The sequence below is a fragment of the Cydia fagiglandana genome, chromosome 10, assembly GCF_963556715.1.
Source record: "Cydia fagiglandana chromosome 10, ilCydFagi1.1, whole genome shotgun sequence".
In the NCBI taxonomy this organism is placed as follows: domain Eukaryota; kingdom Metazoa; phylum Arthropoda; class Insecta; order Lepidoptera; family Tortricidae; genus Cydia; species Cydia fagiglandana.
The window spans coordinates 10,361,421-10,473,397 of record NC_085941.1 but is presented as its reverse complement, the minus strand read 5'-3'; the positions used below and the strand labels follow the sequence as shown (position 1 = coordinate 10,473,397).

The window sequence follows — 111,977 nt, the reverse complement described above, 5'->3', positions numbered from 1 at the left end:
TTTCGTTGTCGAAGCGATAGCGATTATCACCTTGGCTAGGCCGGCAGTCGCGGCATTCTTTCTTATTAGAACGATTTGATTGGTTACGACTACGAGCATCGCTAGGCTGGCGGACAGTAACGATTTTACTGCATTCTTAACGCGAACTAACTACAGTAGAATCCGTTTATTATGACTCCGCATATACTGACCAACCGCTTAATATGACGCAATTACTGTGCGAAGTTTGGTTTTCATATAAAATTCTTTGTGACAAAGTCGGATAAGATGACTTCGCTTATAGTGCTTACTACGACCTATACTTACTAATTGCTTACTATGACCTATAAATCTTATTTTTATGGAATGATGTCCGGTTATATTGACGATTCGCTGGTTTCCGTGGCCGTCCTCACGTCTTTCATTGCGAAACGTTTGACGCGTGCGTGGCGTGTAAGTTGTTTTAGTTTTGATTCTCGGGATAATTGGTACACGGTTAATAAAACTCATCTCTCGCAAAGGAATTTGAGATTAATTTAGAAAAAGTAACAAAAATAAGAAGTTAATCCACTATGCTTTATATGACATCCGCATAGTATGACGTGTTTTTCACTTCCCTTCGATGTCATTATAAGCGGATTCTACTGTATATCTATTTGATGCTGACTGAACTAAGTCAGGCTTCCAAGGTCAGATAAATTCTATTTTTCGCAAGGAAATCGCAAAAAGCTCTTTAAATTTCGGCGTTACATATACTAAAATTACAGCCCGACATCTGTTCGCCACGGGCACACTACACCTGCCAGTTTTGCGGTCGCGGTTGTCGCTCCCGTATTGGCTTATACAGCCATGAAAAAAGTTGTCGCCCTGCCTGACACTGTTTGTATAGTCTGCAATAGACTGAAAGGCCTATGGTGATATACTAAAATAACAGAGTATTTGAGACATGATACAGTTATTCAATCCATACTTAATAAAATGCGAAAAATAAATAAATGCGAAATAAATAATAAATGCATAGTAAATGCGAAAGTGTGTCTGTTACCTCTTCACGCTTACTTAGTTTAAATTTGCCATAGAGATAGTTTGAGTACCGGGGAGGGACGTAGGATAGTAAATAGATAGTTAATCATCCCTAAAGAGAGTGAAAAGGGGTAGGGGGGGTGGAATTGAGAGAGTTAATGAACTGCCCTTTATCCAGGCGCTATACTATACTTTAGCTACTGTTAATGATTCCACGCAGATAAAGTCGCGGGCATCATCATCATCTTCCTCGCGCTGTCCCGGCATTTTGCCACGGCTCATGGGAGCCTGGGGTACGTTTGGCAACTAATCCCAAGAATTGGCGTAGGTATTCACTAGTCTTTACGAAAGCGACTGCCATCTGACCTTCCAACCCAAAGGGTAAACTAGGCCTTATTGGGATTAGTCCGGTTTCCTCACGATGTTTTCCTTCACCGAAAAGCGACTGGTAAATATCAAATGATATTTCGTACATAAGTTCCGAAAAACTCATTGGTACGAGCCGGGGTTCAAACCCGCGACCACCAGATTGAAAGTCGCACGCTCTTACCGCTAGGCCACCAGCGCTCATTTCGCACAAAGTCGCGGGCAAAAGATAGTAATTTATAAAATCGCAATATGTAGTGGATTATTCTATATTAATTTATATCATAGTGTTGTTTTTCAAGTCTCTACCTGGTAAGGGAACTCGCCTAGTTTTGCAGCTACTCCATTAAAAACCCGAAACACGATATCTTTATTTTTACTCGTAGAAGTTTCTGGATTTTCGTTATTCGTATATTTGGACACTGTTAGCGGCATGAATATATTCAGTAAGCTGAGTATAGCCAACACTCTGTACATAATTTAAACATTTTAAATAATAGTATCCAAATAAAAGACCGGTGGTACAATAAACTATCAATAATGACATTGTGTCCAAATTCTGTCATAAAGACACGTCGGGTGACGGTATGAGTATGGAGGGGAGGAAGTAAGTACAGTTGCCTCCAGAATCCCGCGAACTAAATTGACAGGTCAATGTGCAAAAAAATGATACCACAGTTTGGCCGGTGCTGTTCATATCGATATTTTCAAAAAAGTTTGAATTAGAGAATATCACGAGAACCACTAGGGGCGCTACTGTTACGCGGTCAGTTAAAATGTATCTCTGACTGCTGTATTCGAACTTCAAGATATTCACAAGAGACGACGACATTCTAGATACGTTATAGTTTAGATATCAACCAGTTCTCTTTTGTAGCGCAATTCGGGCAACTAATGTCACTCTTACGTTAGATAGAGTAAGATATCTATTAGATGTGAATTGGATCTCTAAGTCATATCCTGTGGAAATCGTTCAAGTATATCTCCAGAATCGCGCAAATGTCAAATTTGACAGGTTAGATCTTAAAAATATCGTTATCGTATCTTGGTGATGTCTAAAAGATATCTAATAGAATAGATGTCTATTTCAAAATCCGAATCGGGCCCTTACTGTTGCTTAAGTGTCCAGTTGGCAGCTGTAAATAACAGTTTAATATCTTACCGGTGGCGCTAGGGTAGCACAAGGACATGACATGAACTTAGCGTTATTGACAGAGTGAAGTGCGCTGTTAGTGAATTGTTTTTTTTGTCAAAGTCAAAAATTTGTTCGCGATGTATTGTGGCGCCATCTATGTCCAGCAAAAAGCTTTAAAGGCTTCATACACATAGATTTTTCTCCTTACCTCTACCCTCCATGGGTATAGGATAGGTATAAGAAGATTTTACTTTCTAGGTGTTGATGTCACTGGTAAAATGTATGTAAAAAAGTAAGATTTTTAAATAGAGCCTTTGTCTATGCCATGCTAAATGCTGACCACGCTAACACTTCAGCCTCCATTCCCACGGGCGCTTTTACAACGCGCGTTAAAAAAGCGTTTGAATGACACAAATGGATATATGTGTATTTATTCACACGACAACGGTGGCGCTTTTTATTAAGCGTTGTTGGATTTTTGACTTTAAGCCTTGGTTGATAAATCGAATTTAGAGTGCGATATAGATTCAAGCGCTTTTTTAACGCGCGTTGAAAAAGCTCTCGTGCGAATGGAGGCTTACTCTTTCATATAGTAACTAATTTTGCACAAACTTGCAGTGAGAACGCATAGGTACCTACATATCCCTTTATAAACTCCATACTCGACTTAGCATAAAAACTAACTCTAAGAGCCGCCATACACTGACTGCTCGAGCAGTAACCCAGTGATCAACATACACGGACTGCTTTTGCAGCTTGATCGCATGATGAAATTTCACCGCGCAGCCAACCGCCCGACGATTTTGTATTGAAACTGCACCCAACGGCGACCGCTTGAAGCTGTTGGCACTGACTGCTCAAAGCAGTCCGTGTATGGCGGCCCTTAAATCAAGTATTCTAGAGTCAGACCAAGACAAGTCTGGAACGATTTTGATAGCACACGCAGTGCAAGTGTTATTGTGAACGTCAAGTCATTTCTAGAACGTAGTGATATATGCTCTTTGACTATAACAAAGGTCTGGATGAGGGAAGAAATAGAACACAATGTTTTAACAGTTTATTTTATTAAATAGTTGCACTTATCGATTAAAATGCAGGATGTCATACTTAGTGTTTAAAATCTTACCTAGTAATGTAAAAATAAAAACATAAATTAATACCAACTAAAGTCGTTGAAATAACTCCTCCTACAAATACATAACAGTTTGGTAACTAAAACAATAAACCATAATAATAACCCCGTAACGCACTGGCCTAATAAAAACACAATAGAATACGAAATAGGGGTCGTGAATCTCTTGTTTGCTCAGTCTCGCAGCACGGTGAACACGGGATCGAATGCTATGCGATCCCGGGTTCACCGTCACCATTGCTGCGTGACGGGGGAGGGTTTAGTCGGTATTTGGCCCCTTGGCCACCAGTCCGACATATCCGTCCTAGTTCCCCGGCTAGGCGGAATGCCTAAATACATTCCTCCTCCTTGCGTCGTAATCCTCAGTGATGAGGGTTCTGACCTCCCTTCTGAATCACCTTCTCTCTCACAAACTCTCTTCATTTTGTTCTGTCCTTGGCGGTGTGGTGAGCCATGTGTTGGATCTGGTCGGACCAACGCATTGGACTGCGTCCACGTTCAGGCCTTTTCCCATCCCTTTCCTAAATACATTACTCCACGTTAAAAAAAATTAATACCAGGATTACCAGGTCAGGCCGATTCTAATTTAATATTTTCTGAAGGCTTTCATCTTGTTATGATGATTTGACCCTGAAGATTACCCACGCTGATTGGTGGGAGCAAAATGGAGAACTGTAAGTTGTGTCAAGTCACATATAATTAAATACCTACTTTTCAGTTAATTGTACCGGGTGTGGCCTGTAATATGAGCAAAAAATTAAACTGTAGGCTGTACTCCTCATACTGACCAACATTTGTTCACCGACTTTTAAAAATAACTTGTGGTTTGATTTTTAATACACTTTAAAGTTTATTCTAAGACCCAATGTATGGCGAATTTTGTTATGTTTAAGGCGTGACAAGCAACGTCAATCACAATGATATAGCGTGGCGATGGCGTCCATTGAAGATAATATTTATTTAGTATGAAAAATAGGGAGTCTAAATACTTCATAATTTTTAAAAGTTGTTGAACAAAAGTGTCACCGTTTGAGGAGTACAATCTATGTTTTAATTATTTGCTCGTGTTACAGGCCACACCCGGTATTATATCTCGGAGTCACCGTTGTACTCGATGAAGTACCTACGGTGTTTCGTGAACCACAGATTTCCTTTGACAGAAACAGGTCATTACACGTAATATGATTTGTAGTGTTTAGTTTGAAAATATATTTTTATATTATGCTAGTTTGTAAGGTATCTAAGTATGGGCCACTTAGTTGGCTGAAATAAAGAGTTTCATTCATTCATTTTATTCATTACTCCTCAGCCAAACTCTCCGTTGTCTCCGGTTAGTGAGATTACTGGAAGATGCGGTTCGAGTATCACACCATGTACAGCGAACTGCAAAATTGCATAGACACGTTACGAATGGAATTAAAGTGGCCATGCACTTTTGTAGCTGGGTGTACGTTCACTATAATTGTAGCATTCCATTTCTGACCGCAGCTGCACGACTGGTACTGAACGCGTCTCTGTTATTGTCAATTTCCATAGTAAAATAAGTTTTTGGCAAAAATTTCATTTTTGGTACAAGCTTTTATCGCTGACGGTACTTTTCTTACGACAAACAACTACCTAATACTCATCGAGACAATTCTAAAAACCCCTAACACAATTAGGTTGCGATGTTTCAACACAGAGTTCCTTTGGCCACCTCCTGTCTCTATCATCAGATCAGCTCGATAGTACCATAATATTGCATTGTCATCCAATTTATCCACGCATGCAAAATTTCAGCTCAAGCGGACACCGGGAAGTGGATCAAATTTAACTTGCAAGATTTGATTACAGACAACGATCAGGTGAAAGTAAATAAAAGCTTGTAATGAACAGTATTGCAGCTGTCGTTGGAAATGGACTGTCACCTTACTCACCTTAACTACCTATAACTGCAATAAGATTCCTTAAAATAAAAATAAAAGAAGTTCATATCTCCTCGACTAGATGTCTCCGACTCCGGCTAGTCAGACTGCGAATCTCGATGCAGGTGGCGTGCGAGATAAACGCTCGCTTTAACTTTTTTATATTACATCGGTAGCAGACAGCCGGATGGTTAACGGTCCCCTTTTTCACATTGGGCCAGCGTGGTCCAGTCTGGGGGACGAATTTATGTGTTAGAGGGAGCAAGTGATATTGCTATATCATTCTACCGCATGGCTGTGTCCCTTGGACTGGCCGGCACTGGCCAATTGTGTACAGGGGCCTTAAAAACCTCGTACCTACACTACTATTTTCAAGAGTTACATAATGTGTACTAACTGTAGAAAAACTAACTGTAACGGTTTTACATTCTATTCTAGATCTTGTCTCCTCGGCTAGACGTCTCCGTTGTGTCTCCGGCTAGCTCGACTCCGCTGCGAGTCGCGGTGCGCGTGCCGCGCGAGGCGCACGCTCGCAGTATGAAGTGACGACCGCCGGCGCCTTGGCGCGTTCGATTGGAACGACATGGAGCGCATGCGCGATTCGTTGTCCTCGGGCTCTTCTTCTACCTCCTGCAAATTAGCCTCTGTTTAGCAAAAGAGGGTTAGTACTTTTTCACCACACCAGCTCGGAAAGGTTTACTTTGCACTTCAAAAACTGATATCTAAGTTGCATTTTATTCACATGTGAGGCAAAGTAATCAAATGCAAATTTTTTTGTTGTTTTCTTATGTTTGCTGGTAGAATTGACTTTTAAATGATGATTTTGGATGATAAATATTTAATAACATTCATTTGGATTTGATTTTGTTTGATATTTTACATTTACGAGTAATATTTGCTTCGGGTTGGTGTGGTGAAATTTTGTGTGTTTCACTCGGGGGCAAATTCTGTTTAACCATCGTGCTTTGAAATGAAACCCTCGCAACGCTCAAGATTCCATTTTTCAAATAACTTTTATTTACTAGACGTGATTAATTTAATAGATCCTTACATTAATGTAAAGCATCAGCATCGTTAATATATAGGGTAAACATAATGTAATAAACTTGGCCCCTCCAATGATTAGCCCCAAAAACCCTATTTTCAAGTAGCAGTGGGGCTAAATGGCTACTGGGGGCCGATTTTTGAAATTCGAGCGCTCGATTTCGTCACTCGAAAATCGGTGGAAAACAGTGAAATGCCAATTTTTGAAATACGAGCGATAGAAATTGGGAATCGAGTGGTCAACACCACTCAATTCTATTAGTAGAATTTAAATGCCGGGTACTAAAGATATTATTGAACGAAATACACGAAATCGAGCAGTCGAAATTCAAAAATCGGCCCCCTGGTAGTTTCGGCCCCCTGGTAGTTTACCCTAATACGAAAACAAATTAAATTATTAGGTAGCTTGTACTTTTTATATTTTATGTCATGAGTGTTCAAGTGGGGGACAATATTTAGTCACTGAATTTTAATGATATTAAGCGTTGATAACTGTGAGGTTTGCCTTAGGTGGGACGTGGCAAAGGTGATTACACAAGTCGCGTCCCACAAGAAACAGCGTCCTCTCCGCCATGGAATCAAGGTCAGTCCGTCCGGCCTCATCCCGTCCGCACGGCTCAAGCCAGGAGGCTCGAGTATGCATGGCACGCAACATAGTACACATAAAGCAGCAGCCCTTCCATCGGCTAGTTTTGTCAGCTAAAGATAGAACAATGCAAGATTTTACCTGCTCATGTTCCTCGTGAACCTCTTCAGCAGCCTCTGGCTCAGGTGACGGTGGAGGCAACAGCGGGCCCTGTACTGGCTTCTCAGACAGCGGGAAGTTGAAGACGAAGCGCAATTCGTCTGCAAGCCGTTTCCAGTACGATGCCTCGGGATCCCGGTCCTTTTTGCGAGCTGCGAGCATCAGGTCCACTAGGGAGATGATGATACCGAGCACGCAACCCACTCCTAGTACCGCGAATAGACCTATAAAGTTCTTTATCTTCAGCTTCTCACTCTCGAAGCCCTCATCTTCCTGTAAGTTGAAAGTTACGGTGTGTAAAATAAATCATGAACGGAAAAAAAACAAAAACAATTAATTCAATTGAGATCTCTTCCGGACAACTACCGTCTCCGATTCTCCTTCAATTGCTCAAAGGTTAATTGGAAGAGATCCCTTAAAGGGATCAATTTAAATTTCTTAAGAGTAAGGAAGCCGGCTGAAATCGAGTTATATATACCCATAGCTACCTCAGATCAGGCTGCGAATCTGGTAATGTTGGATGTGTATATTGTGTATCCTTGTACGGGTATTTGTTTATGTGATAGACGCAAACAAGTACAAGTACCGTAAAACGGCGTGGCATTTCAACAGGAGCGACTTTGAAACTTCGGATTTAAGCCATAATGTTTACGTCGGATTTTTTACAGTAGGTGAACACCAATATGTATGGTAGGTAATGTAACTAGTTACACTAAAAGTTCCACTAAATAATGAATAATAGTAGTTTTGTGGCCGTTCAACGTAACCCCAATTTTTTCTAAAGAAATTTTACTTTTCATTTTCCCGTTATAAGCAAGGTTCTTTCTAGCTTACTGTTTACATATAATAGGACAAAGTATGATATTAAATATCAGTAGATTAGGAACCTACATTGCATGCGCCTCCTCCATGCATCTCTTTCCACCATTTATGCTTCATGGCGCGCAGTTCACCTGACTCTTGAAGTTTTAGCAGCGCCAGATTTAGGGCTTGCCGGTACGGAGAGTCTGAAAATACGTAAGAATACGCTGAATACATTATTTGCCTTCCCCATTATAGCAATTATTTTTTTATGATAAATTGACCTTTTATTGCACTCATATGAAAGGCGATTAAATTTGCTATAACTTTATTTACTGCAAAACTGGAAAATTCACTATGAAGTAGAAAATAAACCTAATTTTTGGAAGCTTCATATATCAAGAAATATTTGAGATACGGCGCTGTAGGTAGGCAAAGTTGTTTTTGCAGTTTTTCGTAAGCTACCTATGTAGTTAGGTACTGTAACTTTTTTTGCTTGCAAATAAAATACAGCTTTACATTACGCTTGGCGTTTTTTCTAATTTTTTTGTAAGAGATGACTGATGACGGTCTTCCAATAGCCACCTCAACCCAAAACTTAGTAAGGTTTACTCGGGTAATTTCGAATGTCGAAAACTGTCGGATAATTCCGAAAAGAGACTTTTATTATGATGGAATTAAGGGTGATTTTCATCTGAATTTCGGAATTATCCGACATCCGGTATTACCCCAATACACCTTATCGAACTAGCAATACTTTGCTTGAAACAACCAATACTTATAGCTGAAAGAAGTTACCTTACCTTTCTTCATTGCAATGCCGTATCCTTTGCTGTCTAATAAGCCACCAACCTGCATATTAAAAATTTATTAAAATTTATAGGAAGTTCTTAAAGTTGGCGCTCGTGACAGTCGTGATTTGTTAATAAAATTTACGTTTTATTTTTTTATTTTTTTAGACATAGTTAATACAAAATAACATTAGTGACAAAAATATTACGCTAAGAATCAAATCGTATTTAACACTTTAACTTTCACTAATACTAATTATGGCTAAACTTTAATTACCTGGGTGATATTGCAATCTCTTTCAACGTAATATTCTATAGAAGTGGACTCCATGAAAAACGCAAATAGATTTTTTTCATCCTTCGCCCTGTATAAACAATAAAAAAAGTTAGTAAGCGTACTATTTAATTTTGAATACCATGATTTCGGAATGCATCTTTAAATATAATTATGTAATCACCAATTTCACAATAACCTGACCATAACACAAAAGATTTTAACCACGCATTTCTGAGGCCCAAAGAAGAAGAAAAAAATAAGTAACTAATATTGATACGTACCTTTCCATACCTTTATCATTATCCTCGGGCATTTTCCACTTCTCCATATTTTCGAACATTTTCTTATACATTGGGTTTTGGGAATTCTGAAATGGATCAAGAAAAGGATAAAAATATAAGTAGGTAAATTATTAAAGCGAAGGAACATGGGACACTAAAACAGAAGCGGTGTTCTAATTTTGTTATGATATGACCATGGCACGACCTTCAGATTAAATCAGCGCGAACGTACGTAATTATCTCGGGTAATTATGAATATCAAAACTTTAACAATTTTTTAAATTAGAATATGATGATGATACTTGATGTGAAAATGTGTGTTTGTATTTTTTTCTTAAATGCTTCAAAATCGGTTATATAATTTAGAAAAGATCGGTATGATGGCAACAACACAATACCAATATATTTACATTCTTTACATACATTAAAGAACTTGTAAGTAGCACCATCCTTCTTGGCGCCGTAGGTAATGCCTTTGTCGTTGTTAGCCAGTTCATTAATGTTAGTGAAGTCTTCATTGTTGCTCTTCCTGGCGAGCAGGGTCGCGAGGTTAGCCGTGTAGGAGCTGGTGATGACCAAGGCAAACAGCCACCATGCGCTGGCCACGGCGCGCGATCCGTATGCTCTGTTACAATCACAATTTTTACCTTAGTTTTGACCAAAGAGAATTGAGTAGATTGGTTTTGACCAAACTGTTCCGAATTAGGATAAGTTCACATTGACAAATAACATTTCTCAATAATTAATTACAGTTTCTTTTTAAGTTATTTGTGGTTTTACAAGTACAATTTAATGTTCATGTAATTAATTAACAATGCATTAAAGTGTCATTTTCGAAAAATATGTCTGCGGTCCAAAACGTCCCATACAAAATTTATGAAAAGAGTCGTGGCAATTAAACGCAATCCCAGACATATTCTCAGAGAATTACCCTAAACTAATCTAAAACGAAATAACAGAACTTTTCATGAATGTGGTTAGAATCTTTATCCTTCCAGGCAACCATGCATAATAAATAATAATTATCTTACGTTGGAGCAATTTCTGATCCCTGCAGCAATACGGCGCCCAAGTTGAACCAAAGAGCGTTGGCGAGTGTAAATTGGTTTTCCAGTGCCTGTGGTTCCTCGACGCAAGGATATGGATTCTGCCACTCATCGGGACATAACCTTCCCACCACGAACAAAACTAACGAGGTACCCACGTATGCCACGCCGAGACAGAACCACACCTAGAACAATTTTTTTTATGCTTGGGATAGAGTCCTTTAATCTGTAACTTTTCGTTTTCTCATTTATCTCGTGTTTTTTATGGTTTATCGTATTCACAACTGCGAAATTTGACAAAATAGTACTCCAAATCAAGTTTTCGTAAACAACTAGCTATATAGATTCGAGATATAGGTACGGCATCAAAGTTTAAAAGATTAGGTAAAGAGCAGATTGTATCTGTTTTACTGACGGAGGAATGTAAACTCAGAAGTTACCAAAAATCTATGGTTTTCGTTTAGAACCCCTAATAGGTACTAACTGTTTTCTTTTTTATTCGGGCGCTTACATGTGAATCAACCCTTGTTTATTTTTCTGTGAAAGTGACATTTAGAGTAAGTAGCTGACACATTTTCATTCTAGCGATTTAGTAGCATTCGTATTCAGACTATATTAATCGCTATTAAAGGACATTCTTAATTCCACGATTTGCGTTTAGCGTGCGTTTAGGAGCATTTACGATGTACTGCGTAGAAAAATCTGGAAGATTTTTTTATGTAAGGGAATATGTGCAATTGAAGCGTACATCCAATTTTTCATTTTAGCCAGAAACTTTTTTTTCAATTACTCACTCCTGTGGAAAAGGGCAACATGAAGGCGAAGAGCTTCGGGTCCGGCGCTCTAGGTTTCTTGTAAACTATGCTGATGCCCAGGTTCATGAACGGTGTGGTGAAGTCCACTTGCCGTTCACGTTCCGCCGTTATAGTCAGATCAGTAATGGCGAAGTCCATCTGTAACGTGAAACGTTGATATAACCAAAGAATTATAGAGAAGACATGCCGATAATGTTCGTTTGTCCCTTTCCATCATACCAATACGTCGGAAAGGGATTATTATCGGCTTGTCAACTTTAATTAGTAGGTCACAAAAGGTATTATGACAAGGCTAAAATTAAACAATGGATAAATATAACGTTATTCTTGGTCAACGCTTGGTAAACGTCATGCTATAAGGTGGTCATAATATTGAGTAAATTGAGTCTAATGGTATGGGAGAGACTCGTATAAACTATAGCGAACAACGAAAAAGTTCTAGTTTCGGAGGTTGATAAAGGATGCTATGGATTTACTTACATTCGGTTGATTGAGGGCTAACAACATCTTGGTGTAGTTGCTGTCGTGCTCAATGAACGTGTAGTTAAACTTTAGCTGTTCCGCCAGTTTCTCAATTAGTTCTATACAAAACCCTGTACAATACAATGAATATTATTTTGAAGCTATGTTGTAAATGGTGTTTGTAATTGAAATTATTCGTGTGGAAGTGATGAAGTACCGATAGACTACGGACGAGCGACAATAAAATTATTCGTCTAATCTAACTCAACAGCTTTACTTTACTTCTCACAGTATTTGTAGGAAAGCATGATATGAGGCGACATACCAAACAATGAAATTGTCGCAATCACAACCTGTACTTTACGACCAAAACGTCGTAAGCGCAGGTAAATTCTTGGCGCTTACGCGTTTAAGTCGCGAGATTCACGCTCCGCTTCTAATGTATGATGCCAAAACGGCAGTAACTCATGGCGCAAAATACTGGTTCTCTATGCCGGTTCTAGTTATACGTTATAAATATTTAATTGTTCACTGACAACAAGTCATTAACACAGGTATGGCTAAAAACTGCAGGCTCTAGGAATAAGGAATAACAATCAAAGGAAGATTATTTATAACCGTTTTGTATTTAACTACATTCATTTATAAGTATACAGTTAATTTATATAGATTACACAATCTGAAAGTATACATCAAAGTATACATACTTAGTAATATGTTTACCTTCGTAACGATCATTGTCACTAAGCCTCTCCGTGGAGTCTTTCATCATCACGTACGGTTTTATCTGGAACCAAAGAGTAAAGTAAATATTATCTGGAACAATACAGTTGTCAACTTTTACAATAAGTATATGACAGACAGAAAAAACTAGATAAGATTAACTCCCCTCAATCCCTATTTTAGCATTACTGGCATTTGTCACCAGACAAAGGTCACGGTGTATGACTGCCATCTTTCGACACACGATTAAAACTTTTAGAACGACATTATGGCCTTACCGACGTAAGGCCATAATAGAAATATAATCATTTTTAGGGTTCCGTAGCCAATTTGCAAAAAACGGAACCCTTATGGATTCGTCATGTCTGTCTGTCTGTCTGTCTGTCTGTCTGTCTGTCTGTCTATCTGTCCGTGTATGTCACAGCCACTTTTTTCCGAAACTATAAGAACTATACTGTTGAAACTTGGTAAGTAGATGTACTTATTCTGTAAACCGCATTAAGATTTTCACACAAAAATAATAAAAAAAAACAATAAATTTTAGGGGTTTGCCCAATTTTTTTTCATCGAACCCATACGAGTGGGGTATCTATGGATAGGCCTTCAAAAATGATATTTCTCTGATGGTAATAAGGCTGAGCATTCTTTCATTACTCAGCAATACGTACAATAGCGATGAGTATATTGAAGGTTTGGTTGGTCATGACGCCGGGCGCAAGCGTTGCGACGGTGGTAGCTCGACGGTCCCATTTTACTTCGTTGACGTCCCACATCCCGATGAACTCGAGCCGCCCGCCGCGCGTCAGCTCTCCAACCCGCAGCCAACCGGCGTGCCGCTGACCTGCTAGACCGTCCCATTCGCCCTATGAAACATTGTTTATATTATAATGTGGAAGCTCAATAACTCTAACCTCGATATTTGAAATCCTCGTTAACGTGAAATAAAATGTTCGCTTCCCTTCAATACCCAAAACCTCCACTCGAAATATTTAACCTCATTAGACGAAGTAACCAACGTTTCCCTTCATGGTTATCTACCTCTTTAACTCTTTTATCACCTTTCGAGTTATATCTGCACATCTACAGTTATATCTAAAATTATCATAAAAAACTAGCAATTTTATGTGAATAAATATTGTCAAACGACTAAGTTTACTCTAGTAAGAAAAATGTTAATTGCTTACCGAACGAAGATGGTTGATGAGAGTGTCGGCGTAAATATGATAGTTGTAAGGCTGGCATTCCTCGCTGGAGTCTAATTGTACATCGAAATTCCTCAACCTTTGAGCCGCTTCATAAACTACGTCGTATGTAAGAATAAGCGAAGTCGGTGCTGCGTTTCGTATCTGATCTATCTGAAATATTGAAAATACAATATTTTAGTCAGACATAAAACGTACACAATGAAATCAAGGTCTCGTTTCTCGAGCGGCAAGATGCCTCGAAATGGACAAATGCGGCGGTCGCCATTTATAATATTGAAACCTTATTGCCTAGCGGCTGCTAAGAAACATAAAAATATTGCTTTGCCGCTCGAGGGGATTTAGGGTTTTTTGATAGGGCTAGTTATAAACACAAATATTGCTGAAAATGATTCAGAATAGTTTCAGTGAATAGAAAATTAGAAAGTGAACTTTGATTGGTACGGAAATTACGTATTCTTTGTATTTTGTTTATTGTCTTATTCAAAATATGGGTACCTTTTCCATCTCTTCTTCATTAATCGCATCTTTGAATCGTGATATATATTTCTCATGCCATCTATCCATGATATCATCTTCTCCGGTGTGATCAAATAACTGCAGTCCTGGAATAAATACATACCTGGATACAACACACAGTGAATATGTTCACCATGTACGTTTATTTTAGTAAGGTACTTAAATGATTGTAGTTTCAATTGTGATATTTTAATATAAGATAATATATAAGCAAGAAAAATATTCCTGATAATTTTTTGTCAACGTATTTTTGGGCCGGGTGCTTCAGTAAATAAAATATTAAAATTATTAAATATGTGAATATTAAGATTTCATTCATGGCGAAACACATAGGTATCTTTGACGGTAATAATTTCTGTGCAGAAGTGGGTCATATTCTCGACATTTATGATTATCAATATTTATCATACCAAAAATAATAGATAGTATAGAGGGGTCCTGTCATTGTAAATTTTGTAGTCACAGTACATTTACCGCCATCTATCGACACACGACTAAAACTCAAAATAAAAACGTATAAAATTATCAAAAAAATGTATATATATGGATAAATGATTTTATTACTTTTATATCATTTTGATCCATGTTCATTCACTGATATCTATGTGTTAAATTTGTTAAATATGAAACGGTGTCGTCACGCCATCTAGCCGAGGATAGGCTAAAGGTGTGTGCGGCATCTATTTGAGAATGACTTTTTCTTGATTTCCGAGGCACGTTTTTTCCTTAGACTTTATTCATCTTATACGAAGTTACATATGTCTTTGATCATACTGACCAGTAATATTAGCATCGCCATGACTGTACGGCTCCAAATCCATCGTATGTAAGTCCAGCGCAAGTAGGATATAAGCATGTCTTTCAGACAACAAACCAACTTTTTGCGCCTGGGCGAGCACTCTGTCGCAACATTTTTCATCACACCACACTATGAACTTTGTATGTTCCGCTTTCTTAAGTATGACCAATAAGTTCCTAAGACCATCCTGGTCGTCCTCTTCTGGTAGCCGTCGTGCCAGCACCTCGGTTTGGGCACCCTGATCGGCAATACCTTGCACCAGCTGGGCCCCCACTGGACCGTCGTGCAAAAGGATTGCGCTGAGCCAACCTTTCGCTTGACAAAGTGTAGCGCACATCTGAAATCCACAGATATTGTTTACAGTTTTTAACTCTAGCTAAGGTAGGTACAGGTACAGTATCCCTAGTTAAAGACAATAAGTTTTTGGCAACAATTTCATTTTTGGTACAAGCTTTTATCGCCGACTGTAGGTACTTTTCTTTCCACCGGCACCTAATACTCATCGAGACAGTTTTAAAAACCCCGAACACAATTAGGTTTCGTTGTTTTATCACAGAGTTCCTATGGCCACCTCCGGTCTCCATCATCAGATCAGTATACAAAATTTCAGCTCAATCGGAAACCGGGAACTGGATCAAATTTAACTTGCAAGATTTGATTACAAGCAGACAGACAACGGTCAGGTGAAACTAAATAAAAGCAAATAAATAGAGTTAGATCTAGAAAAGTCTGCAGTGATTTTGACAGCCCACGCATTGCGAGTGTTTTTTATACGTCATAAATGCGTCATAATTTCATAGAAGTTTGAAATAACACTTGCACTGCGTGGGCTATCAAAATCGTTGCAGACTTTTCTTGGTCTAACTCTACCTACCTTTGTTTTTTCATACGGACCAGATATCAAGAATTACTTACTAGGTACTGAATACTTCTGGATTCTGATATTTGAGAAGACTTATTTTTTCTAAGTGGCCAGTCCAGGAATTTTCAGTATGCCATAAGTATAAGTACTTAGAACATTTAATTAGCGTCATTATAATTGGCAGTGATTGGAATGAAATAAAAAATCAAAATTGCTACCTTCATCAAAATACTGCTATGCGGATACATATGCACAGCTTCCCACTGCTGCAAGGTCTCCGGTGGTACGGTGAGCGCGGCCGGCGCGACCATGAGCAGCGGGACGCCGCTGCGCGCCGCAGCTTCGGCCGTCAGCTCGATCTCGTCAGGCTTGCCGTATGCCACGATGGCTGACACGCCGCTGGCTACCTGAAAAGTTAAAACATGACAATAGTTAATGTAGGTGTATATGTAGTCACAGAATGGCACCCAAGAGGAAAGAAAAGACCGTCATGTAAACCGTACAAAAGATGGGAAGATGACTTTCCTGAAAACTAGAGAAAATTCTCAAAAAAAACGCGAGGAGTGGCGCCGTTTGGAGGAGGCGAGGCCTATGTCAAAGACAGCCTGACAAAGAAAAATACAAAAGAAAAGAGTAAAAACATTATATATATAGCTTAGATACTTGTAAAAGATAATGTAATAATGTATATGTGAGGAATAAAGGCTATTTCAAGTAAGTATTGATATTTTTTTGATCTTGTGACTGCATATAAAAACGAAGAAAATACGATATACCTGAGCACAGACTTGATCGGGCATGGAAGCTGGTTCATTGGGCTCAACAGAAGCCACTGTGACTTCCCACTTGAATTCTTCAGCAGGTTCTTGTTCCGACATAATGTGAGTCTCTTGCTTCTTCTCTTCAGACAAGAAATCTTCCACTTTCGAGAGAGCAGCTTCTGCTGCCGCCGCCAGAAGGTAGCCATCCTGTGGTGTCGGAGCTACCACTCCTGCAAAAAATACGAGATAGGTACCACCTTAAAATGGTATCGTCTTGGGTCGTCCATTCCTTTTTCGTCAAGTTCCTAAATTAGTCCTATTCTGCTTTCGTCACTCATTCTACATTCGTCACAATCGTTGGTGGCTTTCAATGTAGAATGAGTGACGAAAGCAGAATAGGACTAATTTAAGAACTTGACGAAAAACGAATGGGACGACCCAAGACGATACCTTTAAAATTCGAAGCATTGTAAACTCATATTTGAATACAGGGTAATTATAAATCTTATAGTTAGTTATTTCGTGACCATAACACTCCTCAAATTATATTGATTCTTGCATAGGTTAACATTAATCTTACATATGCTGATAAAATACCGTGTCATTGTAAAGTAAACAACTGTCTAACTCAAAGAGTAGAATAATATTTTTATTTATAAAAATATGGTCAAACCCCCTGTCGTCTTAATGTGCCTGAACTCTAAATCGGTTCAAACACTTTGCCTTTAATCTGTATCTTTAATTAAACTTAATGTACTTTGATTACCAATGTTTGTTTACGCGTTTAGCGAGCATACAAAATATACAAATACTTTTTATTGCATACCTCAATAAAAGAAAACAATACAAAAGAAAATAGTAACACAAGCCGAGGTAAACAACAGGCGGTCTTAACGCTAAAAAGCATCGAGCATAATTATGTGATAGCCAAGGAAATTCTCGGATCGCAGATATTTTTACAGCAGCTCCATTGCGGCATTTTCTACGAGTTTACTCGTATCTATAAACTGTCTCGGCAATATCACAACAATATTATGAAAGGATCTAATAGTCAGCTAAGTCCAACTGGGTCAGGTTTGAACATTAAGAGGTCTTGTGTGATGCCAGCGAAATTATTGCTTCCCGTGTAGCATAAAAGTATGTGATAATGCAATCTTAATGCCTTCCAGCACCTTGCTTTCAAGCATTATGTATATAGTATACCAACAACAACAATAACTAACCGATTTTTACTGTCGCTGTATCTCCTCTATGCAACAGCAACAACAGGAACCACACATTCCACACACGAAATATACACATTTTAAAAACTTCACAATCACACACCGAAATAATTCATAACGATCACCTTAGACACATCAGTTTTTTATCAGTTAAACAATAAGAATCAACCAAACGACTGGCTTTTATTGTCTTTTCATAATGTTTGGTAAAGAGTTGTGTAAATTTTGTGCTGTTTAATGGAAACATACACATTACACACGTCTGCGCCGGCAGAGCACGTGCGCGCGACCCGCTTATGAGCTATTTTGAACCGACGCGTTTGAGGACGTCTACCGACATAACTAGACCGTTAATCATTGACCGAATGTTTGTGAACAAACTGTTTAGTCTGGCCTAGGAACGTCTGGATATCAAGGCTAATCGCCATTGAGACTATCGACGACACTAGTGTAGTTTATCTAGCAAAAATATCACATGTAGCGTAGATAAGTAATAGAAAATTGTTACATTAATACCTATACAAAAGCTTGAGGTTTCAAATACCTATAATATTTTACGTAGAAGTCTTGTATTTCAATTATATGCTCAGAGACCTCTATTGGTTTTATGTAACACTTACAATACTTACTTGCTCTTGTATCAAATACAAGAGGTGGTCGCCTAACAATGAACAAGCTTCATAGCGCCACCTATCGGGCTTTTCTTCAACCATTTTCCTTTTGGAGAGCGCCATGGGCTTAAAATAACATCGACTGCTCAACTACGTAACATCGCACAGTAAAGATGCTTGAAACCGTTAGATGGGGTTCGTTTGGTGTTTTGTGAAGTTCAACAAAATGTTATAATATTAGTTATATGTAAACTAGTTTTCACTAATTAACCATAAAGCTAGCTTTCACCTAGGTGTTTCGGTCTACTAGTTTAAAAAAAAAAATATAACAAAAGAAGTTCATGACATTGGAATATCCATTTCCTCAACATTCACAATCACAATTAATCCCACGTTGTTTTAACATTCATGTCGTCTTGTGTGGTATTATATAATATAAGTGTAAGTATAATATAATATATGCAAAGTCGTACGTATTCGCACATTCAATAATTCGTCTAGTTAAGTAACTTCCTCGATCTTAAGTAAGGATGCCTAGGGTCCGTGCATTAAACATCAGGTACGAAGGCGCAGGCCGGAAGTCGCTCCATAACTTATAACTTCCGCTAGTTTCCGAGATGGATACCAACACACGAACACACTAGGCGATTTTAGAGTTAACGATATTGGTAAACAGAATAGTTATTCTATCATTAAATTGAAGTCATGAAGTGCTGGATGATTACATTTAATTTTACTCTTTTATTAGAAAAATATTGGAAATACAGGAGGGTAGCAACCGTGAAATGAAGGATTATCCGCCGTTACTAAACCGCCTGGATCTGTTACTGATCGATCTGACTTTAACCAACATTATTTGACTGTGCAATGTTTTTATCTAACCCTCAACTAGCTTAAGGAGCCATTTAAGTGTAGATTTTGTTTACATTTATTTAAATATCTAAAGATACAGACTTATAGATTATTATTCTTATTCAAAGCTCACTGTGTCCCACTGCTGGGCAAAGGCCTCCCCCCTCTTCCTCCACTCGTCTCTATTTAGTGCAATATCCGGCCAGCCTCTCAAGAAGGAGTCCAAGTTATCCCGCCATCGCCGACGAGGCCTGCCGGCTCCCCGGTTAGACTCGTGGTTAGATTTATAGATAGTGAACTTATAATTTCTGGCTGTGAAACAGCACCTCATGTAGTCAAGGTTAAATAGCGAAATCTTAACAAGACGAGAACGGCTTGGAGAATAGAGATTAATTAAATACAAGTTAGTCGGAGGCCGGATATTAACCCACGAATTACTTTAAAGTAAGCGACTTACGGCGCGATTCGGGAAATGAAATAGAAGCACTAGTTAGATATGAAATAGTAAAGATATGTAACGTTCCACGGCAAAAGGTACCATTGCCCCGGCTAAATATTGGAGCGGCGTTAATAAATAGCGTAAGCGCCAGCTGCATAAGGGATATTTTACCATGGAACGTCACATATCTTTACTATTTCATATCTAGTGAATCTTTAATTCCTTTCCCGAATCGCGCCGACAGACGTCTCAGTTCGTAACATAATTAATAATATAATATCTGGGAGACTGAGCTTAGCTCGGAAAACATATAACAACTCAAAACTGTGCGTTTTCCTAGAGATAAGACCTAGCTAGATCGATTTATCGCCCCCCAAAACTCCCTTATAACAAATTTCATCGAAATCGTTAGAGCTGTTTCCGAGATCCCCGAAATATATACCTACTCGTATATACCTAAATAAACACGAAATTAGATAGATAGATGTGATCGATATTTAATCTTGCTTGTTATTTAAAAGCTTCTGGTGTTGCGGGTGTCCATGGGCGACGGTAATTGCTTACCATCAGGCAACTCATCCTCCTATATGATAACCAAAAAGAATCTTGAGTGGTAGTAGGCCGGAGTTCAGAAGTACCTATTTTTCCAATCCAAAAAACCATTGCCGTTAGAGTGGAATACTCAATCTAGGCTCAATGTTACGGATAAAAAATCCTTTTATATTTTTTAATTTTATTAATTTACTTTTTAACCGACTTCCAAATCTCAAAGAAGGAGGTTATCAATTCGGTTGTATGTTTTTTATTTTTATTTTTATTTTTTTTTATTTTTTTTATTTTTTTTATTTTTTATGTTTGTTACTCCATATCTCCGTCATTACTAGACCGATTTTGAAAATTATTTTTTTGATTGTATGTATATGCATATAGATTGGTCCAGTTTTTGTCAAAATCCAGTTGTGATGATGGGATCCATGAGGAATCGACGGAACTCCTCAAATCTTAAAGGCATACATATGGTGATTTTTATGTTTTTATCAACAAATCAAGCATATACATTCAAAAACGTGACATTTGATGAAGTGGAACTGCTGATGATGATCAGAACGGAACTCTTCAACGACGCATAGTTCACCTTTGGCGATTTGTCCTCTTCGTTATGTTTGTTAAGCAAGTTAAGTTTTGAAGCCACAATTTTGTCAAGCTTGAGTTCTGATGATGGGATCCATGAGAAATCGAGGGAACTCCTCAAATTTTAAAGGCATGCGTATAGAGATTTTTGTATTTTCATCAGAAAATCAAGCATTTTGTTAAAAACTGTCGCATTTGATGAAGTGGAACTGCTGATAATGATCATAACGGAACTCTTCAACGACGCATAGTTCATGTTTGGCGATTTGTCCTCTTCGTTATGTTTGTTAAGCAAGTTTAGTTTTTAAGCCACATTTCTGTCAAGCTCGAGTTCTGATGATGGGATCCATAAGGAATCGAGGGAACTCCTCAAATCTTAAAGGCATACGTATAGAATTTTTTGTATTTTCATCATAAAATCAAGCATTTACATTAAAAACTGTCGCATTTGATGAAGTGGAACTGCTGATGATGATCAGAACAGAACTCTTCAACGACGCATAGTACATGTTCGGTGATTTCGAATTTCGATTTTGACTTGGACTGGGACCCGGACTTATACCCGGATCCGGTTCGGACCCGGACTCGGACTCGGACTTGGACCCGGACTCGGACCCGGAGTCGGACCCGGACTCGGACCCGGACTCGGACCCGGACCCGGACCCGGACCCGGACCCGGACCCGGACCCGGACTTGGACCGGGACTCGGACCCGGACTCTGACTCAGAGACCCGGACCTTGACCCGGAAAACCACTATGATACCTAAACTAAATAAACCACTATGATTACCTACCATAAAATGTGGGTATGATGATGCCAAACCCCTCCTGCTCAAACTCCCGTACACCGCACCGCATGCGCCGTTAAGTGGGTTAGGTTAGGTTTGAACTGCGATCCTCACAGAACCGAACAAAAGTGGGTTAGGTTTGGTTAGAACTGCGAGTCTTACAGAAACGAAATGCTACTAGAAAAGTGGGTTTGATTAGGTTCGAACTGCGATCCTCACAGAACCGAACTGCTATCAGAGAAGTGGGTTAGGTTAGGCTAGATAACTACGACCCTTACGGAAACGAAATGCTACTAGAAAGTAGGTACTGGTTTTACCTCCTTTTCTACATAGTGCACCATCTACCATAATCTTTCACCGGGCCCCATAGAAGTCGGTTTTTTTTTCTTAAAAATTATTATTCTAAGTAAGGTGTTTTGTTTTTAAATAAACCTAACTCTTATATAGATCTTTTCATTGCGTGAGCAGCGTGAGCTGAATTTTTGGATGCAGGAACCTATCTCCTGTCTATAACTTTAAGCTATAGGTACATATACTTCGTAATACCTACATTTAACCATCTTCTCACACCAATCCCTCCAAGTCCAAACTTAGCCACCTACTAGACAAGTACAAGACGCTCTAATTAGGTCTACTAAGTTAAACAAGTTACTACCGCAATACTAATTAAGTGATACGATGTTCCGTTAAGTTGTGCTAAGTTCAGCCTAAGTTGTATTGTCTTAGTTCAGATGGGATTTGGTTAGGCTAAGACAAACTTATTGTAATGTATTGTAGTGTGTGTATTAGCTATTATTTTTCTCATAAGAAAATTTAACCGTAACACAAGTGATCGCTTTACATAACCTATTTTATATGAAATAAATGAATAAATAAATGAAGATGAACTAGAGTTCCTCTCCTAGGTACTTCTCAAACAACCAGTTATTTTTTTATTTATGGAAAAACTTCAGTACAATAAGGTGCATTCCCAATAAGTAATAAAATAACTATATTATTGATATAGTTAAAATACATTGGTTATTATTATATTTAACTTAATGCACTTAGCATGGTATTTTATTATATACTTATACGTAATACCGTGCTTACGTTACCTGGCGCAGTTTACCAAAAAGCATAATACTATAAAAAATATAACAGTAAATATTATAGTAAGGTGCAACCCCAGTGTCATTATGCCCCAGTTGTGTTAAGCGAATATCTATAAAACGTAGTGAAAAAACATAAAAAAGCACTCGAGTGTAACAGATGCGTAACAATAGCTCGTTACAACACAAGTGACTCTCGTGATATTCATGCCATGTTGATTGAGTTCTTTATTTCTTTATGCCGTTAATTGATAAATAAGTCAATAAAATATATGCAGGAGTATGCTATACTTTATATTATTTTTATTTGAACAAACAAATTATTTCGTTCCTCATTTATTAAAAATTTCGTTCGATTTGCTTAAGTAAGGTTTAAGGTTTAAGATCATTTAATCTCATTAAGAATTTTACAATTCACTTGCACGAGATAAAACATTAATAATAAAAAGATTATAATAATATGGATATGAGCGTACAGGCACTAAATTATAACAACATTTTAAGACGTAAAAAAAAGGGTACCTGATCAAACAACTATTTGTTGACCGCGCGCTAAGTTTGGATAAAAGGTAAGGATATTTACGAGTATGTAGTCCAGATACTAGTACAAACTTGTCCCACCACGAATAACGACAGTAAGAAAAATTCCTGTTTAAGTAATTGTTTACTATATTTCGCCCAATATATCCCAAGGTCAAACTGATTTCCCATCAATCTCACTTAAGATTGTTATGCGTACTAAGGTATAGGTACTTTATTTTACCACGAAAATGTGTAATATACTTAAATCCAGTTTTCTACGATACTCAAGACATATGCTAAGCACTAGACTAGCCGCTTGACCGTCAAAAAATGGCTGCTAATGGCATAACAAAAAGCTATTTAACAGTGGGCCCAACTGGGCCATTACGCTGGGCAGAGTGTCGGTGCTTATTAAAAATGTGGCCTGAATATCAAATTGCTATCTCCTATTGTATCGCACCCCTGCCCCGTCCCCATTTTGAACAAGTTTTCACAGTGTAAGGGAGAGTAGAGCCAAACAGATCTACAAATCTACATGGAAAGATTTAACTACGAATGCAGATTAAGATTTTTTATTAGGTTTTAGATAGGTAGCAGATATAATTTACCTTGTGTTTTTTTTGCATATAAATTATATAATAATTAGCTTCTAAATAACACATTCAAACAAAGTTTAACATAAAACAAAAATGTAAGTAGATTTTTATTTTAAGTTGAGTTTTAATCAAGTAACTAAAACCCAAAAAGGCAATGTTTGTCTAGTCAAATTATCGATTCAAATAATATAATTTTACCTGAACAGGAGAGGTTCGGCAATGTTTGAGTTTTACCAATGTAACCCGTCAAATTAAAATAGTATTTGTAAGTAAAGTACTTGCCGAAAACATTAGAAACTAAATGTTCAAATTGAAGCTTAGAAATAGAAATAAAAAATATTTATTTGTCATACATTATCTACAACAGCAAATTAAAATAAACAAATGTACACCAAATAGGAAAACCATTGTATGTTTAAATATGTGTAACTATTGGCAGTCTCTATATAACTTTACTCTGTACAAACTGTAAGTACAGGATGAGCAAGATTGTTATCCAGGGGCACTAGTCCGGCCCGAAGCATTGTTTGTTTTTTACACAATAAATTCAGATGTCACATCTCGCGTGATAAACGAGCGGCCTGACACGCGAGTCATATGGCGAATTTGCGCACAAGTGCTTATTTCTGTAGTTTAAGGGGCTGGGGTTTTTTATGGTTAATAAAACTGTTAAAGTTCATATTTCGCGAATGCTTATTAAGTTCCTGACCTGTTATTTTGCTATTTTCGTGTACGCAAATCTTAGTTTTCATTCTTTTGTTTTAATTTATGTTAGTTTTAGGTCGTTTCTCAAAAAGTTGGCACCGCCACCTGTAAATAGGTTTATGTTAGAACTTTTTTTTCGTTATGTACTATTTTTATATATAAAAAATTAATACATATTTAGAGAGACTTTTTACACAGAGGCCTAATACTTTGAAAAAAATTTAATAAATATTGATTACAAAAAAAAATATTGTAACTACGTTTATCCGTTAACCTGCCGTGTCCCAACGCGAGGTACTGATGTTCCGAGCTATGAAAACCACACAAAATATTAACTTAATTTAACGGCATTACCGTATTTTATTAACATATATCCTTAAGTTTTAAAGTATTACTATCGCATAACAATATTATACTTATATTTTAAGTTATTCGGCTTCAAAGTTTGTCCAAGGCAATTCTTAACAGTCACCTGGCGCGTCACATTCACGACGATTGTATAACCCCCACCGCACCTTTCCCGTCTCACTCCGCACGAGCTGAAGCCGTCACTCATCAGCTATCACCTGGTAGGACGAAGACGTGGTTATTGTGCTTCGCAAATAAAACACAAACGACAAAGTATCGGAAATTGGAGTTTGTAATGGGTAAGTACTCTTTATCCTGGAGTCGATATCTTGCTAATTATGTAACCTATCGCATTACTATCAAGATATGTAACGTAAACAATAGTTTAGTTTTATATGCCTAAGTATGGAGTTCATCAAGCTAATACATTTTGTGTATTCGCGATATAACTGCCATTTTCCCCATCACCTGCATATCGTCCACCTGGCTAAAACTGCCAGGTGGATGAGATTTTGCGGCAGGTTAATGTCACTGATACCACAACTAATACTCGTAACTATATAATTATATAGCGGTTATATCGCTTTTGTGTGTTAATTTAGGAATAAAAACTATCCTGTATGTTAAAGCTGCATATTATTGAAATTTTTGTACTTTTGTCTTAAGTCTCGTTAACCTGTCCAAAAAAGTCAGGTGAATGATGCAATGGCAGGTGAACGAAGCGTCATTCACCTGCCATATGACAGGTGATCGATAATTATTTAAAATCCACGTTACATATACTCAAACTATTATTATTATGAGGGTTTTTAGTTTTAGACATATATTAAAATGATTTGTAAAAAGTATAAGTATATGCAGATTAGTCCCGTTCTTGTCAAAACCCAGTTCTGATGATGGGATCTATGAAGAATCGAGGGAACTCCTCAAATCTTAAAGGCATACATACAGTGATTTTTGTGTTTTTATTTACAAATCAAGCATATACATTCACAAAAGTGACATTGGATGAAGTGGAACTGCTGATGAAGATCAGAACGAAACTCTTCAACGACGCATAGTTCACGTTTGGCGATTTGTCCTCTTCGTTATGTTTGTTAAGCAAGATAAGTTTATAAGCTGCATTTTTGTCAATCTCGAGTTCTGATGATGGGATCCATGAGGAATCGAGGGAACTCCTCAAATCTTAAAGGCATACATATAGTGATTTTTGTGTTTTTATTTACAAATCAAGCATATACATTCACAAAAGTGACATTGGATGAAGTGGAACTGCTGATGAAGATCAGAACGGAACTCTTCAACGATGCATAGTTCACGTTTGGCGATTTGTCCTCTTCGTTATGTTTGTTAAGCAAGATAAGTTTATAAGCTGCATTTTTGTCAATCTCGAGTTCTGATGATGGGATCCATGAGGAATCGAGGGAACTCCTCAAACCTTAAAGGCATGCGTATAGTGACTTTTGGATTTACATCAGAAAATCAAGCATTTTCATTTAAAACTGTCGCATTTGATGAAGTGGAACTGCTGATGATGATTAGAACAGAACTCTTCAACGATGCATAGTACACGTTTGGCGATTTAGATTTTGACTTGGATTGGGACTGGGGCTGGGACCCGGACCCAGACTCGGGCCCGGACTCGGACCCGGACTGTGACTCGGACCCGGACCTAGACTCAAACCCGGAGTTGGACCTGGACCTGGATCCCGGCTCTTATCTGAACCTGAACCTGGACCTAACCTGACCTGACCTTGCGCCAAACCTGAGTTCCACTAGGTACTGCGAGGGTTCAACATCAGCTCTATCTTGGGTACTGCGCTCCCAAGTGCTTATCAAGACGTGTCGAATGACCAAAACAGCATGTGTCTATGTTGCATCAAACCTGAGTTCCAGTAGGTACTGCGAGGGTTCAGCATCAGCTCTGCTTTCCCAAGTGCTCATCAAGACGTGTCGAATGACCAAAACAGCGTGTGTCTATGTTGCACCAAACCTGAGGTCCACTAGGTACTGCGAGGGTTCAGCATCAGCTCTATCTTAGTAACCACTTTTCCAAGTGTTCATCAAGACGTGTTGGATGACCAAAACAGCGTGTGTCTATGTTGCACCAAACCTGAGTTCCACTAGGTACTGCGAGGGTTCATCATCAGCTCTATCTTGGGTACTGCTTTCCCAAGTGCTCATCAAGACGTGTCGAATGACCAAAACAGCATGTGTCTATGTTGCATCAAACCTGAGTTCCAGTAGGTACTGCGAGGGTTCATCATCAGCTCTATCTTGGGTACTGCTTTCCCAAGTCCTCATCAAGACGTGTCGAATGACCAAAACAGCGTGTGTCTATGTTGCACCAAACCTGAGTTCCACTAGGTGCTGCGAGGGTTCAGCATCAGCTCGATCTTGGGTACTGCCCTCCCAAGTCCTCATCAAAACGTGTCGAATGACCAAAACAGCGTGTGTCTATGTTGCACCAAATCTGAGTTCCACTAGGTGCTGCGAGGGTTCAGCATCAGCTGTATCTTGGGTACTGCCCTCCCAAGTCCTCATGAAGACGTGTCGAATGACCAAAACAGCGTGTGTCTATGTTGCATCAAACCTGAGTTCCACTAGGTACTGCGATGGTCCAGCATCAGCTCTATCTTGAGTTCTGCTCTCCCAAGTGCTCACCAAGACGAGTTGGATGACCAAAACTGCATGTGCCTATGTTGCACCAAACCTGAGTTCCACTAGGTACTGCCAGGGTGAATAGACAGTAAGATTGAATGTTTACTTATTCACAGAAACTTGTTGTTAAATTGGGAATCGAATCGAAGGTGAGGTGGGTCAGAATCCAAAATTTTAATCATCGTGGTGGACAATAAGGTCCCTTTTTACAGAAGATGACACATTTTTCGATTATTTTTAGAAGGCATTGAAAATGATGTGGTGGACAGGTGGATGACACTCATTACAGGTGAACGATGACAAGAAACCAGGTTAACGGCAACGGACACAGGTTAATGACGCCTCTCGATAACCTGTCAATATTTTCATTGGAATTTGTACTTATTTCTCGATAACCTGCTTCTACTATCGATAACCTGGAGACAAAATATCTTTCACCTGTCCTTGATATCATTAACCTGAATTTCAAACGCCTATATCTCCTAAACTAATTGAAGGAATTGCTTCCCTTCCACATTTTCTAATAGTTAAAGTTGCCTTTTAACGATCCCAATAAAAAAAAATGCGAAAATGCAAAATTTTTGAAAAACGTTAACGTTAACCTGGAGGTGCCAACTTTTTGAGAAACGACCTTTAGCATGCTTTCTCTTAATTTACTTACCAACATCTGATTACACCGTTGTCGTTAAATAACACATAGTACCTATTAACTGAGTATATCAGTCTTACGTATTAAAGTTTTCGTTTTCAAGCAAAATGTGACATTATTAATCTAGTGGATTAAAAATCACCTATCAAGTTCAGAACCATTGATGGAGTATCAAATCGCAACTAAATCGGTAGATCTGTTTCAGACACAATAAAATAAGAATACCTAATTGATTACAGTGCACAAACAAACTCTGCCCTAAACGCATATACCATATCCGTTCCGTCGGGGGTATTAATATCATTAAGCATTCATAATCAGAACTATCGTAAAATATTTGTTTTTAATTTTTAGCATTTTATTTATAGTATTATCTTCAATTTGGTTAAATAATACGATAAAGGAAACTATTCTAAAGACAAAGTAACTAAACAAAGTCACTTAATATTGCATTAAGTAGATATTTCCGTATAGGTAATATAGATAACTTTTTTAGACATCCCTTATTAACCGACTTCAAAAAAGGAGGAGGTTAAAAATTCGATCATATTTTTTATCCCTCTACGAAACATAAATACATAACAGTTCTTTTTAAACTCACATACTTAAACTAGTAAGTAGGTAGGTACATAAATGAGGTATATTGCTTTTCTTATACTTATATTGTATTTTTTATCATTATTTTGATACCAATTTCAGTGAAACAAACCGTAACGCTGATATTATTACCATCATAACCTGGCAGCTAAGTACCCGGAGTGAACCTGAATAAGTTAGTGGAAGGCAAATCCATTTGGGCAGGTTTCCGCGTTTTTTCGCTGCATTACGGCGTCCAATTCTAAAATATTGAATAAATAATAATCAAACTCGCGGATAGGATACTAAGAGTGGGAAAAATATAGGCGACACACTGTTTAAAGGAGAATTGTGGGTGAAATACCTAAACTTGGCATCCAATTTGTTCGTACTTTGTGGTCCTAATGCGTAAAATGCAACAAAATGCTGAATACGACAAAATAAGACATGACAATGTGTTAAAGGGTTCGCCGACTTTGAGACAGGTGTCCGAAGAAAATACTACATACTTACACAAATACAAATTTTGTAATAAAATAAACTTCTGTTAACAATTGCAAGTAAGTACTTAGTACTTAGGTATGTATAAGTTATACATGGTGTCTTTGACCATGGGGCTTTAAATACAGGGATCGATTCTAGTCGCTAAACTGAGCTGCTTTTATTATGGCACCAACCCCGAAATCCCGAACAAATTTTTTACTTTTTCATACATTTTGGCTGATCAGATGTCGACGTTTTCTATGGAAAAGCCAAAAAAAATTCCCCGATTTTAGGGTTGGTCCCATAGTAAAAGTAGCTCAGTTTAACGAGTAAAATCAAGCCCTGGATTTAAAGCCCCATGGTCAGAAATATATACAGGGTGTATTAGATAACATTTATTATGTAAAACATTTTGCTTATTTACTCAGATTAGGCTTTACGATATCGGTTCACACAACACGAGTCCCCTTTAAACTGTCTATAGCAGTGTATTCATTGGCCCACAGAAGGCCAACAGCTAAACGTATTACGTCCTGTTACGGAGCTTCGTCATACTCAAAATATTCCACCTCAACCGCCAGTTCCCACACCATTATCCTGACCGTACATTGCTATTGCTTGCCAAGCGTGGGCAGGTGCGACGTTCAGACCAAGTTCAGATTAACTAGCAGAAACTGACCAATTTGTCAGTCGATACCGTTGTTTTAGGGATCAAAATATCTACATGAAACCAACATAGGTACCTATAAAAACTATGCGGATTTTCTCGGTGTTTTCAAAAAGTTGATATAATCGTATAAAAACTTTTTACAAAAAAAAAGAAAACCGACTTCAAAAAGGATGAAATAAAATATTATCCTTTTTAAGTCTATGCGTTACCAACTGATATGTTTGAATTCGGTGCCAAGCCAACTTTTGAAGCATACCATGATTTTGGTGCGATTCGATAAGGATGTACGTTGGATTGCCTTACACGACGACAATGAACGTACTTTCTGTAGGTACAGTCGACGTTAAAAATATGTTTACACTTTTCGTCTTATTACAAAGGAGTAAGGTGCAAAAGTGTATAATACATATCTTTGACGTCGACTGTACCTAAGAACACACCTCAGAACACACGATCAAACCTTCTTGGCACAGTCCGTACCATGTTTGTCGGCACGCAAGCGTGGGATTGGGACTGAAGTTATTTCCCGTCCCTTATTCAGAGGACTACATTTCAAAATATAAAACAATTCAAGGAATTTACGTTCTTGCCAAATTTCACCTAAAGCGGTTCAGTTGTTTAGCCATGAAAAGGCGACAAAGAGGCAGACAGAATTACTTACACATTTATAATAGTTCTAATGGTACAGTTCTAATGGGATTTATAGTCATAAAGCTGATTATTTTTGACGGGTATTGTTTACTACTTGGCTTGGCACCGACTTCAAACATATCAGTTGGTAACGCATAGACTTAAAAAGGATAATATTTTATTTCATCCTTTTTGAAGTCGGTTTTCTTTTTTTTGTAAAAAGTTTTTATTTTTCCATTTTTAGTTTTAACGCATTGTTAATAGCGCGACGCGTGAATGAAAAACAACATCATGATTAACACTAAATTCGTGTATCTACTTTAATAAATATGTAATCTGGAATTTTCTCGAGTCCGTCACTACACTAAATCCATCCTCCGCCCCGCCACTGACCCAATCCCTCAACCCCCCCCCCTTCAACCACCATTACCCGACCCCTTAACTCCTAACCCTAACCCCCATCAGTAGCCTTACCAGCTTACCAAGAGTTTGACATTGATTTATTCGCTAGCGTGTGTGTAACTTACTTTCTTTGCATCTAGCTCGTACTGGCAAATTAGTGCGAGCGAGATGCATAAAAAGTAAGTTACGAAGACGTTAGCATCGCTAACTTAGCGAATATGTCAATGTCAAACTCGTGGTAAGGCTACACTTGCACTACATCAAATTGGAGGTGTTCGGAAGCAAATGCTCGAGTTACTTTAGAAAACACCGAAATCACTTTACACGTACCTTTAAAAACTGAGGAGTTCCCTCAATTCCTCATGGATTCCATCATCAGACCAGAACCAAAAATAATACGGAAACACCTTGGAGGCAACTCCTTCCAAACAAAAAAAGAATTACTCAAATCGGATCACAGGTGCCGGAGTAATCGCTGAACATACTACATTTAATAAATCATCATCATTATCATCAAAACAATCATCATCATCAGGTCTACTTCATCAAAGTGGTGGTTTTCGGGAGAAAATGCTCGAGTTGCTTAAGAAAACACCCAAATCACCATGCATGTGCCTTTAAAAATTGAGGAGTTCCCTCAATTCGTCATGGATCCCAGCATCAGAACAGAACCAAATTAAAATGGGACCAACTCGGAAATAGCTCCTTTCAAACAAAAACAGAATTACTCAAATCGGACTACGGATGTCGGAGTAATCGGTGAACGTACATAGAAAAAAAAAATAGCCACAACCGAATACAGAACCTCCTCCTTCTATGAAATGGAAGTCGGTTAAAAATGTATCATTTAGGTTATCTACAGTCGCCATCAGATATATCGGAGCGGCTAAGGTGCTCACAAAACAAGACGCAGTCTAACAATCTTCCGTGATGCTCCGAAGTCGATCTCAGAGCATTTTAATGTATACCTTATATTAATGTAATTGAAATAGGAGAGAATATACACTAGTCAATTTAAAGTGATTTGCGCTAAACTCCGCCGGTTTGCGCAGGCCTTAACGCCTTGACAATAGAGGCGTGTTCAGATATTTCTGATTGCATTGACCGCTCAGGTATGTCTGACGGCGACTCTACTGTGTTGATTTACGTCTGTATGATCGCAGATTTCATACAGTTTACTGGTTTTCAGAGTGTTCACTTCACTCGCGCTCGGCAATCATTTGGAACAGCACATGATGCTTTCAGGGAATTTTCATTTTTTACCACGCGGCATGAACGTTTTTACACTTCGCATAACTGACATATTTCATAGTGCTAGTCTTTTTGCGCCCTGTCCGTTAGTCTGACTATTAGAGAACAATTTTTGTTAGTGATGTTAATTGTTTTTCGTGTTTAAAATAACATACACGTACCTATTTCCTTGACAGTTTCAGTAATAACCAAATAATAGATATATCTAGTAATATCTACAAAATATGTAGCCAATTGTATGTTCCAAACTTTTAGTAATAACCAAACATAACAACTAAAATCACATTCCATGAATAGCCCAAGATAAGACGTAGTTGCATTATTCCAAGTTGTAGTTTCGTCACGTCTGTCTGTCTGTTCGTCCATACGTCTGTCATAGCTATTTTACTCGAAGAAGACAAGCTATACCTATTTTAATTGTTTTTTTTTTACATTAGGTGTAGGTACTCTGTTTAGACGTTACCTCTACTCAGTTTAGACGTTAAAAAAAACAAAACTTAGTGTAACTTAGGGCCCGATTCGGATTTTGAAATAGATATCTTTTAGACATCACCAAGATACGATAACTATATGTTTAAGATCTAACATGTCAAATTTGACATTTGCGCGATTCTGGAGATACTCTTGAACGATTTCCACAGGATATGACTTAGAGATCCAATTCACATCTAATAGATATCTTACTCTATCTAACGTAAAAGTGACATTGGTTGCCCGAATTGCGCAGCAAAAGAGAACTAGTTGATATCTAAACTATAACGTATCTAGAATGGATCTAGTACGTGTCGTCTCTTGTGAATATCTTGAAGTTCAAATACAGCAGTTAGAGATCTCTAATAAAACAATTTGAAGAAATATCTTTGCAATTTCAAACCCGATATCTGTAATTGACACAGCATACTACCTGATACTACTATGCGGCGAATCGCAAAGGCAACTTGCGGATTCGTTTCAAAATGATGTCGGCATCTTCCAAGCTTGACAAGCTGTCAAACCCCTTACTACCTATTATCGCTACTTACTTGTAATTTTGAGCACAATATCACTGTTCTGCTTGGGTTGTTTTGTCAAATTGTGTACTCTTTTGTTGATTTGTTTGTCACAGCAGGATATTATAACCGCAAAGTAGTTAAAAGCTCGGGAGTTGATGTGATTGACACTTGAGTAAACAATTAAACAATATTTCTAAGGCTTGTCAGATTAGTCAATCGACTATACAATAATATATTTTAGTTGTTTGGATACCAGTTGAACTTAGAAGGGTAAAACGGCTAGTGAATAAAATTTACATAACTGCCTTATGAATGAAGCTTAAAAGTACCCACTCACTAATTCTTTGAAAACACATAAGTTCAAGCTGCTCGGTCGTCAGATGTTCACAAGAGTTCACACCTTTTTGCAAATAAAAACAAACATCTGCGTATCGTGGTAGCGCCGTCGTTTGTTTTTATTGCCGCGCTTCTTGTCAAAACCACTTCAACTGCAACTAAAAAAAAAACACTAACCGCGAAATATAATGTTCGCACTAATCAAACCCTGATCAGCTTCCGGTCTCATCTGTCGCGTTGGACATTTCCTGGGCCTTCATAGAAAAGCAATCGGAACGTCGTAAATGTTAAGGGTCTGAAAAGGCCCCCTGGGGTGCAGCTAAAGGCAGGACGATGTTTCTTGACACTGCCAGAAAAAGTACTTGGTAGCCCTTAAGTCCGTACAGTCGTCAGGGGTGTTATAAGGGCAGCAAAAAGCGTAATTTAAAGCTGACTTAAGGTTTCGAATTAAAATGAAGATGGGACGGGGTCACGGGTATATGGGGAGTTAAAGGGATTGCTTTTGATACTAACATAGAAGGGACGATAACATATTAGATACCTATAGAGGGAATATCTTTTTTCAACACATTGTTTATTTTTTATTTTATTTGGCTTTATTTTTTATTGACTTACGTACTAATTATTTAAATTGCAGCTACGAAATATAGTCACACCAATAAAAATCTGCAGCGGATTTGATAGCCCAAGCAGTATATTAAGTATTATTTATACGTCGTAATCGTAACTCATAATTTGCACTGCGTGGGCTATCAAAATCGCTGCAGACTTTTTACGGTCTAACTCTACAAGTACCTAGGTAAAATAATGAAAATCATTTAAATTAAAAAACAAAGTGATTATTAAGTTTAGATAAATAATTATTAAATAAGTTTCGGATACATTATCACGAAGATCGACTCAGACACAAACTAAACATGGTTTTTACTATGGGTAGGGAGATGAAAACGGTTATCCTGGATTGGATTTTAGCATTTAGCAACCTAATCAGGAGATGTTATTGGAGAGTAGGGTAAAACGTGTTTTGAAAAACTTCGAATGTAGGATTATTTCTTATCACAAAAATCGACTTTAATTTCCCATGTGAATTAATAAATTAACCAGTAAAGGTCCCTTTTGCAGTCAATCATAATTGGACTGGAAGCGACCAAGCCACAGTCAGTTGGAACTGAAAAAAAAACCGGGCAAGTGCGAGTCGGACTCGCGCACGAAGGGTTCCGTACCATAATGCAAAAAAAAAAGGAAAAAAAAAACGGTCACCCATCCAAGTACTGACCACTCCCGACGTTGCTTAACTTTGGTCAAAAATCACGTTTGTTGTATGGGAGCCCCATTTACATCTTTATTTTATTCTGTTTTTAGTATTTGTTGTTATAGCGGCAACAGAAATACATCATCTGTGAAAATTTCAACTGTCTAGCTATCACGGTTCGTGAGATACAGCCTGGTGACAGACGGACGGACGGACGGACGGACAGCGAAGTCTTAGTAATAGGGTCCCGTTTTACCCTTTGGGTACGGAACCCTAAAAATGAGGTCGAAAAATTTGGAATTATAACTGATTGTAGTAAGTGCATTTTTAAATACATTAAATAGTTAAATTTTAACTGTCATACTGTGAACAAATAATTTCCCTTGCCGGGATTCAAACGGTTCAAACCCGGGACTCCAACTTCGTAGGCAGACTCACGCGGATTAGAGTTACACCAAGAAAAGTCTGCAGCGATTTTGATAGCCCTCGCAGTGCAAGTGTTATTTATACGTCATCATTTCATAGAAGTTTGACGTTTAAAATGACACTTGCGCTGCAAGAGCTATCAAAATCGCTGCAGTGTTTTCACGGTCTGACTCTCACGGCGTTGTTTTCACGCTAGGTTCCTAACATGAAAGTACTTATGCTAGAAAACCGATATAATTTAATTAAGAACTTAGTTATATTTATGAGTTTTGTATTAATATAAAATTTCTTTTCCTATTTCACAATGTCGAGTTAGCATGCGCAACCGGTTTCCGGCACCTTACCGGGAACAATGGATCTAGATCGCTATAATCAGATCAGATGCCTAAGCGGTGGTCCGAAGGGAAATTACGCCTGCAGACTTAATTATTTATAGGCTGTCAGGTACTTGCTTGTGTTAGTAATGTGTTATGCTTAGAATTTCCCTTAAGATGAAATCTCAGACTTAATCAGAAATTACAATACATTTTCTAACTCTCTCAAAAAAAGTAATAATAACTGAAGAGTTTGAAAATAATAAATTATCCATGGATGTGGGGCTTGTGGGGTACGGAGCTGAAAAGTTTGATGCTTATAAACTTAATGAAAGTTTCCATTTTTTATTCATGTCAGTCTTTCATTCAAACTCGTATTGTACAACAATGTGCATCGCAATGGTTGAAAAAAAATATTATAAAAAAAAAACATCTACTCTCCTGCCACCGAAGGCATAACTAAGCTTCTTTAATTTATTGAAATAATTTATTCTTTTTTTATTGGAACAGTAACATTTGATTTTCAATTTTTTCGATCGAAAAAATATTTTTGACAACATTGGAACACAGTGCCAAATTTAATTGTAGTAGTAGTAGTAGTAGTAGTAAACTCTTTATTGTACAAAAAGACATATTAAAAATAACATACAATTAGCAAGAAGTACAAAGGCGAACTTATCCCTTTGAGGGATCTCTTCCAGTTAACCTTTGAGTAGATGAGAGGAGAGAGTGAAAAGAGGGTGACAAATGCAGCAAAATGTACAACAAGGTACCAGAAAGATAAAGGATATAAATACATACAAAATTTATAGGATAAACATACATATATTACACAAAAACTGTAATAATAATAATTGTATAAGGCAAAAGAGTCCGACTAAGCGAAGGAGTGTCATGTTTTCATATAAGTTTGACATTAATGATGACATGAGTTAGCTTGGTCCGACTCTAGTGATAGTATCTACAGGTTGGCCTATATCAGAGATATATATAACTCCGTATAAGATAAATAAAGTCTAAGAAAAAAACGTGCCTCGGACGGCCAAGCAAAAGTCATTCTCGAATAGATGGCGCCATTACGTTTGGCCTATTCTCGGCTAGATGGCGGTAACGACACCGTTTGGTATTTAACAATTTTAACACATATCAGTGAAAGAACATGGGTCAGTATGGAACAATAAAAATTAAGAATCATTTATCCGTAAACATATTTTGATTATTTTATACATTTTCAATTTTATTTTAAGTTTTAATCGTGTGTCGATAGATGGCAGTAAATGTACCGTGACTACAAAATTGACAATGACAGGACCCGTCTATACTATCTATTCTTTTTGCCTATATTAAGTGTGAGACCTAGGTTGGTACAGCAAGCTGTACCAATTGCATAGACACATTATGAATGGAATTAATTGATAAAGTGGCCATGCTCTGTGGGGCTAGCTGTACATACATTAATACGTATGTAGTTGGGGAAATCATTTTTTCTCGAAACACAAAAAAAAGAATTACGTATACAGGGAAATAAATAAAATTTAAGCCAAAAATAGTTATGCAAAGAGTAAAATTACTATGTACTTACATGTCAGCATAAAAAATAGAGTAACTTACAATACGTCATTCTCTGATAGCTTAACAAAAATTACCAATGAATAAATTAAATTATGTCTCTATATAATTATACAACAATTAAACTGTTGCAGATACCTTTAAACGCGAACTGTCGAGATATAGATATATCTCTAATTGCTATATGTAGTAATTGAGGGTGGGCACTTTGTTACATACGCTACTAGAGTTAGACCAAGAAAAGTCTGCAGCGATTTTGATAGCCCACGTAGTGCAAGTGTTATTTTAAACGTCACACTTCTATGAAATTATGACTTATAAAATAACACTTGCACTGCGTGGGCAATCAAAATCGCTGCAGTCTTTTCTTGGTTTAACACTCTAGTGATACTGACCGAATTGTAGATATTGAATTAGTGCACCACATCCCACGTTACGGTCACATTTTTGACGTAAAATGCGTAAAAAATTAAGTATGGTCAATTTTTAGTTCCATATTATTTAATTTATACTATTTTACGTCGCACCAGGCGTTGCTCACTCCGCGATTTCGTCGCTTTGCTACAGATAGCTAAAGTACATCCGCTCGACCCCAATTTTGGGGAAAGCCATAAGCCGCGCGTGGCTCTGTCGCCACCTAGCGGCCATATCTGTGCTGATCGTAACAGACGCGTTTTGTTAGAGAGCGAGTCTTCTGTACCTAGTACTATTATTTATTCTGTGGTCGCACTTTAACTGTGAAATTTTATAAAACAGTGAACCCAGTGGAAATCAAGTTATTTGCTACATCGCTACTACATAGTTATAAATTCTCCTTAAAATACATAAAGTCTGTATAAATAATTCACAAAGTAATTATATTTTAGAGAGCACCGTCTGCTACATATTTTGTTATAAATTAAAGCCCTAATATATAATTCTCAATACGTCTTGTAGCGTATTCTCTAGGCACACCGAGTGGGCGTGGCCAGAGGTGGGCGTGGCGGGGCGGTCTCTCCAGACCGCCCAGCACTCAGGAGACCCAAGTTTGTTACCGATGTTGGAAATTTGGGAATTGTCGGGGAAAGGGTGTTTTGATATTGATGGTGATTATTTATGTATTTTTTGAGTTATGAGAAAATATCACATTATCATCAACACTTGGCTCATAAAACATCTTCGTCAAAAGCAGAGAAAATATACTTACATAACTAATTAATTTATTTCAATCTTTATTGCACACGAACATAAGTAAAAAGTACAAAAGGCAGACTTAATGCCTTGAGGCATTCTCGACCAGTCAACCACTGATGACGCAATCCGACAGTTTTTAGGGTTCCGTACCTCAAAAGGAAAAACGGAAGCCTCGGAAACTACTGGACCAATTAAGTTGAAATTTGGTACAGATATGTAATTTAGTGACCCGAAGATGGACATATCTTTTTATACTTTTAAAATACATAGGTTCGAAGTTATTTAAGAAAATAGCCAAAAATAATAACCATTCCCCCCCTTTATATCCGAAACTACTGGGTCTAAAATTTTGAAAAAAAATACACAAAATAGTTCTTTACGAGATCGACTTGCACTTAGCCGGTTTTTAAATACCTAGGCTTGATTTATTTATTGCTAATCTGGTATTAATAACGAATATATATTAATAATCTACTATACATAATACGTACACATAACAAGTACACACGTAAAGTGTACATAATAAGTACGTTCAAACAGCACCTATGAGACGTTTTGAGCAGATTAGCTTAATTTAATGTATGTACAGGCAAATGGGACGAAAACCGCCACTTTGAATGTAATTGTCTATGATTTCAGTGCAATATGTAATAAAAATTACTACGTTGGGAATACTTTGTTTTTTACAAAAACAAATGCCTACTGCCTACATGGACATAATTTTCCATTAGAATTCCGATATGTAGGTACTAACTGGGCAGCCTCGTCGTCATCCACCCTATCGTACTCCAGTGAAAAAACAGTGAAAGTGCTAACACTTTCACTGTTTTTTCAAACAAAACAAGAAAAACAAACAATACAAACTCGTAGTTGACTAGTTAGACAAAGAAAGGCTATTTGCCGTATTCGAACTTCAAGATATTCACAAGAGACGACACGTACTAGATCCATTCTAGATACGTTATAGTTTAGATATCAACTAGTTCTCTTTTGCAGCGCAATTCGGGCAACCAATGTTACTTTTACGTTAGATAGAGTAAGATATCTATTAGATGTGAATTGGATCTCTAAGTCATATCCTGTGGAAATCGTTCAAGAGTATCTCCAGAATCGCGCAAATGTTAAATTTGACAGGTTAGATCTTAAACATATCGTTATCGTATCTTGGTAATGTCTAAAAGATATCTAATAAATGTCTATTTCAAAATCCGAATCGGGCCCTAAGTAAGTATGTACAAAGAGAATAGATAATATAGAGGGGTCCTGTCATAGTAAATTTTGTAGTCACAGTAAATTTACTGCCACCTATCGACACACGACTAAAACTGAAAATGAAAACGTATAAAATTATAAAAAAAATGTATATATATGGATAAATGATTTTAAATTATTTTTATATCATTTTTATCCATGTTCATTCACTCATATCTATTATGTGTTAAAATTGTTAAATATGAAACGGTGTCGTCACGCCATCTAGCCGAGCATAGGCTAAAGGTGTGTGCGCCATCTATGCGAGAATGACTTTTTCTTGATTTTCGAGGCACGTTTTTTCCTTAGACTTTATTCATCTTATACGAAGTTACATATATCTTTGGTAACAGTCAAGGAAAACCTGTGTGTAATGGGATTGGCTGGTCGAAGTGTTTAGCAGATGGCGGCAGCATAGCTTGCCCTGTCAATCCCTATAGTTCGTTTTTTTTAGCATTAGAAAGAACTTGAAAGAAGGTAAGCGAGCTTGGCATGTCTTTTAATTGAAAAACGCTTTTTAAAAATCAATAACTATTACTTATGAAAGCAGAAGAATATAAATGATCGTATTAGATTCATAATTGTTACATATTTGCAGTAATTTTAAAATGTGTTTTTCAATTAAAAGACACATCAAGATTGTTTACCTAATTTCTAATGCTAAAAAAAAACAAAGTATAGAACTGTGTAATTTTTTTTTTTTTTTTTTAACACAATTTATGCCGTGTAAATCTCATGCATGGCGCCATCAATGCAGACCTTTGACAGTTGCCAACCCCATTAGAATATGTTGTGCAAGAACAATTGAACAAGTTTCCCGAGCAATGACAGTTACGGCTGTAACACATTTTGGGGAAGACAAGGCACTGTGAACAATTCTAAATTATTGTTTACATAAATAAAACTTAACAAACTCAGCCAAACGTTTACTTTTAATCTCCATATTTCCATGACTACCTCGACGGTGATAACAACTTTTATAAATATAAAATTACTAGTTGAAAAAGTAGGTTTTTTCAGTTACAGTTGTAAGCTTTTAAAGCTGACTGGTTGACTGGTTTTGATCTCGTTATAAAACATTTTTTAAGTCGGGACTGTAGGGAATATTGCATGATTAATTGCTATAAAAATCAAAAACCACTATGTTTCCTTAATTAATGTTATACAAATATACATACATGTAAGCGATTTAAGATACCATAAAATCCCGAATAGAGATTTCTGTTTACAAATACATACGATAATTTACCGATATTACAGCATACTTCATCACGTCAACAAATGAGCCAACAAAACCTCATCTCGAGTAGTTAAAGCCAATTCCCAGTGAAATTTCATCATCGTCAGTCTAACGTGGTTTAATAAGTGATCCTCGAGGGCCGTCCCCGGGCGGCTGGTCCAGAGAGATGCTGTGCGTCTCACCACTAGAGGCATCCCTTACCCGCGCGCCGCCGAGCGGTCTCACAGGGAAACCTCGCACCGACCTTCCATTATACAACTCGACAACGCTCGCATCGCACGCGAATAAACCTTAAAATAATTTCAATAATAGAAAGATAAATACTGGCTGTTTTTTTAAACAAAAAACGGTAGTTTATTAGTAATTCGAATTTTGGATTGATATAGAAATGTGGCGCCACCTAGGGCAGTTGCGCCGTCCCGCTCGTAAGGCGAGGGCGTGTCCCCTGGGCGCCTCCCCCAGGGGGACGGGGGCTCCGCGGCTGGCACTCGGCGCTCTCCCGCGACGCTTGTTAGTGTTCCGCAAATCCACAGCGGGATCGCCCGTACAACCGGGACTCGATCCCCTAACGCACATACGATAACGAATCCTGGCTGTCATTCGCAAACTTTACACTTGCTATTTTGGGCTCACGTGCAATATTCTCTATCTTTTCTAAGTGTTTTTGGATTAGAATTTAAATAATATTTCGGGTTTTCTAAATTCTTATCGAAGTTTGAAGAATTATGCAACGGACATTATAAAAATTCCCGACAAATTAACACTACCTACTCTTAATTTTAAAATTGTCTCGCAAAGAATCCGTTCGCAAATTCAAAAAGATTCGATTCGCGATTCAAAAGCGGCGCGCTAACCGTTCGTGCGGGTCCGGGAGTGTTCGCGGGTGATTCGGGCCGGTTCGCGATTCGGTCGGACGAGCTGAACGCGGCGGCGGGCGGGTACTCGGGCTCGCCGTGGCCGCCGCTCGAGCTCGACCCGGTGGGATGGGGACGGAAGCTGTACCCGCCGGCCGCGCCGAGGTCTTCAGGTATTTTTTCTTAAATTTTCACGTAATACTTGTTACGATACGTAGTTTTTGGTTTAGAAGTATTTTTAAGACGAAGTTTGATACTTTTTATTCCTTATTTTTGCCGTGTAAAGTTTTATATTTGGCTTCATTTTTTATATTGATTTACACCCGAAATAGTAAAGTCACCAAAGTATTCTTGATTTAGTTTGAGACACTAAAACTATACCTTCAAATTTATTAATTTTTTTGTCGCATTATTTCGACATATGAAGGTATTTTTTGATGTTTGACTTAATTTGCTATTCAATTTTAAGTCCAGTTCTTGATCTTATTTATTTTGCAATATGAAGAAGCCAGACCCAATTTCCAACACGCCAGACATGGGTCTGGCGTGTTGGAAATTGGGTCTAGCTTCTAATAATTAATTAATTAATAATTATGGAATTAGGTACCTAAGTTGAATTTCTCACCTAAATAGTTAATTTTATTAAAAGTTATAACATTTGTTAAAAAAATATTTTATATTTATTTAGGTACGTTAACTTGAAAAAAAAATAAAGTCAACTCCTATATTGTATTCTAGAATTTTAATTTTAGATTATTTAACTACTTATTTAATTCTTTTTTATTTTGATCAAGTCACCTAATGTTTATTTATTATTTGTTTAATGGTTTTTGATAAATTTACGTCTTATTTTGCAATTTACATTGCATGAAATCATATTATTTGTTATTAAGATAACGGTTTTATTACGGATATACATATATTGTTAACTTCAATGAAATTGGGTTTATGTAAAAAAATCTGGTAAGTATTTTAGCTTAAATGATTACACAATGCCAATTAACTTGTTTATTTATTTGAACAAAGTAGTGTGCTTTTAGGTGTATTTTATTCTTATACAAAATACATTTTTTATTAGTATTTGAAAGAAAGCTTTTCCATACCAATTATGTATAATACGTTGGTTAGTTTTGCAAAATTAAGTTTCTTTTAAATTTTTAGTACTTGCATTTCATGTGATTTTTGTTTTATTTGATTTATTTCGTGTTCTTAAGTACCAAAGACTAATAAATCCGCCATTTTACCTATATCACAAAAATTTTAACTTTAATTTTATACCTAAATGGAAAAAAACTTGTTTTAAATTAAATTTTCTGTGTATTTTTGAAACTTTTTAACACAAAAACGACTTAATAGGTAATAATATAATTATTATTCATTGCTTTTTTTTTCATTTAAATTAAATCACTCATAATTATAATTTTATTATACCCTATTACTCGTCCTTTGGCACTTTTCTTTTGTTTCGATGTAATCGACCGTGAACATTTTTAAACTTATTAATTTAGTTAGAAAAAAAAATTCATAAGAATATAAATGTCTTTTTATATGTGACTTTGAAAATGTATGAGTGCATGAATCAATAATATTTATTGCTAACTTAAACAAAAGACATATATTTAAACAATTGTACATGTAAAAAAATTGGTTAGGTACTTTACTAAAAAAAATAAAAAAATATCGTAAAACACCAAAATACTATAGAGGGCGCCAGATCTTTTATCACAATCAATTTTTGGGGTGATGTAACTCGAAAATATAAGTATTTTCACCCAGAAAAATAGAATTGATTTGTCCCATCTCCATTCACTAAGCTGTTGGTGCTGTTCCATACCATGCATCAGGGAAGCGGCTAGTTTGCGGATTATTGTGTTAAAAAATATCTATTTTAATTTATATAGTATCTCTTACTTCATATCAGTCATGAATTCTATCTCAAATGTTATTTAAATTGATACAAAGAACTGTGATAGACCTGCTGAGCAAAACGACCATATAATTCATAGTACCTAGTCATAGTAAAAGATGAAGTCAACATATTTTTTCCTTAATGTAGTTGTTCAATCCAATCTAATCTTTATCATGTATCATTAACATATCGTTATGTCAATCGCTTTCTTCGTATAGTTACTTACATTTTTATAAGTGGTCGCTGCGAACCCCGGTGAGTCTTTTACTAATTCAGTGTTGGTATCGTGTGCAGGAGGCCTCATGTTCGGCCTGCACCACCAGGATGCGGGCGGGCTGCACGCGCAGCCGCGCGGCCCCGTCACGTCGCTCAAAGAAGAGCCGCTCACGCGAGCCTGGATGACGCCCAGCTCACTAGTTGACAACACCAAGTAAGTCTTTTTTTGTGGCGTAAACTTCTTTAGCGGAGCTGTACACTTTTTGTGACGGGGGAAAAATGTTAAACTCGCGAGAGCGTAAGACGTAAGACGCTTCGTAAGACGGACACGTGACCTGATCGAAAAACTGTTACAATGTCATTGAGTTTTCACTTCTGCCGGCACTTCCGGAGTGCAACCCGTTTTTGTTTGTCAGAGTTGAAGGTAGGTATTCCTCATTGGATACTGCCAGCCCGGTTTTGCACGTCCAACTGAGCTGAGATTGCTCCAGCTGCCTACGGACTAAAACCCTCCATCCTATCCAGTGTTATGTGTCCGAAAACGCGGCGCTATCGGTATACACGTTGTTTTCGGGTGTGTTACTGTGCAATCCGGGATAGGTATTTGTTTTTTGAGCGGTATCGTCTTGGGTCGTCCCATTCGTTTTTCGTCAAGTTCTTAAATTAGTCCTATTCTGCTTTCGCCACTCATTCTACATTGAAAGCCACTGACTATTGTGACGAATGTAGAATGAGTGACGAAAGCAGAATAGGACTAATTTAAGAACTTGACGAAAAACGAATGGGACGACCCAAGACGATACCTTTTGAGCTAAGAGCTAGGTGCAAACCAACCAACACAATCGTGACAATCGTTAACGCTCCGAAGCAAATGAAATGCAATGAGACTGTCGCACTAATATGGAGGAGAATAGATAGAGGTGACTACGCTACGGAGCGTTAACTACTGGCACGTTGGCTAAGCGCCCTGGCCAGAAAAGGCTAAGATAAAGTTATTTGGCTAGTTTTTGACTTACTGAGCGCTGATTGCAGGAAAATGAGGAATTCTTTTAGTAAAAGTCGTGTGTGATGGTACTTGAATACAATTTATGTATTAAGCTAAAGTATATAGAAATATTCAAAATTTTCCATAATATAATAAAGTTTCAATATCCTTTTATATTTACACTTTTCATAAACCTTTTAGCCCCCGAAAAGAGCATCGCAATAATGTTGTTACGGCAAATCGTATTAGAGCCGCAAAGTGAGCAAACGGCACCAAATGTCTGTGTGACATTAAATAGCTGCATGGGATTAACAAGGGGACTCTATGGTTATTTAGGCCTATGTTTATAAATAAAGATGCTGTTCGGTTAGGATTTATATTTACTGGAATAAATATTTTGGTGTACCGAATTTCCATTAAAATTTGTATTTCAAAATAAATGGTTGATATTTCCTATTGTAGGTAGGCGGTATTAAAACTGTCAATTCACTAGATAAACTCAAGAAATATAAATAATTGAGCTACAAATTACAACTTTTATAGCATTTATAGATGAACTTTACCAAAAAAATACTATGAAATTTTTAATAAAAACAAATTGTATTATTTCGAATAATGGAATGGGAATAAATAATTAAGTTAAGTACATCAGAAAAAATGTCGATAAAGAATAAAATCCATTGCATATTCTATTATGAAATCAGTTGACCATATTCCGCTCTCTATTTTGAAGTAAATATCTAGTTGTTGGCGGAGTGGTAACATTCTAAACCAAACTAAGAAACAACCTAAAACCCGCCTACTATTTTTGCAAACTAAACAAATACTAACAAGAATCCCAAAACCATTATTTCCCCGTCATTATTCAACCTGCTACCGACCTGCCGATGCAACAATGACTTCATTATCGACCAATCAGGGGCGAGCGTGCGATAATGAACAGTAACAAGTGCGTATTCATAGAGGGCGCCATTAATCATGCGAGGGGGGACACCGGTGTCCCGCTTTTTTGGGGACGGACTGTTATTGTATCAGAAGCTAAACGTGTTGGTTGTATTGTTCTGTACAGTTGACTTGATTTTTTTAAGAAATATTGTGATTTTTAGAATATCGTAAATAAAGTGAATACAATCTTACCTGAGCAATTGAATGAAAATGTATTGCTGAGAGAGAAAAATATCATTACCGTAGGTATATCAATTTATATGAATGTACATTGTACAAATGTACATAAGTAATCGACACGATTTGAATACATAAGTAGCTGTTTTGTAAAGTTGCAGAAAAAGAAGCACATAGAAAAATAAATACATATCTCTTCTCTGCTTCTATGTTTGATTAAAAATGTAAGTTAATTGAGTAAAATATTATATGCTACTTATATAAAAAAAAACAATAGATTTACAGTACTGTACGAGTCAGTATCAGCAATTAGAAATGGGTAAATGCCGTAACAATATTTAATTTTCCATCGCGCCCATAACTAAGAACACGTTTGTTTTCCCAACAACCCCCAAAAATAACGTATTTGTGCAACAAGAGTGAGCATTTGGTACAGTTAGCGTATAATATGACGTATCTATTGATGCTGGAATTAGCGCGCATTGTGTGCACAGAGCACCCGCCCCATCTGTCGTGCGCGCTTCATGTTCAAGTGTTTGTTATTCTATCTGTACTTAATTTAAATATTTTATTACTTAATTTGAATCAATGGTGGTTTCTGATCGATTGATCATATTAAAAGTGTTGGTAGGGACTCGAGTCTTTTGAGTCTAAAATTGAAGATTAGGTATGACTCGTCGTTACGAGACTCGGTGCTTTATAAAAATCCGCGAATCTTTTCCTTTCCTTTTTCTTTTTTTTTTCTTTTCCTTTCTTTTTCTTTTTTTTCTTTTGTTTCTTTTTCTTTTTTTTTTCGCGAATTTTTTCGAAGTCCTTAGTCGAGTCCATTATAGAGTCTCTTTGAAGCGCAACCCAAAAGGACTCAACTCAAGCCTCCGAGTAAAGACTCCGACAACGTGAAGAAAATAGGCGTTATTGTATATTAAATTTGTGTACCTACATAACCCATCAATTTTACATGAAGAAAATGCATATTGTTTTTTTTTAAACGAGAGTTCTCTGAAAAAAAACTCAAGTAAGTATCTACAAAAGACTCGTGCGTTTATCAAGTTGAAAAAAACTCGAGTTTCATAAGAGTCTTAAAAACTGATTCCAGTCCAGGATTTAAATTTTATCATGTCTTAACCTACTTACATTAATGAAATTATTAAGCATGTTTAAAACTATGCTTCTTTTTTCACTATCATTACCAGTGAGGGCAAAGAGGTCGTCCTAAGTAATCAATTTAACTTATGTTTCAATAAAACGCCACATGGCACTCAATATTTTTAATAAGTTGAACAATCAAAGTGATTATCCGCTATCATCAGTGATCACGCAGGGCGCGATGACAGCGTCATTTGTAACCAGCTCGGATCATTAACTTTGCTATTAGAAGCTTTTATTAAATTGCATTGGTCTACTTGAACGCTGGTTTAAAAAACAACTGGCGTCGATTAGTTGGAGTAGGAGTGGAGAATCGGCCATGTTGATTCATTAAAACAGGCTACTCGAGTAAAATAAGTTAAAATTGAATATAATGACAATCGCTGTAATATGAAATGGTCGCCAAAAATATCCTCAAAAATGTTTCAATTACTTACATTTGAACAATTCGTAAAATATTACTAACTTTTCAATAAAATCAATAAAAAAGAATATTATTCATATAAAGGTAGTGAAATATACTGAAGTAGGCACTTAAGTATGCGTATTATACTAGTAGGCCACTTACTTCAATCTATATCAATATTTATAACTCTTTGGGTAAACCAAGATAGATGATATGTATTTCACTGTATAATTCACTAAATAAATTTACTAATCTCAAATTCGTTACGCTTGTACAAACTTACATCTCATAACAGTTTATTTGCTAGCTTGGTACACTGAGGGTATACCGCGAACCACGTTCGACGTGTTGCCTCTCTGTAGCACTTGTAAATTCGTACGTAAGTGAGACAGGGAGACAACATATCGAACGTGGTTCGCGTTAGGGCCTCTGTTTACAAAAACAGCTCACTACCGCAGCTGAGAGGCAAAAAATACAGCCTCACGTTTTCGGTTGCCCGAAAATATGGTCATAAATTCTGCATTCCTTGAACAGTGAACGTTCTATTTGTCAATAGGCACCCGTATTCATGGACCGCAGGGCTGTAAAACGCTAAGAAAGACAATGGAATAGATTATAATCCTTTTAAAAATGATTTATTGAGTTACCGTTACTGTGCAGATTTTGGGGACTTACTTTGTTTGTGTTGTATTATATAATTTTACCGAGCTATTGGCAGTGATTAGGTAAAATACTAAGAAGTAATCTATAGAAATATTAATACAAAACGTCTAGTTGCAATGATGCTGCTGCTGAGTAAGAACAAAATGCTTATATGTATATTACATGTATAGATTTAATATTCATTTTGCGAATCAATTCACATTTCGATATTGTTTATTTTTGAAATAGAACAAACGCCTACATATGTATATGAAATTCGTTTGTAAGATTTATGTGCAATTCAACTAAAATATCGATAACACAAAATAGAGTGATGACACACAGAATAGCGCCACACACCTCGATATCGACACGTGGTCTCGGTCTTAATAGTGGAACCAATGTTTTAACTGGGACCTTATTGGAAGCAGGTAAGGTATATTTTAGCGTAATTTAAAGTCCACAAATGTATGTGTTCAATAAATAATACACCACATCATTAGTCTTATATCTCATTGAGGTCATTTACCTACAGGGACAGACAAAAATAGTACGAGTGAGTTGCAATGTTATAAATAGTACCTATAAAATATAAGGATTAAAAATGGCGATATACTTCCTATGGCCAAATTTGTAGAACGAACTCTTTATTTTGTAAGTTCTAATTTTATCTTGTTTGAGGTATAAAATCCCTCAATTATTTGACTTCTTGACACAGGCCTCCTCTCAAAAACGACATACCTATAATAACAAAAATAGTAATACAACATGTCCATGTAAAGTGAAAACATATTTTATTAAAAAATTGTAAATAATTTGTAAAATTTGTATTGTTTTTTTGTACCCCTAGCATAAATGCCAAATGGGCATTTCTCGTACCTAATACCTATCTAGGGTAGGTATCTAATACGTTCACATTTGTCTCAAATCCATTTATGGTACCTATAGTTGAACCACCGTTATTTAAATTGATTAATAATTATAATATGGGTATTGATTCTGATTCCTTTTAAATAAGTAGGTACAAACTTCAACCTGGACTCTTAAAATTAATCATAAATATTAAATACGTATGATTTAAATTCATAATATTGTTTTATATTTTACAATTTTACCTTAATGTCAAAAAAATTGTTACACAAAAAAAATACATTTTAACGCATCTAAATCTAACCTTATAAAATAACTTACAATTAAATAAAAACTAAATTAAAACGTATTAGGTACGTATCTTATCGATGGTAGTTAGGTAATGTTTCCGCACTATCGGAGCATTACCGTACCGTATTACGCTATGGTCGCCCATTCATCTCTCCCCGCTGCAGAATTTGCGTAAACAAATTGGTTTCGCGATTGCCATTTTATACTCTCGCACGCGACACTCCATTGTTTTATTTATCGCAACCAGTTTCGGCACGATGTTACGCGATTAGGTACCATCGGGCTTTTTTGTACACGGGCGCGAGTCTTTTGTCAATCTTTGTTGAGATTTACCTTTGTTTTTTTTGTTTGAATTATTTATGAATTACAAGAGCATATACTACCTACCTACACTAGGTCAACATAGGTGAACGAACTTAAGTCTCAGCATGTACTAGGTATCTGTCAGATTAAAATGATATTTGATTTTATAAGGGAAAAAGCTCGCGCTCAAAAGAGGTTTTAAAAACTCTAGTATGTCATACATTTAATCATTTATGAAAGTAAATCAAAAACATGAACAACGAAAATGAGACGAAAAAAGTGCCTACACAATAATATAGTTACAGATTTAAATTGTAATCGCTTATCACCGAGTATAAAGGCTCCTCTTCACGTTGGGCCAACGCCAACGCCAACGAGGGACGCATTTATGCGTTAGAGGGAGCAAGTGATATTGCTATCTCATTCTACCGCATGGCTGCGTCCCTCGTTGGAGTTGGCGTTGGCCCAACGTGAAGAGGAGCCTTAAGGTAGTGGTCTTGGTCATATTTTAGGAGTAGGTTACATTATATTCTAAATGTGTTCCTTAAAGCAATAAAATAAACGCTTCAGTTGCTACACTAAAGGGACCCACTGATTACCATGCAGTCTGCCGGACGATATCGGGTCAATTAAACGCAAAATTTGACAGCTTCGAACAACTGACAGGCTGATATCGTCCGGCGAACTGGTAATATGTGGGCCCCTTAACAGGCCACTTGCAAATCTGGGGAGGAAACGACTTCCAGAGTATCCTAATGTTCTGAAAAAATGTTCTTTCTGTACAGTACCGTGGGCGTCGGCCGCGCACACTTCGAGAAGCAGCCGCCGAGCAACCTGCGCAAGAGCAACTTCTTCCACTTCGTGGTGGCGCTGTACGACCGCTCCGGCCAGCCCGTTGAAATCGAGCGCACCGCCTTCATCGGCTTCATTGAAAAGGATCAGGTACTTAAATCACATAACAGAACATATAGTAGGTAAGTACGTTACATACTAAACGAGATTAAAAAACTGGGTGCGTATTATACGGGTACGAATATTTCGTTTCATTCACTACAGAGCGTTGCTGCGCACCCTTGTTCAAGAAAAAAAAAAGCTGAATGGCTGTGTGTTTTGGCCTCGAAGTTCAAATGCACTTAGAAATGCTCTTAGATTTTGTTCTGTTTGTGCCAATTTCATTTATAAACATTTACGCGAATGCGAGAAAAACACCTAATGTAGGCACAAATAATGAAAAGCATAAGGCACTTAGACGCGCAAAAAAAGACGGAGGAAAGTTATGTGGGCATGTTTATTGTTCGTCATGGTTTACGTGTTTATGGTTGCTTCTCTACTGGGGTATTTCATCAGATTTATGGATAAAAACATGATACAGATGATACAGCATTAAAATCTCGATCCTATACACTCCATGTCGTAATTACGTATTAAACTCACGCGCACAATGGTCGGCTGTCATGCGCAGCCTGATTGATACTCCATTGATTTCTGATATCATCTGTCAAACTACGAAAATATGCTGCTCGAAGACATTAAGCAAGGAATATACAGACTAGAGTTATTTAAGAGACATGATCGGAAATCAACCTTTCCATTATTGGTCGTATTTCAATACATATTTTATGAATTTTATTTTGACAAAAAACCCCGGATATATTTTTATGGATTTTATGTCCCATCCTGAGCTAGGATTTCTAGTCTTACGGAACCGTGGCGTCGCTTCTTATTGTGGATTCAAAAGCGTTAGTTTTCTTTAAATAGAAAATAAATGCCATTGTTTATATTTAGGTGCATACACGCCATATACATTCACACGTACCATGTAATTATTCAGATGGCAAACGCCCACTTTTTGACACGCCATTATGGCGATACTCGTAATAAAGCAAGTCTTTCTTGTATTATGTATTTACTAGTAGATCCACTTGTAAGTACATATAATTTTGTTGATATTAAAACTGCTCTTTTATTAATTCAAACTTTATTGCATAAAAAACTGAACTGTATAGGTAAATATCTGGTTTAATGTCTATTGATGTACTATACTCTGTATCTTTAGGTATTTAAATAAAAGTAAACAAAATCTACCCTCAAATGGCTCCTTAAGCCAGTTGAGGGAAGATGAAAATATTACACGATCAAATAATGTAGGTTAAAAGTCAGGTCGTCCAGTGACTAAATTCGGTGCAAAAAGAAAAGTAAGAAAATGTTCATTACTGTAACGGTACAGTAATGAACATTTTCTTACTTTTCTTTTTTTTATCTTTTAAATATATTTAGCGTTCTTAGACACGGGTCTAAGAACGCTAAATATATTTACGGACGGAATCAATAAAATTATAATATTAAATTATTATGGTGTTGATCATTATTTTTCTTTCTAGAGGAAGTTCTTAACTCTGTCTGTTTTATTTTTTTGCAATGTTAATTTTTTTTTATATCGATGTAAAATGAGACTCTTATCTATATTTTTAGAAGTTATTTTGTATGCATTACTAAATAACGATTGTGTTTCCAGGAAGCCGAAGGCCAGAAGACAAACAACGGCATCCAATATAGGCTACAGTTACTTTACGCTAATGGTGAGTACGACAGAGTTCTAATACACGATCTCTCATAAGCATTGTACCTATTGATATTAGAACCATTGACAAATAAACACACAAGATTCAGTTTCTCAAATCCAGTGAGACAACTTACACGTCACTTATTCATAATGCCATAGTCCGGCTGCACACAAACCAGCCAAATCTCGAATGACCGCCTTCAACCTAATTTTAACTCTATACCATTGAAATACGGAAGTTGAGACCTGCATGGGATATTGTTGTATTAGACGCTCTGCCAAATCTTAAGCGAAGACCAGCAACTCAATTTGAACTTTACATTTATTGTCATAAGGTTGTAGGTAGCTGCATGGGATAGCTTGGTGTTTGATAGATGTCGAAGACAATACAGACGTCGGTCGCATTGTAAATATTTGCCGTCTTGCCGTTAGAGCGGGATAATGGAAAATTGGCACTGAACAGCCGGTCTCCTGGCCTATGAATGATGATTGCGTCTTAGCCTCTTGGACTATGTTTGCTGCCAAGAATAGATTATCGGAAGATAATGTGATCTAGTTTAGTTTGTATTGCCTGCTCTCGGTAGTTCAGAAAAGATTTGAACATGGAAAACAAAATCGTAACATTCAAAACTAGGTCGCAACATGTTCATAAAAAATATTATGAGACTTATTTATGACATTATCACGAAATTTATTAACAGGCCAATTCAAAAGTTTACTGACATCAGAATGATGTCTGAATGATGTCATTTAGTTATCGTGTATTTCGCTTTTACTTGTCCGTACATGTATTGGCGCGAGCGAAACGCGCGATAATTGAATGACATCATTCAAATATCAGTGTACGTTCGAATTGGCCTGTAAGTCGTAGTAAGGAATCGGTGTATTGGATTAGATTGAATTTGAATATTTTGAATTAATAAAGTACCGCAGTTAATGTATTTATTATATTATATTGTTTAAGACACTAGCAGCTGAAAGCTGATGCGTGTGTATCACTGCACTTGTTTTTATTAACGATTAATGTTCATTTTGTTAGTTGTTTTAAGTGTTTGTCAAGTCTGTTTTTAAACCTGTCACTGAAGGAGCACATATCACTGTTTCTGGTAATTTATTCCACTCGCGTACGATGCGGTTTGATTTAGTTAATGATTGTTTTTCATTTTCACTATTTTTCACATATTTGCGTCATTGACGTTTATTTGTCATCGTTATTTAGGCGAGTTGTAGTTTTTCGATCTGTTTGCGATACTATACTACTGATATGTCAGCGTCAAAAGTGACGTTATTGTCAGAATAAATGGCACTTTTGACACTGACAGTACATTTTGGAAACATATCTAACAACTAAAACTCGAACTGGCCTGATTCATGTTTTTGTTCTTGTTTGCGAACAACTTTTTCTAAGAACATTTTACGTCTATTTTAATTCTTGTCGCGTGAAAAATGCAGAGAGGAAACGACTAGTGCAGGCAATTTCAGGAGGTTAACAAATTGTGCAATGTCTCTACACTGCTACGAGTTCTACGGCGTAGCAAGCGCGTAGCCGGCTACGTGCTACTTGTTTCATTTTGTACAAAACTTAAATGGACTTTATGTTATGGAATTACGACTGATATTAGTTTGATCCCGTTATTTTCAAGTTGTAGGCAATAACTGCCAATTGCCAAGTGTGTCGATAAATATATCAAAATGGACTTTATGTAGTTCAATTAAAGTTCACAATTGATTGTGATATCTACGGTTGTTTTACTGCCAGCTAGTTTAATACTTATGCCCTTATATTTATACTATTTTTCTTTACAGGTATCAGACAAGAGCAGGACATATTTGTTCGACTAATAGACTCAGTGACCAAACAGGTAAGATTTGTTACGTGTTCGAACCCATCATTTATTTATATTATTATTACTATTAAGTAAGAATATGAAGTTACTTCAGGTACCGATTAAATCCTTTTTCTTAAATATTTATCTTTATACTTTACCTACTCTATACATATACAAATATTCGTCTTTCGAACTTTTGGTTTCTGAAACTTTACTCCTAATAACTTAATTACTTACAACAACATTAAAACAATGTATTCAGATTTAATTTAACACAGGATACCAAAAACCAATTGCACTAAACCGCTCAACCCTCCCACTGGCCAGAGTGCCCGGGTGCCAAACTGGCCCAACATTTGGCGCCACGCGCGCGCCACGTGGCGCTCAGATTGTCATCGCCGTCGCCCGATTAGACCTAATCCCCTCGCTGCCATCATTACCACTATCTCCGGTTGCAATTTTATATTCGATAGAATTTGAGGCGTGAGAGTCGTCAACTCGTCATAATTTGAAGTGACAGCGGTATTCGAGTTGTTTTTTCTCCGTGTTCGTGATATACCTGACCTGATTTAGGATCATATTTGACCAAGAATGGAGATATAACAGCCTAAATATTAAAATTAGTAAATTTAAGTACCTACCACTTTCATCTCTTATCACTACGGTTATCTTTAATTCATTTTTTTTAGCGCAAATATTTCCCTCTTCGAGCGAATTTTCATTAATTAGATAGATCTAATCATTTATTTTGCATTAATTAATTGAAAGTTGAAGTAGATACATGTCAAATTAAATGTAGCGGACTGTTAAGAAGTAATGTGGAATTGTACTTGGCCATGGACCTTCATTATCATCTCGTGTTGCAATTTCATATAATCGATAGAATTTGATACTTGAGAGTAAAGTTCTTGACTGACAGCCGGAGAAGGGTTTAGTAATATAGGGATTAATAATAGGTTATTTGAGAATTCCAATTGAAAACTGGTTAAATAACGTGATGAGAAGTTTATGTATATGTATATTGTACAATCTAAATTGAAATAAATATTTTTATACCAAAGCCGTTTGCAACATATCGTTGCAAACTTCTCGTCACATTATTTAACCAATTGGAATTCTCTAGAATAGGTTACTTACCTATTATTAATCCCTAAATTACTAAACCCTTCTCCGGCTGTCAGTCAAAACCTTTACTCTCATGTATAACGATACGTAGACAGATGTTAAATATTTTTTGTTTGGTATATAATATAATCAATAGAACGCTATTGATTATATTATATACCAAACAAAAAATATTTAACATCTGTCTATAACGTTCAATAAATAAAATATTTCCCTTCAGACACACTCATTCTACAAATCCGTACTTGTACCTACAACATAATATGATAAAATCAATCATTTTAAATATTCCTGTACTTTGAATAAATCCACAAAATATAGGTGACAAAACATTTCTGTAAGTTTATATATGTACAGGTTGTCCCAGAAATCGACGTCAAGCCGTAAACGGATGATAGACCAAGTCATAACAATTATAATAAAAATACAAAAAAAATCCAACTCATGTTCTATAAAAATTATGGTCACTTAAAAAATTCACTAAAAAATCCACAACCTGTAATGGTTCTTTAACTCTTGTTACTACAAATTCCATAATTTATTTTAATTTTTTTATTATTGTGTAATCTTGAATAATTACAGGGTGTGGATGTTTTAGTGAATTTTTAAAGTGACCATAATTTTTAAAGAACATGAGTTGGATTTTTTTTGTATTTTTATGATAACTGTTATGACTTGGTCTATCATCCGTTTACGGCTTGACGTCGAATTCTGGGACACCCTGTATAATAAGTTTAAAAGTTTTTATACAATATTTATATTTATATGCTTAATGTTTCAATAAATATTTATTCCACTATAAAAAAGGTATAATACATTATATATGTATGTAGATTGTAGGTAAGTACATATCAAGTTTGAAACATGCCCTTACAATTTTCACGTACCTGCCTTCGTAAATTCATAAGCAAATTAAGCGTAAAGATCATGAAACTTCGTCCACATATATAATTTCAACACGTCCTACCTCTCAGAGTTGCGTAACCAGAACCCAATTACTAGAGATTTATGCCGCCAACATAATTAACTTACGAACGTTAAACAAGAATTACGTACGTTTCTAGTTGGTGCAGCGTTTCGTGCGGGGTGCAGCCGACTTTGTTAAGATTGGGTTTAGGCCGTAGTTTACCGCTTGTACCGCCATCAGATATATCGGAGCGGCCAAGGTGCTCACAAATATCTGAACACGCCTCTATTGTCAAGGAGTTAGAGTGCGTGTTCAGATATTTTTGATCACCTCGGCAGCTCCGATATATCTGATGGCGACTTTACGAAAAAGTTACGTGAAATTCTGGTGGCCTATAGCGGTAAAAGCGTGCGACTTTCAGTCCGGAGGTCGCGGGTTCCAACCCAACGAGTTTTTCATACCAAAGGGTTTTTCTAAACTTATTATGTACGAAATATCATTTGATATTTACCAGTCGCTTTTCAGTGAAGGAGAACATCGTGAAGAAACCGAACTAATCCCAGTTAGGCCTAGTTTACCCTCTAGGTTAGATGGCAGGCACTTTAAAAACTCGTGCCTACGTCATTTAAGTTACACATGATGTGGTTTACCTTTTTTCTGAATATTACAGCTATTTTAACATAACAAATATGCAAGCTTTCACAATGTCGACAGTCACACAAAATGTAGTTTTGTGGAGCATTGTCCTTAACAAAAAAGTTCTTGTATATTAATTAACTAAATTAACAAAAATAGGTAAATAACACACATTTAAGTACTAAAGGTACACCGAGTTCAGGTAAAAGCTACACCGATTAATAATTACACCAACATAACTGTACCACTTTGTCACAGACACGCAAGACAGTCGTTCCACAAAAATAGCGATTTCAAGATGGCGTCTAGATAATAGAGGACGATTTAATTGTATTAAAACGTTAGGCCGAGGGCACACGGCAATCAGCTAATGTTGGTGCATGCGAACGGGACACGCAACTCTAGTTTAGGAAAAATGTTATACATATTAGTGTGGTTCATGTAAGCTGTTCTGCTAACCAAAACGCTTGACATGGATTGGTTTATCGGAGATGGCATATCGAAAATATCAATTGGTCAAGGACATACACATGTAGAAAAATAAAATCCTTTCTGTTCCTGAAAGGTAACCTACATCTGGTTGAAAAAAAAAAACAATTTAGTAAGTACCAAAACTTTGTGTTGACCAAGGGATCCTTCTAAGAGAAAGCCACGCGTTCGTTTACCTTGCCATGGGTACTAAAATTTAATTCTTAGTAAAAAACTGAATACGTGAGTAACAAATAGGTATACATTTGCAAAAGAGAGTCCAAGTGTTTTGCATTATTGTATGTATCCTTTCCTGTCAATACGGCCCCGACACTATCATGGATACTGACATTACTTTGACGGAATGACGTTTTTAGTGATAGTGTAGGGAGTGTCATGAAGGAATGACGGCAAGTAATGAAGCTTATTTTAATAATTTCCGTCAGTATTGGAGTTAAATGTCAAAGTAATGATACTAGAAATGACATTATACTGACAGTGAATTGGTTAGAATGATGGAATCAGAAATGACAGAAAGAATGATGGACGATAATGAAGTTATTAAACATTTTTAATATTTTTGAAGAAATGTGAAAATAATGACATTATACTGATAGTGAGTAGAGCGCATCACTCTAATCCCTCATTCCGTCATTTAAAGTACTTTAGAAGAAGGTTTTATACTAACAAGAGTCATTACTGGCATTTAAATCAATAAGTGAAGTATACCTACTCTATTATCATTGCTCTAAAGTTTATTTTCACTTGACTCTTAAGAAAAAAGGAAAACATGCAGAATACGATGCACAAAGAAAATCTCTGTCCCTTTTTAAAAGTTTCCATACATGAAATAAAAATTAAAAACCTTTTATTTTATGTTGTTTACAACAATTTAATTATATTTTTACCGGGAAACGCGAAAATCTAAATTTAGTTATCTGCCTCTTTATCGTTCGAATATGCAAAAGTAAGGATGATGATGATGAAAAGTGATAGAGAGGTTAGATAACGAAATTTCGTGTTTCGCGGTAGACCCCCAGATTGTGATGGATTGTGGTAGTGGCGCCCCCTACGCAGAGTTTCGAGTAATATTCCCTATTCAGGGAAATAGAATAATATTACGCAATACTGCGTAGGGGGCGCCTCTAGCACATACTGAGGGCTTACCGCGTAATTTCGTTTTCTGCCTCTTTATCACTCTTGCGTATTCGAGCGTTAGAAACTGATAACGAAATTTCGATTTTCGCATTTCGAAGTGACCCTCTGAATTTGCTAGTGGACCCTACGCCGACTTTTGCGTAATATTCCCTTTTGCGTTTTATTTCGTGCATAGAGTTCAATATATTTTTTAAAATATGGTCAACGTACCTATTTTGTATATTCTTATATAATAACATGTTGTAAGTATGCATCTATCTTCTAAGTAAGCTCTCTGGTTTATGGCATTATTTATAAACGCGTTACTGACCTGAATTAGCTATGAATAGTTTTGATCTTCTCGTTTTGGTCTTTATCTCTCATTTTGACATATAAGACTATCCCGTTCGAACTTGCTTTATGACGGACTCTTTTTTATTCCTCCTTACTTCGAACCTCCACAGATATTGTTTTTACTAAACGTCAGGTCAACCGCAGAAACCCCGACTAGTTTTAATCAGCAAAATCCTAACCACTTTTTTAATAATTAATATAATTATGTACAAGTATTAGTATTTCGGATACCCCAAAAACCTGTGTCTTAAAGTGGGCCGTAATGGTTTGTACAAAATAAAACGAAAGAACATGTACATTAAATTACAATGAAACTACACAATAAATTGAATATAAACCAATCCAGTACTTACGGTGCACGGAAATCTCAACGCTACGACTACACATATTTCGTCGGCTAGAAGACTGGCGTCAACCAACAAACAAGTTGTTGTGTTGCTGTTTGCGAGCGAGAAAATTCGAATATTGGACTTAGAACTTTTAAATTTTAGCATTGTTTTAAGCTGTTATTTTATATTTTAGCGCTTTGATTCACTTTACCGGATCCGAGACCGGATCCGGTGAATTTTGCCGGATCCGGTATCTTGAAAAATGTGCCAGATCCGGCCGGATTACCGGATCCGCCGGACCGGATTGCAATCCCTACATATCAGGTACCTTTTTTCTTAACAAAATTATACATTCTTACATAACAGAAGAATCCAGTAGGTACAGTCAGCGTCGTATAGTAGGTAGCGTCCAAAGTATTCAATTAGTTCGGTACACCATATAATAGGTATGTATGGCGTACCGAACTATTTGAATAGGTACTTTGGATGCTACCTACTATATGATGCTGATCGTACTTTAAGAATAGTTTGATTCTCGGTTCGTGGTAAGAATAAAAAAAAATATTTGAATACATTTTTTAACTACCAATCTTTCACACAGTCATGGCGCACGCACGCACGAAAAGGTTGAAACAAATAAATATTCTTTTCAATTAACTATTTCTTTTTCTGCATTTTTCTGGCTCATCGGGCATAGAGTTGCCACAGTACATACATAGTATAATTACGACAGGTTAGAAATATGTATTTGAATCGATGATTGAATAATGTCTTGGTTTTGTGTTCTTCAAAACGTACACTACAACATAACTAAGAACGGTTAGGAAAATAATAACTTAAAATTCCCCGTGAAAGGTAATGATGAAAATGCTGATAGAAATACTGATAAGTGTGTGGGGAGATTTAGGAATGTCATGACCTGACTGGACCAAACGCTGGAGCGTTATGAAATTTCATGTCATTGCTAATGATAGTGTCGGGGCCGTATAAACTACCCCAATATAACTTAAATAACCGGATTATTTGTGTTCCCATACTAAATCACTATCATATCAATATCTAAAACATCAATCTACTACCCTCTGTTTGAATTTAGTCTTAAGATTGTGACTCACTGGAATGAGATTCGGGCAAATCCCATACGAGCTGAATGGCGAGGCGTGCGCGGCGCACGTGGCCGACTGATTATGTTTACTTAACTATGTTCATACAACATATTAATTTGAAGCTTTTTGTTGGGAAAATGACTTTCGGATGCTGGGGTGGTATAGTATGTTCTTTATAGCGATAATTATAGTGTAGTAGAGTTGGTATAATCATTGGGTAGTTGATAGGAATCATTTATTTGTACTTACGAGTCAATAAATAACTAGGTCAATAATTGGTTTCATATATGTCATTTCATGACCTAAATATCTGAATGATCATTTGCCCAAACTTATTGTTTTCCTTTGGTACAATATCGCATAATACATATTTTCAAAAACCTATGTTAATGGTTTTTAGAAAATCCTTATGCAAATAGCGAATTACTCATAATACGTCCCCCATTGCGTCGGTTTAGACCTATTGGAAAATAGTGGCTCATAGTAATTAAAATGAGCCTGTAAACTCAAGACAGTCGGACCTAAACCTAGTTCTTGACATATATGGGCTAAAAAATTGGACAAGTTTGTCTTATTTTTACTTCAGCCGGCGTATTATGGATGGTTTTATCCACCTGATAAAATAACTGTCACAACACCGCGGGATAGAAAGTGACGGACACTGTTTTATCACGCTGTCACGTAGACAAGAATGACCATATGTCCGTACCTTGATCTCCCATTTCTCAAACAAAACTGCGACAGTATGACAAATGTAAATAAGTCGTACTAGCATCGCGCGGAAGCATAATATTGTCTTCAATTTAAAAGTCTCGGTGCGTTGTCGTTCATGTAAATCACGCCCCACGTTGTTTGGCGCACACTACGTCTTGCCGCTGCCTCAGTTTTTATTTCTTGTTTGTCCATAAATTGAGAACAACGTTGCATCCAGGCAAATAAAAGTTTATTTTTGAACATTTCAAAAATATATGGCGGTGCGCGCCAATGTTGTCTTTGTCTACATGTCGTGCCGTTTACTAGGTTTCGTAGTTGGGCAACGAAAGACATCTAGGTGACACTTATTTCTTAGTTCCCTTTGCCGAATCGCATCGCAAATTTACTATCATTACAGTTGGAACAAAATACACAATCATGATAGTCTTGCAACACTTTGTTATCTTTAAAATCGTAAATGTATTAAGCCGAGGGATAACAACAAGGAGTAATCATTAGGCATTTTTTTTGTATTATATACGCTCTTTTCTTGAAGGTTTGAAGGTCGTATCGGTCCTGAAATACCGCAGGCGACAGCTCCTATATTTAATATAGAAATCTTAATTAAATAACTTTTAAATCTGCATTTATGGCTACACTATCTACTTATAGTCTAGCCATAAAATACATAAAAAAATCTCTGTAATCGTATGTAGATTATAGATTATATTTAATAATAAACTAATCTTAATGTTCTCTAAATTAAAAATGTGCATAATAATTAATGTTGAATACCCCCCAGGACAGTAGCGGGCACCAGTGTCCATTTTTTTTTAAATCCCCCCAAATTCCCCAGAGATTGAATCCCATGCGACGGGCATGCCCAGCGCGGCATCCCACAGGAGTTGAGGGAACCAACTTGAAACGGTACAACTATGCCACTGGTTTCATTTATATTGCGGCACTGACGTGGTTTTAGTTAAAGGACACTTCGCGACAATACTCTAAGGAGTTTGTTTAGTGACTTTGAAAATAAAACAAATAAGGAGAGATATTTGAATTAGTTTTTATAAATCGCGAGCCTTGTTAATATAGCTCCGACTGGCGTTCAAACTTTAATTTAAACTTTATTGTTTTCTCTATTATGATTAGATGTGCCGTAAATACTATAATATTATATTGTCACTATCATTATAGGGGGCGTGCATGAACTATAGGGTGCAGCATAGGAGCCGTCAGATTTTTGGCGCGAGGTGCAAATGTGACGTTTATACTTCCGATGTAGCTCACAAGATGGTAGAACCTACTATGCACAAGGAAACGTACCTACGAGAATGGTAGATGGTAGCTAAAAACTAGTGGTTTTGGCAATGTGCATGTGCACATATTATGTTTCCGATTTAGGCCACAAGATGGCAGGCCCTCCAACGTGCACGGTCCTTTAATTAGGGTTCCGTACCCAAAGGGTAAAACGGGACCCTATTACTAAGACTTCGCTGTCCGTCCGTCCGTCCGTCCGTCCGTCCGTCCGTCTGTCACCAGGCTGTATCTCACGACCCGTGATAGCTAGACAGTTGAAATTTTCACAGATGATGAATTTCTGTTGCCGCTATAACAAAAAATACTAAAAACAGAATAAAATAAAGATTTAAATGGGGCTCCCATACAACAAACGTGATTTTTGACCAAAGTTAAGCAACGTCGGGAGTGGTCAGTACTTGGATGGGTGACCGTTTTTATTTTTGCTTTTTTTTTTGTTTTTTTTTTACATTATGGTACGGAACCCTTCGTGCGCGAGTCCGACTCGCACTTGCCCGGTTTTTTTTTTATAAGCTTTAAACTAGTTGACATGATTTCGCAACGACGTCCCAGGCTGTAAAGCCGCATTTAAATCTAATAACAGTTCTATTTAAATCTAAACGCATTATGATTCCAATCGTACCTCATCTGCCGCGCACCTGATGCCCCCTAACCTTAAGTCCGACCCCTAATGCTAGCTATGCTTAAATACTTTTTTCTGACCCTTGAACACCTATTATAAGGCCCCACGAGTACAGTCGACGTCAAAGATATGTTTACACTTTTGCACCTTACTCCTTTGTAATAAGGCGAAAAGTGTAAACATATCTTTGACGTCGACTGTACAAAATCCTACGAAATCCCTGCAACAAAAGACTAATACCCCGTCATTTCATATTCAATTAAATATTTTGTTGGACGAAAAAATGATGTTTAGGATTTAGGGTGTTATATCATGGTAATGGTGGTGGTATTAGGGATGGATTACTAAACTGTAACTAGTCGACTCAGAGGCAGTGGCGTCTTCACAACTTAGGGCAGCCAGTTGTAGTAATTATATATACCTACGTCTAATTTTTACTATATATAAAATTTTGCTGTATCTCCATTAGTATGTATAATGGTCTCTTTTCTCTTTCTTACGTAGGTAAAAAATTGAAGTGAAATATATCTGAAAAGTATTGAACCCTATTAATAATTACCTAAGTACGTTTCCTAGCTAATTTAAAATGATAAGAATAGTATCAAGTTAAGGATAAGTGTCCTTGCCACATCTCCGTCTTATCCGATACTTATCCTAGAGACACAAAAAAATAGATATGTGTCATTTCGTATAAAACTGACCTTAAGGCGGCGTCTTAATAAAAATGGTTTAATTTGCGACTTAATACCCATAGTTCTAAAGTTCATTTTTATACAGCACGACAAAATGGTTTTACGCGAACGATAAATAGTGTGGTAGCCCTGCAGGGCAGCTCAACCCTAAAAATAACATTGCACATTTGGTCCATATCGTGTAGGTCGGATTAGCCCCCTAACGCACTGATTAGATATTAATGTGGCAGCGCAGTGGGGCGCCCTGAACTACTGGTATGCTACTCGAGTCGAGTAACTCGACTCAATTATGGGTAAAATTTCAAGTGCAACTGGTTGAAGACTTCTTAATTATAGACTGGTCATATTTTTCATCAAAACGATTTCGACTGGCAAAGCATATTACTTTTTGGCAACCGGGTTTTTTAACCTAATTAGACCCCGCTGAATCCGAATTTGCCGGTTGCTCGATCGAAATCTTGACCGGAAGTGAGATATTTGACATTAAAGGTCCCTTTTTTTAGTTTTTCGTAAATAACTCTTAAACGGAGGCGCATAGCAAAAAATATTCTATTACATAAGTAATCTGCATAAAATTGCCTACAAGAAAGATTCAGTACAATTTTTCGCTAGGATCAATATTCAAAGAGATATTAACGCGGGAAATTTAATTATAATCACTTCTAAGGTCCCTTTTTTAGTTTTTCGTAAATAACTCATAAACGGTGGCCAATATCAAAAAATGTTGTTCAACGATAATAATTTACACAAAATTTTTAACAAAACAGATTCAGTACACTTTTCGCAGGGGTCAATATTTAAAAAGATAATAAAGAGGGAAAGTTCTAGTATAATGAATTCTAAGTTTCCTTGTTTTTATTTATTCGTTAATAATTTGAAAAGTATGACTCATAGCAAACAAAATCTTATACCTAAATAATAAACATAAAATTTCCTACAAGAAACATGCAGAACACTTGGTCATTGTTTGGCTATGGGGGGGGGGGTTATCTCTGAAACTACTGGGTTTACCTATAGATGACAGGAAAACCTATTAGAAATATGCAGTCAAGCGCGAGTCGCACATTACTTAGTTTTTGAACCGACCCCTACGGGTTTTTTAATGGCAATTCACTCGCGTTTCATATATAAAGAATACGTTGTTGAAATTTGGGTAATGTACGGAACCCTTGCAACGCGAGTCAGACTCGCGCTTGGCCGGTTTTTTCCTTTTGAGGTACGGAACCCTAAAAACTAAAAAGAAGTGACCTGTGAATTGATCGTAATCAACTTTTTTTCTTTAATATCGTTTCAAATATTTATCCCACAGAAAAGTGTTCATTATGTTTTCGTAGAAAATTTTATGCCGATTTTTTATTTACAAGAACTTTAAGGACTTATTTTGCTATGAGCCTTATTTTACGAGTCATTTACGAAAACCTAAAAATATGGACCTGGAAATTGATTATAAATAACTTACACCCTTTAATACCTCTTTAAATATTGAACGTAGCAAAAAAGTGTACTGAACCTTTTTTGTGGACAATTTTATGTTTAATATTTATGTAGAATATTATTTTGCAAAGGGCTACCGTTTACGAGTTATTTACGAAAAACTAATGAAAAGTGACCAGTGAACTGATTGTAATTAACTTTCTTCCATTAATATCGCTTTAAATATTGATCCTAGAGAAAAGTGTTCCAGATGTTTTTTGGAGGGAATTTTATGTAGATAATTTATTTTTTAAAACTATTTTGTTATGGGACACCGTTTACGAGTTATTTACAAATAACTAAAAAGGAACTTTAAAATTATTTATAATTAACTTACCCGCTGCTTTGTCTTTTTAAATATTGATCCTAGCGAAAAGTGTTCTACATGTTTCTTGTAGGAAATTTTATGTTTATTATTTAGGTATAAGATCTTTTTTGCTATGAGTCATATTTTTCAAATTATTAACGAATAAATAAAAACAAGGAAACTTAGAATTCATTATACTAGAACTTTCCCTCTTTATTATCTTTTTAAATATTGATCTCTGCGAAAAGTGTACTGAATTTGTTTTGTTCAAAATTTTGTGTAGATTATTATCGTTTAACAACATTTTTTGATATTGGCCACCGTTTATGAGTTATTTACGAAAAACTAAAAAAGGGATCTTAGAAGTGATTATAATTAAATTTCCCGCGTTAATATCTCTTTGAATATTGATCCTAGCGAAAAATTGTACTGAATCTTTCTTGTAGGCAATTTTATGCAGATTACTTATGTAATAGAACATTTTTTGCTATGCGCCTCCGTTTAAGAGTTATTTACGAAAAACTAAAAAAAGGGACCTTTAATGTCAAATATCTCACTTCCGGTCATGATTTCGATCGAGCAACCGGCAAATTCGGATTCAGCGGGGTCTAATTAGGTTAAAAAACCCGGTTGCCAAAAAGTAATATGATTTGCCAGTCGAATCAAGAAGGAGAGCGATTTTGAATTTTTATGTCTAGTCTATTAGTAGAGATTCGCCAATCAGTCAGACAGGTAGTCTTAACAAAGGTTTTATGGACCGCAATCGTTTTTGTGGCAGACAAATTCTTGCTTGAATGCCATGTATATTAACATAAACAATTTTTTGAACTTTTCGAATCATCTAATAAAATTTTGATTAATTAAGTAAATTGTTTTTAAGGACATACGCCTTTCAAACGTAACTTTCAAACGTAACTTTCTTGTATAATTCGTAAATATGTATCTTCATATTATCAATTTATATCTACCTTGTATCATTTTACCGATATTTCCCACTTTTCTGTTTAACCTGAGTGGTATTTCACATTTTCAGGCAGTACATAGGTTTACATTTGCATACTAACACGTATTTAATTTGATAATTACCTACTGATTGTATATTTTACTAAAGTTTTATATTTGTGGTAAAATTTTATAAATATTTTATTTAGTGAAATAAATAGGTATTTTATTAGACTTGGATATAAAGTAGCGGGCGCATGTTAATCCGGCTCGTAGATAACGCCTCGCGATTATGCGGAAGGGGTACATAAATTAGCAAAAATAATAACTTGATGAAGATGAAAAATCTTATCTTGCCGCTGATTTTTAATTAGATAACTCATTCGAGCGTGAAGATTATACTATTTTTCCACAGATCATAATTTTTCACTTAACAAAATCCGAAGTAAACGTAAGTTTTCTTTATTACAGCCTATAGTGTACGAAGGTCAGGACAAAAACCCCGAAATGTGCAGAGTTCTGTTAACACACGAAGTTATGTGCAGGTAAGAACCTCCCCAAATTATTATTTCCGATTATCTATGTGTTCAAACATTCTGAAGGAAAAAACTTCAGTTCGTAGAACTGTCATACCGTTCATTTGTCATAAACTTTGTGTTTTCTGCGTGTCATCGTTCTTACTAACTCGCTATTGATGCCACACATCGAGCATTTTACTATATCAACAATGCATAAGTCACTTATTTGGAATTTAAATCCATACTAAATGGATTTTGTTTTCTATGCATTTACCTACCGTTTCAAACAAAAATGTACTAAAACAATAGTAGGGAAGCCATTCAAATAAAAATTAGCGTATCCGAACACCGTAATCTAACTTTAAGTCCTTACTCGTAATACTAAACTTCACCAAAACAGCGAAGTGAGAGACCTTATTAATTATACCATTTATTTGCGGTTGTTTTTCCGGTCATACGCTTGTATTTCTATCGCTTACCTTGCGTAGACGAGTCGAATTTTCACCTGAACCAGAATAAGCGCGCTCTGTTATTACACATATTAGCAACGGATCCTAGTTCACAGTTACACTAGTCCGTCTGAGCGTTGAGCTAGGTAAGCAAAGGGAATTTGCGGCCGGCGTTGCGTCTCGCCGTTGAAGCGACGTGTGCGTGGAATAGTAGCGTATCGACACAAAGCTGCATCTGTGTGAGCAATTAAAATTTTATTCCACCTTAGACGCAATATCGCGCACTCTTTCTGCGAGATATGTGCGTCCCGTCTGCACGTCTTCAGGGGAGGAGTCTCGGGGGAGTCTGTCCTTTCAATGTCTTTGCCCTTCGCGTCAAGGAGGCCCGGTAGGGCGCGCAATGTACACAACGCAAACATTGTGTGGAGTAGGCTTCTGGACATTGTTTTTGTATATCCACGTTCTGTAATGGCGTGGCTTTTATTGATGCACATATTTCAATACAAAATGGCATTGTGTATCTAAATACCGTGTAAATGTTTACGTAAATTTAATTACCTGGTTTTTAAGAATACCTAAACAATACAACCGGACACAAACTTTAAAGAACGGAACAATAATAGGTTACAATAAAATCACAAAATCATTTTAGTTTGAAAGTAAAGTACCTAGATATGAAATATTTTTGTACTGTCATTGAATCAAGCGAACTTTGAAGTACCGTAAACTCGGGTTACTTTGACCGAATGGAGGGTAACTTTGACCCACATGAAAACCTCATTTAAAAGGGTCTAATAAAAAACATAAAAACGTCATAGGTTAGCTTCAACATCATGGCATATTTCCATAATTATAGTGCAATAATATAACCTGGGGCGAGTAAATCTCAATGGCCAAAGTTACCCTCCAGGGCCAAACCGGAGTTTACGGTACCAATTGTTGGGCCATTCATTGTAACATATATTGATCACAAGAAATGACTAGGTATTTGTTAGTTTGACTTTTAGTGTTCTATAGTTCTTTACGCTTTTATCCAGCAACGGTTGCGAGAACTTTCGAATCCCTAAAATCTCTATAAAACAGCATTTGCGCGGGATTTTATTTAATTTAAAGGCCACGTAACCTTTTCACTCGCGACGCGTTATACTCGGAGCACTAAATGATATGGAACCCTTCGGCACAAATATTATTGATTTTCTTCCCTTCGGATGTACGAACGTGGAAAAAGTCGACGAAGATTAAAGTTTGTGCAACAATACCTATGAGGTGCAAAGGCAATTTCGACTGCGGGATAATTTCAACTAATCGCAATATCTTGCATGTTTTACATTATTAACTAGAGTCACACACAACACATCTTTTTGGACTTTTCGCTATTTGGACATCATCATCATCATCATCATATCAGCCCTTTATCGCCCACTGCTGAGCATAGGCCTCTCTTCATTTGGACATATATGTACATATGGTTAGTTAATAATGTAAAATATGGAAGATCGAATTTAAACTGTTGTGAGACATACTAACATGGAATAATTTTACGGTTTAGACTCACTTGTTTTTAGTCACTCGCGCGACATATTGTTTCTGAGTCTCCTTTCTCAAGCACTAACAGTGCGAGCAGCGTTCACGACGGCCATGTATCGCATACTGACAACGCTGCTCGCACTGTTAGTGCTTGAGATAGGAGACCTAGGCTCTCCGACACATGTCGCGCGAGTGACTAAAAACGAGTGAGTCTAAACCGTAAAATTATTCAATATGGAATTTATTTCGATTAGTTGAAATTACCCCGCAGTCGAAATGACGAAATGGAAAAATAATTATTAGGATAAGGATGGAGGATGAAAGTCCAATGTTAATACTATATGCCAATAACTTTGTACGTATGCATAGTTAAACAATTTTATCCTCAACTAATTGACGATCTTTTAAAATCTACTTTTTATTTCAGTCGGTGTTGTGACAAGAAGAGTTGCGGCAACAGAAACGAGACTCCTTCAGATCCTGTTATTATAGATAGGTAAGTGTTTGCAAACTTTGCACCGGACATTTTAATAAATATATTTGTATCCAAAAGGTTACAATATCCTCCTAAGGCCCAGCCATACAAATAAAAAATACAAAATTAGCCATTGAAATTTGAACCTAGAGTGTGTGAGTTGTTGGAAAATTTAACGAAACAAACAGAAGCGACTCTGTTCCAATTGAATAGGATTTAAATTTCATCGAACCGATGAGGTACTATAGGTAGCACTTTGGGCCTTAGGAGGATATGTAATTTCAGGATGATAATAATGTCTTTACGATTTTAAAGGAAAGCTTAGTACAATTTGAAACTCACGGCGCGATTCGGGAAATGAAATAGAGATGCACTACATAAGGTATAGTAAAGATATGTGACGTTCCACGGCAAAAGGTTCCATTGCCCCGACTGAATATTGGAGCGGCGTTAATAATAAGCGTAAGCGCCAGCCGCCATAAGGTACCTTTTCCGTGGAACGTCACATATCTTTACTATTTCATATCTAGTGAATGTCTAACGGCACGATATCTTAAAGTTCGAATCGCGCCGTCACGCACCAACCGTCGCGTCGTTGCAATTATACATATTAATATAACACGTTATAAAGCTTAGGTATATTCCCAATACACCAATACAAACCACTAAATCTAAAACCCAACGTCATATTAAGTATTTATTATTTTACTTCCTCTTTAAATTACAAAGCGAAAGGTGTGAAATTAGACATACAGAAATGTTAATCAATCTCAAAACTCAGGCAAATGCATTTCCCCGATTCGGTAACTTTGTGTTCGGCCCGCTTTGCACTTTGGCTATTTTTGTTGCCTCGAAGTCTGCGGGGCAAAAGTTTACCTTCATTACACCACTCAATCATGATTTGAGAACAATGAAATGTAGAAAGTACGTATCTCATAATGTCGCTTATTTGCGAATCTCTGAAAAAGCTGAAACATTCTGCGGGTGTATTTTTAAAACGAATTATATGTATTTATTTATAAATATTTTTGTATTTTTCACGCCACTATAAAATTTTACTGTACATTTTGTATTGACTCCTGGCAGATCGTTTGAGGCCTACTTACAGAATAAATGTTGCACTTTAAATTTGAATTTCTGATTTTTTTGTGATAGTATTGGCCAACGCAGTTTACCTAAATGCCATATTAAATTATCAGTGAATATAGCTACACAAATTATAGGTAGCATTAATACAATGGTTGAAACCAAATTTTTATTACAAGAGGGTCGCGAGCAGGCCATTTTGAGCACGCCGTTCGCTTACGTACATCTGCGGCTAGGTCCATATTTGATCACAATCATATTCATGCCACTAAAATACGCCTTTTAATTAGCTGCCGAAATAAAAACAAAAGCCGCCTAAAATACCCCAACGCGCTCACGCTGTGTCATTCATAAATTTGAATTTCGAATGTTTAGATTAATGCCCACGAGCTACTCAGACTGACAAATATCGAAATTTCAATGGAATTGAACTATTGGTAGGTGCTGTCGGGACGTGCCTTTATTTTTGGTCCTTTTTCGGGAATTCAATAGAGATAGGCGTCTCCCGATCGTACGTCGTTCGATATTCAAAATGTAGGGTTGCGAAAATGAATAAGTAAATGTAGAGGAAATTGATCGCAGGACATGTTTAAAAAATACTCATGATAGGTCAATGCCGGTCTTCTCCGGCGTATAAAATGTATTGCATGGAAGACCGTCATAGTGCAAGAATTCTCGTATTTCTATACGTACGTCGCTCAGACACAGTCGGACAAGGAGAACTTCACTCGTTCTGCTCTATCGACCTTCTGTAAGCGGAGTATGTATAAAAGCAAGAGTCAAAAGCGGCGAACGATCTTGTATAGATGGTCTTCATTTATGACGGTCTTCTCCACATTGACTATCTGTGTACCTTTTAATTGATGTTCACGTGTCCTATTAGATGTCTAACAATTTGAGTTTAACAAATATTTCGCTTGAAATTGTGAAGGTAGTTAACAATGTGTTAACTGAAATATTAAAATTTTGAAGACAGTGTAAACTTAAAAGTAGTTTTTACTGCTGCCAAAATCTATAGTATTTAGGCTATCACAAAATTTATATAAAAAAATGAATAGATAAATAGTATTTACATCGTGACAACCCTGCCGATCCGTTCGTCGGTTTTTGTAATTCGCTCCATTCAAATTTTTCCTACCTTTGGAAACAAAAAAATGAGCGGCAGCCTTTGTGCGCGAACTTTCCTTTGCTTTTCGGCGAGGCATGAAGTTGATCGTGGAAATTTCCTAACAGCTAATAAACTTGATTCAACGTTTGATGTAAATTAAACTGCGGTTCAAACGTGTGAGATTACAATCGATTTTTTTTCGTTGAATATGTATTGGAATCGCTGACGGTGGCGTGGCTTTTACGTTGTTTACGTGGGAGTTCTTCAATGCCCATGCTAGTTTGCATTAATTGAATGACAACTGCGAGGTACTATCACGGTCAGAAGCCACTAATGTACCCCTGTATAATCCATCAGGCCGCGCCCTGTACACTCGCGTACTAATGTGATAATTGAAATTGTGCAATTGCGTGCGAAACGCCGCGCCGAATTCATTACAGTCGTGTTTTTCGCAATTTGCTGCTATCATCCTCCTTTTTTGTACGCCGCCCTGGCGACATGATACTTTTTTGATGGTTTAATTATTTTATGCATGCGTCATAACCCAATGGTTTTAGTAAATTAAATTGTAGCACAATAGACTACTGCTATTCAATTGTATGAGAAACACGGTCATTCATAAGTTATTGTCTCTAATTTGAGTTAGTAATTATGATACAATTACTGCCGTAATAACTTAAAAAAAAAACAATCACATCTTACACGTTAAACGAAATCCTGAAAAAACATCCCCACAGGGATAGGTAACATACCTACAACAACGGGCGTCCGTCATGAATTCAAAATTTGATACACGCCGAACGCGCGAAACAAAACAGTTTAACAGAAGCGTTCGGGTATCGATAACACGGTATAATTGACGTAACGGTAAAAGCGGCCAACAATCCAGAACCCTTCGAATCAGCAGCAATTTGTTAAGTGGATTTTTGGCCGAGACACGCGCGGCTCGTTGCGCCTCTGTACACAATTTCATTATCTCTGCTCGCGCCCGCGGCCGACTACTATTAACTTATGCGATGCTGTATTTCAGCTGTGTAATTTTTTTCCAATTTGTTTTTCTGTTTGGTGAAAAATAGTTTCGCTTGCAAATTTTTGAAGGCAATTTTTTTTTGGTAGCGTGTTTTCTTCCCCTAGTTTTTTATTAATCTAGCTATAAATTTGTAAAAAAAAAAAACATTTTACTTTTCCTCAAGCACCTTGAGCATTATTATTTAACAGATTATAATATCTTGCTACGTCTATTTTTTAATATTCTTCTGTTCTTCTTCAGCCGGTCCCTCAATACCTAGGATCGTGACATCATATCCTTCTGTTGAAGACCAGGTTCCTCCATAGGGTGTGTGTGGTTTTTTAATATTAAATAACTTGTACTGCAATGTGCAGGGATATCGACTACTTTCTTCGGTAATTTTAATGACAATTGCGTGTCCAAGGGGTTTGGATTACATTAAAAGATGGACCTTCAAAATCAATTCGCAGCCACGCAACCGTCCCCCAGGCAATCACTTAAGAATTTTATGAAGCGTAATGATTAAGATGTCTCTGTTTGACTGTAAAACGAGGGGACTGGTACTAAACCGAATTGTTGTGTTAAACATATTGTGACTGGAATAGCTATTAAAGGATTAAAAGGATTCCATGCTTTATAGTGAGTCAATCATACCTAGATTGATGGGGTTGATGGGAACTTAGTCCACAATCGTTTTTTGTTTGTTTAATTTATGAGCACTTTGATTATGATACTAAATATATAATATTGAAGATTTTTGACGATGACGTTAAAACCACCTTGCAACTTACAACAATACATAATGATGATAGCATAATGGGTATAATATAAGCTATTAGACTTGCTACATACATACGTTTATTAGGTTGGTACAGTCAGCAACGATTATCTTAGCAAACCTATGCACTGAATAAAATAAAATAAAATTAGAAATTAAAAATAAAGGTGTCGACGTATTCTGAAGCCTTTGTTATTTTTGATGCGAAAATAAAATTGGTAACATTTCTAGAGGTCGACGCTAAAGGGCCAAACATGGCTCGACATATGGCTGACATCTATATTACAATGGGATCTTTACACCCTATTTCGGGAGCAACAAAATCAATTTCCAATTCGATATGACCCTCCTGTGCCTGGTATTTGATAGACTTGAAATCGTTCATTTTAGTTACTTTAAGAAATGTTACTTTAAGATGTTAATTCATATAATACCACTAGGATGTTGTGTGGCTGCACCGACTTCAAGTACCGACTTAACAATTTTCCGATTATTTATTTATTAGACATTAGATAGTAACTGGAGATAGTGTAAGGAGTCTACTGTTTAAAGTTTTATTCCCGTTTCAGGCCTCACCGGCTATAAAAACGACGAACCGTCGCTTAAAAGCAATAACACCACTAAAGTTTACTCCGATCCTGTTCCCCGTTAACTACCAATTTGCATTGATCTAAAAAATGAGATGTAGATACTGAAACTCTTTTAAATAAAACGCTTGCTATTTTGCAGAAGCTCGCTTCTTTGCCTGCAGTTTTCCGGTAATTTTCGGTCCCGCGAACGGCGCTGCCGAGAATCACGGCTATTATATTATCTCATTAGATACGCCCGCCGCCGCTGCGCCTTTTCGCCAAATAAATTCTTTTCTAAGGGGCCGATTTCTCCATTAGGTTATTTTTACATAGATACCAAGCGCGTTTAAAATGTTTGCGATTTTACGATGGGGATGAAGTGAGTCAAAGTTACGAATGTGGCTCCTAACCCTTAAAATGATGCGTATTGTGAATGTCTTAACACTTTCTAACTTATTCTTCTTAACCTTCTCTAGATGCCAAATATTTTGATAAATTTTAATGGAATTTTTGTGTATAAAACAGTATAAAAGTCATTGATCGTAGCCTAACAATATCGTCACGTTAATGATTTTTCTGAATTAATTATCAAATAATGATATGAACTAACTCTCACAATCAAAGAAAGCAAATTCGATTTCCATATTGTAATAAATTTGCAGTGTTAACGTATAACAAGAACAATAAATTCGTATTACAAATAGTTTGCAGCAAGTTTGTTGGTGCGCGACCCGGTGCAGTTACACGGGAAAGTTTCGATAAGTTCATAGTCGCCTTATTAATAGCTTCGGGGTTTATATTCGTAGAAAAGGCTTTTATTTAAAATTTTTTTTCTTACAAGGAAAATATTTTATATTGTATTGACCGTATTAATTATAATTTAGGTACTAAATTTACTTAGTGGATGCGTTTGTTACACTTTTTTTAAATAAAATAAATGAACAGTAAAGAAATGTAAATAGGACTTACAGCACAAATCCACTATCTCGAAATCGTAAAGACAAATCACAAATTTCCGTATAAAAAGCGGGACGCAAAGTAATTCGGCACACTTACAACGTAATGTAAACCAAAAAAAAGAATACTGGTCCCAAAAGCTTACCCTGGGGAACACCCGCGCGCTCGCCGGCCCGATACAGACGCGACGGCGGTGATTAGGCTTCTTATCCACGAGATAGCGACAGAAACTGTGTAAGACTTAACAACTATGACCGTTTTCTTATTCCCTCCAACCAAGCATTTTCTTGCCGCCGACTCGACTTATCTAATGCTCGACTTAAAATTCTTATATCTGTAACTTTTAGTATTTATAAATTTTGTTAAGAGCTGCATATTTAAGGCACCAGAAATCTGACCTTAGATCAATAAATCAAAGCGGCAGTAATGAGACGTCTCATTGCTGATTTATATCGGCGGAGGTACTCAGCCCTCTGATTTTTCTACTCGATAAGTCCGGGTGACGATCGTAAATTGAAATATGATAAAGTCGCAGTAATAAGCCCCGGTAATCGTATCGACCCTCGCTGCACGAGACGCTCCATTGACGAAGCAAAATGTCATGCTAATATTCCTAAAGTAATTCTTTTAAATCAATACCTTTCTTTGCACTACTCTAAAATAAGGAATTAGATACTGTAACAGTTACAATTATTTTTTTACGGATATTTATAATTCGGGGAATTGAAAAATATAAATTTTAATTTTAAAATGAAACTGTTTAAACGATGAGGAGACATGACATGAGGAGGCTATGTTTGTAGGAGGCGTATTAAATATTCATACCTAAGTTGTTTACTATAAACATTGTATTAATAGATCTTTTTGGCATTTTGAAGAAAGTTTTTAGATTTTTTTCTGTAATACTTTTAATACGCTGACGCAATTTACAAAGTGCATAAATATATTATATTTGTATTGAATTAATAATACATTACATATATTCTTTATTACCACCATTATCAAAAAAACGGTACACACAAAACGGTGGGCAACAGGCGGTCTTATACTTACTTATAACCTTATAAGATGGCACATAGGTCTTTGTATTTTTTCAATTTACGAGTATTATAGTAGTAAGTAAAGTAGGTAAGTATATATAGTATATTCTTTCCTTGAGTGACCTTACTCTCCAAGTTCCTTTTATAGCATCACCATGTTCAGCTCTTCTATCTCAATTCCGACCTCATTCCCGATTCCAATACGTGATTCGTCGGTTCGCAAATTATTCGGTGAAAATTCACCATCTCGTTAGAATGTGCGATCGGGGCGGCGAGCCGAGCCAACCGCTTGATAAATTGTCTGGAATAATAATGATGAATTGCAACTAGCCCGATCCTGGTGTTGATTCGAATCTATGGAGCAATTCTACTGCCCCTTATAATACCGACTTAAAAGAATGCGAACGCGCTCCGTGAAAGATTTCTGGACTTATCCTTAAGGAATAATGCAGTTCTTGCAAGTATTTCAGTAAAGTGTAAATCATGATACATTTATAACTGTAACATACACTTACATTAACATCACAGTGACAAAAAATATGTCTTAATGATGCTTGTAATATCCACCAGTAAGTAGTATTCACATTCGAGCACAAGTTCGGATGCCGTGCGCCATAACCAACGCAAGTGGTATATAAATAAACGGAAACACAAGCGGACCACGCTAATGCAATTTACAAAGCAGGCAATCACGAGAGCTAGCCACATTGTTGTACAGTCGCCGTCAAAGAGCAAAGGAAGGAGCTCTGTCCCTTAATAATTAATTGGCGTTTAAACGCGCTGACGTCTTGAGCTCCACAGGGGCTGCATATGCTCTTGTAGGTGTGTTCCGGAACATCTGCTAAATTCCTATTACGTTGCTGTTTGGTCGGGGATCGCTTTGGCTTTGGTAATGGGTGCGCGCATTATGGAGCACTGCATATAATTTAGCACTGGAATATTCAATAATTTATACGCGTATTTCTGAAATCAAACTTAAACTTAAATCTTTTAAAGAAGTTTTATTCAACTTTGACATTCTGGCAGTTTAGCAGCAGAGGACTCTGGTAAAAGTGATTCTTACTTAATGGACAAAAATAGTAATTTAAATGCAAGTGCATTTATAAACCGCAATTAGAGGGACGTAAATTGAAGAAGATTGTAGACCATCAATCAAGCAAAAAGGCATGATTACATTCAAATCTAGATAACTAATTGAATGGGCCACTCGTATAAATTGAATTTAAGTGATGTTTTGCTTTATGCGGTTAGATAATGATGATACCGTTGTCATTAAGTTAATGAATATGAAAATGAACTACGATGTTTTAAAAATATAAATCGTTTTTATATCAATCACAAAATAGTGAGCCTATTAAGGGTACGCTGCTACTGTAAACGGGTTGATATATGTATGTATTGATCATAATCTGGATGATTAATACATTTTATTTATTTACAATACATAAACTTCACTGGAATGCCAAAAATAAATAAAAAATCGTCACAGTAAAAACTCAAAACGTGAAGGATATTTAGATCGATGGTGTATGAAACCTAAAATATGAATATATCTCAAAGACGAATAAAATACCGTATCCTATGAAACAGTAGGTAGGTACTTCTAAGTACTGGCGGAGTCACAGTAACAATTTGTTTGCCATCCGACCCGCCTCACGCAAAGCCATCATAAAAGCGACAATTAACGTTAGTTTGTTTTACTGCCAACTACCTACTAGGTGTGTTTGTCTTCAAAGATGGCACGCATGAATTCCGTTTAACTTTTTCAAACATCACAAAAACCTTTATGAAGTACTCAAGGATCAGGAACAAATTTCTGGAAATGATTTTTTATCATAAACTGGAGAGAATAGAAATTTTGTCATTACATCCAATTTAAGCTTCGCCAATATGGCGGTATTAGAGTTGAAATTTTCAACGAACAGAAGCAAAGAGGGCGGATGATAAAACCCCGTCACTAATTAAATGGGCTCGAGACGTCCTCTTCTTAAATAGATAGGTATGTCGCTAATTTGGAGTCATTTTGTCGAGGTCTACGCAATATCAGAATCCGAATTGGAATTTAATTATTTTCGGGAATATTATTTTTAAGCCGAGAATTAGCTTAGTTAAATTAAAATGAAGTACCTAATGAAATTACTTCTTGAATATGAAATATTTAACTGGCTTGTTGAATAATAATATGAAATATTTAATACTAAAATGCATTTACCTACCTTCAATGAGAGTGAGACTGAAAATAGTAGGTATGTTAAAGTATGTATTCAACAGGAGTTCAATGGAAAGTATACTTTTCAACTTTCTTTCGTAGAAAACCCGTTTTGGCATACATGTGCAGGGGTTGCCTTTGATGGCAGCGTCTTCGATTGTCGCTTGCAAATTCAATTTTCACTTTAAAATGCCACCTCGCATCACGTGGGGCGTACACCGTATATCGTAGAGTGGCAGAACAGTTACGTACGAAAGTTGACGGGATAAGAAACCGGTATTATGTATGTATATGTTATATTTTATTCGCTTACATATTTCTACTCCACTACTTCCATCAAGCAGTGAGGGCAACAATGGATCGAGACCGATGGAGACAGCTGATCAAGGATGTGAAACCTAGTGATCACGATCCTCAGGAATGAGGGAACGACTAAAGAGAGAGAGAGAGATATTTCTAAATTACTTACATAATAATATATTCGCATTTAAATGTAAGACTTTACGTACCTATCAGATTAAATGGTAAACATTATTATCTAATTAAGATATGCCTACCAAAAAAAAAAAGTATTTGTAGTATCATTATTGTATTACATATAACATTGGTATCATGCTTGTAGTGTTAATAGCCAAATCTATTTCGAGTTTAAAGCATACGTGTAGTTCTCGTTTGCCTTGTAAAATTATCAAACACTCAATATTTATTATTTATTTAAAATATTTATTGCTAAGTTTATAAGTTTCATTATTTTACTAAGAATGAAAACTCCAACGAAAGGGATTGAGGGTTTGCACGACGGATCCGAAATGTATGGGAAGATCCGCGGATCCGGATCCAGATCCGGATAATTTCATACATTTCGGATCCGGATTGAAAACCCGAGGATTGACATTATAAAATGTAACACTTTCCCCTTCTAAGTTACGTGACACTCTCGTACAGTACAACAATAAAATGTATCGATTTATTTCGATGTCAATACGGGACTGCAAAAGAAATTCGGTTAATACCAACGGGGGTATCTTAAATTGCATTGAGCTCCCATTAACGCCTTGTCAGATCGGATTTCGATTTATATTATTGATAAATGGAATGTATTGGTTGTGCTGCAGTAGAAAATGTATAAAATGAAAGTATCTACGTTATTGCATTTAGATAAGTTAACAGCTAAGTGAGGGTGAGTTTTGGTTGAGAATTTTGTTTGAGATCTCTTGTTTAGAGTTGAACCAACAGAAGTCTGCAACGATTTTGATAGCACAAGCAATGCAAGTGTTATTTTAAACGTCAAATTTGATTACAAACGTCTAATCAAAATCGTTGCAGAGTTCTCTTGATCTAATTCTAGCTTTCAAAATATGCATTGATAACTCGGGTATTGAACTTGAAATTCAAAAGATGATTTATAATTGTTCTGATACACCATGTAGGTATAATACATATAATTCTTGTCTCTCGCAGTCTCGGAACAGGTGTAATTTCAATACAATTTTTAATGAATTTAACTTGGTGCTTTTTATATTTGTTTAGTATTTACTAATCTTCTAAGTAACTTAAGATCGTTTCTCAACAGTTTTCCTCTACACTAAAACTAAAAACCTATAACGCATATACGTAGGTATTTACAGCTGTCGACGTTTGTTCTCGTTTGCCTTACAATTTCTCCCGTTGTCACGGCGGCTAATGAAAGAATTAGCTTTCATTACAACTGATACGTTCCTTAAAGGGATTCCCGAATGAAGACGAAGTGCCTTAGTAACCTTTCCGATGGAGGATCAATGAGGGACGAGAGGTCGCTTATCTGTGATTAGTTTTTTAGGGACCTGTAAAACTCTTTTAAATGTATTTACACCTTAACAGAGTTCTGTTGTGAAAAGGAAAATGTTTCGTTACAAGTCTGCAGAATAAAATAATGAAAATAAGAACCCTCAAAATGTAAAGACGCAATGAAAATAATATAATTATATAACTAAATCTACATTATTTTAAGTGTATTTATGTAAGAAATTAGCCTGACTATCGCGGTCTCCGGTCATTCTCATTATGTGGATTTATGAACTAAAGGCCTATTATCAAACCCTCTTCGGATACCGGCAGTAAGAATTTAAAAGCGTAGACGGACTTTCAACTTAAATGCATGATTCTTTAAATCGTCTCGATCCCCCCTAAAAATCGTCGAGGAACTCGCTCTGCTTTAAATTAGTGCGGAATTCATTTTCTTTTTTTAATTCTTCTTCCAAATTCAAATAACCTTTTTTATTACACCGCATAAAAGGGTGGACCAGGACTCGGCCTCCGTGCGCTCTCAAACGCTAATTCCTTCTCGTTCCACGGATACTGATTGGACGATATATTTAACAATGCCACCGACACGCTTCTCTTCGAGAAAATACATCTTACGTATTTTTTTCTCGCACTGGGATTCCTTTATTTTCTTATTTTCCATTCGTATACGGTACCAAAGGTTGGAAAAACAAGCGAGGTTTATGCGTTAATGACACTAATAGCAATTAGTGGAAGGTCGTGTTTGGCTTGTACGGATGCGGTGTTTAGTTATTCGCCGTTTGGGGTATACAAGCATATTACAGGGCACCCAGCCCATGGAGGGTCTTAACGGGAGGTCGTTTGCTGCGCTGCCAGCCTTCTAAGATTAATGGCATTACGACAAGACCGTTTGTAAGAGACAAACGTGACAAAAAACTGAGTTGTAATTAAGTTGATCGATTTTTATATGGGCCTCATACTTTTAATTTTGGTTGTGTTAAGTAGATGAAATTTTCAATAGGTAGGTACCTAATATGACCTTTGCTTTGTACTAAAAATCAAAAGAGCTCTTACATTGGTCAGTGCGTTCAAATCACATCGGTGGTAATTGATTGTTTGAACTTGTGAATTTGTAAATAATAGCTGTATAAAGTACCTAGGTAACGTGAGTAGTGCTCCCGGTACTGAGTTTGTATGGCGAGAACCGGGAATTCCCGGTTCCGGTACTGTATTTGTAAAGAAATCCAGTACCGGGAGCAATCCCAAGCCCGGGTACCGGGTCCGGGCCGAGGCATCCAACATTTCGTTTTCTATACGAAGCATCACGTGATCACCGGTCACCTGTCACAGAATACGAAGTATCTGTTGCCTCGACCCGGATCCGAGTTCAAGCGTGAGTGAAGTTGCTAAGTCAATGATTATTTTTTATAAAAAGATGGACGAGCGATGCAGCCTACTCAACATCGACACTTTGGACATCATAAAATATTTAGCACTCATATCTCGCGGCGCGGTCCGAATATTATCGACTCTCCCATAAAACAGGAAACACTAGCGCGAGAAAGATGGAAATAGGAATTTTATAATGGTAAGAAGAGGATGCATTTATTGTACGATCTTTGGAAATTCGATGGAAACGTTTGCTTTCTTTTCCATCGGGTTTATCGCGGTCGTTATATTTTGATAGAGCAGTTTGGCTGGATCGCCGATATAACGTTTATGTTCTGGTTTCGGCGTGTTGCTCACGTTGGTTTTTGTTTCAACATTTTTTTACCGGTTATTGTATCTATTCCGCTCGAGAACAGGCTCCATGTAGATTGTTTCGGTCGTAAAGCCTTCGCATTTTTCCGTTTAGTTCAAGTTTTCCTTTCGCATACTTACTTTGATGAAAATTGTTTTTAAATTAAGTTTCTACGGAGCAAAACAATCTGCTCACATGAAATTAAAATTTTTGAGGTAAACAAAATCAACGCCTTGTACAAAATTCGAACTTTCGAAAACTTCTGGCATAGGTACCGACCCAACTGCTCTACTTTAAGTTTACTAAGCTAAAGACAAATAGTACGTTTAATATCATAAATTAGTTTTAATCTCGTAAGGCCGACCATACAAAATTTTCCTATTTAATTTGATCGTTTTTGTATAGTAAATTGCTATAAATTAAGTACGTTTGTTTGAGAAAACAATGAAATAAAAGAAATACTTTTTCATTCGGTTTAAGAAAGGTTCTAATTATAGATAGATTGAAACGAAGTGTATTTTTTTATTTATTACATTGTAATGCACAGTGCGCCTGTTAGCTTAAAGAACTCAAGATAAACAAAAAACATATGTATGTTTGTTATATTTAACTACTTATTGCTTTAATGTGAACCAGTGATACTATTTGTTTAAATATGATTTTGTTTACCAAATCGGTATTACAAAATTGGGTCAAATAGAGAATAATTTCCGGATCGCAAGGAACTCAGTCACCTTGAAAGTTTTGTGATAAATATACCGCGGGGTTTGCGAATATGAAACGACGTACGGTCGACGTCAAAGATATGTTTACGTTTTTCGCCTTATTACAAAGGAGTAAGGTGCAAAAGAGTAAACATATTTTTGACGTTGACTGTACAATCGCGTCCGCAACTATTTCAATGGTAAGTATATTTATATAATAAAAACTTTTTACAAAAAAAAAGAAAACCGACTTCAAAAAGGATGAAATAAAATATTATCCTTTTTAAGTCTATGCGTTACCAACTGATATGTTTGAAGTCGGTGCCAAGCCAACTTTTGAAGCATACCATGATTTTGGTGCGATTCGATAAGGATGTACGTTGGATTGCCTTACACGACGACAATGAACGTACTTTCTGTAGGTACAGTCGACGTTAAAAATATGTTTAGGTACACTTTTCGTCTTATTACAAAGGAGTAAGGTGCAAAAGTGTAAACATATCTTTGACGTCGACTGTACTAAGAACACACGATCAAACCTTCTTGGCACAGTCCGTACCATGTTTGTCGGCACGCAAGCGTGGGTTTGGGACTGAGTTATTTCCCGTTCCTTATTCAGAGGACTACATTTCAAAATATAAAACAATTCAAGGAATTTACGTTCTTGCCAAATTTCACCTAAAGCGGTTCAGTTGTTTAGCCATGAAAAGTCGACAAAGAGGCAGACAGAATTACTTACACATTTATAATAGTTATTAGTACAGTTCTAATGGGATTTATAGACATAAAGCTGATTATTTTTGACGGGTATTGTTACTACTTGGCTTGGCACCGACTTCAAACATATCAGTTGGTAACGCATAGACTTAAAAAGGATAATATTTTATTTCATCCTTTTTGAAGTCGGTTTTCTTTTTTTTTGTAAAAAGTTTTTATTTTTCAATTTTTAGTTTTAATGCATTGTTAAGAGCAGGACGCATGAATTAAAAACAACATCATGATTAAAATTAAATGCGGGTACCTACTTTAATAAATATGTAATCAGGAATTTTCTCGAGTCCGTCTGGGAAATTATAATTCCTGTCACTACACTAAATCCATCCTCCGCCCCGTCACTGACCCAATCCCTCAACCCCCCGATCACTCTACCTCACAGCGCATCAACCCCTGATCCATGAACCCCTCGACCCTGAACCAGCAGCCCTTCAACCGCCATTCCCCGACCCCTTAACTCCTAACCCTAACCCCCGATCAGTAGCCTTACCAGCTTACCAAGAGTTTGACATTGATTTATTGGCTAGCGTGTGTGTAACTTACTTTCTTTGCATCTCGCTCGTACTGGCATATTAGTGCGAGCCAGATGCATAAAAAGTAAGTTACAAAGACGTTAGCGTCGCTAACTTAGCGAATATGTCAATGTCAAACTCGTGGTAGGGCTACACTTGCACTACATCAAATTGGCGGTTTTCGGAAGCAAATGCTCGAGTTACTTTAGAAAACACCGAAATCACTTTACACGTGCCTTTAAAAACTGAGGAGTTCCCTCAATTCCTCATGGATTCCATCATCAGACCAGAACCAAAAATAATTTGGAAACACCTTGGAGGTAACTCCTTCCAAACAAAAAAAGAATTACTCAAATCGGATCACAGATGCCGGAGTAATCGCTGAACATACATTTCAAAAAATCATCATCATTATCATCAAAACAATCATCATCATCAGGTCTACTTCATCAAAGTGGTGGTTTTCGGGAGAAAATGCTCGAGTTGCTTAAGAAAACACCCAAATCACCATGCATGTGCCTTTAAAAATTGAGGAGTTCCCTCAATTCCTCATGGATTCCATCATCAGAACAGAACCAAATTAAAATGGGACCAACTCGGAGGTAGTTCCTTTCAAACAAAAAAAGAATTACTCAAATCGGACCACGGATGTCGGAGTAATCGGTGAACGTACATAGAAAAAAAAAAAAAATAGCCACAACCGAATACAGAACCTCCTCCTTCTATGAAATGGAAGTCGGTTAAAAATGTGTTATCGCGGTTTTTTCTACCTCAAATGTATAAAAATTATAAAAAAACATCGTGAAAGTATGTATACGAGTATTTTATAGTGTTAATACATACTTGATTAACAGCGACTAAACATGTGGTAAAATATATCATTTATCATTTATCATTTATCATTTATTTATTCATTGACAACTTACATTAACAGGTATACCAAACATGTAAGTTACAAACATAACAAATTATTGTATTACTATATACATGACTAATATCTACTAATACTAAACTATGACGGTATAGTCGTGGGTGTGGAGATCGACTCCAAATACCGAGTTGCGGTGGCTAAGAGTCTCGGTTCCTCTTGTGAGAATATGTCCGTCAGGGGGTCGGATAGAAGAATATTATTTATGTGATTCAGTGCTACATACAGAGGGCTAGTGATTAAAGTTACTGTGTTGGTGCTGGGAATTATAAAAAGAGGTGTGGGGCGGGGTCGAAGAGTAGTTCTCACAAATGGCGTAGGTACTTTAAATGTCACATATTGCAGTAACCACGGATTTGTGATTGAACCACGTATTAATCTAATGAAGTATTTTATGACTGCAAGTTGTCTCCGTATCTCAAGACTTTGATGACCGACCATTCCTAACACAAACTGCGTAGGATACATGTAGGGATAGTAACCATACTGTTTCCAATACAAGTATCTAACAAACGATTTCTGAACCTTTTCAATGAGAAGTACGTATTTTTTTTCGTGTGGACACCAGACAATATAGTTACTTTCCAACAGGCTACGTACAAAGGCATTATATAATAGAGTAATGACGTGGTGGTTATGAAAATATTTGGATTGACGTACTACGAAACCAAGAGCTTTTCGCGATTTTTTACAAATTTGAACTACATTTTTATTAAAAGTTATTTCAGTGTCACAGCATGTACCCAGGTCACGAATAGAGTTTACATTTTGTAGGATTTGGCCGTTTAATGTGTAGGATCTATCAATGGTCTGAGATGTTCTTGAATATGTCATAACTGCGCATTTACTTGAGTTAAGGTGTAAGCTATTAATGGCACCCCATCGATATACGCTATCGATATCCGTTTGGAGCTTACCTACATCACTTGGATTTTGTATGGGCATAGCGAGCTTAACGTCGTCAGCAAACATCAATATCATGGAATGTTTTATATATTCTGGAAGGTCGTTTATTGTTATTAAAAATAGTAAAGGTCCAAGACTGCTACCTTGACCAATGCCCGAAGTGACGGAGTACGTTTCTGATTTAGCTGTATTGTACACAATATATTGCTCGCGTCCAGATAGATAATTGGCGAAAAATGTTAATAATGATTCAGAAAAACCAGACCTGGCCATTTTCTGCAATAAAACATCACAGTCTATCCTATCAAAGGCCTTTCGGAAATCTAAATATATTACATCCACTTGCTTTTTTTCGTCTAACTGGTGGGTAGTGTATGTTACAAGGTTAAGAAGATTGGATGTGGTAGACCTATTTGGTAAAAATCCATGTTGTGAGTCAGTGAACCACCCCCGTAACTGCTGATATATTTTTTTGTATAGAACAGTTTCAAACACCTTGCCAAACACAGAAAGGACTGCTATCGGCCTGTAGTTATTGAAATCAGATTTAGAGCCACTTTTGTGAATCGGGAGGACTTTTGATATTTTCCAGAGCAAGGGATAAGTATTGGTTTTGATGGACAGATTAAAAATGTATGACAATGGTTTTATAAAAGCTTCGCAACAATCGCGCACTACATATTGTGGAATAAAGTCTGGGCCCTGAGTATTCTTAGGAGCTAGTCGTTTTATGGCTACACGTATATCATTGTCGTCAATATGGTCGATTGATATGAGTTGATGGGAGGTATCCCAGTGTTGAATAGCGGTGTGAACATTTAATGCAGGAGGATCAGGTAGGAATACGCTACTGAAATAATTCGAAAATTCTTTTGCTACTTGATCTGAAGTCATGTCGCCAAATATGGCTTGTTCATTGTTTTTTCTATGTTGTTTTACGTAAGACCAAAATGACTTAACGTCTCGTTTAATGTTTAATTGTATGCGTCTATTGTATATTTCAAAATCCCGTTCTAAATGTATTTTTGCTTGACGTCTATAGTATATAAAAAAGCCATAATCTAATTGATTGTTATTCAATTTATACCGCTTATGGTACTGATTTTTTAATTTATTTAATTTAATAGTTTCTGGTGTGAACCATACTGGATATCGGGCCTGAGGTATTTTATGCATTTTAAATGGCACAGAAGAAGCGATATTTTGATTAAGTATGTTGTAGAAAGTGGAAACTGCATCATTAACTTCATTATTAGAATAGGTATCATTCCAGCAAGTGTTAGCTATTTGGGCATACAAAAGATGGAAATTCGCTTTGCTGAAATTTCTTTGGGGTGTAAAGGCTTCAATGGTGAATTGTGGTTGAGTAGTGATAGGGGCACCTTGTTTGGTGCTAATCTGTAACGTTATTTCTAATGGAACATGGTGGACTTCCTTGGAAACGATACCCTCACAAGTGGACACCAATGCTCCAGCCACAGCCTCATTAACCAATACTAAATCTAGCATTCTACCGAGATCATTGAACACTGTATTTTTTTGCTGTAGATTGCATTCTGCTATAAACATTTCAAATTCAGTATTTACCGATGGGCTCGCGGAATGTAAGTTAAAATCTCCTAATATAATTATTGGTAAATTCGAATTATTAATTAATCTTCTTATACAATCAAAAATGGAATAATATCTAACATCAGTCACTTTAGGCGCTAAATAAACAACACAGCAAATAAATTGAATGCGACCTCTAGTGACGATCGCACAAACTATTTCGTCATCTTTCTTCACCCTACCCTACCCCTACTTTTTATGTTTTATATGAAATACCTATACCTAAACGAAACATATGTCCCATCAGGGTAAATTGTTTCTAAGTAATATTAGGAATGGGTTAGTATAATCAATGATGATTATTAATCATACAAACAAAAAATACTAACAATCGATATTAATTAAATATTCAACGAGGCAGTATCTACTTTTGTTTAAACGACATAATAACAAAGATTTTTTAAAGTTTAATCGGGTAATACTCGTATACAGATATTCATCTTTTATGTAGGTATACCTATTTTAGCAGACTATACTTCTCGGTATAATAACTCCCCGCCGAGGGCCGGCCGAGATGATACAGTGCTGCAGCCGGCATATTTCTTACTCCACACGCCAATATGTATTGACAAAATGCCCATTACTTTATCTAACGTTGCCAACTGATGCAGGTTTTGGTTAGATTAGATTATCTGTACACATTACATATATTCCACAGCTGCTATTATGTAAATAACATAAAAAAAATTTGAAAGGTTGCTGTTCTGTACTGTTACTGTTCTTGTACCTTTCAATATTTTTTAAAAGCAGTTCCGCAATTTCTCTAAGAGTGCAATCTGTGTCATTTTCAAAATTCATTTTGCATCGACTAGCTTAAACATAGCGTTCTATTCTTGTTCGTGGACAATTAAAAAACTATCAATGACATGTTCAATACAACATTGTCGGTCGAATACTCAATAAGCTTCCATTGTGTAAATAATCGATTATACTTAAATAATATAATCTCCATAACACATATAGTTAACATCCCAAACTGCGTATTTTCATACACCCGCGAATTTCCCAATAATAAATTATCCTCCTTGTCCGCTTACCTCGGGTTAACCGGCTTTTATAAACTACCCGGGTAATTTATAACTATTACCCGGGAAACGATCACGTGATATCACTTTATAGCATATTCGGCGCGTAAATATGAGGGTAGTCTGCAATATGTTGCTGCTTACTTAGGTTATGTGGCGCAGGTCGTTAGCTGTGGCTACTTTACACGAGGACAGCTTTAAATTATGTTAGATTCGAGGTACTTACAGCAAGCTGCAAAAGTGCATGGACACATTATAAATGAAATCTATTCATAAAATTTTGCGACTCGGTGTTCATCATCATAGTTGCTGCTTAACGTTAGTGATTTACATGGATTTTGTTTCAATTAATGAATAACCAGTGAATAAGACTTGCAGGTTAAACCAAAACTAACTACTTATTAAAGTACTCAACATGTTATATGGTATGCAAACAAAACGTCTTTACAGAAAATTGAGGCAAATGTTGAGAACTCGTCCTCGGATTAATATGCACAATTCTTATCTATCGTTAATATACTCTGACAATAAATCTTAGCTTTAATTCAACCAATTAAGAAACTAAAATTAATCTGAAAATATTTGATATATATTCTTATTTGGGCAAATCCGGTCTTAGGTTAAGTCAGAAAGATGTATTCGATTAGAAGCACAAGTCGATAGCTCGAAGTAAATGAAACCACTCTATCGGAACACAAACGCTTGAAAGCAAACTTCACCTAGCTACAACTACGTACTTAATGTAATCGCGCAATATCCTTTGTTCACTTTCAGACTCATTAAAAAGGCGATGCAATTTAATGAGTTGATAGTGTGTGTTAACCCCTCGCTACGTTTGCAAATACTGCCAGGTAACTTTAGTTAAAATTGAGCTTTACGCTGATATGGTTAGAGTGGAAGTTTGATCGTAGTTTTTCGGTGGAGTATTGGTATGTAGGGGTCGAAGATTAGTGGCACACGCCTACCCGCCGGAGCGCTGAGCGGCTGATGGCGCCCAAGAGTGTAGTTACAATTAGAGCGGTGCCCACAATGAAGTGATGCCCGCGTAATTTAGCTTATGTAGCCCCTTGTCTTTGTATGTTGATTGTGCTGGAAAGAGGTCGGCTTGATAGTGCCTGGTGTGTGTCTTAAATGCAAATGTGCAATTTTTATTTAACAAGTTTCTGCTGCGTTACTGTATTGGGTGCCTACACAGGCAAATTGAGGGACGTGTTTTGTCAGGGAACCGCACGCTTAGTTATTTGTATTAATAAAATACAACATATATGTAACATAAAAGTTTGTTAGAAAATAAACTTTTATGTTTTTTGAGAACACTTCGGATTTTTAATTTTTTTTTGGTATCTGTGTGTATGTATAAGGGGTCATCCATTAATTACGTCACACGAATTTCTTGGTTTTTTTACCCCTCCCCCCTCCTTGACACACTTGGTCACATTTGGCAAACCCCTCCCCCCTAGTGTGACGTCACATTTTTTCTACGAAATCTTCAAATCGAATTAAGTAAGTACCTAAGTATTATTAATATTTTATCAAAATATTTTTGACGATATAAATATTAGTAATTTTATAACCCAAAACTGCTTAGGAAAGAAAATTAAACGAATATAAACGATTATCGTTTTAAAAACTTGTTATTTAAAAGTACAACAATAAAATAATTTAAATAAATTTTCGGTTACTGATGAAGTTAAAGTGACGTCACAAAGTTTGTGTCTCCCCCCTCCCCCATGTCACAATATCTCACATTTTCTTGACCCCCTCCCTCCCCCTAAAGGTGTGATGTAATTAATGGATGACCCCTAATGACGGTTGTTAGGTCCTAAAATACTTTTGATGGCATTTATTCAGTTCAATTTCGAGTATCTATCTACTTTCAGCATAAGGAAAGTTTTTAAAAAGTTAGGGTAACCTCAAAACTTCAGCCATAATCAGACAAGCTTAAAGAACACAATTCCTAAGTACCTACAGAACATTATTTTATCTGAATTCTGCGGCGGGGAAAGGCTTACGGCCCGCGAGCGATTGCCCGATGCTGGCTGTAGGTATATTGTCAATTGGAAACTACTCCGACCCGAGCAAGCGCTTTTAGATTTGAAAGAGTATCTCTCAAGTATACGGGGTAAATTTCAGATGAATTTTTCCCTTAAATGTGGCGTATTTCTGATGGTTTGCCGACATATTTTTTTAACCAGCTTTTGCAGTGGTGAAAAGAAATTTTGATGTTGTATGAATAATTGTCAGCTGACAAAAAATTATATTCTAAGTATAATGACACGGAAATTATACTGTAGGTTCTTACAATTTCTTAGCCGATTCATTTTTTCAATATCATTATCTAAATACGGGACGTACGTAGCTTCAAATGCAGTTTTTAGTGTTTTTACCGAACCAAAGTTTTGTAATCTTTAAGAATAGAACACTTTCGCCTATCACGGCCGATTTGAGCAATAGTCAGGGTTTCCTAAAAATAACATAAAGCCTTTGATATCCTCGAGTGTACAGGCGGCTGTGAAAGGCGAGGTTTTATCGCGTTGCCATGGAGACAGGCTGCGTCGCGATACGACCTCCGAACTCGTCCAAAAACTACCATTGTGATTGTGACTCATATTTACTATGTATGTGTGTGAGTAGGCAGGGTCCTTACATTAATTCTATTCAACTGATTTTTGACCGAATGGACACATTATTTGAAATCACTATACGTAGAAATAATAGTTCTAATGTTAGTTTTTTTTTACTCACAGATATAGACATGTGCAGTTAATTTTTTAGCGATCGAATCCAAAGAACTCGTGTGCGCAATTCTACTCTAGAATTTTATTACCGAATGATTATACCAAGTCTTATAGGTAAAGGCAACTTTTTAAACTATGATACGAGAAACTATGATATACCTAAAGATAAAAATAGTATTTTTTGTAATTGTGAAAGTATAATGAAAATAAAATTTGAAAATCGCCAAAAGATAACCTCATGCCTAACATTAAAAGATATTGAAATGTGTTTTCCGTAATGCACGACAGAAAGTAGTACTTGTCTATTTGCAGTGCCGATGAGACGGGGCAGTTAACCCTTGAATTTGGTACATACTGAAATATTAACGTTTGGCTATGGACGCACGCGGAAAAACAAAGTCGAAAACTGGGCCTGTTATAGGCCCGTCGCATGCGCTCAAAGATTAACACTTGCCAGACTGGTAGGTAGTTTCCGTCCGAGTTTAAGGGCTGAATATCTTTAATCTTCATATATTTGACAAGAGAAATTAAAGCTTTAGTATTATGATAAATTGATAATAACCAAAGTTTTGGCAAACCAGAGATTATGGCGATAAAAAGGTTTGTAAAGTAAAAATAAGAAAGCCTTAATTAATAAACTGTAAATACAGTTTTGCAGGGATCTGTCTAGATTTAACCTCTGTACCTACTGTGGATTAATAAATAAATAAATCTTCTTGTTTGACATATTATCGTACTTTAAGTAGGTACCTAATTCTTCATTTTGTGTAAATTGAAGTGAAGCTTTAATGGTGTTGTAAGTGATGATTAAATAATTTAGTGAATAAATGAACGTTATCAAAACAATGTTAAAAGTCTTCGTCGTGCTCTACCACCTCCTGCGGACTCGCGTTTTGTGTGCGATCGATGTGGCAAGAAATACCGCGCTGCTATAGGACTTTATAGCCATCAACTGCGATGCGGGACCCCATAAACACACAAGCGCCGCAACAAACATCTACAACAGATGATGTGGCCAATGATGATCGTATTATATTTTTTAAACTATGTAGTAATGTGACGAATCTTTTACCAACTATTAACAAATAAATCAGACTTCAGTTCGGTCAAAACAAAAAACATTCGAATGTGTTCAAAAGTCCATTCTAGTATTCCACCCGTCTAGTCTTTGGAACGAGCATGCCGTGTCGGTATTGAGTGGTGGCATGGGAGGGCGTCCCCCGGGACCGCCTCCCCGGGGAGTTGGAGGGGAAAGGTTAAAAGGGAAAAGTTATAAGAGACCGTTGTCAGTGCGCGAATGTTCCACGATGCGGTTTTTCCGAAATTTCAGGTGAAATTGATATTTTGCGGCGACTACTTTTAGCCGCATGTGCGTTTAGCTTCTGTGATAGAATATCTAGTTTATTTCAAAGTAATTTTATTTCTTGAGTAGCGATAGACCTGACAGTAATCGCCACTTAATTGACAATACTCAAAATTCAAAGTTGTAAAATAGCGTTGTTATAGTAATTGTCAATAAAATGAGAACATAAGTATAAAATGAGTGCTTAAGCAAAAATTTTATTGATCATAACGCTCGAAAGACACAAATCATAATAAAACGTTAAAGGCCACCACACCAAAATACCGTAAGTCAACTTTTTGCTCGCTCAAGGAATGTCCGATGCAAATCATGCAAATAAACATAGAATGTCGCTAGGGTGCGGGTGGCGGCCCTCCCTCGCTGGTCTCGAAAGAGGGCAACCTCCTCGCCACTATACTGCCTTAGTGGATTTTTTCCATCGAGTAGTGCGACGTGGTAAGATGTTGATGCGGAGAGGAACATTATCTTGAATGTCGGGCGTTTTTGAGATTTGGCTAAGTGTAGTTACGAGCGAGAGATGTTTAGTTTAGATAATACATATATTATAGTAGTTATTGTTCCAGATCCATTAGGAATTTTTACTTCAATTGGTGCCTTTTTATAGATTTGCTTAAGTACCATAAATGAGGATATGGTACTTACTGAGTACCTATAATACTACCTGAGGAGTAAGTAGGAATAATTGTGTAACTACACAGGTATAATTTTTTTAAGTTAAACGTACTAAATAGTTCTTCATGAAAAGAAGTGTATTAGAATTTTTTTCAATCTGTAGACCAATATTTATTTAGATAAAAAAATTGAAGATTGAACGCTGTATGCGGTATAATGTTATTGAATAAATGCGTCATAGTGAATACTTGTTCTATTTTTTATTCCATAGCATTCATAGAGCAGACACTTGATAACACATGCGAGGGATGAAAAGTGGGGGTAGTTTTTACGAGGAAAATGGAGTTCCCTCTCTGTTCTTGATGCTATAGGTAAATATTCGCGTACTTTTATTGGGGATGGTTTGATTCGCTCCCCGGTCTAGGGCAGGCTTTAGTTTTATGGAAACTGAAAGTGAACGCGTTACGTGTGGATATTGTTCGCACGAATGAAAGAAAAGTCACAGAACGAAAAGTCTACTGTAATAGAAACCACAATCTACATCTCTTATATAGAAATATGTATGTCTTTACAGATTTTTAAATTGTGAGATTAAGAAAGAAACATTGAACTTATTTAAAAAAAATGTTTTGCAATCTAATTAAACGTACATAAGTTTTCGGCAAAAATGTTATTTTTGGGACAAGCTTTTATCTCTGACTGTACTTTTCTTACGACAGACAACTAATACTCATCGAAACAATTCTAAAACCCCTAACACAATAGGTTGCGTTGTTTCATCACAGAGTTCCTATGGCCACCTCCTGTCTCCATCATCAGATCAGCTCGATGGTACCATAATATTGCATTGTCATCCGATTTATACATGCATGCAAAATTTCAGCTCAATCGGAAACCGGGAAGTGGATCAAATTTAACTTGTAAGATTTGATTACAGACAGACAACGGTCAGGTGAAACTAAATAAAAGCTTGTAAAAAAGGGGACATTGCAATAAAACTTGTATGTACGTAATCAAGCGTAGTAGTACCAATATTTTTTTACATTAGTAGGACAAAAATATACCACACCGATACTCAATTCTTCCTTGTTAAATAATACTCTAAAATGAATACCTACTAAAATAGTATCGCTAATTTTAAATCACAACATTATGACGTCACCCGTGAGAGGTAGACATTAGGGGGTGTGCAGACAATCGTAAATTGCGAGCGGAGTCGAATAAATTAACGCCTGTCGCGTCGCTTGTGTGAATGCGCCTCTAGCAGATAAAGAAGAACATATGAATTGGTTTATTACTTTACGTAAACAGATGTTGAATCCTAATTAGGTTTATGTGAGACAGAGGGTTGATGTCAGAATCTAAAGCTTTATAAAACATGTTGTTATATTTAGAACAAGAAAAGTCTGCAGCACAGACGATACACGCAGTGTGTTTTATATACGTCAAATTTTTATTTCATAGAAGTTTGACGTTCAGAATAACACTTGCACTGCGTGGGCTGTCAAGATCTCTGCAGACTTTTCTTGGGATAACTCTACATATTGTGCGATCGCTTCTAAATATCTTGATAGAAAAATGCTAGTTCTAGGTTGTTGTAAGTGAACATATTTCATATTTTTTCATATTTCATATATTTATTCATAATAATTCGTATTACATGTCATATTATTTAAGTACAAGAAATTATGTACAAAATAACATTTGTAACATTTTACATAGGTAATAATATAATATACAATTAAAATTACATTAAAATCTAAGTTTAGGTACTTATATTATATTATATTATAGGTATATTATTTTATTTTATATATATTTAAATATTACATTTTTCGAGTTTAAAGCGCTCATCTAGTGTATTTTAAGAATAAGTTTGAAAAAATGAATCCTTAAAATGTAAACAAAAGGTTCTAATTCTTATCGTACTATTCCAAGAGGGCCGCAATACATTTTTTATCCATGTCCTCGGCCCAATATTTCAGTATCCCCTTTCCATGCTTAGAGCCTTCTTATTAAAATCAAGGCTGCCATAGATATCACTTACCGCCCTCGCCGTTACTCTTAAACTATTATTACCATCGCCTCGCAAGCATTCGACTTACCAAAACCAGTATAAGTCAGTCTCTGTTTACGTATACTTGTTATATAACTCGAGGTCACAGTTAAACAAGCTTGCTTAAGTTCGACGGTCGGTAGCTTTTGGCAACATAGGGTTTGGACTTAGTGGTCACCACGTACTGAGGAATGTGCTGTCGGTGACCCTCTAGGATATTAATGGTGGTCTTAACTGGATTTTTCCGGTTCCAGTTTTATGGTTCGGCGCTCTTTGTATAAGTGCAACGTGCATTGATATTTTGTGTTTTTTAAGAAAGTTCATAGCGATTTGTGACGTTTGTGGCAAAAGTTACCTATTTTACTATCGGTTGTGTGTGATAAGTATTTATTTAAGTCAGTACCTAGCAACTTATCGACAACCGTCTTTTGTTTGAGAGCGATGTATTATGTAGGTAGGTACCTAAATAATGACTATACAGGTAAGTTATGTCTTTTACTTTTTGGGAATTAACACAGTTTAATGATGTGTACAAATCAATCGAATTACTACTGATAATGATCTTACTTGGCCTGTTATCTACTTTATTTATTACCTTTGAACCCTGAAAACATGGTAATACAGCTTGCAAACAATGTTTTAAACAGTGGGTAGTTAGATACCTATCTACAATGGTACAATGCGGTAGATATACATATGTACTATTTAAGGAACATTTCTTTAGGAATATACCTACAGTAGGTTACCAGTCAAGTGTAAACATATTGGTGTAGACAACTTATTTAAAAATAGGTATGTTCCATAATATATTTAGTTCTTAATTCGCTGACATAAAAGTTATGGGACATATTATATGGGCGTATGATTTGTGCACCCATATTTTTTACATTTTTGATAGACACACATGACGGGCGGTTTTTGCGTTAAAAACGATACCTATACCTACATTTTATGCCTCAATATCTCATACATTCCACATAAAGATAAACGTAGCCAGTTCAAAAGCTCGGCGCTTCTCAACTCCCGTTCATTCACTCCGCACATTCTAAATAAAATCTCCATTCATTCCGCGGGTGTCGGTTGACAGTACTAGAGACAAGTAAGTAATAAGAAGAAGTAACGTCTAGAAAATGTATTTAATGGAAATAAACGAAAAAGAATCTAAAGTTGCAAAGATAATCCTAGTAATTCAAGAGGTCATTTCTAGTCAGTCATGAAAATTAGGTATCGTGATTCTCAAGAATAAGAAATTTACCGAAAAAGAGGTTTTTATGGTAGGTAGACACGGTGCACGCCCCACTTAGCGAAGTAAATATCCCCTTATATTTTGTATTGTGCTATATCTTCAACTTCAACATAAGAACTCATTAAGAGTGGCACGGATCGTAATACTGACGATCATCTGATTAGATTTGCTCTGTCAATTTATCACTAACGTGTTACTATAATCTATGAGATTATTGTCAAACTTTATATAGCTACCTATTACATTTTAGGCTCTACAGTCACCTGCAATAATATGTTACACAACGAAGGCCGCAAAAATATCTGACACGATCTTATTTGTAGAGTCATAAGAGCGTGTCAGATATTTTTGCGGCCTTCGAAGAGTAACATATTATTGCAGGTGACTGTACGTAGATACTTGGGTAAGGTATCAGGACGAGTGCATTCTACTTTACAAAACATATGGAACAGAGAGTGTTCGAACGTGATGTGATGTATAATAATTTTGGGAACGCTACTTCAATCTTCTTCTTTGACGTAGCGTCATACCGCCGATGTTTGCTAGGATCTTTGTATTGAGATAGAACGTTTCGATATATCGGAAGAGCACCAGTCTTTACTTTTACTTGTCATTGCAGTAGGTAAACTCTAACTCGCGATATTGTGACATAAGGTGTTTAACATAAATAATGCGAACAGATGTGCCGCCGCGGGCGGAGCAAATACTACACGGTTCATATCTGGTTCGTTTTTTGACGAATACTAGGAGCAGTTATGACCACCCCTTGTTTAAACAAGTATATTTATTAAACACGAGACTTAAGTTTAATGAGCTGTCACACGAAAGCTCCATCTACTTATCTGCCTATAACGTACGACGTTGCGGAATCTACGTGGCGTTTTGGACATAAAGTAGCGTAGGTAGGTAATTTAAGCTGAAGCTAAATAATTCTACTGGCCAGTTTTACATCAATTTACGGGTAGATTAAATTATACTTAAAGCATATATACCGGGTGTTTCCTGTAACAGGAGCAATAAACTAAACGGTAGATTGTACTCCTCAAACTGATCAACATTTGTTCAGGAACTTTTAAAAATAACTTATGTTTTGACTTTTTTACACTTTAAAGTTTATTCTAAGACGCAATGTATTGCAAATTTTGGTATGTTTAAAACGTGACAAGTAACGTTAAATACACTGATGTCAGCGTAAGTACATTGAATGCAATATTTATTTTGTATGAAAAAGAGGAAGTCTTATGATCCTCATTCCTCATAACCTAACATTATAGTGCTGACTAAGAAAGGAAGTGTCCGAAAATATCTCAAGTTTCTTTGGATGCGAAGGTGTTAAATTATTAGCCGTTAATGTCGCACTCGAAGGCGTTGCATCAGCTCTATATGCATCCATCTGTTGGCACAACAATATTCGGCAGCGGCGTTGCCCGCGGCCATGTAAAATATTTCCGCTGAAGCATTCATCGCGATCGCCCGCCAGATCGTACGCTCTACGTTACGCACCAAACTTAACAACACACCTCCCTACACCCTTATCTACTTACGAATAAAGATTACTTTTGAGTGAATCCAATGTAAAATAATGTGGTAAAGTTCCGCTATTGTGTGTAATCCGATACGCCGATAGTTCCAATCGACTTTCGTATCGAAATTGTTTGATTTCGTTTGGAAGTTTTCACTGGAGAGGATAAAATGCGGTTTGTTCTTTGATTGTATAATCAAGCTTGTACTGTAAAGGTGTTTAAAACTTGTGTATCTGCTTGATGATATCAGAATCAGTACCAACTACATGCATTTTACTTTACTAAAATATTAGACAAGTAATACAAATAAACGCACACCTAACCGGATTTATTATTGCCAAATTTTTCGAAACAATAAAAATGGGGTCATAAAATAAAAATCTTTTTCTGATACTACGTGAACGGCTAAAAATGGACATCATTTTAAAATCATTTCGAAGTATCGAAGTAAGGAAGCAGTTGAAGTGGCTATTAACTTGACACTATTGGCGTTAATGGAGCAAAAACTGAACGGAAGGCGGTAAACAAATTTGTGAAGAGCAGAAACAAATTAATACCTAATATGGGTGTAACCTATTACGGTGTAAAGTGGAAACAGCTGTGCTGCCATTAGGTGACATAGTTTTATCGCTTCGAACCTCCGGTGTTCGGAGAAACTATTCATTCATAAAGTGCTCTGAATACCAAAAAAAATTTGTATAACGGTCGCCGATTTTGGCCAAGATTATATACATTGTAACTTTTCATGATTTCGCGACAGTTAATATCTTTTGAAGAGTTCTCTAAATCGAAGTCTGTTCGTAGCAAATTTTCTGCATACTTTACTCTATGATCCTGAGAACTCAAAGCAATATTTTTCCTAATCGTTAGTTTTGACTAATATTTATGTTTTGAAATTAGCTTACATCTAACTGCAGTTTTTCGCTAAATATTTACTAGGTATTCCTTTGTTTCAGATTTTTCCTGAAGTTCTTTTTAAAGTGCAATCAAAATTGTTTGAAGAATGCCGGCAACCCTAGAGACATGAGAAGATTTCAAGTAAGTTAAAACAATTGATGCAGTCAGTATGCAACTTTTTAGTGTCGATTAGTTTGAAATTGATGTTATCTAAACTTATTGTAACTGTGCAAGGAATTTTAGTGTTTGTTAGTGGGTAAGGTCAGGTTTTAGGAGCCCACAAATTAGCAGTTCACCGAGCGATATCAGCCTGTTAGTTGTTCGGAGTTGTCAAATTTTGCGTTTTGGGTTAACTGACAACAGGCGTGGCTCACTCCGCGATTTCGTCGCTTTGCAACAGGTAGCTACAAGTACATCCGTTCCACACCAATTTTGGTGGCTAGCCATAAGCCGCGCGTGGCGCTGTCTCCACCTAGCGGCCATATTTAACTGTCCTAATCGTAACAGACGCGTTTTGTTAGAGAGTGAGTCTTCTGTACCTAGTACTATTATTTATTCTGTGCTGACAGGCCGACATCGTCCGGCGAACTGGTAATCAGTGGGCCCCTTTAAGTTTAGTGAAAGTTAGTGAAATAAAGGAAATACTTCAAGGTTGCCACACGCACGGTTTCAAGGTCTGGAGCGATAATTATTCACGGTAGACGGGTAAATGGTCGCTTGTTTACCAGACGCTAGGAAAAATTGCCGCGTTCCTACACGACTGTCTGCGTAAGTCACGAGCTTTCGCGCGTCGGAGTTGTAAACTCTTTGAAACTCTCATTAGTTGTAACTAATGACTACTTTCTGCTCACAATGCCTTAGTTTCCATATAATTATCAACATAAAACATACCCTTTTATTTATAGATTAAGTTTTCTGTCACAGACAGTTTTGAAGGCGAGGCATATCATATCAGATCTTATTGTCTGACGTGTAATTGATATTATAAAGTTACACCACCGAATAATTGACGAAAATTAACATTTAATACCTTAAGGGCCACTTGTACAGTCCCACTAACCCGGGGTTAACAGGTTAAATCGTTAACTCAGTATCAAATTGTACCGGGAACCATGTTAACTCCGGGTTTAACCGGTTAACCCCGGGTTAGTGGAATGGTGAAAGTGGCGCTTAGTTAATCGCTTGTAATGTGTTAGTATACCGGGTGTGGCCTGTAATATGAGCAAAAAATTTAACTGTAGGCTGTATTCCTCATACTGATCAACATTTGTTCAGCGACTTTTAAAAATAACTTTTAGTTTGATTTTTAATACACTTTAAAAGTTATTCAGAGACGCAATGTATTGCGAATTTTGATATGTTTAAGGCTTGACAAGCAACGTCAATCACAATGATATGGCGTGGCGATGGCGTCCATTGAAGATAATATTTATTTTGTATGAAAAATAGGGAGTCTAAATACTTAATGTTTTTTAAAAGTTGTTGAACAAAAGTGTCACCGTTTGAGGAGTACAATCTATGTTTTAATTATTTGCTCGTGTTACAGGCCACACCCGGTATACATCGCACGATACAAGACGGTAGTGACTTGCCCGCTCTTCACTTGTCACATACAATAGCATCGCCCTTAACTGTACGAGTAGGAAGGGTTGCGTTCACGACTCTTGAATATTTGAAGCGGCTCCAATTTGGGGGAGGGATGAAATTAAATTTATTTATACGAGTTTATTTATTTACTTACAACCCGACCGTGCTCGCTTATTTTTTATAATTAGTTATTTGTTTTTTGCACGAGTGCTTGTTTATTACCCTTTCTGCAATCCTTTGTTGCTAACTTTTAATTGAGTAGCGTTAAAGCAAATAAATCATAATATTTCATAGTTACCAACTTAAAGTTGCAGAAACTAATTAGTGACACCCCTAACGCGACACGGTAAAGGTGCATTCAGTTAGTTATGAGTAAAAATTTGCTTCAGTTCGCTAAGACATATTTGTCTTACGTGCCCTCTTTGGAAACTTGGTACTAATATAGAACTTACTGCTATACACACATAGTTGGTAGTTGTGTGATGGTTATGTGTATGTATGGGCTTTCTGTGTGTCATTGAATAATTCAGTGGTCGTACCCCAACGTTTCAAGGGTAAGATTGTCTAGCATACCTATGTATATAAATAGTGTGTGGAAAGGCATATTGGGTAAGAATATAAATGCACCAGTTTAAAATGAAAGCCTAATAATGTGTAAAAGTAAAAGTTCCAGGGGTATTACAACCTAAGATAATTATAGGTATTTAGCAAAGAAAATATATTAATGAAAAGTAACTTCAAGCTATTTACTCGTAGTAGATACAGGATGTAATAAAAGTAGTAGGGATCCGTTTAAGGGCATATTCGATATCGTGTTTTTTCGATAACTTTTACTATGGGACCAACCACGAAATCACGAAAAAAATATGTGGCCGTTTCATACATTTTGGCTGGTCTATTTTCTATGGGAGGGTAAATTTTTTTCGCGATTTCGGGGTTGGTACCATAGTAAAAGTTGCTCAGTATAATCCCAAAACCTCCCTGGCAACGGGAATGCACTTATTTTTTAGCCGCTCTGTGTACATTATGTAAACCTACCATTACGCAAACTTAAAAACCTAAAAGCCTCCCCAATACAATCCACTACATAAACATATCGATTGGCCGTCTATCAAAACGCACGCACACCACCACACGATGCAAGGAAGTGCATATCTATTGGAAGAGTTCGTCCATTTGGGCCCCGAGACACTGGCTCCTCCTCCCAAGGGACTCTCCCTTTCGGGCCCCGCGTGTATGTGTGTGTAGGTGTGTGATAAATAGACGACGGTCGCACTCAATCGAAGGTTTTATTTTTGGTTGACTGTAGTTTTTGTGATCTTGAACTTCAGTTCGAAATAAATGTTGTACCAAAATAAGAACGGGAGATGCAAATACTTAAAGACTGAATAGGTATGGTCATGTGAAATAGTCATAGATACATACAGTGAAACCCAAGAATTTAAACACAATTTAGAATTAGTAATACATTTTGGAAGACCTGAATAAGTTGAAGTGGTCCTACCTACTTAAAACATTTGACCCGTATTATTAGGTAATGGGCGATGTCACGAGATTTGATTATCGATATCCCCTGAAAGCCCAATAAATACCGTGTTTGGTACTTTTGATACTTGTGTATTATCCTTAAATCAGCATTTTCTTCCAGGTGGTAATATCAACGCAAGTGATGGTCGACGGTCCGCTGCTGGCGATATCGGACAACATGTTCGTCCACAATAACAGCAAGCACGGCCGGCGCGCCAAGCGGCTCGACCCGACTGAAGGTATTGACGCCGCCTCCGACAACACTTGTACGTTTTTGTTTTTTATTTTTTTATTTAATTTGTGGCCAGTAATTACACTGCTATAAATACTGGCTAGTTATATTTTTATAATGCTTTTGGAAAAGTGTGTATCGAAAGGCTGTAATGTATCAATTTTTGAAGTTAATAATGTTAAAGTATAATAAAATAGACAGGTTTTTATAAATACCTAATATAAAAAATTATTTCTCATGGGGCAGTGATTACGAATTAAAAGGAAAATTAATAATAATTTTTTTTTTGTCCTACAAAACGCATGACGTGATACAAAAGAGACAATATAATGTCAATATGTAATTTAAATAAACTCACAGTCGATCAAATAGAACAGTGTAAAATTCATAATATAAAGTTAGTCATTTGTATGCAAGGAATCAAAGTAGACATTTCGCAAAGAAGTTGGTGGGGGGAGGTGGGGGTGTTGAAGCAAGCATGAAGCGAGTAGGGATAATTTAGTGCGGAATTATGCTCTGAAAAAAAGAATACTTTCAGATCATTGTTAGGGATGTTTTATATGACGTTTCGGAGTAATGAATTAGGTCGAGGTTTGCGTTGGAAAAAGAATTGTGTCGTTATTTTTCGTTTAGTTAAATAAGTTTTTAATTTCTATGATACTTTCTTGTGACTATTTGGTGCAGATAAGAAAAAATTATGTTTTGCTAATTTTCTGCATCTCTGATTTGTGACATTATAGGGCCAAAAGCGACATGTCAGTTCACAAAAAGACGAATTCTAATATTTGCTATATTGTATAAATATTTACAAGTAATAAAATTATTTCGACTTGAAATGATAAATTTGATAACAAATTAGGAAAAAAATGTAGTTTGTAATTAGGATAGTTTACTGGCACATGGAACAAACAAGTCAATAAACAGTTATCTACCTAATACAATAATAGGACACAAATATTCAATTGAATATCTAATTTAACATGGCATAACTTTATCACGAGATATTGTGTAGTGTTTTGTAGAAAAATAAAAAAAGGTCAAGTTATTTAATGAAAGTGATATAAAGAATCCTCTCCACTTTGTGTTTGCGTGTAAAGTTTGCAAGAGGCCAGACGGCGTGAAACCGACTCGAAGGGATTACGCGGTGCGAACGAGAAAATTTGCACAAGTACTTTCTGTTAGCTTTACTACGGAACCTTCGGAATTTCACGCTTTGTTTCCCCCTTTAATGTATTCAGTAAAGACTTGCCAGTTTTCTGTCTAATTTGATCTTTGTTCGAGTTTGGTTTAAAGTCCCATCGCAGACTAACGCCTACGACAACTTTTGAGTATCCTTTAAGAATAGCTAAACTAAAGTTTAGAATAACCTTTAACTTGTTCGATTGATGAATTTTGACTTTGTTAACCAAATAACAAAAAGCCTATAAAAATTGTAAGCAATAAAACATCAGTTTGTATATTTTGCGAAAATCGATGTTGTGTATCAGAAAGGTTTTATTAAAATTTTCAGTTTGCATTTTGTGGCTATACTGATTTTTTTAAATAATATTTTTTGTTAATTTTTAATTTAAGATTTTCTGTTTTTATAAACCCAACTATAATTTTATACTATGGTAAAAATACGTCTTATATGCCATTTCCTAAATATAATATACAACATGAATGTAATTAACAACGAGATTTTATTATTAGTCAAATTAAAAAAATAACTTCGGGCGTAATCTTCTTTCGTCCCCTTAAATTCACTTTCTCTTCTCGTCTTTATTACCGCGCCGTTTTGTTCGTGAGATTTCTCCCCCTTGTCTTACGGCGCGTATCCCCCTCGCAACAACCTTCTTGCATTCCAACTACAACGTCAACAACGTCATAACAACCATTAAATGACATGCAATCTTTAACTTTAACACATAGCATTACATTTCGTTTTCAATTATCACTGCATCGTGTTTCAGTCGTTGTCAACAGTGGAAACTAACTTTTACGGTTTGCAATTGTCCTTTTTCTGAAACAGTCAAAGATAAACGTTCAAATAGGACGGAATGAGTTTTAGTGGTCTGGCGTTTATTCAACTTTCAAGTTGTAAGACGTTAGACATTCAGCCTATGCTAGTTTATAAAAGAGTTTATGAAAGCCGTTTAAATGTTTGTAAAGTTTGGAACGGGTTAGTTGTATTTTGATGAAAATGTATTTTTAAAAAGTCAACATTTTCAAATTAAACGTCCGTGTAAAAGCTACACTTTTTACAAACGGATGTCGTTGGATGAAATAATTACCTAACTTAAAAATATTCAAACAGAACTAAAAGTTTTAGCTACATAGCTACCTATATTTTTTTCCTTACCTTGAAGATATTGAAATAAAATTGTATAGGTACCTATGTCAAATGTGTACGTGTAGAAAACGTTAACCACCTACAAGTACCGAGTAGGTAACTGCAAAAAAAATTGAATTGGATTGAATCGATTTTTTTATCATTCATTTATCAAATAATGCAACGATACTTATCCAACCTTTACTTTATCCCTCACTAAAAATGTCAATAATTATTTACCAAGTATAATTATTCCACAGCGGGTCTATATCCCCCACTGCCCGTGGCGACTCCGTGCATAAAAGCGATCTCTCCCAGTGAGGGGTGGACGTCAGGCGGCTCAACGGTCATCATCGTAGGGGACAACTTCTTCGACGGATTGCAGGTCGTTTTCGGGACGATGCTGGTTTGGAGTGAGGTGAGCTTTTTAGTCTTAAAAAAAAGTGTGTTTGCATAACATAATAAGACTCATAATTAAGTATAAAGGGTCTCACGCTAGACCGGGCCGGGGCGTCCGACTTGTCATTTTTTATGACGGCTGATCGGTGATCACGTGGTGCTTTCCATAGAAAACCATGCCACGGTCTTTAAAGGTAAAGAAAACTTTAACGCCTAATATTAATACAATAAGAATTAACCAATTTTAATGGTTAGCACCAAAAAAGCCTTTGATGACATTCATATAACATAATGTAAAATTTCTCTTAAATAAAAAAAGGCTACAAATATAATGACCACCAAAAAATACTTTGGTACCCTAAATAAAAAAATCATGCTTACCAAAAAAAATTACTGAACACCAAAAAAATAAGGCCTAAAATTACAAATGTACCACCATTTTAATTACGACTGCACTTCAAATTGTATTCGAATACCAAATATATTGAATGATCACCAAAAATCATTAATGATCACCAAATCTTGAAGACCAAATAAATGCGATATTTTCACCTAAATAAACCACTATGATACCAAAAAATTTATACATATTACCAAATAAAGTAAAATGATGCCAAAATTACTAGCTCCTCCCGCTCAACCCCCGTACCCCGCACCGCATAACTTAGGTAGGCATACTGAAATGCTACTTGAAAAGTATGTTAGGTTAGGTTTGTACTGCTATCAGTTAAGTGGGCTAGGTTAACACTGCGACCCTTACAGAAACGAATTGCTACTAGAAAAGTGGGTTAGGTTAGGTTTGAACTGCGACCCTTACAGAAAAGGAATACTACTAGAAAAGTGGGTTAGGTTAGGTTTGAACTGCGACCCTTACAGAAACGAAATGCTACTAGAAAAGTGGGTTAGGTTAGGTTTGAACTGTAACCCTTACAGAAACAAAATGCTACTAGAAAAGTGGGTTAGGTTAGGTTTAAACTCCGACCCACACAGAAACGAAATTCTACTAGAAAAGTGGGTTAGGTTAGGTTTGAACTGCGACCCTTCCAGATAAGAAATGCTACTAGAAAAGTGGGTTAGGTTAGGTTTGAACTGCGAACCTTACAGAAACGAAATGTTACTAGATAATTTTTAAGAAAAAAAAACCGACTTCTATGGGGCCCGGTGAAAAATTATGGTAGATGGTGCACTATGTAGAAAAGGAGGTAAAACCAGTACTTTCTAGTAGCATTTCGTTTCCGTAAGGGTCGTAGTTCTAGCCTAACCTAACCCACTTCTCTGATTGCAGTTCGGTTCTGTGAGGATCGTAGTTCGAACCTAATCAAACCCACTTTTCTAGTAGCATTTCGTTTCTGTAAAGCCCGCAGTGCTAACCAAACCTAACCCACTTTTGTTTGGTCTGTGAGGATCGCAGTTCAAACCTAACCTAACCTACTTAACGGCGCATGCCGTGCGGTGTACGGGGGTATGAGCGGGAGGGGTTTGGCATCATCATACTATATACCTACATTTTATGGTAGGTAATCATAGCGGTTTATTTAGTTTAGGTATCATAGTGATTTTCAGGGTCAAGGTCCAGGTCTCTGAGTTCGAGTCTGGGTCCGAGTCCGGGTCCGAGTCCGGGTCCGAGTCCGGGTCCGAGTCCGGGTCAGAGTCCGGGTCCGAGTCCGGGTCCGAGTCCGGGTCCAAGTCCGAGTCCGAGTCCAGGTCCGGTTCCGATCCGGGTACGAGTCCGGGTCCCAGTCCAAGTCAAAATCGAAATTCGAAATCACCAAACGTGTACTATGCGTCGTTGAAGAGTTCTGTTCTGATCATCATCAGCAGTTCCACTTCATCAAATGCGACAGTTTTTAATGTAAATGCTTGATTTTATGATGAAAATACAGAAAATTCTATACGTATGCCTTTAAGATTTGAGGAGTTCCCTCGATTCCTTATGGATCCCATCATCAGAACTCGAGCTTGACAGAAATGTGGCTTAAAAACTAAACTTGCTTAGCAAACATAACGAAGAGGACAAATCGCCAAACGTGAACTATGCGTCGTTGAAGAGTTCCGTTCTGATAATCATCAGCAGTTCCACTCCATCAAATGCGACAGTTTTGAATGAAAATGCTTGATTTTCTGATGAAAATACAAAAACCTCTATACGCATGCCTTTAAAATTTGAAGAGTTCCCTCGATTTCTCATGGATCCCATCATCAGAACTCAAGCTTGACAAAAATGTTGCTTAAAAACTTAACTTGCTTAACAAACATAAGGAAGAGGACAAATCGCCAAAGGTAAACTACGCGTCGTTGAAGAGTTCCGTTCTGATCATCATCAGCAGTTCCACTTCATCAAATGTCACGTTTTTGAATGTATATGCTTGATTTGTTGATAAAAACACAAAAATCACTATATGTATGCCTTTAAGATTTGAGGAGTTCCGTCGATTCCTCATGGATCCCATCATCAGAACTGGATTTTGACAATAACGGGACCAATCTGTATGCATATACATGCAATCAAAAAAAGAATTTTTAAAATCGGTCCAGTAATGACGGAGATATGGAGTAACAAACATAAAAAATAAAAAAAATAAAAATAAAAATAAAAAAAATAAAAAAAAACATACAACCGAATTGATAACCTCCTCCTTTGGGATTTGGAAGTCGGTTAAAAAGTGGGTTAGGTTAGGTTTGAACTGCGAACCTTACAGAAACGAAATGTTACTAGAAAAGTGGGTTAGGTTAGGTTTGAACTGCAACCCATACAGAAACGAAATGCTACTAGAAAATTTTGCTTTGCTTTAATAGGATAGCAAGATTTAAAAATTTGGTTATAATTTTACATTAAAATGGAGTTCTAATTTTGGTGGTCATTTACTATTTTTGGGTATACAATGATTATTTTGGTGTCATTTTATTTAATAGGATAGCACGATGTAAAAATTTGGTTATCAATTGACATTAAATTGGGGTTGGAAATTTGATAATTATTTACAATTTTTGGGTTAATAATGATTAATTTGGTGTCATTTCCTTTAATAGGATAGTAAAATGTATTAAAATTGGTAATCATTTCACATTAAAATGTTGTTATCATTTTGGTGATCATTCATTACTTTAGGGTGGTAAAGTAGATTTTTTTGGTATTAAATTTTATTAAATCTGGTGATCAGTTAAATAGCAGCCATAAAAAAATAATATCTAAGTAACTATTTGTTTCAAGAAAGTTATGGGTGTGCTTTATTTTCTTGGTCAAAGTTGTTTTTAATATCGCTTCCTTTAATCATTACCGTTATTCATGAAGCAACTTAATAATAGCTATATTTTCCTAATCATTGACAATAATTGTAACTTCATCAGTTAATAACGTCGCACGCGATCCGGGTGCAGACGCCGCCGAGACACATACCTGGCGTCGTGGAAGTGACCCTATCCTATAAGAGCAAGCAGTTCTGCAAGGGGGCGCCGGGCAGATTCGTCTATGTTTGTGAGTAATTGGCACTTTATGTATATCCTTCTCTGGTCTCCTGGTTACATGCCTTTTGATAGAACTAATTTAAGAGCAATCCTGAAGGTTCTTCTTCTAAAGGTTCATTCTTCTTCTCCTAAATGTTTGTTGATTTGAGATACATATTTCCACTCTTTTATTATTTTATCTCCCAGTTAAGACTCAAAATATGGAGCTCTATATTATTCAACACTCTTAAGTCTTAAGGAAATAGTCAAATATGTATATGTATTATGAAAGTACATACTACCTATCCATAGATTCGGACATATTTTTCTACTGTACAATATAAATATTGATCCAAAACGTCGCTCCATCAATCAAACGCAGAAAAATAAATACTTTCCCAATCTTAGCAAAATAAAAATCTTCACCAAAAAACAGTAATTCGGCAACTCGAACGCAATCTTGCACGATCCATCAATTAGGCTTTCATTTGGTAGTGGGCTAACTACTTAATGATTGATTCTGTTTTTCTTGTTCCGCATAGCAGCGCTGAACGAGCCGACGATAGATTACGGGTTTCAGAGGCTGCAGAAGCTCATACCGAGGCATCCTGGCGACCCGGAGAAGTTACCCAAGGTAAGTTAATAAAAACATCTTTTGGAAATATTCAACAATATTATCATAAAATCGAATCATAAAAGAGAAAAGAATATTCGGCACAATCAAAGTTGTAAACATCACGCTCTTCGAACAGTTCCGATAAATAAAAAAAATGTACCTATTGTTCATCAGCACTCAAAACACCAATTCTTCCCCAGGAAATAATCCTAAAAAGAGCAGCAGACTTGGCAGAAGCGTTATACTCCATGCCCAGAAACAACCAGCTCGGTCTGGGCGCTCCTCGGTCCCCACCGGCGAGCATGCCTTTCAACTCCTACACGGGCCAGCTAGCTGTCAGTGTCCAGGATACGGCAGCATCGCAGTGGACTGAAGGTAAGACATCGTTCTTTATATAACTTAGAACTTTCATTATGAAACTGATTCGACGAAAAAAAATCCATAACGATTGACAGACCCCGTTTTAAAATGAACCTTGTATACCTACTTGGAGCGAGTTTAGCTAAATTACATTTGCTAAGTTGAACTTCGACTCTTTCATTATTTTAAGATTTAGAGTGTTATGCTATGCAAGTAGGTATATGTCAACCATATTATTATGTCAACTCAATCTCAAAACTACAAATCTGTTACCTTCATATGGGTTATGGCGAATTCTGGTACGTCAGCAGCAGAAGTTGCTAAGCAGGCGAGGTGTTCAAATAACCTAGACACGCTCTTATTTTCTTAACAATCGCGTCAAGATCTTTTTGAACACCTGGCCCACTTAGCAACTTCTGCTGCTGACCACATAACCAATTTGGCATATTCTTATTCATATTTAACCTCGTTGGCGAGTACAACTGAAGCCTAACGATAATTTCGTGTTGACCCCAGGCTTTTTCTTTTAGAGGAGTACGCGAGGAGCGGCGGGTCGGTGTCTCCCCGGTACTGCTCGGCCGCGTCTACCCCCCACGCCGCGTCCTACCCGCACCCTCAACACTACCCCGCGCCGCCGACGTCGCTCTTCAACACTACCTCGAGTGAGTTTCATGTGACGTAATGACTCTCATCAATCGTAGTTGTAACACTACCTGTCATCGTGTTGTACACTCATCTCTAGCACAACTCCGCGCTGCTTATGTCAAGAGTAAGCTCTAAAAAGTTTATGGTTTCGTTACCAAAGTTACTCTTTAACACCAGCTGCAGTGAGAAGGTAGTACTTATACATATTATTACGTAAGTTCTACTCATCTCACCCCTCTGCAAAACTGGTGTCATGGTGGTGGTGCCATGGGTCTGGTCATGTCTTCTTTATCAGGCAGCACTTGGGTGAGTATAGTAGTATTTCTTTTTTGGTGAGTAACTAACTTTTCTTCAATCTCTTTATTTCAGTTATCGTTCTATATTTTTTGTTATTTCATATTTATTAAATTACTTAATAATAAAAGGATAACTATTTTCGTAAATATAGTTTATGCTAGACAATCTTAACTAATTCTTACGACAAATGTTGCATATAACGAGTTTGATTTTTTTATCACATAGTAAATCTACCCAAGGTGTCATTCAGGGCTCACTGAGTCAACACAGCCTTTAAGTTCACATTCGCCACGCTTGCACGCTTGTTTGTCTACAACGCTTTGTGTTAACCCCTGTTTTTATCCCGTCCAGTGTCCCTGGGCCCGTATCATCCGGCGAACCTGAATGGACATTTATCATCTGACCATCACCACTATAACGCGTATAACACGAAAGATAGCGGGCATTACAGTGAAAGAAACGAGAATTCAAAAAGCTCGGCTGACTGTCCGGCAAACACTCATACAAAATGCACCGCGAGCGATATGAAAGGGGAGGAGACTAAAGAGACTAAGCTAAGGAGCGCCTTTGCGGTCGTCAGGCAGAGTCCGCCGCGCGCCGCCAATTTTCAACATCATCAGAACTGGCAACATCTCGCCGTTCAGTGTTAGTAGATTTTTTATTTTATTCGCTTTTTGTCTTGTATTATTTGTTTGCTTGCTTTTTTCGTCACTGTTACCTCATTAGTTTTTCCTCATCTTATAATTCTTTTCTTGTTGAACTCTAAGAGACCTGTGTGACCTAATCGTAATAATTAGTATAGGTATTCTGTTACATTAAAAGTTAAACGACCTTATATACTTTGCTCGCTGATAAAAATTTGAAAGATAAGCCGTTTGTGTGCATCAGTATGAAAATTTATAACAAATAACATGGATTGTTTAAAGAGATGGTTTGAAAATGTTTGTGTATAAATGTGCGTTAGACATATTTTTTGCGAAATTTTAACATTTTATTTGATTGTCCACAGGAATGGGAGGTCTAGTATCATCGCCTTTTAGTGTAAACCCCTTCTCGCTGCCGACGTGTAGCGCGCAGCAGTACGCGCAACAGGCGCAACTAGCCTCCAAGTAACACAACATGTAACATTGCAACCACAGCCTGTAACGTACATAATGGTCCATACCTGTAACGTCGCTTGTTACATCGCGTACATGTTAAGCCGGATACTCATTAGCGAGCCGTAACCAACATAGTTTGCGCAAACCTGCGAACCACGTACAAACTATGTTTTTTTGGTTACAGTACATGCAACGGTTACGGTTCCGACTTTATACCCAAATAGTAATCTGTAAATTGATTTCAGTACTTTGTAAATAAAGTTGTATTTTATATGTAAATAGTAGAATAATTATAGGAACTCACACTTATTAGTTTCTTTGCTAGATCAGAAAAACAATGTAGATTTTATATAAATTATAACAGATGCCCAAAGTTAAAGTAAGTCATTAACCTGCTCAAGCCTCGGGCACCGCATCCAGAACCCACCAGAAAGATTGTATCGTATGTATTTTTTTTTTGTAACATCTGTGATATATTTATTGTAAGAAACGTTGTAAATTTTACTGTAATTCATGTGTAAATTTCTTATTATTAGGACTAATTTCAATTCATGGCTTTAGGTTTTGTGAATGTGACTTCGTGTGTAAATCTTAAAATTTTATTCGGTAGGTTTATTTTGTGACATTTTCCTAATCGTTTATTAATGCAAAAACAGTCTCGTCGTTAAAAATAAACGTATCCTGTGAGGAAAAAGATACAAAAAGTGTCTACGGAGTAAACCTACATGAATGTTGATCATATCTATAAATCGAAACAAAACATATCCTGTTTGGTAATGTACCCACAAAATGGAATTACGGAGCGGTAAAAAAAAACAACGAAAATGTCTAAGTTGAGGACAATGTATACGAAAAATATAAATTTCCTTTAGAGCTCCTGAAGTGTGGGAGATTTTCGTGGCTTTTCTTTCCGAATATGAAATAAGTAGTCACGTATATTGTTTATCTATACTTATGGTATAAGATTTGTACATTGTAATCGTTCAGGAGACAAATTATCACAAAATACAAAATTAAAGTTATCTATACTTACACAATAGTTTTATTCCAACACATAATACCTAGATGTAGGTACTTATGTATATAGCATTAAAGCATCCCATGCAATTTATAATTAAATATAACAAACTGATAATAAGTAAAGTGATTTGAGTGACAGGTCCATTCACCTTGGTGAAATGTCAATCTTTATATCCAGTAGGTAGATAATTGTGCAAGATTAAATTTACGTGTGAAGAC

General features: G+C 36.6%; 2 protein-coding genes across 2 annotated transcripts; one reads left to right on the top strand and one right to left on the bottom strand.

The window, feature by feature from the left end:
- Nucleotides 1-5,982: 5,982 nt before the first annotated feature.
- LOC134667847 (glutamate receptor ionotropic, kainate 3-like) lies at nucleotides 5,983-18,021 on the bottom strand. Its single transcript, XM_063525237.1, has 18 exons — nucleotides 17,891-18,021; nucleotides 16,683-16,897; nucleotides 16,125-16,313; nucleotides 15,024-15,381; nucleotides 14,225-14,331; nucleotides 13,709-13,879; nucleotides 13,193-13,387; nucleotides 12,525-12,588; nucleotides 11,820-11,932; nucleotides 11,319-11,477; nucleotides 10,510-10,709; nucleotides 9,902-10,103; nucleotides 9,479-9,564; nucleotides 9,198-9,285; nucleotides 8,933-8,981; nucleotides 8,220-8,335; nucleotides 7,311-7,601; nucleotides 5,983-6,169 (listed from the first exon to the last, which is right to left on the bottom strand). The coding sequence occupies exons 1-18, from the start codon at nucleotides 17,967-17,969 to the stop codon at nucleotides 5,993-5,995; spliced, it is 2,859 nt and encodes a 952-aa protein (XP_063381307.1). The 5' UTR covers nucleotides 17,970-18,021; the 3' UTR covers nucleotides 5,983-5,992.
- A 23,743-nt stretch (nucleotides 18,022-41,764) lies between these two features.
- On the top strand, nucleotides 41,765-110,780 carry LOC134668087 (transcription factor collier). Its single transcript, XM_063525568.1, has 16 exons — nucleotides 41,765-41,875; nucleotides 43,906-44,041; nucleotides 50,378-50,534; nucleotides 52,108-52,171; nucleotides 53,962-54,017; nucleotides 66,567-66,640; nucleotides 69,017-69,085; nucleotides 98,280-98,361; nucleotides 101,456-101,573; nucleotides 104,138-104,295; nucleotides 107,625-107,751; nucleotides 108,266-108,354; nucleotides 108,537-108,711; nucleotides 109,227-109,358; nucleotides 109,990-110,283; nucleotides 110,648-110,780. Coding segments are annotated over exons 2-16 (1,725 nt in total). The 5' UTR covers nucleotides 41,765-41,875; nucleotides 43,906-43,913; the 3' UTR covers nucleotides 110,650-110,780.
- The last annotated feature ends 1,197 nt before the right edge of the window (nucleotides 110,781-111,977 follow it).

Bases quoted from the DNA above. Each gene is read 5' to 3' on its own strand.
- LOC134667847 (XM_063525237.1), bottom strand. From the start codon at position 17,969: ATGTGTATATTTCGTGTGTGGAATGTGTGGTTCCTGTTGTTGCTGTTG. The intron at 13,388-13,708 runs GTAAGCAATTAA...AATGTTTCATAG, and splicing joins TCATCAACCATCTTCGTTCG to GGCGAATGGGACGGTCTAGC. The intron at 6,170-7,310 runs GTAAAATCTTGC...GCTAATTTGCAG, and splicing joins TTCACGAGGAACATGAGCAG to GAGGTAGAAGAAGAGCCCGA.
- LOC134668087 (XM_063525568.1), top strand. From the start codon at position 43,914: ATGTTCGGCCTGCACCACCAGGATGCGGGCGGGCTGCACGCGCAGCCG. The intron at 66,641-69,016 runs GTAAGAACCTCC...TTTTTATTTCAG, and splicing joins ACACACGAAGTTATGTGCAG to TCGGTGTTGTGACAAGAAGA. The intron at 109,359-109,989 runs GTGAGTTTCATG...TATCCCGTCCAG, and splicing joins GCTCTTCAACACTACCTCGA to TGTCCCTGGGCCCGTATCAT.